The following is a 144,179-nucleotide window of genomic DNA, read 5'->3' as shown; positions in this document are numbered from 1 at the left end:
CAGACCAAGCACTGAATGGGATGCGGGACCTACTGGAAGAGCCCAGTAGTGAGCCCAAGGACCTAAAACCACTTATGAACTGTATGAAAACATTCCCTGTCGGTACAGCAGAGTGTGAGAGGAATTTTAGCCTTATGAACAATATAAGCTCAGACAAGAGGGCTGTCCTTCTGATCTCAAACATATCAAACTTGATGATGATTAATATCAACGGCCCACCAACTTCCAAGTTTGATCCTAGAAAATATACAAGGACCTGGTTGAAGAGCCATCGTGCTGCCTCTTCGGTGCGTTCTAGACAGTGCAGTGTGAAAGCTCCTGCAGAAAGCAAATTTGTCTGGAATATACTGTAGTATGAGCAAAGGTCAGAAACCCAGTGCTGGGTTGAGAGAGTATATCACTGTTGATGTGTTGTTAATGCATATATTTTTGTTAATTGTTAACTAAATATTGTTGTAACATATTTTGTTGAATGATTTACCGGTAAATGAACATGTTCAAAACAAAGCATATAGCAATATGAACAAGGATGCATTGTCACCTTCAGATTTGAAGTATTTTATTTAAATAAATGTGCAAAAAATAATCGAAACACCATTTCCTGTTTGCCTCATGATAAATACATTTTACATTCATCCAGGCTGCTCTTGTGACCAGTAGTAACTACAAACTGCTCCTAATCAAGTCATGATCATTTTATAATAGTGTGCAAGTAGAAATTACATATTTTTGGGTAAACTAAATCATAGTCTTACATGTCACTGTTTCTAAAACAGGGCTTTTTTCTGGACTACTTAAAAAAAAAAAAGGTGAATACTGAGAGTATACCCACTTCTCCAGGGACCACTACACCACTGCACGTGAGCCATTACCTGCTACGGTGCATTTCCATTGAACTGACTTGTGAAGTCATTGATTGAATTGGACTTTCAGTTTACTTCCTGAATTGGACCCAATCAATCAATCAACCATTCCAGCAACCAACCAACCAGTCAGTCATCTGAGTTTATCATTATTTTTCTAATATATACTGTATGTCTAATTATTAATAAGATTAGGCATATTAAAAAATCTACATTTCAGTAACTTCTGTCACATCCAGCTGGTTGTATGGAGACCTACAATTAAGACAGTCAATTATAGCTAAAAGCAAAATAATGTAGGAATAATGTCAACAAACCAAACAGTGTACTGCACAATAGGAGATAAACTACCCTACTAAACTACCCTTCCATCCCTGTCAGAGACCTCCTACTAAACTACCCCTCCATCCCTCTCAGAGACCCCCTACTAAACTACCCTCCATCCCTCTCAGAGACCTCCTACTAAACTACCCCTCCATCCCTCTCAGAGACCCCTACTAAACTACCCTCCATCCCTCTCAGAGACCCCCCTACTAAACTACCCTCCATCCCTCTCAGAGACCCCCCTACTAAACTACCCTCCATCCCTCTCAGAGACCCCCTACTAAACTACCCTCCATCCCTCTCAGAGACCTCCTACTAAACTACCCTCCATCCCTCTCAGAGACCTCCTACTAAACTACCCTCCATCCCTCTCAGAGACCCCCTACTAAACTACCCTCCATCCCTCTCAGAGACCCCCTACTAAACTACCCTCCATCCCTCTCAGAGACCCCCTACTAAACTACCCTCCATCCCTCTCAGAGACCCCCTACTAAACTACCCTCCATCCCTCTCAGAGACCCCCCTACTAAACTACCCTCCATCCCTCTCAGAGACACCCTACTAAACTACCCTCCATCCCTCTCAGAGACCCCCTACTAAACTACCCTCCATCCCTCTCAGAGACCCCCTACTAAACTACCCTCCATCCCTCTCAGAGACACCCTACTAAACTACCCTCCATCCCTCTCAGAGACCCCTACTAAACTACCCTCCATCCCTCTCAGAGACCCACTACTAAACTACCCTCCATCCCTCTCAGAGACCCCCTACTAAACTACCCTCCATCCTGTAGTGTCGAGATAACGATGCTGAGATGCTGTGATGACAAGAAATCCGCTGACTATAATAGTTTATTACATCAAAGATTTCAGCGTCAATTTACAGACTCCTGCAGACATCTGGAGAACAACTGATCCAATCTCTAATATGTTGTTCCTCCCCATCCTTTGTTTCAACCATGGTATTTATAATCTGTAACCTGATATGGGTGGTTTTCCCTACTGGCCAATCCCTGGTCTCCACATAACAGACTTCCTCTAACACACCATTTGGAAACGTCAGCAAAGTCATAAACTGTTTAGACACTACAATCCCTCTCAGAGACCTCCTACTAAACTACCCTCCAGCCCTCTCAGAGACCACCTACTAAACTACCCTCCATCCCTCTCAGAGACCTCCTACTAAACTACCCTCCATCCCTCTCAGAGACCTCCTACTAAACTACCCTCCATCCCTCTCAGAGACCTCCTACTAAACTACCCTCCATCCCTATCAGAGACCCCGTTGTTACAAGACTTGACATAGACTCAGATACCGAACCGCAAATACGGAAAATTGTGAACATGAAACATTTACAGTGGGGGAAAAAAGTATTTAGTCAGCCACCAATTGTGCAAGTTCTCCCACTTAAAAAGATGAGAGAGGCCTGTAATTTTCATCATAGGTACACGTCAACAATGACAGACAAATTGAGATTTTTTTTTTCAGAAAATTACATTGTAGGATTTTTAATGAATTTATTTGCAAATGATGGTGGAAAATAAGTATTTGGTCACCTACAAACAAGCAAGATTTCTGGCTCTCACAAGCAGCTTGGTTTGAAGAAATGAACTGTGGGAGCAATTATTAGGAAATGGAAGACATACAAGACCACTGATAATCTCCCTCGATCTGGGGCTCCATGCAAGATCTCACCCCGTGGGGTCAAAATGATCACAAGAACGGTGAGCAAAAATCCCAGAACCACACGGGGGGACCTAGTGAATGACCTGCAGAGAGCTGGGACCAAAGTAACAAAGCCTACCATCAGTAACACACTACGCCGCCAGGGACTTAAATCCTGCAGTGCCAGACGTGTCCCCCTGCTTAAGCCAGTACATGTCCGGCCCGTCTGAAGTTTGCTAGAGTGCATTTGGATGATCCAGAAGAGGATTGGGAGAATGTCATATGGTCAGATGAAACCAAAATATAACTTTTTGGTAAAAACTCAACTCGTCGTGTTTGGAGGACAAAGAATGCTGAGTTGCATCCAAAGAACACCATACCTACTGTGAAGCATGGGGGGTGGAAACATCATGCTTTGGGGCTGTTTTTCTGCAAAGGGACCAGGACGACTGATCCGTGTAAAGGAAAGAATGAATGGGGCAATGTATCGTGAGATTTTGAGTGAAAACCTCCTTCCATCAGCAAGGGCATTGAAGATGAAACGTGGCTGGGTCTTTCAGCATGACAATGATCCCAAACACACCGCCCGGGCAACGAAGGAGTGGCTTCGTAAGAAGCATTTCAAGGTCCTGGAGTGGCCTAGCCAGTCTCCAGATCTCAACCCCATAGAAAATCTTTGGAGGGAGTTGAAAGTCTGTGTTGCCCAGCGACAGCCCCAAAACATCACTGCTCTCGAAGAGATCTGCATGGAGGAATGGGCCAAAATACCAGCAACAGTGTGTGAAAACCTTGTGAAGACTTACAGAAAACATTTGACCTGTGTCATTGCCAACAAAGGGTATATAACAAAGTATTGAGAAACTTTTGTTATTGACCAAATACTTATTTTCCACCATAATTTGCAAATAAATTCATTAAAAATCCTACAATGTGATTTTCTGGATTTTCTTTTCTCATTTTGTCTGTCATAGTTGATGTGTACCTATGATGAAAATTACAGGCCTCTCTCATCTTTTTAAGTAGGAGAACTTGCACAATTGGTGGCTGACTAAATACTTTTTTTCCCCACTGTAGATCATGAAATGTTTATTTATTGATTAATTCATGTCTAATTCCATCTATTAGACCTGCACATACAAATCTATAAAAACAGCTGACTCAATGAATCCTATTTTTACAATAAATCCATAAAAACTGCTGAATTAATGAATCCCATTGTTAGAACCCATCTCCAACAAACGAGTTACATTTTCCTGGAAAGAAGGTTGAGATAACAGGCTAAACCATACAGGCTAAACCATACAGGCTAAACCATGCAGGCTAAACCGTGCAGGCTAAACCGTGCATCCTAAACCGTGCATCCTAAACCATACATCCTAAACCAGTATATAACATCTTTACAATAATAATTTCTCTAATACTACTGTATATCTAATTATTTACTAAAATGCACTAACTGTAAGTCACTCTGGATAAGAGCGTCTGTTAAATGACTAAAATGTCAAATTTAAAATGTTACATGAGAAAGCATATTTACAAATATGAATAGAAAAGTTCAATTAAATTTAGTAGGATCTGTCACATCCAGCTGGCTATGTGGAGGAAGTAATCAAAAGGTAACAATGGTGCTCTCCCAGAAGCTTGGCTGGTGTGTAAAACCCACAAATTCAGACAAACAAAAAGCTCTGAAGCTAGTACTCTGCATTAACCCAAATGATACATTATGGGTCGGTTTCCTGGACCCAGATTAAACCTAGTCCTGGACTAAAAACACTAAATGGGGAATCTCCATTGAATATGCTTCATAGTCCAGGACTAGGTTTAATCTGTGTCTAGGCAACTGGTCCTATATACTACCCAACAATGAGGTGCCTTGTGCTGGTTACTCATTCAATACACTACATCTAGCAATAATATGGAGAGGCTGCCTGACTTTCACAGACTGAACGACTCTCACAGATTCTCTTAGATGGTTCGGCACATGGAAAGTCAAACCAACAATTGTTATCTCTGTGACAGTGTTGACCAATTCGGACACAGTTTTCTATTTCACCTTTAGGCCCACCATTATTTGGTTCGCTGGAGTCCCAGTACCTAGAAAAGTGAGAAGGGAAACCATTACTCCATACAGTATGTCGCAGCAGAAGGAAAAAATACATATTTAGAAAATAAAGACAAAATGGCATGGACAAAATGATTAGCACCCTGGAGCTGGTACTTGGTTGCAGACCTTTTGGCCAAGATAACTCCCGACAAATGCTTCCTGTAGCCCTCAATGAACTTTCTGAACCTTTCTACTGGCAATTTGGCCCAATTCTCAGCAGCAAACTGCTCTAATTCTTCAATGTTTGAGGGGTGCCTTCCACCAACTGCTGTTTTCAGCTCTCGCCATAGATTATGGATGTGATTCAGATCTAGACTCTTCACTGGCCACAAACAAACAAAACAATATTTGATCTCTTTGGAAATACAGATCAGCACTGCGTTGACCGATGACCAAATGAAGCATTCAATTAAAAGAACACCATCCCTACAATCAAACATGGGGAGGTTTGATAATGCTGTGGGGTTGCTTTGCTGCCTCTAGTACTGGGGGTCTTGAACGTGCGCAAGACATCATGAAATCAGCAGATTGGAGTCCAGTGTTAAACCCAGTGTCCAAAAACTGTGTCTCCATTGAGGTTGTGGGTCCTCCAGCAGGACAACAAACCCAAACACACTTTTATTTTATTTTACCTTTATTTAACGAGGTAAGTCAGTTGAGAACAAGTTCTTACAACTGCGACCTGGCCAAGATAAAGCAAAGCAGTGCAATAAAAACAACAGAGTTACATATGGGGTAAAAGAAAACACAAAGTCAAAAATACAACAGAAAATACATATATACAGTGTGTGCAAATGTATCAAGTTATGGAGGTAAGGCAATAAATAGGCCATAGTGCAAAATAATTACAATTAGTATTAACACTGGAATGATAGATGTGCAAGAGATGATGTGCAAATAGAGATACTGGGGTGCAAATTAGCAAAATAAATAATATGGGGATGAGGTAGTTGGGTGGGCTAATTTCAGATGGGCTGTGTACAGGTGCAGTGATCGGTAAGGTGCTCTGACAACTGATGCTTAAAGTTAGTGAGGGACATAAGAGTCTCCAGCTTCAGAGATTTTTGCAATTCGTTCCAGTCATTGGCAGCAGAGAACTGGAAGGAATGGCGGCCAAAGGAGGTGTTGGCTTTGGGGATGACCAGTGAGATATACCTGCTGGAGCGCAGACTATGGACGGGTGTTGCTATGGTGACCAATGAGCTAAGATAAGGCGGGGATTTGCCTAGCAGTGATTTATAGATGGCCTGGAGCCAGTGGGTTTGGCGACGAATATGTAGTGAGGACCAGCCAACAAGAGCGTACAGGTCACAGTGGTGGGTAGTATATGGGGCTTTGGTGACAAAACGGATGGCACTGTGATAGACTACATCCAATTTGCTGACATCGCCGAAGTCAAGGATCGGTAGGATAGTCAGTTTTACAAGGGCATGTTTGGCAGCATGAGTGAAGGAGGCTTTGTTGCGAAATAAGAAGCCGATTCTAGATTTAACTTTGGATTGGAGATGCTTAATGTGATTCGGGAAGGAGAGTTTACAGTCTAACCAGACACCTAGGTATTTGTAGTGGTCCACATACTCTAGGTCAGACCCGTCGAGAGTAGTGATTCTAGTCGGATGGGCGGGTGCCAGCAGTGTTCGATTGAAGAGCATGCATTTAGTTTTACTAGTGTTTAAGAGCAGTTGGAGGCTACGGACGGAGTGTTGTATGGCATTGAAGCTCGTTTGGAGGTTTGTTAACACAGTGTCCAATGAAGGGCCAGATGTATACAAAATGGTGTCGTCTGCGTAGAGGTGGATCTGAGAGTCACCAGCAGCAAGAGCGACATCATTGATATACAAGGAGAAAAGAGTCGGCCCAAGAATTGAACCCTGTGGTACCCTCATAGAGACTGCCATAGGTCCAGACAACAGGCCCTCCGATTTGACACATTGAACTCTGAGAAGTAGTTGGTGAACCAGGCGAGGCAGTCATTTGAGAAACCAAGTCTATTTAGTCTGCCAATAAGAATGCGGTGGTTGACAGAGTCAAAAGCCTTGGCCAGGTCGATGAAGACGGCTGCACAGTGCGGTCTATTATTGATTGCGGTTATAATATCGTTTAGGACCTTGAGCGTGGCTGCGGTGCACCCATGACCAGCTCGGAAACCGGATTGCATAGCGGAGAAGGTACGTTGGGATTCGAAATGGTCGGTGATCTGTTTGTTAACTTGGCTTTCAAACATTTTCAAAAGGCAGGGCAGGATGGATATAGGTCTGTAACAGTTTGGATCTAGAGTGTCACCCCCTTTGAATTGGGGGATGACTGCGGCAGTTTTCCAATCTCTGGGGATCTCAGACGTTATGAAAGAGAGGTTGAACAGGCTAGTAATAGAGGTTGCAACAATTTCGGCGGCTAATTTTAGAAAGAAAGGGTCCAGATTGTCTAGCCCAGATGAGTTGTAGGGGTCCAGATTTTGCAGCTCTTTCAGAACATCAGCTGTCTGAATTTGTGTGAAGGAGAAGCGGGGGGAGCATGGGCAAGTTGCAGCGCAGGGTGCAGAGCTGGTGGCCGGGGTAGTGGTAGCCAGGTGGAAAGCATGGCCAGCCGTAGCAAAATGCTTGTTGAAATTCTCGATTATTGTCCATTTATCGGTGGTGATAGTGTTTCCTAGCCTCAGTGCAGTGGGCAGCTGGGAGGAGGTGCTCTTACTCTCCATGGACTTTACAGTGTCCCAAAACTTTTTGGAGTTAGTGCTACAGGATGCTAATTTCTGTTTGAAAAAGCTAGCCTTCGCTTTCCTAACTGCTTGTGTATATTGGTTACTAACTTCCCTGAAAAGTTGCATATCGCGGGGGCTATTCGATGCTAATGCAGTACGCCACAGGATGTTTTTGTGCTGGTCAAGGGCAGTCAAGTCTGAGGAGAACTAGGGGCTATATCTGTTCTTAGTTCTGTATTTTTTGAATGGGGCATGTTTATTTAAGATTGAGAGGAAATTACTTTTAAAGAACAACCAGGCATCCTCTACTGACGGCATGAGATCGATATCCATCCAGGATACCTGGGCCAGGTCAATTAGGAAGGCCTGCTCGCTAAAGTGTTTTAGGGAGCGTTTGACAGTGATGAGGGGTGGTCGTTTGACCGTGGACCCGTTACGGACGCAGGCAATGAGGCAGTGATCGCTGAGATCCTGGTTGAAGACAGCGGAGGTGTATTTAGAGGGTAAATTAGTCAGGATGATATCTATGAGGGTGCCCATGTTTACGGATTTAGGGTTGTACCTGGTAGGTTTGTTGATAATTTGTGTGAGATTGAGGGCATCTAGTTTGGATTATAGGATGGCCTGGGTGTTAAGCATATCCCAGTTTAGGTCACCAAGCAGTACAAACTCTGAGGATAAATGGGGGGCAATCAATTCACATATGGTGTCCAGGGCACAGCTGGGGGCTGAGGGGGGTCTGTAGCAAGCGGCAACAGTGAGAGACTTATTTCTGGAAAGGTGGATTTTTAGAAGTAGAAGCTGAAACTGTTTGGGAACAGACCTGGATAGTATGATAGAGCTCTGCAGGCTGTCTCTACATTAGATTGCAACTCCACCCCCTTTGGCAGTTCTATCTAGACAGAAAATGTTGTAGTTGGGGATGGACATTTCAGAACTTTTGGTGGCCTTCCTAAGCAAGGATTCAGACACTGCTAGAACATCGGGGTTGGCGGAGTGTGCTAACGCAGTGAATAACTCAAACTTAGGAAGGAGGCTTCTGATATTAACGTGCAGAAAACCAAGGCTTTTACGGTTACAGAAGTCAACAAATGATAGCTCCTGGGGAGTAGGAGTGATACTGGGGGCTGCAGGGCCTGGGTTAGCCTCTACATCACCAGAGGAACAGAGGAGGACTAGAATAAGGATACGGCTAAAGGCTTTAAGAACTTGTCTTCTAGTGCGTTGGGTACAGAGAAAAAAGGGGGCAGATTTCCGGGCGTTGTAGAATAGATTCAGGCCATTATGTACAGACAATGATATGGAAGGATATGAGTACAGTGGAGGTAAACCTAAGCGTTGGGTAACAATGAAAGAGATAGCATCACTGGAGGCACCGATTGAGCCGGTCTCGGCGTGTATGGGGGGTGGAACAAAGGAACTATTTGAGGCAGTTTGAGAGGGACTTGGGGTTCTACAGTGAAATTGTATAATAAGAAATAACTGGAACAGAAATAGGCAAGGCATATTGACATGGGAGAGAGGCATAAAGCAATCACAGGTGTTATTAGAGAGAGCTAAGACAACAACTGGTAATGGCGATAAAATTTGGGCCGAGGCTAAACAGATAAACAGGACAGGGTACCATGTAAAGGAACAGTCCAGCAGGCATCAGCTGTGCAGCTGAGTGATCATAAGGTCCAGTGAACAGCAATATGTGAGTCCGAGAGCAGTTCGAATTTGTGCCAGAGCACAGGCAAGCAGGAAGCAGAAGGCTGTTTGCATGTGCTAGCGGCCGGGGCTAGCAGATGGATCTTTGTGGTCGTCGCAACGGGAAGCCTGTTGAAACCACAGACGATTACGTCGGCAGACCAGTCGTGATGGATCGGCGGGGCTTCGTGTCGACTCTAGGAGGTCCCGTCCGGTTGACAGAAAGGTAGATAGCCGGAAGATGTGCCTAACTCAAGGCTAGCTCAAGGCTGATTAGCCAACAGCAACATTCATTTGGTTGCAGCTAGCTAGTTGCGATTGTCCAGTGATTCAGTGATTCCGGCAGAAAATCCGATATTCTGGGTGAAAACCGCTAACCGTCGATAATGTGCTGTGCAGACAGTGAAGACTGGCCGATAATAGTCCAGGCTAGAGCTGGCTGGTAGGTAGTTCAGTCCACGGACAATGATGAAAAAAACAAACAGCTAACGGTGGCTAATAGCAAGTAGCTAGTTAGCTGGTTAGCTGGCTACTCCCGTTCGGTAGACAGAGAGGTAGATAGCCGGGATATGGGCCTGCTCGAGGCTAACTGGTGCGTGCTTCTGGGGAAGTGGTTATTAGACTACAGCAACATCCATTTGACTTCCATTCGTTTGCGGCTAGCTGGTTGCGACCCGGTGTTAAGGTCCAGTGATTCAGTTATTCCGGCAGAAAATCCGATGTTCTGGGTGAAAACCGCTAACCGCTAATAGCAAGTAGCTAGTTAGCTGGCTAGCTAGTTTCAACTGGGGATTCTAGATAAAGGTGAGTAAATAATAGAATCCGTTCCACATTGAGTGAGGCGGGTTGCAGGAAAGTATATTTAGTAGAAGGACGAAAAGTGTGATAGGGAAATATATACGTAAAATACAAAAAAATAGGCTATTTACAAGGACACACAAGAGAACACGACTGCATTGCTACGCCATCTTGGAATTTTTACACATCAGAAAGCACCCAGGAGCGGTTCAAGAAGAAACACTGGACTGTTCTGGAGTGGGCAGTGATGAGTCCAGATCTGAATCACAGCCCAAATCAATGGTGAGATCTGAAAACAGCAGTTGGTGGAGGGCACCCCTCTAACATTGAAGAATTAGAGCAGATTGCTGCTAAAGACTGGACCAAATTTACAGTAAAAAGTTGCTTAAGTTTACAAAAATGTAATTGGTTCTGCAATGTTGAAAAGCCAATAGAAATGTGTGGATATCAAACGTTTTTTCTATTTCAGCTTATTTGAGAAGAAATAGGGAATTATTTAATAATAGTGCAAGAGTGCCCATATATATTTGGCCACAACAGAACTATGTATACAATGTTTTGCTTTTGAGTGTACAGCTGAGTTGTCTTTGTGTGTGTGTGTGTTTGTGTGAGCATGCGTGCTTACAGTGGGGAAAACAAGTATTTAGTCAGCCACCAATTGTGCGAGTTCTCCCACTTAAAAAGATGAGAGAGGCCTGTAATTTTAATCATAGGTACACGTCAACGATGACAGACAAAATGAGAAAAAAAATCCAGAAAATCAAATTGTAGGATTTTTAATGAATTTATTTGCAAATTATGGTGGAAAATAAGTATTTGGTCACCTACAAACAAGCAAGATTTCTGGCTCTCACAGACCTGTAACTTCTTCTTTAAGAGGCTCCTCTGTCCTCCACTCGTTACCTGTATTAATGGCACCTGTTTGAACTTGTTATCAGTATAAAAGACACCTGTCCACAACCTCAAACAGTCACACTCCAAACTCCACTATGGCCAAGACCAAAGAGCTGTCAAAGGACACCAGAAACAAAATTGTAGACCTGCACCAGGCTGGGAAGACTGAATCTGCAATAGGTAAGCAGCTTGGTTTGAAGAAATCAACTGTGGGAGCAATTATTAGGAAATGGAAGACATACAAGACCACTGATAATCTCCCTCGATCTGAGGCTCCACGCAAGATCTCACCCCGTGGGGTCAAAATGATCACAAGAACGGTGAGCAAAAATCCCAGAACCAAAGGGGGGGACCTAGTGAATGACCTGCAGAGAGCTGGGACCAAAGTAACAAAGCCTACCATCAGTAACACACTACGCCGCCAGTGACTCAAATCCTGCAGTGCCAGACGTGTCCCCCTGCTTAAGCCAGTACATGTCCAGGCCCGTCTGAAGTTTGCTAGAGTGCATTTGGATGATCCAGAAGAGGATTGGGAGAATGTCATATGGTCAGATGAAACCAAAATAGAACTTTTTGGTAAAAACTCAACTCGTCGTGTTTGGAGGACAAAGAATGCTGAGTTGCATCCAAAGAACACCATACCTACTGTGAAGCATGGGGGTGGAAACATCATGCTTTGGGGCTGTTTTTTCTGCAAAGGGACCAGGACGACTGATCCGTGTAAAGGAAAGAATGAATGGGGCCATGTATCGTGAGATTTTGAGTGAAAACCTCCTTCCATCAGCAAGGGCATTGAAGATGAAACATGGCTGGGTCTTTCAGCATGACAATGATCCCAAACACACCGCCCGGGCAACGAAGGAGTGGCTTCGTAAGAAGCATTTCAAGGTCCTGGAGTGGCCTAGCCAGTCTCCAGATCTCAACCCCCATAGAAAATCTTTGGAGGGAGTTGAAAGTCTGTGTTGCCCAGCGACAGCCCCAAAACATCACTGCTCTAGAGGAGATCTGCATGGAGGAATGGGCCAAAATACCAGCAACAGTGTGTGAAAACCTTGTGAAGACTTACAGAAAACGTTTGACCTGTGTCATTGCCAACAAAGGGTATATAACAAAGTATTGAGAAACTTTTGTTATTGACCAAATACTTATTTTCCACCATAATTTGCAAATAAATTCATTAAAAATCCTACAACGTGATTTTCTGGAATTTTTTTCCTCATTTTGTCTGTCATAGTTGACGTGTACCTATGATGAAAATTACAGGCCTCTCTCATCTTTTTAAGTGGGAGAAATTGCACAATTGGTGGCTGACTAAATACTTTTTTTCCCCACTGTACCTGTGTGTGTAGATGTGTGCAAATACACATCTCCTATGGTCAAAAGTTGAGAATTACACAAATATAAATGTTCACAAAGTCTGCTAACTCAGTTTTTATGATGGCAATTTGCATATACTCCAGAATGTTATGAAGAGTGATCAGATGAATTTCAATTAATTGCAAAGTCCCTCTTTGCCATGAAAATGAACTTAATCCCCCAAAAACATTTCCACTGCATATCAGCCCTGCCACAAAAGGACCAGCTGACATCATGTCAGTGATTCTCTCGTTAACACATGTGAGAGTGTTGACAAGGACAAGGCTGGAGATCACTCTGTCATGCTGATTGAGTTAGAATAACAGACTGGAAGCTTTAAAAGGAGGGTGGTGCTTGAAATCATTCTTCTTCCTCTGTTAACCATGGTTACCTGCAAGGAAACACGTGCCGTCATCATTGCTTTGCACAAAAAGGGCTTCACAGGCAAGGATATTGCTGCTAGTAAGATTGCACCTAAATCAACCATTTATCAGATCATCAAGAACTTCAAGGAGAGAGGTTCAATTGTTGTGAAGAAGGCTTCAGGGCGCCCAAGAAAGTCCAGCAAGCGCCAGGACCGTCTCCTAAAGTTGATTCAGCTGCAGGATCGGGGCACCACCAGTGCAGAGCTTTCTCAGGAATGGCAGAAGGCAGGTGTGAGTGCATCTGCATGCACAGTGAGGCGAAGACTTTTGGAGGATGGCCTGGTGTCAAGAAGGGCAGCGAGGAAGACACTTCTCTCCAGGAATAACATCAGGGACAGACTGATATTCTGCAAAGGTACAGGGATTGGACTGCTGAGGACTGGGGTAAAGTCATTTTCTCTGATGAATCCCCTTTCCGATTGTTTGGGGCACCCGGAAAAAAGCTTGTCCGGAGAAGACAAGGTGAGCGCTACCATCAGTCCTGTGTCAGGACAACAGTAAAGCATCCTGAGACCATTCATGTGTGGAGTTGCTTCTCAGCCAAGGGAGTGGGCTCACTCACAATTTTTCCTAAGAACACAGCCATGAATAAAGAATGGTACCAACACATCCTCCGAGATTAACTTCTCCCAACCATCCAAGAACAGTTTGGTGACAAACAATGCCTTTTCCAGCATGATGGAGCACCTTGCCATAAGGCAAAAGTGATAACTAAGTGGCTAGGGGAACAAAACATCGGAATTTTGGGTCCATGGCCAGGAAACTCCCCAGACCTTAATCCCATTGAGAACTTGTGGTCAATCCTCAAGAGGCGGGTGGACAAACAAAAACCCACAAATTCTGACAAACTCCAAGCATTGATTATGCAAGAATAGGCTAGAATATGCAAGAATCAGTCAGGATGTGGCCCAGAAGTTAATTGACAGCATGCCAGGGCGGATTGCAGAGGTCTTGAAAAAGAAGGGTCAACACTGCAAATATTGACTTTGAATAAAATTAATGTAATTGTCAATAAAAGCCTTTGACACTTATGGAATGCTTGTAATTAAACTTCATTATACCATAGTAACATCTGACAAAAATATCTAAAAACACTGAAGCAGAAAACTTTGTGAAGACCAATACTTGTGTCATTCTCAAAACTTTTGACCACGACTGTATGCCTTAAAAACATCCTTACTTGATGTTCTCATTAAGAGTTGTATTGTCCATCAAGACCCACACTTTCTCTTGCTTCTCATCTGTCAGTCCTATCAAGAGGCTGTGTTCATAAGGATCAACTCCCAGTGTCACCACTCTCTGTTTTATAAACTCCTATGGAGGAAACCACACGTTAATCAACCAATGGAACAATGGTTCTCTTCCTGATGAAAGCCTTGATGGCTGAACGTTTATTTTTTTATACTATTCTAAATAAAGTATATTTTTAACTTGAAGAGCGAGAGCCCCATCTGCTTTCCACTAAAGTCAACCAATGGAGACAGACATGCAAAGCACAGAGAGACACTAAAAGAAGGCTGTACCTAACTTGAAGTCTGACCTTTATGTGAGAGTCATTAGCAATTAATTACTGCACCTCCAGCTCCTGACTACTCTCTATGATGACCAGGTGTCCTCCATCGCGGATGCAGGCGTACTGACTCTGTTCCCAGGTCAGTTTGTCTTTAGAGAAGTAGTAACATGATCCATTGTAGAACTCCCAGCCAGGAGAACATGGCTTCCTATCAGCATTATATTCCTTCTGATTCCCTAGAAGAGAGAAGAGATAACATCATTGAAATTTGATGACATTCAGTTCTATATCCTGTGATGTTTTTGTTAAATGTGTGTGTCCCTTTAAGAGAGCACAAGAGCTGTGGGCTAAGGTAGAGATAACCTGAAAGAGAAAGGACATAACTGGAATGAGAAACAATGACATACCGCGTTTACACAGTCAGTCCAATTATGATATTTTGCCCAATTATTGGTCTTTTGAGCTTTCAGATCTTTTGACAATAATTGGGCAAATGATCAGCAAAAGAGCTGATCTGATTGGTCAAAAGCTGTGGAGGCTGCTGAGGGAAGGACGGCTCATAATAATGGCTGGAAGGGAGTATTTGGAATGGGATCATGCACATGGAAACCATGTGTTTGATGTATTTGGTACCATTCCACCAATTCCGGAGCCCGTCCTCCCCAATTATGGTGCCACCAACCTCCTATGGTCAAAATACCAATTAGTGGGAAAGAAGATCAGAATTGGGCTGAATGGGTAACAAGCTGAGGAACAGCTCCACCATATATCCTATCATTGAACTACTGGACATAGGACATCAACACTCATTCTGTCATAGCTTAGAGTATATGGTTGTGACTCGATGGAGTACAGCTACGGACGAGATTTACCATTGAACACTGCGAGAGTTTGGACTTGCGTTTTGAAGCCAGATGAGGAGTCGGAGTCAGATATCACTTAGATTTTGAAATGAATAGTTTCACTGGCGATTGTTTATTTTTGATGAAATATCAATGAACTGTTGCTTGTATGCATAGACACTGCTTCACCATACTAGCTAAATCAATATTGATGTAAACAGTAGTGTATAATGCATTTAATAATATACATCCTATCATTCCGGTGGAGTTGGGAAATATACTATAACGTTTCAAATAAATTGCCAGTGCACAGATACAATATAACCAAGCCAATTTGTCCTGCTAAATGCCAATGCCTCCTAAATGTGGTCTTTTCAAATTGAAACTCTGTACATATTGACCACCAGCTATCTGCACATTGCTGCCCTACCTCTAGCTAGCCTCTAGCTAGCTATCACCATAGCAACAAAAAGTTATATCCGACTCGTTATTTGGCTTCAAAACTTAAGTCCAAACTCTCGCAGTAGTTCAATGGTAAATCCATAGAAATAAGAATGATTATATTCCATGAATCCATGATTCCATTCTTATTTGTATGGTAATCTCATTTGTAGCTGTAATCCATCTAGTCACAACCACAGTACATAGGGAGGATTGAACTGACCTTGGATGGTTGGCAGGAGATCTTTGACCCTAGTCAGGTTGGCCTCACATTCTCGAAGACCTGAGGATAACAACTCTTTCTGGACTAAGAACAGAAGAGATTTACAACAAATTAGAAGACAGTGTACTTCTGTTGAATTAAGGCCATAATACAAAAGGTATGTAGTTGGCAAACAAAACATTTGAAGTATAAAATGACTTTCCAATGCACTTCACCACACTCATATGACTACATTTCCATTAGGGCCAGGACTTTTTCCTGGTCAAGAACAACCCATGTCCTTCCTCATATACAGTGCAATGATAGCATATACAATATTCAAACATGTTTTGGGGAAGCAATACTACTGCAGTGTAAATGTAATCCTAATTTTGATAACATGGAACTTTGTTTAGAAATTAGAAGTTTTAGTTAAATTGGGTTCAACTTCCCCTTTACATTAGTATGTCAAATCAAATCAAGTGTTATTTGTCACATGTGCCGAATACAACTGGTGTAGACTTTACCGTGAAATGCTTGTTTATGAGCCCTTCCCTAAAATGCAGAGTTTAAAATAAAAACAAAATAGTAACACGAGGAATAAAATAAAATACAAAAGAATGGAGCTACAGTGGGGAAAAAAAGTATTTAGTCAGCCACCAATTGTGCAAGTTCTCCCACTTAAAAAGATGAGAGAGGCCTGTAATTTTCATCATAGGTACACGTCAACTATGACAGACAAATTAAGAAAAAAAAATCCTGAAAATCACACTGTAGGATTTTTTATGAATTTATTTGCAGATTATGGTGGAAAATAAGTATTTGGTCACCTACAAACAAGCAAGATTTCTGGCTCTCACAGACCTGTAACTTCTTCTTTAAGAGGCTCCTCTGTCCTCCACTCGTTACCTGTATTAATAGCACCTGTTTGAACTTGTTATCAGTATAAAAGACACCTGTCCACAACCTCAAACAGTCACACTCCAAACTCCACTATGGCCAAGACCAAAGAGCTGTCAAAGGACACCAGAAACAAAATTGTAGACCTGCACCAGGCTGGGAAGACTGAATCTGCAATAGGTGAGCAGCTTGGTTTGAAGAAATCAACTGTGGGAGCAATTATTAGGAAATGGAAGACATACAAGTCCACTGATAATCTCCCTTGATCTGGGGCTCCACGCAAGATCTCACCCCCGTGGGGGTCAAAATGATCACAAGAACGGTGAGCAAAAATCCCAGAAACACACAGGGGGACCTAGTGAATGACCTGCAGAGAGCTGGGACCAAAGTAACAAAGCCTACCATCAGTAACACACTACGCCGCCAGGGACTCAAATCCTGCAGTTCCAGACGTGTCCCCCTGCTTAAGCCAGTACATGTCCAGGCCCGTCTGAAGTTTGCTAGAGTGCATTTGGATGATCCAGAAGAGGATTGGGAGAATGTCATATGGTCAGATGAAACCAAAATAGAACTTTTTGGTAAAAACTCAACTCGTCGTGTTTGGAGGACAAAGAATGCTGAGTTGCATCCAAAGAACACCATACCTACTGTGAAGCATGGGGGTGTAAACATCATGCTTTGGGGCTGTTTTTCTGCAAAGGGACCAGGACGACTGATCCGTGTAAAGGAAAGAATGAATGGGGCCATGTATCGTGAGATTTTGAGTGAAAACCTCCTTCCATCAGCAAGGGCATTGAAGATGAAACGTGGCTGGGTCTTTCAGCATGACAATGATCCCAAACACACTGCCCGGGCAACGAAGGAGTGGCTTCGTAAGAAGCATTTCAAGGTCCTGGAGTGGCCTAGCCAGTCTCCAGATCTCAACCCCATAGAAAATCTTTGAGGGAGTTGAAAGTCCGTGTTGCCCAGCGACAGCCCCAAAACATCACTGCTCTAGAGGAGATCTGCATGGAGGAATGGGCCAAAATAGTGTGTGAAAACCTTGTGAAGACTTACAGAAAACGTTTGACCTGTGTCATTGCCAACAAAGGGTATATAACAAAGTATTGAGAAACTTTTGTTATTGACCAAATACTTATTTTCCACCATAATTTGCAAATAAAATCATAAAAAATCCTACAATGTGATTTTCTGGATTTTTTTTTCTCATTTTGTCTGTCATAGTTGACGTGTACCTATGATGAAAATTAAAGGCCTCTCTCACCTTTTTAAGTGGGAGAACTTGCACAATTGGTGGCTGACTAAATACTTTTTTCCCCCACTGTATATACAGGGAGTACCAGTATCAGATCAATATGCTGAGGTATTTGAGGTAGATATGTACATGAAGGTAGGGTAAAGTGACTAGGCATCAGGATAGATCATAAGATTAAAATAAAGAACAGAGTAGCAGCAGCAGCAAATTATGAGTATAAAAGTGTGTAATGTGTATGTACATGTGTTTGTGTTGTGTCGGTCTGCGTGTGTGTGTTATGTGTGTGTGTGTGTGTATGTGGGTCAGTCGTGGGTGAACAGGGAGTACAGGAGGGGACTAAGCACACACCCCTGAGGGGCCCCTGTGTTGAGGGACAGCGTGGCAAAGGTGTTGTTGCCTACCCTCACCACCTGGGGCCGGCCTGTCAGGATGTCCAGGATCCAGTTGCAGAGGGAGGTGTTCAGTCCCAGGGTCCTTAGCTTGGTAAGGATATTGGAGGGGACTATGGTGTTGAAGGCTGAGCTGTAGTCTATGTAAAGCATTCTCACAGTTATTTCACCTCTTGTCCAGGCGGGAGAGGGCAGTGTGATGTGCAATTGAGATTGCGTCATCTGTGGATCTGTAGTGTATGTTAATTGGTGTGGGTCTAGGCTTTCTGGGATGATGGTGTTGATGTGTGTCATGACCAGCCTTTAAAAGCACTTCAATAATTACAGATATGTTATGACAATATTGTGATATGAATAGGAGAACAGCAGCTAGTCAGTCCCATGTCAGTAGAGTCCTGCTCTAGACTACCTACCTGTTATGTTGTGGCTCTCATTCTGCAGTCTCTTATAGTTGTCTTGCAGTTCATGTAGTTTCCCTGTTATGAAAGAGCAAATGATATGGATGAATAACATTCATTTATTTACATATCTAACAATAAAGTAAGAAAGTAAACCTTGTCCAAGCTAGAATGACCTATTATCTAACCATAGTCATATTAAAATTAAATCATATTTTATTTATCTATTACAGTGAAACAGCAGTATTTTAATCTTAGCCAGTCCCCCATTGACAAATTCATCTTAATTTGTATTCATTTGTATTTGTTTTCTCCCCAATTTCGTCATATCCAATTGGTAGTTACAGTTTTGTCCCATCGCTGCAACTCCCGTACGGACTTGGGAGAGGCGAAGGTCGAGAGCCGTGCTTCCTCCGAAACATAACCCCGCCAAGCCGCACTGCTTCTTGACACAATGCATGCTTAACCCGGAAGCCAGCCACACCAATGTGTCGGAGGAAACACCGTACACCTGGCGACTGTGTCAGCGTGCATGCGCCGGGCCCGCCACAGGAGTCGCTGGAGCGCGATGGGACAAGGACGATCCGGCCGGTCAAACCCTCCCCTAACCCGGACGAAGCTGGGCCAATTGTACGTCGCCTCATGGGGCTCCCGGTTGCGGCCAGCTGAGACCCAGCCCGTTATCGAACCAGGATCTTAATGATTTATATGAAGGATTCTCTCCAAATGTATATAAGAAGTTTATAATGGTAAAGAGCTCTTGATCATTGATATTCTCACCTGTTAGATTCTCTTTCATCTGGTTAAAGCGAGCTTCCTCAGCATGAAGACTAGTCATGTTGGAAGCATCTGGAACAGAGACAAGGAGACAAGATGGAGGGTAGTTGTTTTTCTCTTCTGTTTCAGACTATCGTACCAACCGGAAATGTACTGGTCTGGGCTGGCTTGGATATTTTCTCTGCACATTGTCCTTTCCAGCAGAGTTCCAGGCCAGCAGCTATGGTGGATACGTAGTGTAAAAGGTTTCAGTAGTGTAAGAGGGTTCAGTAGTGTAAAAGGGTTCAGTAGTGTAAAAGGGTTCAGTAGTGTAAAAGGGTTCAGTAGTGTAAAAGGGTTCAGTAGTGTAAAAGGGTTCAGTATTGTAAAAGGGTCAGGGTTCAGTAAAATGGTTCTATACTCACAGAGGACTCCCAGAGTGATAGCCAGGCCCAGCAGTAGAACACAGAGACACACTAGGGTCATCACGGGAACACTCCTAGACCCTCCCTCAGGGATTGCAGCCTTTGACCCCACTGAGGGAGAGGGGTCACTAGTGCCAGGTTCACTTCCTGGAAAAGGAGTGGGGGTCAGAGGTTATAAGGTCATAAGGTTAAATAAGGGGTACTTAATGTAACCCTTAGCTAACTGTAACACACACACACACCTCACCTTTCCCAGGATCCTCCTGCTCTCTAGCTCTACCTCCTGGTCTTCTGACCTCAGAGTATGTGACATCTTCATCACCTTCCACTGTTCCTATGGTTACAGTAAGATGAAGTAAAAGATGGAGTTCCTTCTTTTGTCTCTATTGCGTGATTACATTATTTCACTAAAACCAACATGGTGATTACCACCTATTAGAAATGTCCCATTCTAGTTCCTCTCTCTCACGATCCACTATCTCAACATTCTATAAGAAATGTACTATTCTATTTTCTCTCTGATGATCCACTATCTCAACATTCTATTAGAAATGTCCCATTCTAGTTCCTCTCTCTCACGATCCACTATCTCAACAGTCTATAAGAAATGTCCAATTCTAGTTCCTCTCTTACAATCCACTATCCAAACATTATTTCCTTTGAGCTGTACTAGGTCAGAGTCCCTTGACTGGAAGGTCCAACCTGCAAACCATTTCATTAACTGTTAGGGTAACTAACCAATCTAATATTCTAATTCAGCATATCTGAAGAAAAGCTAACTTATTGTCAAGAGAAATGAGGAAACCCTTTTGGCCATGAACCAAATGTTACAGGTTGATGCTGTCTTTCTGTGTGTATGTCTGTCTGGAAGTTGGTTCACAGTATGAAATCCAACAGACATGTCCAGAGTGTGACGAATAACAACTACTTTACATGGAACTGTCATCTTCTCATGCCCTTTACATTGCACTAATACTGTACATATCCTTCAAAACAGGATTCTATATGGAGAACCATTGTTGAGGCCCTATGGAAAATATTCAAAAGGAAATGGACATGTCTGAAAGTAATTAATCATCACTACTCTGTCCTCTCTCAGAGTGGAGACCAGAAGAGGAAGAACTCCCTTAACATCACACATGCTCACTCATTAAAATCCCATAAACACTCACACACTCAACCACACACACACACGTAGTACACAAACACAACTGTTACGGAATACACAGGATGTTATGCAAACAACATGCACACACACACACACGTCCCAGGAGAATGCTGAGTAAGGGGTGTTGAGGTGCAGTAAAAAATGAATATTCAGTTCCTATTTACCTCTGGGCTCCATTTGAATATGTGGTAAAGTAGAACTTCATTTGAATATGTTGTAAACTTCATTTGAATATGTTGTAAACTAGAACTTCATTTGAATATGTTGTAAACTATCAACCCTGTCATTGAACTTTATTACTGATGCCATCTCTAAAGGCATAGCCAAGACAGTTGACTTGTCATGCTCATTCAAACATGGCCTGTAGAATTTACAGTAGGTAGGATTCTAGCTAGCTGTATGTCACGCCCTGACTCTGAGGACTCTCATTTGTTGAGTCAGGGTGTGTATTTTCTGTGTCGTGTTGAGTGTCTATGTTGAGATCTAGAATGTGTAGATCTATGTTGGCCGGTGTGGTTCCCAATCAGAGGCAGCTGTAGCTCGTTGTCTCTGATTGGGGACCATACTTAGGCAGCCTTTTGACACCTGTTAGTTGTGGGATCTTGTTCCGTGTAAGGTATGTTGTTTAATGCTACCTTGGACTCGTTTGTTGTTTTGTCGTGTGTTTAGCCGTAAATAAATATGAATGCATATCACGCTGCACATTGGTCCTTCTCGTTCGTAAACGATCGTGACAGAAGATCCCACCAATCCTGGATCAAGCAGCGTGACGAGGAGAGAGGATGGACTTGGGAGGAGATGAGCGAGAGTCTGGCAAGAGGGATGGAGGCCATGATCACGGGGGAGAGACAATCCCAAAACATTTTTAGGGGGGGGCTCACGCCGTGGACGACGAGGCAGCGGGAGGCCGCGATAGAGCGGTTCCGCTGTTTAGCAGAGGAGGCCACCAGATTAGGGGGGCCATTGGTTCAGAGGGAGCAGAAGGAAAGTGTAGAGGCACGGCGAGACGAGCTGGTTAGGCAGCAGAAGGAGCGGGGGTTAATGAAGGAACCCAGTCCCGCTCCTCGCACCAATCAAGTGGTGCGTGTCGCCAGCCTGGTCCAGCCTGTTCCTGTCCCTCGCACCAAGCCAGTAGTGCGCGTCGCCAGCCCGGTACGGCCTGTTACTGTCCCTCGCACCAAGCCAGTGGTGCGCGTCGCTAGCCCGGTCCGGCCTGTTCCTGTTCCTCGCATCAAGCCTGTGGTGCGCGTCGCCAGCCCGGTCCAGCCTGTTCCTGTCCCTCGCACCAAGCCAATGGTGCGCGTCGCCAGCCCGGTCCGACCTGTTCCTGTCCCTCGCACCAAGCCAATGGTGCGCGTCGCCAGCCCGGCCCGGCCTGTTCCTGCTTCCCGCACCAGGCCAGTGGTGCGCGTCGCCAGCCCGGTACGGCCCGTGCCTGCTCCCCGCACCAAACCAGTGGTGCGCGTTGTCAGCCCAGTCCGGCCCGTTCCTGCTCCCCGCACCAAGCCAGTGGTGCGCGTCGTCAGCCCAGTCCGGCCCGTTCCTGCTCCCCGCACCAAGGCAGTGGTGCGCGTCGTCAGCCCAGTCCGGCCCGTTCCTGCTCCCCGCACCAAGCCAGTGGTGCGCGTCGTCAGCCAGGTCCGGCCCGTTCCTGCTCCCCGCACCAAGCCAGTGGTGCGTGTGTCCAGTCCGGCACGGCCCGTGCCTGTTCCACCGGTGCCTGGTCCGGCACCGGTCAGCTGCTCCACTCCGGAGCCAGAGTAATCCGCTCATCCGGGGTCCAGTCCAGCTCCGGTCAGCGGCTCCACTCTGGAGCCAGAGCAGTCCGCTCCACCGGTGCCTGATCCAGCTTCGGTCAGCGGCTCCACTCCGGAGCCAGAGCAGTGCGATCCACCGTCGTCGGGTCCAGCTCCAGTCAGCGGTTCCAGTCCAGACCCAGACGTCAGCCCCTCTCCAGGTTCGGGATCTCCCACACCAGGGTCCAGACAGGGCTTGGTACGTCGTGGGAGGAAGGAGAGGGGAAGCAGCGCGCCGAGGTCCAGACCAGACCAGGGGCGCAACAGGGAGGTGGAGAGTAAGTGGTGGTCACACCCGGAGCCGGATCCGCCTCCGAGGCGGAATGCCCACCCGGCCCCTACCCTGTTATGTTTAGGTGGCGCGGTCGGAGTCCGCACCTTTGGGGGGTACTGTCACGCCCTGACTCTGAGGACTCTCATTTGTTGAGTCAGGGTGTGTATTTTCTGTGTCGTGTTGAGTGTCTATGTTGAGATCTAGAATGTGTATATCTAGGTTGGCCAGTGTGGTTCCCAATCAGAGGCAGCTGTAGCTCGTTGTCTCTGATTGGGGACCATACTTAGGCAGCCTTTTGACACCTGTTAGTTGTGGGATCTTGTTCCGTGTAAGGTATGTTGTTTGTATGCTACCTTGGACTCATTTGTTGTTTTGTCGTGTGTTTAGCCGTAAATAAATATGAATGCATATCACGCTGCACATTGGTCCTTCTCGTTCGTAAACGATCGTGACACTGTAATTATATAGACATATAACATTATCTGTCAGTTAAGTATCATTCATGATAGATGGTTAAAGAGAGACAGCAGATAATACATTATTTCTATATTCCTAATATATAACATCATATATCATCAAATAATGTTTTATAATAATCATTTCATAATTTGACTCTTTTTGTGGGCTCTCTTGGAGGTCGATACTGACAGCTGAGGAAGAAACTGTTGTTTTCTGTGAATCTATTTGAATAACCGGTGACAGTTACACTATTCTCATATCTACATACTGTCTATGGAGCCTGTTGTCCAAGGCAGGTAAATGATGTGGTGAGGTGTGTTCAGATTAGGTATTCATCGTTTGATCCTTTTTCATAGTTTTTAAAATGACCAAATATGAACCAATGTGTCTGAAACTCAATTACTACCACTACTACTACTACTACTACTACTACATTTACATTTTAGTCATTTAGCAGATGCTCTTATCCAGAGCTACTACTACCACTACTACTTTTATTATTACTACTGCTACTACCACTACTAATGCTACTACATTTACATTACATTTACTACTGTTAATATACTACTACCACCACCACTACTACAATTTGTGTATTATTACTACTACTACTACTAATGCTACTACTGTTAATATAATACTACCACCACCACCACCACCACTACTACTACTACTACCGCTTATAATAATACTACTACAACTACCACTACTACCACCACCACCACTACTTTTATTATTACTACTGCTACTACCACTACTAATGCTACTACTGTTAATATACTACTACCACCACCACCACCACTACTAATTGTATTATTATTATTACTACTACTACTACTACTACTACTACTACTACTACTGCTACTACTACCACCACCACTAATGCTACTACTGTTAATATAATACTACCACCACCACCACCACTACTACTACTACTCCTGTTAATATACTACTACTACCACCACTGCTACTACTTTTATTATTACTACTACTACCGCTACTACTACTGCCACTACTAATGCTACTACTGTTAATATACCACTACCACTACTACTTTTATTATTACTACTACTACTACTACTACTACTACCACTACTAATGCTACTACTGTTAATATAATACTACCACCACCACTAATGCTACTACTGTTAATATAATACTACCACCACCACCACCACTACTACTACTACTCCTGTTAATATACTACTACTACCACCACTGCTACTACTTTTATTATTACTACTACTACCGCTATTACTACTACCACTACTAATGCTACTACTGTTAATATACCACTACCACTACTACTTTTATTATTACTACTACTGCTACTACTGTTAATATACTACTACCACCACCACTACTTCTACGATTATTATTACTACTGCTACTACTACCACTGCTAATGCTACTACTTTTAATATACTACTACTACCACCACTGCTACTACTGTATCACCATGTCCTACAATACATTTTACAAATAGCACAATAGCCCACTGTGTTATTCTAGCATGACTTGTACATATTGTGAATAATGGAACTGCTGAGACACCTAGAGGAATGTATTGGATGTACACTACAATATGCACAGACAGTGTCATATGAATGTTATGTGGACAACTGAGAATGTTATCCATTCAGTAAGATGGTTCTGGATCTCAACATGTCTTCTCCATGCAACACATTAGAGTTTTTTGACAACAGTATCATGACATTGGTGCACTGACTCACATCTCTTTTTGTTGTCATCAACAGTGGTAGTAACAGAGATGGAAGATGAATCGAGACATCTGACTGCTCCTTTTTTGTGGTTCTTATACAGTCAGTCAATGAATTAAGCAGACCAGACCCAGCTGCTATCGCATTGGTGTCTATGGGAGAGTCACTCCATAATGCTGCAATATGTAACTTTTTGGGCGACCCGACCACATTCACATAGAAATTTGAGTTATAGATATGTCATTGTAAATAAGATTGTGTTCTTAACTGACCTGCCTAGTTTAATAAAGGTTAAATAAACAAACAAAAACAAATTCTAATTGAAAGCATGTCTAAGAAGCAGTAGATCTGTTCTATTGGACGGTCTTTCTATCCTTCCCATTCTTAAGTTTCTTTTTTACGTCTTTTACTTTCAGTTTCGTACACCAGCTTCAAACAGCTGAAAATACAATATTTCTGGTTATTGAAAATAGATTTCACAGCGGTTTAGATGGTACAATGATTTTTTACACTTGCTTGTTTTGTCACATAAACTGAAATTAGGCGAACTTTTAGAATTTTAGCAACCAGAAAATGGCTGAGCAATTTCTGCACCTTTAAGGGTTAAGCAGACCGGAAATGTGACAAATTTTTTTCAATGGTAAAAGGCCTGAGTAAGACATAATTTATCCACCATCTGTGGTAGTAGTTTGAAGTGTGGCAATTCCACTCACAGGTTTGCTTAATTAAAGTACATCATGGGTCAGCAAAAGCTTCTGCAACATTATACATGATGTGGTTGAGAATGTGTTTCAGTTAAAAGAAGACACAGGTCTACACCAATTTCCCAAGAAGATTGTGTAGTGACCCTGGACAGCAAATAGCCTATGTTGGGACGAAGTGGACTCTCAGCTGCTCTCGTAATGAATGCACATATTTAATACCCCTTATAAATAGTTTGGCACATTCATGTTTTCAACATGTATGTATGAATTAATTTCTCCACATATATATTGTTGTGGTTTTCCAGTTTAATTTGAGTATTTACTGTGCGAGGAAATGTTTGGTAAAGTTATTGGCGCATTTCATTTTCATATTTAAATGCAGTAATTTACCTGCTTGCAATCCTCCTGTGATGAGGTGACGAACACCGAAGCCTGACTGTCACTCTCAGATGTGACGTACAGGGGCAAGGAGTCACTGACTGGAAATACACAATGCACAAGAATGGTAATTCTGACTCCGCCAGTAAGAAGAATGAACATGAGATCAGTGCTGCTAAGATTTCCGACAGTGGTGACAACCTATGTCTGGGTACACATATTGAGGAGCAGCGATATTCTGGGTGGAGTGATGTAGTCACACTGACAGTGACAGGTCATCTTATCTCTCATTCACATCAGTGCCTCCATACTTATAACCACTTAATTGGGCCCCAATTTAAGAATGATGTTTAGTTGTTTTAAAATTGTATGTTGTGTGTTTCTGCAGCTCTGCCCAAAGCTACACTGACAGCAGAGCCAAACCCTGTGTTCCCTGGAGAGACAGTTACTCTGACGTGTTCAGTAGGGTCTGACAGCAGCTGGAGCTATCAGTGGTACAAAGACAGGAATGATAATGTAGTATCCCAGTCTGTCAGACACACTATAACAGGAGACACCCTCACCATCAGTAGGGTTGCTGAGTCTGACCAGGGTCTCTACTGGTGTCAGGGAGAGATGCAGTCCAGATCCATAAAATCAACCATCGGTTATCCTGTCTGAGTCACCCTGAATGGTAAGTTACTTTGTTGTAATACAAATGGACACTATTTATATTGAGTCAGTCATGTAGACATGCTCTGTGTGTATGTACACTCCATCACCAAATGTATTTGGACACGTTGAACATCTCATTCCAAAATCATGGGCATTATTCTGTAGTCGGTACTCGCTTTGTGCATGGGGACATTGTCATGCTGAAACAGGAAAGGGCCTTCCCCAAACTGTAGCCACAAAGTTGGAAGCACAGAATTGTCTAGAATGTCATTGTATGCTGTAGATTTAAGATTTCCCTTCACTGGAACTGAGGGGCCTAGCCCGAACCATGAAAAACAGCCCCAGAACATTATTCCTCCTCCACCAAACTTTACAGTTGGTATTCAGGAAGGTAGCTTCTCCTGGCATCCGGCAAACCCAGATTTGTCCATTGGACCCCCAGATGGTGAAGCGTGATTCATCACTCCAGAGAAAGCATTTCCACTGTTCCAGAGTCCAATGGCGGCAAGCTTTACACCACTCCAGCCGACGCTTGGCAATGTGCATTGTGATCTTAGGCTTGTGTGCGGCTGCTCGGCCATGGAAACCCATTTCATGAAGCTCCCGACGAACAGTTCTTGTGCCAACATTGCTTCTGGCGGAGGTTTGGAACTGGGTGGTGAGTGTTGCAACCGAGGATAGATTATTTTTAAGCGCTACGCGCATCAGCACTCGCCGGTCCCATTCTCTGAGCTTGAGTGGCCTACCACTTTGCGGCTGAGCAATTGTTGCTCCTAGACATTTCCACTTCAAAATAACAGCACTTACGGTTTACCGGGGCAGCTCTATCAAATTTGACAAACTGACTTGTTAGAAAGGTGGCATCCTACAACGGTGCCTTGTCGAAAGTCAATGAGCTCTTCAAATCAAATCAAATTTTATTTGCCACATGCGCCGAATACAACAGGTGTAGACCTTACAGTGAAATGCTTACTTACAAGCCCTTAACCAACAATACATTTTTAAGAAAAAAAAAGTGTTAAGTACAAAATAGATAAGTAAAAAATAAAAATAAGAAATAATTAAAGAGCAGCAGTTGTGGTGTGAGTCTGGATCAGGAGAGTACAGTAATGCTGTCAACATCACAGTAAATGGTACATCTATTGTACAACCCTCACTAACATTTCTACATATATATGATAGGATGTTCAAATCTGGAACTGAATGATTGCATCTCATAAATACAAGCTCATAAGACGTTGATGTATTGTGAGGGATGACTCCAGATTTACAGTATTATTTCTATATTATGTTACACAGCTGGTGATGTGATCCTGGAGAGCCCTGTCCATCCCGTGACTGAAGGAGACTCTCTGACTCTGAACTGTACATTTAGATATCAAGAAACAAATCCTAACCCCAAGGCTGATTTCTATAAAGATGGAGTACTCATCAAGAATGAGACCAGAGGAGAATTTACCATCCTCACAGTATCCATGTCAGATGAAGGATTCTATAAGTGTAAATTTGATGAAGAAGAATCACCAGAGCTGGGTGACAGTGAGAGGTCAGAAGAGCAGTGTCTGGGTTCAAGTGTCTTGATGGTAAAACATGTGTTTTGCTAGTCCCTCCAGGTTCCGTTGTCTCCATCTCTCTGCCCAGGCTGCTGTGTGGTCTACTGGTGGTGTCTCCCTTTCTACATGTGTCCATCATGATGACGGTGAAATGCTGCAGGGCTCGAGGTGAGAACTTTCTTTCAGTGTATTTACAATCAGTTTATCCAGCTTGATAATCTCCTTCTTTATGTCATGCTCTCTGATGGAGTACATGTTATAGCTGTGTACAGTTGAAAGAGCAGTTGGATCAGTTTAACTCTAATGCTACTTTCCATCCGTTATATTCCTGTAGGTTTGTGTTCAACAGTCAAATCTCCTCAAGACCAGATACGATGTGATGATGTCATCGAACAGAACGAATCATCAGTGTGAACATTACAGTATGAACTGTAAGCTGAATAACCATTTTTATGATGATTGTAAAGTTTTTACCATTTATATATGAAAGTGTTTACTCAGTTTAATATCACTGAATATAATTTTACAAATGATTTTGTAAGTTGACGTTTTCATCTTTTGCTGGCTTGTATGCTTTCCTTTGTAATTGTTGACTGATGTTGATTTTCATGAAATATTACACTTACCTGTCTTTATTTCAGATTGTTAATTAAACAAGAGTGTAGTGCCTGTTTTTTTTATACAACTGGAATTTGTTGCATTTTTAGAATGTTGTATTTTACATAATGTCATGCTTTTTACATGTAGGTAGATATACAGTACGTGAATCTTTTCTGTTTTTAATTCAAATTTAAAATACTTAAGATGTGTTAATACTTGGTTGGTCGACCTACTATAACAGTTAAGATGGAACATGTAGCTATAATTTGTTATTAAAAATGTATATTTACATAATGCAGCTTTAATGCTTATTTTTATATTAAAGGTAAACTCAGCGAAATGACGTTGCCACGAGTAGCACCACAAATATTGAGATGAGTGAGATGCAAGACTTTACTCTCACTCAATCACACAAAGTATCTGCACATATGCACAGGTTCACTTCACGCTGTTCACAGCGTGGTAGCCATGAGACCAAAACCGCGGAGAAGTTGAGCCTCATGCTTCAACGCTCTTAGTTGTTGCGGAAATTGAACCAATGTGCTGTTTACTTTCTGCATATACTTCATATCGCTGAGTGTACCTTTAAACTTCACTTACTTTTGACTTGAAATATTGTCTACTGTCTAAGTATTTTGCCAAAATATTTTTTACAGTAGATATTCATTTTCAACATGTAAGTCTTTTGTAAAATGGTTTCAGTAGTAGTTATAGGAGCCAGATGAGTGTTCCACTATGGAACTTAAAATGGAGAAGGTGTGTTGTATTTTGTATTAATTCTCATATCAAATAAAAAGTGTTGATTCCCCACATAATTGTATTGCTTTGAAATATAACTTGATTTAAGGACATATTGTCACGATCGTTGACTGAAGACACGGACCAAGGCGCAGCGTGATAAGCGTACATAGATTTATTTAACGTACTTAACGACAAAAACAACAAACAAACGATACGTGAAGTCCTGAGGTTATAACACAACAAACCTTTACGGATCAAGATCCCACAAAGACTAGTGCAAAACAGGCTGCCTAAGTATTGTCCCCAAACAGAGACAACGAGCTACAGCTGCCTCTGATTGGGAACCACCCTGGCCAACATAGATAAAACGATCTAGAACAAAAACATACAAAAACTAAACATAGCAAATCCACACCCTGGCTCAACATTTAAGAGTCCCCAGAGCCAGGGCGTGACACATATTCATTTTACTCTCTGTATTTCTGATTGAAACAATGCATTTACATCTTGAACGTTTCTATACATTTCTATACACTAAGCTACCTGGGCGGCAGGTAGCTTAGTGGTTAAGAGCGTTGTGCCAGTAATCGAAAGGTCGCTGGTTCTAATCCCCGAGCCCACTAGGTGAAAAATCTGTCGATATGCCCTTGAGCAAGGCACTTAACCCTAATTGCTCCTGTAAGTCGCTCTGGATAAGAGCGTCTGCTAAATGACCAATTATTTATTATTATTATTATTATATAGTAAAGTAACACTTTCTAACAAAATCTCTATGCACCATAGTGCTGTCAGTCTTCTGTAAATCACATTCAGACTTGACTTCTACTGATATGAACCCATACAGAAGTGTTCCATGTCTGTACTATTATATGATGAGATAGAGAGAGGAAGGAATAAGAGGGCAGACCCAGTAGACTGAGGGCTTATGCTGTTGCTATGTGACCAATGACCATATTAGTTGGGCCATACTTGTGAACATTAGAAAAAGTTTTAGTTTTAGTTCAAGTTTAAGCCTCAGCCAATTCAAATCGTTGACGTAGTTGGACATGATCAAAAGCTATATGTTAGCTGTTCCCATTACATAACCTGGCACATTCAGCCCTATGCTAACCTGACCAGGGGCCAGTGTTCATTTCCAGTAATAAGTTCTGCATCAGCCTATCAAAGATCGAATACTTTTTATCCACAAATCAATGGTATTTATTAAAATAGGTGAACTCGGCCACCAGAGGGATATATTTAAACCTCCAAATTCAAAGTTTACTTTTGTTCCCTTCCACTAGGTCTGTCTCAAGTGTAGAGTGCCAATATTGCATGATCATTGCATCTACTTACTCATTTTACGTTTTTTTTCGCATATATGACAAATCCCACATTTCACATGCATCCATGTGCTTTTACAGATAAAAGATAAATGTTGTATAGACCTCTTTTATCAGCCTATAGCCTACAGTGAATCATTTTGACATGTACATTTGCTATGTGAATTTCTTACATTGAATTCATGGATTTCACTGCCTGCCTGCCTGCCTGCCTGCCTGCCTGCCTGCCTGCCTGCCTGCCTGCCTGCCTGCCTGCCTGCCTGCCTGCCTGCCTGTCTGTCTGTCTGTCTGTCTGTCTGTCTGTCTGTCTGTCTGTCTGTCTGTCTGTCTGTCTGTCTGTCTCCAATAAAGAGGAAGGAACCAGCGTGGGGCCATGTAGCTAATAAAGCCAACCATATGGACCAGATGGGATGGCGTATCGCTGCAGAATGCTGTGGTAGCCATGCTGGTTAAGTGTGCCTTGAATTCTAAATAACTCTCCGACAGTGTCACCAGCAAAGCACCCCCACTCCATCACACCTACTCCTCCATGCTTCACGGTGGGAACCACACATACGGAGATCATCCGTTTACCTACTCTGCGTCTCACAAAGATACATCGTTGGAACCCAAAATCTCAAATTGGGTATCATCAGACCAAAGTACAGATTTCCACCGGTCTAATGTCCATTGCTCCTGTCTCTTGGCCCAAGCAAGTCTCTTCTTATTAATGGTGTCCTTTAGTAGTGGCTTCTTTGCAGCAATTCAACCATGAAGGCCTAATTCACGCAGTCTCCTCTGAACAGTTGATGTTGAGATGTGTCTGTTACTTGAACTCTGAAGCATTTATTTGGGCTGCAATCTGAGGCTGGTATCTCTAGTGAATTTATCCTCTGCAGCAGAGGTAACTCTGGGTCTTCCTTTCCTGTGGCGGTCCTCATGAGAGCCAGATTGATGGGTTTCGCGACTTCAAAAACGTTCAAAGTTCTTGAAATTTTCCGGATTGACTGACCTTCATGTCTTAAAGTAATGATGGACTGTCGTTTCTCTTTGCTTATTTGAGCTGTTCTTGCCATAATATGGTATTTTACCAAATAGGGCTATCTTCTGTATACCACCCCTACCTTGTCACAACACAACTGATTGGCTCAAACGCATTAAGAAGGAAAGACATTCCACAAATTACCTTTTAACAAGGCACACCTGTTAATTTAAATGCATTCCAGGTGACTACCTCATGAAGCTGGTTGACAGAATGCCAAGAGTGTGCAAAGCTGTCATCAAGGCAAAGTGTTGCTACTTTGAAGAATCAAATATAAAATAGATTTATATTTTCTAAACACTTTTTTGGTTACTACATGATTCCATATGTGTAATTTCATAGTTTTAATATTTCACTATTATTCTACAATGTAGAAAATAGTAAAAATAAAGAAAAACCCTTGAATGAGTAGGTGTGTCCAAACTTTTGACTGGTACTGTCTGTATGTGATGTAAGAGTGAATGACCACCTTCCATTGAATATGCATCTCAATGAGAACCTGAGTTTATATAGCAGATGCCATGCAGACCTGTGTAGTGTGGTGGTGTGGTGTGCATTTAACCGGGTCACCACTCAGGAACTAAAGAGTAGCGCTAACTCAGTGGTTGCAAAATGTGCTGTCAATGACAATGAATGCAAAATGCTATATTTGTTGCTTGTGTTCTAGTATCAGCATGTGATTATTGTAAATGGTTGAGAGTTCCTTCGCTACAGTTATAGTAAACTGTGCTAAGAGATTAATGAGTGGTGTTTTGGTGTTTGGTCCATTTAAAGCTGCAGTTCGTAATTCAAACAACCACAAAACGACCACCCTGACACTTGTTTTGGTATATAGCTGAGGGATGGGGCTAGGACAATTATTAATCTAGATTGTTTGTTTAAAATGTCGTTATTTTCAAACCACCGCTCCCATTTTATGTCAGCCGGATCCTACCTTGCCGTTTATCGTGGAGGTGGACGCCTCGGAGGTTGGAGTTGGAGCCGTGCTATCCCAGCGCCAAGGTGAGCCGCCTAAATCATGACCCTGTGCCTTTTTTTCTAAGAAACTGAATTCGGCCGAGCAGAACTACGACGTGGGAAATCGTGAATTACTGGCGGTGAAGTTAGCACTGGAGGAGTGGAGACATTGGCTGGAGGGAGCAGATCATCCGTTCCAAGTGCTCACGGACCACCGCAACCTGGAGTATCTTCACAGTGCTAAACGACTGAACTACCGACAGGCAAGGTGGTCTCTATTCTTCAACCGTTTCCGATTCACGGTCTCTTATATCCCCGGGTCCAAGAATGGCAAGGCGGACGCGCTTTCCCGACGGTTCGAGCGCGCGGAAAGACCCGTGGAACCAGAACCTATCCTCCCCATGAGTTGTCGTGCTGGTCCTGTGAGGTGGGCTATCGATGACACTATTCAGGAGAGCCTACAAGCGGAACCAGCCCCTCCAGAAACACCGGTGTCAAAGGTGTTTGTACCAGCTCCGCTTCGACCTCAACTGTTGGAATGGTGTCACACGTCGCTGGGATCTGGTCATCCCGGAATCACTCGAACTACACGACTCATCAGCCGAAAATACTGGTGGGATTCCCTAACAGATGATGTCAGAGACTATGTCTTATCCTGCCCAGTATGTGCTCAATCCAAGGCGCCTCGTGCACTACCGGAGGGTAAGCTGATGCCATTGCCAACTCCTCAACGACCCTGGTCGCACATTGCTATGGACTTTGTTACAGATCTACCAGTATCAGACTGTAATTCACGTGGTCATCGATCGATTCTCCAAGATGTGCCGGTTAGTACCCATGACCCGTTTGCCTAACGCCACTCAGATGGCTGAGACTATGTTTAACCAGGTGTTCCGGCAGTTTGGTGTTCCGGAGGATATTGTGTCCGACCGAGGACCCCAGTTTGTATCCCGGGTATGGAAAGCCTTCTGTGAACGCTTGGGGATCTCGGTGAGCCTAACCTCCGGATATCATCCCCAGGCCAATGGGCAGACAGAACGGCTCAACCAAGAAATTGGTAAATATCTACGGCAACAATGTTCGCGGCAGCCGCAAGAGTGGAGCCGATTCCTTCCTTGGGTAGAGTATGCTCAGAACTCCCTCATTCACACCTCCCTACGTCTAACGCCCTTCCAGTGTGTTCTAGGGTATCAACCACCCCTGTTCCCGTGGGATACCGCACCAGGGATGGTACCGGCTGTGGACGAGTGGTTCCGTCGGAGTGCGCAGGTCTGGGAGACGGCCCATCAACATCTCAGTCAGGCCTCACAACAGCAAAAGACCTACGCCGACCGACGCCGGAGACCTACTCCCACTTATCAACCCGGGCAACGAGTGTGGCTGTCTACCTGGGACCTGCGGTTCCGACGGAGCTGCAAGAAGCTCCAACCCAGGTACATCGGGACTTTCAAGGTACTGAGACGTATTAACCCTGTCACCTACCGTCTGTTACTCCCTCGACACTACAGGATAACCCCTACGTTCCACGTCTCTCTGTTGAAGCCTGTCCACTATAGCCCGATTTACCCCCCAATCGCTCAACAACCTACTACACCACCTTTGGAGGATGAACAGGACACCACCTATACAGTCCACGAGATACTGGATTCAAGACGGAGACGAGGGGGCATCGAATATCTCGTGGACTGGGAGGGATATGGACCTGAGGAACGGTCCTGGATCCCTGCTAAGGACATACTGGATCCCGCTCTCAAGGCCACTTTCCACGCTGAACACCCAGATCATCCAGGACCCCGACCCAGAGGAAGACCACCCGGTAGAGGTAGAAGGCCGTCAGGAGCCGGCCCTGGGGAGGGGGATACTATAAGGGATCGGGGTTTGGCTGGGTCTAGACAGAGTCTGACAATCCCCTGATCTACAGAGAGGGGGAGTCATCAGACTCGATCTGTTTCACCTGAGTTCTGAGCACACCTGTCAGTAATTAGAGTAGGATATATGGTGTGCTCAGAAGTTCAGTTGGTGCGAGGTATTGTTCCTTTGTGACTTGCTAAGCGTTTTGTTCAGAGAGAGAGAGAGAGAGTTTGTTTTTGATTACCAGTGTATCAGACCTGTGCTTCGTTTTTTGACTCCCCGAATTGCTTAATCCTCTGCTTGTCTATCCCAGTGATTACCGTACTCTGATCCTGTGCCCGTGCCCTCGACTACGACTACGCCCGCTCCCTTGGTACCTTTGCCTGTCTCTGCCTTGCCCGGTTTTGACCACAGCTCGCCCGACCACGATTAAGCAATTCCCTTGTCTGTACTTTAATAAAACATCGCAATTCTGCGATTGGATCTTACCACTCTGTCCGAGTATTCATTACAGCTCCCAGATATTCAGTGGAGAGTCTGTCACTCTCAGATGTGACGTACAGGGGGGAGGAGTCACTGGCTGGGAGTACACATGGAGTATACCCAGTCCAGATCAATGCCCACACAAAGAACATTAATGTATAATCAGTGCAGCTGAGTTTTCATACAGTTGTCTGTGTTCACATCAGCAGCAGGATTCTAAATGGAGTGATGCAGTCAAACTGTCAGTGACAGGTAAGTCATCTTATCTCTCATTCACATCAGTGCCTCCATACTTATAACCACTTCATTGGGCACAATTTTAAGGATGCTATTCAGTTGTTTTAAAAACGTCTGTTGTGTGTTTCTGAAGCTCTGCCCAAAGCTACCCTGGAGAGACAGTTACTCTGACGTGTTCAGTAGGGTCTGACAGTAGCTGGAGCTATCAGTGGTACAAAGACAGGAATGATAATGTAGTATCCCAGTCTGGTTACAGTAACATTGGAGTCTCTCACACCATCAGTAGAGCTGGTGTGTCTGACCAGGGTCAGTACTGGTGTGAAGGGAACACAGTGTCTAGACCCACATCTTCACTACCAAGTGATCCTGTCACTCTCACTGTTAAAGGTACATTACTTTGTTCTGTTCTCTCTCTTGTCATACAGATAGATAGACACTGTTGTTGTTGAGACAATCATTTAGACATTTTCTGTGTGTCTGTAGACTATTCTGCCTCACTGCATTTTGATCAGTTTCCCATCAAGAGGACATATCATGCAGCAGATCAGATCCATGTTTTCCAAATGCATCACACACTTTTCTTGATTCTAACAGACAGTCGTCCGACGGCTACACTGAGTTCTGACCAAGCGAACATATTCACAGGAGACAGTGTGACACTGAGATGTACTGTAGAGTCTTCTGGATGGAAGTTTTACTGGTACAGACATAGACCAGACTCTACACCAGTAACCACAACCTCTGGATACTCCTATACACTCAGCAGGGTCAGTGTCTCTGATGGAGGACAGTACTTGTGCAGAGCTGGGAGAGGAGACCCAGTCTACTATACCCTGTACAGTGACCCAGTCCAGATACATGTTACTGGTGAGTTAATACTTTTTATTATTGATCAGCCTTTTAATTTTGCCCTGTGGAATGTTGTCCCACTCCACTTTAATGGTTGTGCGAAGTTGCTGGATATTGGCGGGAACTGGAACACGCTGTCGTACACGTCGATCCAGAGCATCACAAACATGCTCAAAGGCTGACATGTCTGGTGAGTATGCAGGCCATGGAAGAACAGGGACATTTCCTGGAGAGCCCTGCCCATCCCGTGACTGAAGGGGACTCTGTGACTCTGAGCTGCATATTTAGATATCAGAAAACAAACCCTAACCCAAAAGGCTGATTTCTACAAAGATGGAGTACTCATCAAGAATGAGACCACAGGAGAGATGACCATCGCTACAGTATCCAAGTCAGATGAAGGATTCTATAAGTGTAAATCTGGTCAAGGGGAGTCACCAGAGAGCCCGGTGACAGTGAGAGGTCAGAAGAGCATTGTGGGTGCATGTGAGAAGAGTAATGTGTGTTCAAGTGTCTTGATGGTAAAACATGTGTTTTGCTAGTCCCTCCAGGTTCCATTGTCTCCATCTCTCTGCCCAGGCCGCTGTGTGGTCTACTGGTGATGTCTCCCTTTCTACTGGTGTCCATCGTGCTGACGGTGAAATGCTGCAGGGCTCGAGGTGAGAACTTTTATTCAGTGTATCTACAATCAGTTTATCCAGCTTGATAATCACCTTCTTTATGTCATGCTCTCTGATGGGTTACATGTTATAGCTGTGTACAGTTGAAAGAGCAGTTGGATCAGTTTAACTCTAATGCTACTTTCCATCCGTTATATTCCTGTAGGTTTGTGTTCAATAGTCAAATCTACTCAAGACCAGATACGATGTGATGATGTCATCGAACAGAACGAATCATCAGTGTGAACATTACAGTATGAACTGTAAGCTGAACAACCATTTTTATGATTGTAAAGTTTTTACGGTTGATATATGATAGTATTTACTGAGTTTAATATTACTGAATAGAATCTCACAAATGCTGAATGTTATGATTTTGTATGTTGACGTTTTCATCTTTTGGTGGCTTGTATGCTTTCCTTTGTAATTATTGATTGATGTTTATTTTTCTTGAAATATTACACTTACCTGTCTTTATTTCAGTTTGTTAATTAAACACGAGTGTGGTGCCTGTTTTTGTTTAAAAGTATAATTTGCTGCATTCTTTGAATATTTTGTATTTTAGATAATGTCATGCTTTTTACATGCAAGTGGATATATACAGTCTGTGAAACTTTTCAGTTTTTAATTCGAATTTAAAATATTAAAGATGTGTTTATACTTGGTTGGTTGACCTACTATAACAGTTAAGATGGAACATGTAGATATAGTTTGTTATTAAAAATGTATATTTACATAATGCAGCTTTAATGCTTATTTTTATATTAAAGGTAGACTCAGCGAAACGACGTTGCCACGAGTGGCACAGCAGATATTGGGAAGAGTGAGATGCAATACTTTACTCTCACACAATCACACACAGTATCTGTGCATATGTACGGGTTCGCTTCACGCTGTTCAATTTGACAGCAGATATACATTTTCAACATGTAAGTATTTTGTCAAATGGTTTCAGTTGTTGTTAAAGGAGCCAGATGAGTGTTCCACTATGAAACCTAAAATGGAAAAGGTGTGTTGTATTTTGTATTAATTCTCATGTGTCAAATAAAAAGTGCTGATTCCCCACATAATTGTATATCTTTGAAATATAACTTGATTTAAGGATGTATTCATTTTACTCTCTGTATTTCTGAGTTGAAACAATGCATTTACCTCTTGAACTTTTTTCTATACATTTCTTATTTTGTAAAGTAACACTTTCTAACAAAATCTCTATGCACCATAGTGCTGTCAGTCTTCTGTAAACCACATTCAGATATGACTTCTACTGATATGAACCCATACAGAAGTGTTCCATGTCTGTATTATTATGATGAGATATAGAGAGGAAGGAATAAGAGGGCAGACCCACTAGACTGAGGGCTTATGCTGTTGCTATGTGACCAATGACCATATTAGTTTCTATATTGTGATCCACTAGAATGTGTAGTTACAGGCCTGTCCCTGAAGGGGGCGATAAGAAACCCCAGATGTTTACCTGGCAATAACCACCAAAGGTGAAGTCTGACTGCTTTTCCCCTCTAAACTTTCTCTCTCTATTTATGTTTGCTCCTTCACATGTTGCATGTGTGTCACACACTCTACACTCTAAAAGAAAAACAATTTTATGTATTTAGAGGTAAATTGTTGGAAAAAATTGGAAAATGCTCAAACGAAACGATTCATGTACCCAGTTACCCATTTACAACTTCGAAACTCCTCCCATCTCTGGTCTGTGGTAATGCATGTGTATACATCTGACGTACACACACACACAATCACACACACACACACACACACACACAACACACACACACATGCAAAATACATGAACAATTGCCCTGATACACATCACATAAACAACCCAAAAACAACTAAATATCTATGTAGACAGTATCTAACTAAACGTATCCCTCAGAACAAAACTATCTGACTAATGAACAAGTCAACCACCAAACCCCTGAGAAGAGTCAGCTAGCTGACTGTGGTTTTGACACATGCTACTACTACGCAGTAGTGTGTGTGAAGAGAAGGTGTGAGGAGGGGGAAGGAGGTGGGGGTGAATATGTCTATTTGTGGGCAGTGGAACAACTGAGGTTAGCACCCTAGGCTTGCAGGGAGGCCTACACTCAGTAAGGGATATCTATCTATCTATCTATCTATCTATCTATCTATCTATCTATCTATCTATCTATCTATCTATCTATCTATCTGTCTGTCTGTCTGTCTGTCTGTCTGTCTGTCTGTCTGTCTGTCTGTCTGTCTGTCTGTCTGTCTGTCTGTCTGTCTGTCTGTCTGTCTGTCTGTCTGTCTGTCTGTCTGTCTGTCTGTCTGTCTGTCTGTCTGTCTGTGCATTGTGGGTGCAAAAATTAAACAACCATCTGCACATTCTGATATCTAACTACAAGCTCTGATCTCATCTCAGATCTCTATTCTTATTTCATCCTCCTTTTATCCAATAAAGAGGAAGGAACCAGTGTGAGGCCATGTAGCTAATCATAAGAGGTTGATCAGAAAATAAACAAGCAAGCAACTGTTACTCTTTTTTTCTCACAGTCTTTGTACATGTCTGTAGAATATTTCTCTCTCTATTTCTCTGTGTGACAGTAAAGAGGCGTGAACTAATCGGTCTGTCATCTTATAGGAAGTAGAGGGGTTTGTCAGAAGAACTGTAGTTCAGAGATCGTTGGCAGGACAGAATGGAACACACCTTGCTCTGTGTGCTACTCTGTAAGTACTGAGTCAGTGTGTTTGTGTATCAACACTAATTACCTGATTTACTAAGGCTTTGATGCAACAAAGGAATTAGACAATCATGTAAATGAAGACAGTTTCAATGCTTTAGCTTGTTTGTGTCTTTCATCCCTAATTGATAAAACAGGGCACATGCTTATTAGTAAATGGCACTAAAGTGGGATTGCAGGACATGGTACGTCAGTGGCCATTTAAAGCTGCAGTCCGTAATTGAAACTACCACAAAATGGCCACCCTGCCACGTTGTGGTATACGGCTGAGGAACGGGTCTAGGGGAATTCATTCATGTATATTGTTTGTTTATACTGACATTTTAAACAAGCATTGTCATAAAATAACAGTAGATTTTGTGTTATGATGGGATATGACAGTTGTACTACCCTTAAGGAAAAACGACATGAAATTCACATGATCACGTGTTACACAGCTAAAAGTTAAACTGTTCAAGAAGTAATGGCTATTATTCATTTAAAAGCGCAAAAATCTATAAATCACAAATGCAATATTTTTTGGATGTGTCGTAGCATAAATTTGTTATTATGGTAAATGGCTGAGAGTTCCTTCGTTACAGTTAAAGTAAACTGTGCTAAGAGATTGAGTGTTGTTTTGATGTTTTTGGTCTCTGTACTCTCTCTCGATTGATTCACCGGTGTGTCAATCTAAGTTACATAACAAAAAAATCCCCATCAAAATCTGTTAATTTAAGCTAGAGATATCTGTGTCATACTTCCGTATCTGCGGTGAAAGGTGGCAGAGCTAGATCGGTGTTTGTCAGACCATGAGACATCCCAAAAATTGGTCTTCTAACATAAACATCTGTAGCGTATGACCACTATGGAAAGGGGAGACTCTCATGAACATGATGATGTTCTCAGTTTTGGTCGTCGACCCCCACAAGTGCCTTGAGACTCGTTTAAAGTCGGTACCGTCGATGTGCCAACTTCTGTTTGGTAGCGTACGAACCGTTTGTGCTAAAAACTAATGGGATCCCACTGTGATAAGGGGAGATTCTCACGAACATGGTGGTGTTCTCTGTTTTGCTCTACGACCTTAACAATTGTCACGGGACTCGTCACTGGGCTTTAGTAGTAAAGGCCAAAATCAATATTTTTAGGATGTGTCGTAGTATAAAGTTGTGATTATTGTAAATGGCTGAGAGTTCCTTCGCTACAGTTATAGTAAACTGTGCCAAGAGATTAATGAGTGGTGTTTTGGTGTTTTTGGTCTCTGTACTCTCTCTGTGTGCAGAACATGGGAAGTCAGTGGACATTTACTAAAGCTTCAGTCCGTAATTCAAACTATCACAAAACGGTCACCCTGCCACTTGTTGTGGTATAATGCTGAGGCATGGTGCAAGGGAAATTCATTCATCTACGATGTTTATAATAATTGTAATAAAATAGCCTTATATTTTGGGTTCTCTTTCAATTATTTATTTCGGTATCTCTAAATGGGAATTGATAGGAACACCTACTCTCAGAAAAACCTCAAGGGTCTGTTGGAGACAGACAGGTGGAGTGGCGAGTGAGGTGAGTCACTCAACTCCATAAAAGGAGCCAATCTCCCTCCCTCTGAGTGTTCTCACTTTTCCTCACGAAGAGTATTACTCTCAAGCTCTTCTCAGTTCGACTGGATCCCTGTTTCCTGCAACCCCCTAGAGTCGATTGACTCACCGGTGTGTCAATCTAAGTTACATAACAAAAATATCCTGATCAAAATCTGTCAATTTAAGCTAGACATATCCGTTTTTTTTACATTGGATGCGTCTCAGTCCATTGCATCCGCCAGTGTCACACTTCCGCATCTACCGTGAAAGGTGGCAGAGCTAGAGCGGTGTTTGTCAGACCATGAGACATCCTGAAAATTGGTCTTCTAACATAAACATCCGTAGCGTATGACCACTATGGAAAGGGGAGATTCTCACGAACATGATGGTGTTCTCCATTTTGCTCTTCGACCCCCACAAGTGCCTTGAGACTCGTCTGAAGTCGGTACCGTCAATGTGCCAACTTCTGTGTGGTAGCGTACGAACCGTTTGGGCTAAAAACGTATGGGACCCCACTGTGGAAAGGGGAGATTCTCACAAACATGGTGGTGTTCTCCGTTTTGCTCTACGACCTCAACAATTGTCACGGAACTGGGCACTGGGCTTTAGTAGTAAAGGCCTAAATCTATATTTAATCCCAAAAAAAGTTGACATTTAATTTAAAAATCAAATCGCTAAATGATAAGTGGTATGAGCATCTTAAAACTATTCCATATGTAATTTTAGCACTTAATCCTAATTGCTCTTGTAAGTTGCTCTGGATAAGAGTGTCTGCTAAATGACTAAAATGTTCATGTGTTAATGATATAGAAGCGTGCGTCAATCAACTCTTAAGAATTGACTAGACCGACCATCTCAGCCTCACAGCTCTTTCTTTCACGTGGAGCACACTATCTGAAGGCTAATTCTGCCCCCACACGGTTTCCTTCAGCCAGCACTGAGCTAGCCGAGCAAGCTACCACCTTCACCACGAGGTAGCTGCTAGCTCGCTAGCTAACGCCCCAGACAAGCTAACCACACCAGCATTACTACCTGCAAGACAGTAATATTGTTAGCTTCCTTCTCTCGTCTAGTTTAACCTACGCTTATGTGTGTGTATTTCTATATTGACTGGCTACCCTCACGGCTCTGCGGTTGTGGGAGAATACCTACCGGAAATCGAACTGCCCCTATGCGGTTCCCTTCAGCTAGCACTATGCCAGCTACAGCCACCGAATGTTGGTGGCACCTTAATTGGGGGAGAATGGGCTCGTGGTAATGACTTGACCTGAATCAGTGGAATGGTATCAAATACATCAAACACATGGTTTCCAGGTGTTTCATTCCATTCCATTTATTATGAGCTGTCCTCCTCTCAGCAGCTTCCACTGGCTACAGTAATACCTAAGCTGCTTACGAGCTTACACGTTACTATGCTCACTAGCTAGCTTATGGTGGAAATCAAGCTAACCACACTAGCATTCCTACCTGCACATACAGTTGCATTAGCATGGCTAGATAAATCGGAAACGAGTTCCCTACCTGCCCAGACGGTATTATTGCTAGCTCCCTTCTCTCGTTTAGTACAACTTACATTCACTTGTTTGTGATGACTAGGCTGACCGGTTTAGCCTCACGCATTACGGTCGTATGAGATTTTGAGTCTGAATTTGAACACTGCACCCACGCTTTTCCCTTCAGTTAACACTGTGCTAGCCATAGCTTATCCTTACTCTCACGAGGTGGCTGATAGCTAGCTAATGCTTACACTAGCCTCCCGGCTATAGCGTTCATAAACACTGCTTACTTCAGCTAGCCATAAGCCACAAGGCATCTAATGAGCTAGCTCATGCCTGTCAAGGATAATTCACAACAATGCTGAAAAGCTAGTACTACTGGCCATCTTGCTCCTCTCATTTAGTACACCTAATGTTTACTCGTTTTCATTGGCTAAACTGACCAGATACACCTAATAGTGCTATGGACAAAAGAGACTCTCAAGACTGGAGAAAACAATGCTATTCATATGGTTGTCTTTGGCTAACGTGGTACTATCTAGCTAGGCTATTAGCCAACTAGGTGAACACTAGCAAGCTAACAACAAAAGCTCACGGCTAAGCGTCGACTTGCACACGCAAAACCAGTCAAAGCAATGCGTTTCCTCCAGAGTTATTATTGGCCACTGTATGGTTTTGCAAGGTTTTACTGATTACCGGCCTTTACTGAGATTAAGCCAGGTTTTACTGATTACCGGCCTGTGCTGAGATTCAGCCACACTCCAAGTCCTCACGACTAATGCCAGATAGCTAACCACCGTCTGGGTATAACTATCTTAGCTCTTGTATTTAGTTCACCTTTCATTGAGTTGCTTTGTGCCTACTAACTGAACCAGCCCCACTTTGTGGTGATTCGGTCCATGTCAGTTATATAGCTAAAAGTGTCTCTGTTTGATGGCACCTCTTTGACGCCAATACCTCTAGTGAGCACGAGTCACCAGACTTGTGGACAGCACTAACTCACAGCGGAGAATAGATGTGCGTGCGCATTTGCTCACTAAATGCCGTCCACTATTATGAGGGCATACAAGCTTCAGTTCGATATGAAATACATTTTCTACTGGATTCTATTTTCAATAGCCAATGTCAACAACCAAAGTCTTGGCAATGCAGAACGAAGGTGAAGCCTTCAACTGCTGCCTGCCCCACAGACCTGGGCCCCATGGCAGCCTTTTTGTTCTTTGTTCCTACATCTCGCCCCAGCCTCACAGCTCGGAGGTAGCAAGAAGCTGGCCTTGGGGACTGAGGTCCCGGCGATGCAGAGGTCTGCTAATACTCAGGCTGAACCAGGCCAAACCTGTAGGGAAGCAGTCCTACGCTGCAGCCGCATCAAGGACCAGCCCCTCTAACTCTCCTAAGGGCGGTAAGAAGGGTCGGCCAACCTAGGGCCCAGTCCTGGCAGCTGAGTAGGATAGAGTGCAGAGCCTTTGCCAGTCCTTCCCCTCTCTGAGTTTCACAGCAGTGGGATGGCAGGGCTGCGTTAAGACAAAACCCTATTCTCTGTGCAGCAGCTGACTTTAGTGGCTGTGCTGTGCTCACATCAGAAAATGGAGGACATACACCTTTTGTTCCCCCGAGTGTCCCCCTCCCTCAGGCTTTCCCCCTGGAACTTTCTCATGTTTTCAGCCAGGGGTGGAAGTCAGCATGTCAGCCCTCCCTCCAGTGTCACGACACAAGGAACAGGACGGCAATATGTCTATCGCCATCCACAGTGGCTCTTTTTGCCTCTAACTGTTGGCACAAGCAATCACAATCAATGGGCTGCCTAGTCAGTTGCAGAACTGATTGCATTAAACTGAAATGTGGCTTCCGCATTTAACCCAAATCCTCTGAATCAGAGCAGTGCGGAGGGCTGCGTTAATTGACATCCATGTCATCGGTGCCCGGGGAGCAGTTGTTTTGGGGGTTATCTGCCTTGCTCAAGGGTGGAACGGCATATTTTTCCACCTTGCCGGCACAGGGATTCAAACAACCAACCTTTCAGTTACTGTCACAACGCTCTAACCGCTAGGCTACCTGCCGCCCCTCATTTTTCTCATCAGAGGACGCTGCTACTCTATACAACAAGGCAGGGGAAATCTAACCATATTGGCTTCCTTGTTCTACAGTTTAACAGGTTTCCAGCGATCACTGTGAAAACCCCTCAGCCCTTTTAAGGATTCTGGGAGATTTTTTTGGCAAAGGCGACTTGACTCTGTTACGGATAAAACTCTCCAGATAGAGATCAGTCAGTATAGTAATTCCTTACTTTACTTTCTGGGTCTTAGGGAAGAAGTGTGGTGGGGGTTTGCTTCGCCCTCACCAGGCATCAGAGCCCCATACAGCTATCTGTTACTCCCAAGTCCACAAAGCTTCAGCTTTTCCTAGTCCATTTTTTACTGTGATTGGTTCACCCAGCCGGGCCACTGCCTGCTTTGCTTCCCCATCCTACAGGAGCGAGCGGCTGAGGAGATCTCTCTGCACTTGACTACCCTCCTCCATGGAGCAGGGCCAAGACCAGTTATGTAGCTGTCCTACTGCAATTGTTTCCTTCTTCCTCCGGCTATGTTTCCTGATGTCTTAAGTCATGGTACTGGCTGCTCTGTCCCCATAGAGGCCGCTTCCCGCATCTATCCAGACTGACTTGCTGCAACCTGGTAGAAGTGACAACCCCATGTGGGTCCTGGGAGACCCCATCCCGAATGCGACAAAATATTTTGCTGTGCGACAAGGAGATTTATTTTGGAAGCACTGTGTGACTAGGAAAACATCTCCCAGATAATAACTTTTGTAATGATAAGGCTTCCCTAGGGTGCGCTAGAGAAAAAAGCGAGTGCAGATTTGTCAGCATCATGGTTGCACCATTACTGCAATGAAAACTGCTAGCTTCTTGCCCAACCAGGTCAAAAGATCTGACCCATATTACAGGCCCGACATTTTTATCTTCCAATAGCGGATCACCGGAACCATATTCTATACTCATATATCATGGCATGAGCCGTTCTAAAACTACTCTCCCGTCATTAACCATTTGTTTACACTTTGTTCAGTCACCTGACGTTTTAAAGAGACAGTGTACAATTTTTAATGCAATGCATCTCAATAGAAAAATAGTGACTTTGTAGAAACCTAATATTCCACAAATTACTGTAATTTCAATGACAGGTATTCGTATACACATTTTAGCTTTTATAATAAACTAATGTCTTTACAGTGTTACATATTAGTTTCTAGGGCACAACATATGCTTCAAAAGTAGCTAGAATTCATGTAGGCCCAACATACGCTGTATCTCAATCAACATAACAAATATTATTTTCTGGTGCTCCTAAATTTAATGTGGTGCTCCTAACATTACATTTTGGAGCACCAGTGTTACCAATGACAAATGTTATTTTAGAGCCCTGCGATAGGTCCTGGCCGCTATCGTCATGCAGGGTTTATATCCTAGCGAGAAAGCAATTGTCTATCCTCACCCGGATACTTTAGCCCTCGGGGCATAGCCAGGGAGAGAGGGAACAGAAAAGAGAACAGAAAGAAGGGAAAGAGACAGGCCCTTGGATGGAGAGAAATTACACAGTTGTTAAGGTCCTTTAGTGAAAGACAATGCAACAGTTTATTCTTAACTGTTGTGTTGTCTCTGAGGGGGGCACGTTGCTTACACACAGTCTTTAAGCCTTTACGTACACACACACACACACACAGACACACGCGTGCAAGCATATGTGTGTGTATGTGCGGGAGCGTGCATGTGTGTGTGTTTGTTAAGTGAGGGGGTGGCTGAAGTTGTTATATGTCCATTGTGGGCAGTGGAACAACTGAGGATAGCTGGCTAGGCTTGTTACCTGACAACTTAGCAAAGGGCCTACAAGCATCTATTCTATTCTCATTCCATCCTCCTTTCCTCCAATAAAGAGGAAGGAACCAGTGTGAGATCATGCAGTGTGGGGCCATACAGAGAAGTTGGTCAGAAAATAAACACGCCTCTAACCGCTACTATTTTTTCTCACAGTCTTTGTACATGTCTGTAGAATGCTTCTCTCTCTATTTCTCTGTGTGACGGTAAAGAGGCATGAACTAATCGGTCTGTCATCTTATAGGAAGTAGAGGGGTTTGTCAGAAGAACTGTAGTTCAGAGATCGTTGGCAGGACAGAATGGAACACACCTTGCTCTGTGTGCTACTCTGTAAGTACTGAGTTAGTGTGTTTGTGTATCAACACTAATTACCTGATGTACTAAGCCTTTGATTGAACAAAGGTATAAGACAATCATGTAAATGAGGACAGTTTCAATACTTTAGCTTGATTGTGTCTTTCATCCCTAATTGATAAAACAGCGCAAATGCTTATTAGTAAATGGCACTAAAGTGGGATTGCAGGACATGGTACGTCAGTGGCCATTTAAAGCTGCAGTCCGTAATTGAAACTACCACAAAATGGTCACCCTGCCACTTGTTGTGGTACACGGCTGAGGAATGGGGCTAGGGGAATTCATTCATGTACATTGTTTGTTTACACTGACATTGTTAACAAACATTGTCATAAAATAACAGTAGATTTTGTGTTATGATGAGATATGACAGTTGTACTACCCTTAAGGAAAAGCGACTTGAATTTCACATGATAACGTGTTTCACAGCTAAAAGTTAAACTGTTCAAGAATGAATGGCTATTATTCAGTAACATGTATATGGCATGTTGTTATTAATTTTAAGCTAATATTGGTGCAATGTGACTTTCTTTGTTGTAGTGCTGAGTACACTCATCAACTCTGGACACTCTGAAGATGATGATGGTAGATATTTGTTCACTTCATCAAGCCTCCATCTCTTAATGCTTCATTCTATTTCTTTATTTGTGATTTTTAAAGCTGCTTTCGGCTGGACATATTTTGTGGTTTTAATGTCTCAAAATAACATGTGTAAGGCAACTGTTTCATGTTGGTTTGATTTAACATGTGTAAGGCAATTGTATCATGCTGGTTTGATTTAACATGTGTAAGGCAATTGTTTCATGCTGGTTTTATTTGGTCAGAAAAGCACAAAGGCTGTTCTGACCATACACCCCAACAGCTCCCAGATACAGTAGCTACTCATGTATCCAGTTTAGGTCATATGTCTAATCTGTGATATGTTTCCACAGCTCTGCCCAAAGCTACACTGACTGTAAAGCCAAACCCTGTGTTCCCTGGAGAGACAGTTACTCTGACGTGTTCAGTAGGGTCTGACAGTATCTGGAGCTATCAGTGGTACAAAGACAGGAATGATAATGTAGTATCCCAGTCTGTCAGACACACTATAACAGGAGACACCCTCACCATCAGTAGTGTTGCTGAGTCTGACCAGGGTCAGTACTGGTGTCAAGGAGAGATCCAGTCCAGATCCATACCATCAATCATCAGTGATCCTGTCAGAGTCACCCTGAATGGTAAAAAAAAAAAAGAAGAACAGTAGGGAGGCTATATACAGGGGGTACCGGTACAGAGTCAATGTGCAGGGGCACAGTTATATGTAACTGTTTGGCCATTCAACTGCCAATATTTGTCTATGGAGATTCTATTGCTGTGTGCTCGATTTTACACACCTGTCAGCAACGGGTTTGGCTGAAATAGCCAAATCTACTCATTTGAAGGGGTGTCCACATACTTTTGTATATATTGTGTATATGTCTAAAATAATAGTTACCGTACTACTTACTGAAGTCAGATCATACTTTGGAAAGATTGGTGCTCTGACTGCATTTGTCTTCATATAACTGTTTCCACAGCTCTGCCCACGGCTTCAGTGAAGATAGTCACTCCACAGGGTCTCCTCTACCCTGGAGATACAGTCACTCTGCAGTGTGACATATCAGACTACACAGACTGGACATACAGCTGGTTCCGAGACAACCAAGAGCTTCCCCTTCAGAACAGAAACACCATCACCTTCTCACTCCCTCACCAGGCTGGTCAGTACAACTGTGTTGGGAGGAGGAGCGGTCGGCCTCAGAATTCATATGGCAGCTCAGCTCTCCCGATCATCATCACTGGTGAGCTCACTGTTTGTCTTCAATCTAGACTTTCTAAATTCAGAGCCACTGAGGGTTAATATAAATGTATACACCGTAGACACACTTAATATAAATATACTGTATACACTGTAAATTCTAACTGAATGGAGTCAACATACCATATGTAAAATAGATTTGAATCACAATATTACTGAAACAGCTGAATTACCAGGCATGTATTAAGATGTTTTGTGCTCTGTTTCCTCAGCGCTGCCCAAAGCTACACTGACTGTGAAGCCAAACCCTGTGTTCCCTGGAGAGACAGTTACTCTGACGTGTTCAGTAGGGTCTGACAGTAGCTGGAGCTATCAGTGGTACAAAGACAGGAATGATAATGTAGTATCCCAGTCTGTCAGACACACTATAACAGGAGACACCCTCAAAATCAGTAGAGCAGGTGTGTCTGACCAGGGTCAGTACTGGTGTCAGGGAGAGATCCAGTCCAGATCCATATCATCAATCATCAGTGATCCTGTCACCATCACCATGAATGGTAAAAAAAATAAAAAAAATAATAACAGTAGGGAGGCTTTATACAGGGGGTACCGGTACGGAGTCAATGTGCAGGGGCACAGTTATATGTAACTGTTCGGCCATTCAACTGCCAATATTTGTCTATGGAGATTATATTGCTGTGTGCTCGATTTTACACACCTGTCAGCAACGGGTTTGGCTGAAATAGCCAAATCTACTCATTTGAAGGGGTGTCCACATACTTTTGTATATATTGTGTAATGTCTAAAATAATAGTTACCGTACTACTTACTGAAGTCAGATCATACTTTGAAAAGATTGGTGCTCTGACTGCATTTGTCTTCATATAACTGTTTCCACAGCTCTGCCCACGGCCTCAGTGAAGATAGTCACTCCTCAGGGTCTCCTCTACCCTGGAGATACAGTCACTCTGCAGTGTGACATATCAGACTACACAGACTGGACGTACCGCTGGTTCAGAGACAACCAAGAACTTCCCATTCAGACCAGAAAAAACACCATCTCTCTCCGTGACCAGGCTGGTCAGTACAAGTGTGTTGGGACAAGGAGAGGTCGGCCCCAGAAGTCACATCTCAGCTCAGCTCTCCCCATCATCATCACTGGTGAGCTCACTGTTGGTCTTCAATCTAGACTGTCTAAATTCAGAGCCACTGAGGGTTAACATAAATGTATACACCGTAGACACACTTAATATAAATATACTGTATACACTGTAAATTCTAACTGAATGGAGTCAACATACCATATGTAAAATAGACTTGAATCACAACGTTACAGAAACAGCTGAATTACCAGGCATGTATTAAGATGTTTTGTGCTCTGTTTCCTCAGCTCTTCCCAAAGCTACACTGACTGTAAAACCCAACCCTGTGTACCCTGGAGAGACAGTTACTCTGACGTGTTCAGTAGGGTCTGACAGTAGCTGGAGCTATCAGTGGTACAAAGACAGGAATTATAATGTAGTATCCCAGTCTGTCAGACACACTGTAACAGGAGACACCCTCACCATCAGTAGAGTTGCTGAGTCTGACCAGGGTCTCTACTGGTGTGAAGGGAACAGAGTGTCTAGACCCACATCTTCACTACCAAGTGATCCTGTCACTCTCACTGTTAAAGGTACATTACTTTGTTATGTTCTCTTTCTTGTCATACAGATAGATAGACACTGTTGTTGTTGAGTCAATCATGTAGACATTTTCTGTGTGTCTGTAGACTATTCTGCCTCACTGAATGTTTAACCTTTACCCATCAAGAGGACATATCATGCAGCAGATCAGATCCATGTTTTCCAGATGCATCACACACATTTCTTGATTCCAACAGATAGTCGTCCGACGGCTACACTGAGTTTAGACCAAGCGAACGTATTCACAGGAGACAGAGTGACACTGACCTGTACAGTAGAGTCTTATGGATGGGAGTTTTACTGGTACAGACACAGACCAGACTCTACACCAGTAACCTCAACCTCTGGATACTCCTACACACTCAGCAGGGTCAGTGTCTCTGATGGAGGACAGTACTGGTGCAGAGCTGGGAGAGGAGACCCAGTCTACTATACCCTGTACAGTGACCCAGTCCAGATAAATATTACTGGTGAGTCTAAAACAGTTTTATGATAAACGGCTGCTATTGTATATGGATATAAAGTAATCTAAGGTGTAATATTTGGTCTGCTCATTGTAACAATTATAGCTAACATGAGTAGACCTTTTGATAAATAAAGACATTTACAATTGTGCAACTGTTTATTCAGTTAGTTGTCTGTGTTGTGTCTGTGCAGAGAGACCTGTAGCTGTTCTGACCCTCCAACCCAACTGGACCCAGATATTTAGAGGAGAGACTGTCACTATGAGATGTGACATACTGGGAGGAGACACTGAATGGCAGTATGAGTGGTATAAGAATGGTTATTCAGTCTACCGGTACTCTAATACAAAGTCTGAGTACAGAATCAGTACTGTCTACATGTCTAGCAGTGGTTCATATACCTGTAAGGGTGTAAAGGGAAGGACGTTCTCCAAGACCAGTGATGCTGTACAACTGACTGTGTCTGGTGAGTCTAAACACTTTACATCAAAGTCTCTCTCACTGAGCTGTGAGGAGAAGGGGAACTCTACTGGATGGAGACTGATGAGCTACAGAGAGAGAGGAGTGAAGTCAGGGTGTGTCTCTAACTGGGGATCAATAACAGGGTCCACATGTACCATCAGCTACACATACACATTGTCCAGTGGAGTGTTCTGGTGTGAGTCTGGATCAGGAGAGTACAGTAATGCTGTCAACATCACAGTTAATAGTACGTCTATTGTACAACACTCACTAACATTTTTACATATATATGATAGGATGTTCAATTCTGTATCTGAATGATTGCATCTCATAAATACAAGCTCATAAGACGTTGCTGTATTGTGAGTGATGACTCCAGATTTACAGTATTATTTCTATATTATGTTACACAGCTGGTGATGTGATCCTGGAGAGCCCTGTCCATCCCGTGACTGAAGGAGACTCTGTGACTCTGAGCTGTAAAAACCGGACAATCAGCTCAAACTTCAAAGGTGATTTCTACAAAAATGGAGTACTCATCAAGAATGAGACCACAGGAGAGATGACTATCCCTACAGTATCCAAGTCAGATGAAGGATTCTATAAGTGTAAATCTGGTCAAGGAGAATCACCAGAGAGCTGGGTGACAGTGAGAGGTCAGAAGAGCATTTTGTGTGTACATGTGAGAAGAGCAGTGTATGTTCAAGTGTCTTGATGGTAAAACACGTGTTTTGCTAGTCCCTCCAGGTTCCATTGTCTCCATCTCTCTGCCCAGGCTGCTGTGTGGTCTACTGGTGATGTCTCCCTTTCTACTGGTGTCCATCGTGCTGACGGTGAAATGCTGCAGGGCTCGAGGTGAGAACTTTCTTTCAGTGTATTGACAATCAGCTCATCCAGCTTGATAATCACCTTCTTTATGTCATGCTCTCTGATGGGTTACATTTTATATTAGTGTAGAGTTGAAAGAGCAGTTGGATCAGTTTAACTCTAATGCTACTTTCCATCCGTTATATTCCTGTAGGTTTGTGTTCAACAGTCAAATCTCCTCAAGACCAGATACGATGTGATGATGTCGTCGAACAGAATGAATCATCCGTGTGAACATTACAGTATGAACTGTTAACTGAACCATTTTTATGATTGAACAAGTTTATACCATTGATATGATCGTATTTACTACGTTTTATATCAGTTAATAGAATTTCACAAATGCTGAATGTAAGTTGACGTTTTCATCTTTTGGTGGCTTGATGTTTTCCTTTGTTATTGTTGATGTAGATTTTTCTTTACATATTACATTACCTGTCTTTATTTCAGTTTGTTAAGTAAACAATAGTGTAGTGCCTGTTTTAGTGGATATTACATTTACATTTTAGTCATTTAGCAGACGCTCTTATCCAGAGCGACTTACAGGAGCAATTAGGGTTAAGTGCCTTGCTCAAGGGCACATTTACGTCATTTAGCAGACGCTCTAGTCCAGAGCGACTCACAAATTGATGCATTCACCCTATAGCCAGTGGGATAACCACTTTACAAAAGGATTACTTTATCCTATCCCAGGTATTCCTTAAAGAGGTGGGGTTTCAAATGTCTCCGGAAGGTGGTGAGTGACTCCGCTGTCCTGGCGTCGTGAGGGAGCTTGTTCCACCATTGGGGTGCCAGAGCAGCGAACAGTTTTGACTGGGCTGAGCGGGAACTATGCTTCCGCAGAGGAAGGGGAGCCAGCAGGCCAGAGGTGGATGAACGCAATGCCCTCGTTTGGGTGTAGGGACTGATCAGAGCCCGAAGGTACAGAGGTGCCGTTCCCCTCGCTGCTCCAAAGGCAAGCACCATGGTCTTGTAACGGATGCGAGCTTCAACTGGAAGCCAGTGGAGTGTGCGGAGGAGGGGGTGACGTGAGAGAACTTGGGAAGGTTGAACACCAGACGGGCTGCGGCATTCTGGATGAGTTGTAGGGGTTTAATGGCACATGCAGGGAGGCCAGCCAACAGCGAGTTGCAGTAATCCAGACGGGAGATGACAAGTGCCTGGATTAGGACCTGTGCCGCTTCCTGTGTAAGGCAGGGTCGTACTCTCCGAATGTTGTAGAGCATGAACCTGCAGGAGCGGGTCACCGCCTTGATGTTAGCGGAGAACGACAGGGTGTTGTCCAGGGTCACGCCAAGGCTCTTCGCACTCTGGGAGGAGGACACAACGGAGTTGTCAACCGTGATGGCGAGATCATGGAACGGGCAGTCCTTCCCCGGGAGGAAGAGCAGCTCCGTCTTGCCAGGGTTCAGCTTGAGGTGGTGATCCGTCATCCATACTGATATGTCTGCCAGACATGCAGAGATGCGATTCGCCACCTGGTTATCAGAAGGGGGAAAGGAGAAGATTAGTTGTGTATCGTCAGCGTAGCAATGATAGGAGAGGCCGTGTGAGGATATGACAGAGCCAAGTGACTTGGTGTATAGGGAGAAAAGGAGAGGGCCTAGAACTGAGCCCTGGGGACACCAGTGGTGAGAGCACGTGGTGCGGAGACAGCTTCTCGCCACGCCACTTGGTAGGAGCGACCGGTCAGGTAGGACGCAATCCAGGAGTGAGCCGCGCCGGAGATGCCCAGCTCGGAGAGGGTGGAGAGGAGGATCTGATGGTTCACAGTATCAAAGGCAGCAGACAGGTCTAGAAGGACAAGAGCAGAGGAGAGAGAGTTAGCTTTAGCAGTGCGGAGAGCCTCCGTGACACAGAGAAGAGCAGTCTCAGTTGAATGACCAGTCCTGAAACCTGATTGGTTTGGATCAAGAAGGTCATTCTGAGAGAGATAGAAATAGAGTTGGCTAAAGACGGCACGCTCAATAGTTTTGGAAAGAAAAGAAAGAAGGGATACTGGTCTGTAGTTGTTGACATCAGTGGGGTCGAGTGTTGGTTTTTTGAGAAGGGGAGCAACTCTCGCTCTCTTGAAGACGGAAGGGACATGGCCAGCGGTCAAGGATGAGTTGATCAGCGAGGTGAGGTAGGGGAGAAGGTCACCGGAGATGGTCTGGAGAAGAGAGGAGGGGATGGGGTCAAGCGGGCAGGTTGTTGGGCGGCCTGCAGTCACAAGTCGCAGGATTTTATCTGGAGAGAGAGGGGAGAAAGAAGTCAAAGCATAGGGTAGGGCAGTGTGAGCAGGACCAGCAGTGTCATTAGACTTAACAAACGAGGATCGGATGTCGTCAACCTTCTTTTCAAAGTGGTTGACGAAGTCATCCACAGAGAGAGAGGAGGGGGGATTCAGGAGGGAGGAAAATGTGGCAAAGAGCTTCCTAGGGTTAGAGGCAGATGCTTGGAATTTAGAGTGGTAGAAGGTGGCCTTAGCAGCAGAAACAGATGAAGAAAATGTAGAGAGGAGGGAGTGAAAAGATGCCAGGTCGGCAGGGAGTTTAGTTTTCTTCCATTTCCGCTCCGCTGCCCGGAGCTCTGTTCTGTGAGCTCGCAATGAGTCATCAAGCCACGGAGCTGGAGGGGAGGACCGAGCCGGCCGGGAGGATAGGTGACACAGAGAGTCAAAGGATGCAGAAAGGGAGGAGAGGAGGGTTGAGGAGGCAGAATCAGGAGATTGGAGGGAGAAGGATTGAGCAGAGGGAAGAGATGATAGGATGGAAGAGGAGAGAGTAGTGGGAGAGAGAGAGCGAAGGTTGCGGCGGCGCATTACCATCTGTGTAGGGGCAGAGTGAGTAGTGTGGGAGGAGAGCGAGAGAGAAAAGGAAACAAAGTAGTGGTCGGAGACATGGACGGGAGTTGCAGTGAGATTAGTAGAGGAGCAGCATCTAGTGAAGATGAGGTCAAGCGTATTGCCTGCCTTGTGAGTAGGGGGACGGTGAGAGGGTGAGGTCAAAAGAGGAGAGGAGTGGAAAGAAGGAGGCAGAGAGAAATGAGTCAAATGTGGACATAGGGAGGTTGAAATCCCCCAAAACTGTGAGGGGTGAGCCATCCTCAGGAAAGGAACTTATCAAGGCGTCAAGCTCATTGATGAACTCTCCAAGGGAACCTGGAGGGCGATAGATGACAAGGATATTAAGCTTAAATGGGCTAGTGACTGTGACAGCATGGAATTCAAATGAGGAGATAGACAGATGGGTTAGGGGAAAAATTGAGAATGTCCACTTGGGAGAGATGAGGATTCCTGTACCACCACCCCCTCTGACCAGATGCTCTCGGGGTATGCGAGAACACATGGTCAGACGAGGAGAGAGCAGTAGGAGTAGCAGTGTTTTCAGTGGTAATCCATGTTTCCGTCAGCGCCAGGAAGTCGAGGGACTGGAGGTGGGCATAGGCTGGGATGAAGTCAGCTTTGTTGGCAGCAGAACGGCAGTTCCAGAGGCTGCCTGAGACCTGGAACTCCAGGTGTGGGGTGCGTGCAGGGACCACCAGGTTAGAGAGGCAGCAGCCACGCGGTGTGGTGCGTTTGTGTAGCCTGTGCAGAGAGGAGAGAACAGGGATAGGCAGAGGCATAGTTGACAGGCTGTAGCAAATGGCTACAAAAATGCAGAGGAGATCGGAATGAAATGAGCTAAGCATCTGGGAGAGGAGAGAGCAGGGCCTCCCTCACCAAAAACTTCTACCTCAGAAACTAAAATTGTTTCACTGAACCACCCGAACAAAAACTCTCCCAACTTCCACCTTTAGAAATCAGAATTGTTGTGAACCACAGCGGTTCAATGTTTAAAGGAATAGACTCAACCCACTTTATTCAGCTAGCTAACTATGACACCATAGCTAACTAGCATGCTAGCATCCAATAACAATAACACACAGTTTAGCACCAACACTTGGTCACAACAAACCACCAATAGTGTGTTAACTAGCTAACTAGCATGCTAGCATCCAGTAACACACAGTTTAGCACCAACACTTGGTCACAACAAACCACTAATAGTGTGTTAACACACTAAACAGATCATTCGTGTCTGTGTCAAGTTCCTTTCATGACGCAGCAATGATTAAACGTTGGCTAGCTAGGACAAGTATATTGTATTTAGCTACTACAGTACAGTTAGCTGGTCGTGTTGGGTAGCTAGCAATGGCCACTGTGTTGACTTTGTTTGAAGAACGGCTAGCTAGCTATAGAGTATGTGAATCTTTTGTGTTTATACTTGGTTGGTCGGCCTACTATAACAGTTAAGATGGAACACGTAGCTATAGTTTGTTATTAAAAATGTATATTTACATAATGCAGCTTTAATGCTTATTTTTATATTAAAGGTAGACTCAGAAAAATGACGTTGCCACGAGTAGCACCGCAGATATTGAGATGAGTGAGATGCAATACTTCACTCTCACACAGTCACACACAGTATCTGTGCATATGTACGGGTTCACTTCACTCTGTTCACAGTGTGGTAGCCACAAGACCAAAACAGCGGAGAAGTTGAGCCTCATGCTTCAACACTCTTAGATGTTGTGGAAATTGAACCACTGTGCAGTTTACTTTCTACATCTACGTCATATAGCTGAGTCTACGTTTAAACTCCTTACTTTTTACTTATATAAATTTTTTCTATACTGTTTAGATTTGAAAGCATATATACATTTTCAACATGTAAGTCTTTTGAAAAATTATTTCAATAGTTGTTATAGGAGCCAGATGAGTGTTCCACTATGAAACTTAAAATGGAGAAGGTGGGTTGTATTTTGTACTAGTTCTCATATATCAAATAAAAAGTGATTATTCACCACATAATTTTATTGCTTCGAAATATAACTTGATTTAAGGACATATTCATTTTACTCTCTGTATTTCTGAGTTGAAACAATGCACATCTTGAACGTTTCTATACATTTCTTATTATGTAAAGCAACACTTTCTAACAAAATCTCTATGCACCATAGTGCTGTCAGTCTATTGTAAATCACATTCAGATTAGACTTCTACTGATATGAACCCATACAGGAGTGTTCCATGTCTGTACTATTATGATGAGATAGAGAGAGGAAGGAATAAGAGGGCAGACCCAGTAGACTGAGGGCTTATGCTGTTGCTATGTGACCAATGACCATATTAGTTTCTATATTGTGATCCACTAGAATGTGGAGTAGTTACAGGCCTGTCCCTGAAGGGGGCGAAAAGAAACCCCAGATGTTTACCAGACTATACCCACAAAAGGTAAAGTCTGACTGCTTTTCCCCTCTAACCTTTCTCTCTCTATTTATGTTTGATCCCTCACATGTTACACGTGTGTCACAAACTCTACCATGTACAAAAATACACTTTCATATATTTAGAGGTAAATTGTTGAAAGAAATGGAAAAATTCTTAAATGTTCATTCACCCAGTTACAGCTTTGAATCTCCTCCCATCTCTGGTCTGTGGTAATGCATGTGAATGCCTCTGACGTACACACACACACACACACACACACGCTCACGCACACACGCAAAATACATGACCAATTACCCTGCCACATCACATGAACAACACAATAACAAAGATATCTATGTAGACAGTATCTAACTAAACGTATCCCTCAGAACCATCTGATTAATGAACAAGTCAACCACCAAACCCTGAGAAGAGTCAGCTAGCTGACTGTGGTTTTGACACATGCTACTACTAAGCAGTAGTGTGTGTGAAGAGAAGGGGTGAGGAGGGGGAAGGAGATGGGGGTGAAGATCTATCTATCTATCTATCTATCTATCTATCTATCTATCTATCTATCTATCTATCTATCTATCTATCTATATATCTATCTATCTATCTATCTATCTATCTATCTATCTATCTATCTATCTATCTATCTATCTATCTATCTATCTATCTATCTATCTATCTATCTATCTATCTATCTATCTATCTATCTATCTATCTATCTATCTATCTATCTATCTATCTATCTATCTATATGTGCATTTTAATTGCAAAAATGAAACAACCATCTGCACATTCTGATATCTAACTACAAGCTCTGATCTCATCTCAGATCTCTATTCTTATTTCATCCTCCTTTTATCCAATAAAGAGGAAGGAACCAGTGTGAGGCCATGTAGCTAATCATAAGAGGTTGGTCAGAAAATAAACACGCCAGCAACGGTTACTCTCACAGTCTTTGTACATTTCTGTAGAATGTTTCTCTCTCTATTTCTCTGTGAGACGGTAAAGAGGCGTGAACTAATCGGTCTGTCATCTTATAGGAAGTAGAGGGATTTGTCAGAAGAACTGTAGTTCAGAGATCGTTGGCAGGACAGAATGGAACACACCTTGCTCTGTGTGCTACTCTGAGTCAGTGTGTTTGTGTATCAACACTAATTACCTGATTTACTAAGGCTTTGATGGAAAAAAGGAATTAGACAATCATGTAAATTAAGACAGTTTCATGTTTTCGCATTATTTTGTGATTTATACCTTATTGATTAAAAAGTGTAAATGCTTAGTAAATGGCACCAGATGTAGGATCTTAATATGATCACTATTTTGTTGCTGACAATATTCCAGCCCTGCAGGAAATGCAGATGACCTACATTTGAAGTCGGAAGTTTACATTACATCATTTAGCAGACGCTCTTATCCAGAGCGACTTACATTATTTATTTTTTCATAGCCCCTGTAGGAATCAAACCCACAACCCTGGCGTTGCAAACACCATGCTCTCTATCAACTGAGCTACATCCCTGCTGGCCATTCCCTCCCCTACCCTGGACGACGCTGGGCCAATTGCGCGCCGCCCCATGGGTCTCCCGGTCACGGCCGGCTACAACAGAGCCTGGATTCGAACCAGGATCTCTAGTGGCACAGCCTGCACTGCCTTAGACCACTGCGACTTAGACCACTGCGCCACTCGGGAGACCCTATCTATACACTTTGGTTGGAGTCATTAAAACTTGTTTTTCAACCAATCCACACATTTCTTGTTAACAAACTATAGTTTTGGCAAGTCGGTTAGGACATCTACTTTGTGCATGACACAAGTAATTTTTCCAACAATTGTTTACAGACAGATTATTTCACTTATAATTCACTGTATCACAATTCCAGTTGGTCAGAAGTTTACATACACAAAGTTGACTGTGCCTTTAAACAGCTTGGAAAATTCCAGAAAATGATGTCATGGCTTTAGAAGCTTCTGATAGGCTAATTGACATAATTTGAGTCAATTGGAGGTGTACCTGTGGATGTATTTCAAGGCCTACCTTCAAACTCAGTGCCTCTTTGCTTGACATTAAAATAAATCAGCCAAGAGCTCAGAAAAAAATGTCTAGACCTCCACAAGTCTGGTTCATACTTGGGAGCAATTTCCAAATGCCTGAAGGTACCACGTTCATCTGTACAAACAATAGTACGCAAGTATAAACAACATGGGACCACGCAGCCGTCATACCGCTTAGGAAGGAGACGTGTTCTGTCTCCTAGAGATGAACGTACTTTGGTGCGAAATGTGCAAATCAATCCCAGAACAACAGCAAAGGACCTTGTGAAGATGCTGGAGGAAACCGGTACAAAAGTATCTATATCCACAATAAAACGTGTCCTATATCGACATAACCTGAAAGGCCGCTGTAGTATCTGAAAGTCTATGATTTTGCTGACGTTTGCAAATGGTGTGATAGATGAACTTTACTCTGCTTTGCTGAAACATCTGGAAAGCATTACTACATAGGCTTCTTGGAATAGAGGACATTTGGAGATATGTGGAGGCCAGGGATTGGTCTATCAAAAACCATCCATCTTATGTTACATAGGATATAAATACCATGTTTTGAACAAAGTACGGAAGGACAACATATTAGAGATTGGGTCAGTTGTTCTCCGGACTTCTGCAGGAGTCTGTAAATTGATACTGTAATCTTTGATGTAATAAACCATTATAATCAAGGACAGTGTCAGCGGAATTCTTGTCGTCACAGCATGATCAGCATCGTTGTCTCGACACTACAGAATGGCGACGAGGATTTGGGACGTGTTGCGTCTTTTCTCAGCGTTCCATTCATGGGCTACGAAGTGACTCCCGCTCAAGAGGCATGCAGATACGGTGAGCTTTCTCACAACTTTGGGCGCTGGTCGGTTCGTGTGCTGTGTGTGTGCGTTGAGGAGATGTACCGTCAAAGGACACTTTGCTCTTATTTGCTGTGTGATGAGAATCCGTTCTAAATTTCTAAATTTGTTTGCGTTGGGAACAACGCAAACAGGGGGGAGTGTCCATAGGAATTGTTAACACTGGGCACACGGATATTTGGCTTGAATAAAATTAAAAGGAGTGTCCAGGAATAGCATGAAGGAATAAGGCCAGGAAATAAGGAAAAAGTATACATTTAGGACGTCGCTGATTTAAGGAAGCCCTCAAACGAGGCGATCATTAAGATCGGCCATAAATCCTAGGAGAGTCACTAGGTTGACTTTCGGGTCAGTTCTGGGAACTGTGAGTTTGTGGAAGATACATTCAATTGCACGTTACCTCTCGACATATAGTTGACGAGGTATATGTTCGAAGTAACCTCTCATTGAATATCTGCAACTCGAGGTAGCAGAAATGTAGGAAGGAACAATGAGAAAGAAGGAGCGACGGTAGCATGCTTAGTGTATTGTATGAACGGATGCATTCCTCTTGAATTGTGTGTGTGTGAGAGGAAGACAGCCTATGCGTGTGTGTGTGTAAAAGGGGAGGTCTCTGCTGTGTGTCGACTAAAGCTATGACAACAGGGATTTTAGTTTTTTTTGTAAGGAAATATGTTAGTTAAGGTTGAAACCTTATGAGTCTCCATTAGAGAGAACGTTAATACTTGTTAACTATATATGAGCCACCGGGAGGACCTTTGATTCTATAGAAGAGAACGTTTAATAATTGTTAACTATATATGAACCACCGGGAGGACCTTTGATTCTATAGAAGAGAACGTTTAATAATTGTTAAAAAACTATGAGCCCCTGGGAGGACAATTAGTTGTAATGGATAAGAAAATAACTATAAATCTGCAGATTAGAATAAGTGAAGATAAGAAACTTCGAAGTAGGATTTGTGTTCTATGTTCTGTGTTGGTTTGTGAGTTTTGTTAAATGTTACTGTTTGTCTGTGTTGGAAATAACGGAGGGACAGCTGGTCTGTCTGCTTTCTGTTGTTTAGCTTGGAGAGAGCTGCTTGGGAGAGCTCCTTTCACTCTGAAATCGCATTGGTGAATGAGCTGCGCATGCGTGGGATTTTATGAGTTTAGAGTTACGTAGAGCAAATATGCCATTCCCCTGCCTATACTGAGCTGCTGTGACATGCAGACAGAGAAGAAAGGGGGAGACTTACACACAAATAAAGTATTCTGTTTGTTAAATTGGCTGTTGCTTAACTATGAAACTATTTGATTGAGATCTATTGAATTTATAAATGAGAGATATGTTGAGGGATTAATTTTTATTTTATTTTTATTAAAAAAAATAATAATAATGTTATGGCACTATTTATAATATTCCTGAGTTAAGCTGTTTGCTTATTTCTTAGCGCGAATGTGAACATAGGTATGCATAAAATACTAAATTGTTGTCTGTTTCCTTTGTTCTTCTGTCATGTGAGAGACGAGAAGGAGGAGATAGAGAGAGAGAGAGAGGAGGTGCTGACCAGTGTGTCACGCGACAGTGTGTGCTGCCCCGGATCCAGTTCAATCAAGGCCAGAACTGCTCTGTTCACAAAACTTACTTTCCCATACAGGATATTGTGTGTGCCTAGCATATTTCATGCTGTGACAATTTAACAGGGACTTGGCAACAGACTGATCAATTGATGTAATTAAGAATTGCACATTGGAGTTTTTTGTGCATGGGTTGGTTTGATTAGAGTTGTGTTGGAAATCCAGCACTGATATTATTCTGTAAAATTAATTAAATAAAAAGTAATTAATTAATTTAAAAAATAAATTTAAAAAAAGGAGGGAAACATAAGCTACATAGTCTAAAGAATTTTTTGGTTTACGAATTAATTGGTTTATAATAATAATAATAATAAAATAATTCACAATAAAGGAATATAAAAGAGTTGTTACAATGGGAAAAAGGACAAGCAGAACAACAAAAAGTCCCCCACCTTACGAGGAAGAAGTAGGGTTTGGGGACGTCTGTCCTCAGCTTCCAGTGATCATTCAGGAGGGTGATTATTGCATCGGAGATGAAGATGAACGAATGGTGGAGAGAGGACGGGCAGAAACGACCATAGAGATGAATCCAAACTCCAAGAGTAAGAAGAAAATGAGATGTCTGGAAACTAAGGGTGGAGTGAGGTTCAGGAGGATGGAACTTGAAGATGATGATGATGATGATGATCAGAGTGATTCAGAAGAGATCATGGGTGGATATGACCCTGTGATCAGACAGAGGTTGGCCAGAGCGGAAAGAAGGGGTGATGGAAGTTGGAAGAAGAAGAATACAAGAGTACAAGAATACAAGAGATTCGATCTCTGATGAAAGTGAAGACAACAAGAAAATCAGAGAGCCTATGTGTCAAGAGTTCATTGTCACGGTTTCGGCCGAGGCGGCCCCTCCTCCTTGTTCGGGCAGGTTTCGGCGGTCGTCGTCTCCGGAGTACTAGCTGCCACCGCTCTATGTTTCTTGTTTGATTTGTTTTGTCTGTTTGTCACACCTGTTTTGTGTTATGTCTTAATTAGCACCCTATTTAGTTTCCTTGTTGTTAGTTAGGTGTTGTGTGTAATTGTTCCATGTCGTGTTGCTGCGCTACTTGTATTTTGGTGCGCTATTGTTGTGCTTTCCTCCTTGTTTGTTGTTTAGGAGTAGATTACGCACTTAATTACTGCGCCCGTTTGTATACGCCTGTGCGCGCTTTTCTCGCCTCCGGGCTGGTTGTGGATATTCATTGTTGAATTCTACTATAGCATTTTTGTTGGACTTTACTTCTGCCTCCTGCGCCTGATTCCACACCACACCTACCATAGCAACCCTTGACAGAATTACACACCTTTATGGAATCAGCAGGAGCACCCACCGACATCATGGAGGAGCGTCTTCGCGGTCAAGAGGATCGTATCAACCAGATCGGACACGCCTTGGACCGCGTAATGAACACCTTCCATCGATGGGAAACCAGCGGGGTACCCACACCCCCACCTATCGCACCATCACCATCGGACAGCCCGCCCGTCCAACTACCGGAACCCAGTGGGATTCGGCTCGCCTCCCGAGGGCGTACGACGGCACCGCTGCCGGGTGTCAGGGGTTCCTATTACAAGTGGAACTCTACCTTGCCACCATACACCCGGCGCCCTCGGGATACGAGAGCGTTTCCGCCCTCATCTCCTGTCTCACCGGCAAGGCGTTGGAGTGGGCCAACGCCGAATGGAGGGGAATAGACGCCGCCACAGTCACCTATGCGGAGTTCTCCCGCCGCTTCCGTGCTGTCTTTGACCATCCACCAGAGGGGAAGGCGGCGGGGGAGCGTCTATTCCACCTCCGACAGGGGATGAGGAGCGCTCAAGAGTCTGCGCTGGAGTTCCGGACTCTAGCGGCCGATGCAGGGTGGAATGAGAGGGCCCTCATAGACCACTTTAGATGTAGCCTTCGGGAGGACGTCCGCAGAGAGTTAGCGTGCAGGGATACTACACTAACATTTGACCAGCTGGTGGACATGGTCATTCGGCTGGACACCCTGCTCGCGACCCACGGACGTCCCAGGTGGGGGCATCCCATTCCACCCTCCAGCGCCTCCGAGCAGAGCCCGATGGAGCTTGGAGGTGCTGGCGCTAGAGGGAGGAGAGGAAGGAACCCGAGGGGGGCAGTCTCCTGCACCAACTGTGGCCGCGGAGGGCACACCGCGGCTAGGTGCTGGGGAGGGTTCCCTGGTGAGGGAGATGGCAGGTCACACATTGGGGAGTCCTCCCAGGTGAGTAGGCGCCCTACTTACCCAGAGCTTTCTGTCGTACACATTACATTACCTGTTTGTTTCCCACAGGTTGCACCTCGTTCCCAGCATATGGCGCTAGTCGATTCAGGCGCAGCTGGGAATTTTGTAGATCGTAATTTCTGTGTTAAGTTAGGGATTCCCCTTCTTTCAGTCGATAAACCCTTCCCTGTACATGCCTTAGATAGTCGTCCGTTAGGATCTGGGTTAATTAGGGAAGTCACGGCGCCACTTAGGATGATGACGCAGGGGGGTCATGAGGAGACGATTCAACTCTATCTGATCGACTCTCCTGCGTATCCGGTGGTACTGGGGCTTCCCTGGTTGATTACCCATGATCCTACGATTTCGTGGCGAGAGAGGGCTCTTAAAGGGTGGTCTGCTCAGTGTGAGGGGCTATGTCTGGGTGTTTCCGTAGGGGCGACCTCGGTGGAGAGCCCGAACCAGATGCCAGCACTACACATTCCGCCTGAGTATGAGGATTTGGCACTCGTGTTTAGTAAGACCAGAGCGGCAAGGTTGCCACCTCATAGACAGGGGGATTGTGCGATAGACCTCCAGACAGGAGCTGCGCTCCCGCGGAGCCATGTGTATCCTTTGTCACAGGAGGAGAAAAGGGCAATGGACACTTACATTGCCGAGTCTCTGAGACAGGGATACATACGGCCCTCCACTTCTCCCGCGTCCTCGAGCTTCTTTTTTGTGAAGAAAAAGGATGGAGGTTGCGTCCGTGTATTGATTACCGCGGTCTCAATCAGGTGACTGTGAAATATAGTTATCCACTCCCGCTGATTGCGACCATGACGGAGTCATTACACGGGGCACGGTTTTTCACAAAATTGGACCTCAGGAGCGCATATAACTTGGTGCGCATTAGGGAGGGCGATGAGTGGAAGACAGCATTTAGTACTACCTCCGGCCATTACGAGTATCTCGTCATGCCATATGGGTTAATGAATGCTCCATCAGTCTTCCAATCGTTTGTAGATGAGATTTTCCGGGACATGCAGGCGCAGGGAGTAGTGGTGTACATAGATGATATTCTTGTGTACAGTTCTACTCAGGCCGAGCATGTAGCCCTGGTGCGCAGGGTATTGAGGAGACTGTTGGAGCATGACCTGTATGTCAAAGCCGAGAAATGTCTGTTCTTTCAGGAGTCAGTCTCTTTTTTGGGTTACCAGTTGTCTGCGTCAGGGGTGAGAATGGAGGTGGACCGAGTGTCCGCCGTGCGTAATTGGCAAACCCCAACTACGGTTAAAGAGGTGCAGCGGTTCTTGGGTTTTGCGAATTACTACCGAAGGTTTATCCGGGGTTTTGGACAGGTGGCAGCTCCCATAACGTCTCTTCTTAAGGGGGGTCCGGTGCGCTTGCAGTGGTCGGCTGAGGCGGACAGGGCCTTTGGGAGACTGAAGGACCTGTTTACCTCGGCTCCGGTGCTGGCGCACCCGGATCCCACTTTACCCTTCCAAGTAGAGGTGGACGCGTCTGAGGCCGGTATCGGGGCAGTTCTTTCTCAACGGTCCGGCACACCACCTAAGCTCCGCCCCTGTGCTTTTTATTCTAAAAAGCTCAGTCCGGCGGAGCGGAACTATGACGTAGGGGACAGGGAGCTGTTAGCCGTAGTACAGGCCCTAAAGGTGTGGAGGCATTGGCTTGAGGGGGCTCAGCACCCTTTTCTCATTCTGACCGACCATCGTAACCTGGAATACATTCGGGCAGCTAGGAGACTGAATCCTCGCCAGGCTCGATGGACTATATTTCTCGCCCGGTTTGTGTTCAAGATCACTTACATCCCTGGGTCCCAGAACGGGAAGGCAGATGCCCTGTCCCGGCGGTATGACGCGGAGGAGAGGTGCGTGGAGCCCATTCCCATACTACCGGAGTCTTGTCTGGTGGCACTGGTGGTGTGGGAGGTCGATGCGGAGATCGAGCGGGCATTACGCACCGACCCTAGCCCTCCACAGTGTCCGGTGGGTCGGACGTACGTCCCGCTCGAGGTCCGGGATCGGCTGATTTATTGGGCTCACACGTCCCCCTCCTCTGGACATCCAGGTATTGGCCGGACAGTGCACTGCCTTAGTACGAAGTACTGGTGGCCAACGTTAGCCAGGGATGTGAGGGTTTATGTCTCCTCCTGCTCAGTGTGTGCCCAGTGTAAGGCGCCCAGACATTTGCCCAGGGGTAAATTACAACCCCTGCCCGTTCCACAACGACCCTGGTCTCACCTCTCGGTGGATTTTGTTACCGACCTTCCCTCCTCACAAGGGAATACCACCATCCTGGTCGTTGTGGATCGGTTCTCGAAGGCCTGTCGTCTCCTTCCCATGCCGGGTCTTCCTACTGCCCTACAGACCGCTGAGGCTCTATTTACTCACGTCTTCCGGCATTACGGGTACCCGAGGATATAGTGTCCGATCGAGGCCCCCAGTTTACCTCCAGGGTCTGGAGAGCCTTTATGGAACGGTTGGGGGTCTCGGTGAGCCTTACCTCGGGTTACCACCCGGAGAGTAATGGGCAGGTCGAACGAGTCAACCAGGATGTGGGTAGGTTTCTGAGGTCATATTGTCAGGGCCGGCCGGAGGAGTGGGCGAGATATGTGCCCTGGGCCGAGATGGCACAGAACTCTCTCCGCCACTCCTCCACGAGACTAACCCCTTTCCAGTGTGTGTTAGGGTACCAGCCGGTTCTGGCACCTTGGCATGAGAGCCAGATCGAGGCCCCTGCTGTGGATGAGTGGGTGCGGCGCTCCGTGGAGACGTGGAACGCTGCACACGTCCATCTGCAGCGAGCCATCCGTCGACAGAAGACGAGCGCCGACCTACACCGCAGTGAGGGGCCAGTGTACGCACCTGGAGATCGAGTCTGGCTCTCAACCAGAAACCTGCCCCTTCGCCTGCCCTGCCGGAAGCTGGGTCGGCGGTTTGTGGGGCCTTTTAAAGTCCTGAGGAGATTGAACAAGGTGTGTTACAGGTTACAACTGCCCATTGATTACAAGAATATTAACCCCTCGTTCCATGTGTCTCTCCTCAGGCCGGTGGTAGCTGGTCCACTCCAGGACTTTGAGATTGAGGAGACTCCTCCGCTCCCGTTGGACATCGAGGGGGCTCCGGCGTACACTGTTCGGACCATCCTGGATTCGAGACGCCGGATGGGGGGTCTCCAATATCTCGTGGAGTGGGAGGGGTACGGTCCGGAGGAGCGGTGCTGGGTGCCGAGGAGGGACATTCTGGATCCGTCCCTGCTGACCGAATTCCATCGTGGTCATCCTGCGCGCCCTGCGCCGCGTCCTCCGGGTCGTCCCCGAGGCCGGGGGCGGCGCACGGCTGGAGCCGCGCGTCAAGGGGGGGGTACTGTCACGGTTTCGGCCGAGGCGGCCCCTCCTCCTTGTTCGGGCAGGTTTCGGCGGTCGTCGTCTCCGGAGTACTAGCTGCCACCGCTCTATGTTTCTTGTTTGATTGGTTTTGTCTGTTTGTCACACCTGTTTTTTGTTATGTCTTAATTAGCACGCTATTTAGTTTCCTTGTTGTTAGTTAGGTGTTGTGTGTAATTGTTCCATGTCGTGTTGCTGCGCTACTTGTATTTTGGTGCGCTATTGTTGTGCTTTCCTCCTTGTTTGTTGTTTAGGAGTAGATTACGCACTTAATTACTGCGCCCGTTTGTATACGCCTGTGCGCGCTTTTCTCGCCTCCGGGCTGGTTGTGGATATTCATTGTTGAATTCTACTATAGCATTTTTGTTGGACTTTACTTCTGCCTCCTGCGCCTGATTCCACACCACACCTACCATAGCAACCCTTGACATTCATCAATTGTGGAGAAATATTACCGAAAATGATCCAGATGTGAGTCAAATAGAGCAGTCAATTTTGAGAGCTAATCTGCAGATGGGACTGCCCTCACCAGTAAGGAGCAAACTGGCAGAGGTGGTTGGACTTGGAAGCATGACAAAAGGTGTCTGTACAGATCATATAGCCCATCAAGTGGATCTGTACTGGAAAAAGGAACACAACCAGAAAGAACAGGACCAAAAAACTCTCAGAAAACTCAATCAAATACAACTGGAGAATAAGAAGGAGAAGAAACAAGCTTTGGTTATGCAGAATCAGTGTGCACCAAATCAACAATCACTGCCACAGCTTCAACCGAACCAGTTCCAACCGCAATTGTACCAGCCACCAATAGCGGTACCAGTTGTTTCATATCCACAGCCAGTTTCTGGACAGACACAGAATTGGAGAGGAAGAGGACGAGAAGGCTTTGGAAGAGGAAGAGGAGGAAGATTTAAGCCATACTTCCAGCAATCTTCAGAAGTGTGTTATAATTATGGACAGGTTGGTCACTTTGCCCGTGAGTGTAATGGGCCAGGAGGAAACACCAGAGGGAATTTCAGAGGAAGATACAGGGGCCAGTCAAGATCATCTGGAGGAACGGTGAACCCTTATAGGGGCCCGGAGCAAGGATTCTAGAGGTGCCCAGAAGATCCGAAACGGGGGTGTCAGCTGGTAGCATCAGGACCGGAAAAAGATCCAACAATTGAGGTGAAAGTAAACAAACGACCATTGGAAGTGATGGCGGATAGCGGAGCTGCTTTTACCTGTGTTCGGCCTGAAGATGATACACATCTCCCTATGTCCAATCAACTAATTAGGACAATCAGATTTGAGGGAGTGAAACAGCTGATTCCTCTTACGGAACCAATTGAGCTCTGCTATGAAAATCAGAAAATTTCAATACCCATACTGGTATCGGAACATACACCTATCGCATTGTTGGGAAGAGATGCATTGTGTAAATTGAACTGTACAATAAAATGTACACCAGACGGCTGTCTGGTAGAAGTGCCAAAGGAAAAGGTTTACCAATTGTCGATGACGACAGAGATGGATTCTTCTTCAGTATTCTGGATTGGAAATCTCAGTGAAGATTTTTTGAAGCAGGCTAAGATATGGGAGAAATTCATTGTGGCAAATATGCCAGATGCGAGGCTTCCGGAATATCAATTTCATTGTACGCTCAAGTATTTCATGAATGCTGCCCAATCGAACTCAGAGGAATGGTTGAGTCATCAACCAAAGAAAGTTCAACTCTGCTCATGTTGCATAATTTTAGGACCACAAGGAGCAGCTATGAAGATAAACACAGACGATTATCTGGATAAAGAATTTGAGATTGAGAAGATTGACTTTGTTGGTTTCTGAAGGCTATGAGCAGAAGCATATAGGAGAAATGATGACAGAAGCAGAGAAAGCTGTTTTCGTACCGATGAAAGAGAATTTGGCGATTTGGAGGAGTGAAGATCAGCGATTTCTCAAAATCATGATTTCGGCTCAAGGACAAGGAGAGCCACAAACTGTACGGATGACACATTAATCTATTTGCAGTGCGAAGATGGATTCAGACCCTATGAAAGAGGAGATGTTGCAACAAGTTCCAGAATGTTTGTGGTCTCAACACAGTACTGATATTGGACTTGTGAAATCAGCCCAATTGAGGTGAAAGTTGAACTTCGACCAGGAGCCAGACCTCCTTGGAAGAATCAGTATCCATTGAAAGATGAAGCAATCCAAGGGATTGAACCACAAATTGAAGGACTTTCGAAAGCAGGTGTTTTAAGGACAATAAAAAATCCTCAGAGTAATATGCCTTTGTTGTCTTTGGAGAAACCATCAGGGGTTGATAGTAGCGCCTCTAGACCTATTAGGTCTGATGATTCAGGAAGCACATGGGTTAGCTCATGTTGCAAGGGGGGAGGTTAGGAGAAAGATCACAAAGGAGTATGATTTTTGGGCACCATATTTGCTTTAACAGGTTGACTATGTCATAGGCAGGTGCACAATCTGTCTGAAAAATAATGTTTGCAGGGGTGTGACTGTTATTCCTGGTTACATTCCTACACCAAGAGGTGCATAAGATGTCCAACTAAGCTAAAAGATGCTCAGTCGGTTGGTAAGTTTTTGTGTAAAGAAGTCATAAGCAGGTGGGGATTTCCCGATTTAATATCCTCAGAAAATGGGAAAGAGTTTTGTGGATAAATCAGTTAAATGTTTTTTGAAAAAATTGGGGAAAAAATCTGATTGTGTGATAATTTTCGCATGTCTTTACATATTATTGTGATATTTAGTATTTTCTTATGAATCAAAGGGGGAAATGGAATGTGATTCATCTTATATATCATTTTATATATCATTTTTATATTATTGTTGATATTGATGTTTTAATTTGCTTGTGTTGTTTTGCAAAAGATACTGGTTGGTGTTTTCTTTTCTTCCAGAAGTATATGGGGATGTGTAGAGTGGGATTCAAATACTCAAACATGGACAATATGAATGGACTGGAGGAAGTGGAACAAGGAAGGTGTTGAAAGTCGACACTGTGGAGGAGCTGCAGTGTAGTGGACTACATTCCAGTGTTATATTCTTTCTGTATACATTTTTGAAGAATGATGTTTTCTGTTGTTGGATGCATGTGGGGACCTCAGATGTTTTTGTTTATTTCGTTGAAGCTTAGGGATATTGGGTCTAGGCAGGGACAGAGAGAATCCACAGGAGGATCCGATGGGTCAACCAGCCTGAATGTGGACATTCTTGATTGTATTTTGTTTTCTGAGGTTTTCATGTGTATTCAATTGCATCATAGCTTAAAATGCATTGATAAAGATTTATAAATTGATCTGGAGTACTTAGGTGGTCGCCTGGGGCAGAGGGGCCGTGAGAGAATTTTCCTGTCTTGATTGATTGATGGATATTTGGAATGAAAGCTGCCAGGCAGGTTTTTCACTCTTACACTCCATAACAATTTATTTACACTCCATAACAATTTATTTACACTCCATAACAATTTATTTACACTCCATACAAAAATGTGTCTATATAAAAATGTGTTTACTCTCCATACATTTTGGTTTATTGCTAAAGTTACTCAAGAACAAAAATTGTTATTTGTCATAATCCTATTATTTTTGTTTTCGAGACTTAATTAGTCTCGAAGGGGGGAAATATGTAGTATCTGAAAGTCTATGATTTTGCTGACGTTTGCAAATGGTGTAATAGATGAACTTTACTCTGCTTTGCTGAAACATCTGGAAAGCATTACTACATAGGCTTCTTGGAATAGAGGACATTTGGAGATATGAGGAGGCCAGGGATTGGTCTATAAAAAAACACCCATCTTATGTTACATAGGATATAAATACCATGTTTTGAACAAAGGACGAAAGAACAACATATTAGAGATTGGGTCAGTTGTTCTCCGGACTTCTGCAGGAGTCTGTAAATTGATACTGTAATCTTTGATGTAATAAACCATTATAATCAAGGACAGTGTCAGCGGATTTCTTGTCATCACAGCATGATCAGCATCGTTGTCTCGACACTACACCGCTCAGCAAGGAAGAAGCCACTGCTTCAAAACCGCCATAAAAAAGCCAGACTACAGTTTGCAACTGCACATGGGGACAAAGATCGTACTTTTTGGAGAAATGTCCTCTGGTCTGAAACAAAAATAGAACTTTGGCCATAATGACCATCGTTATGTTTGGAGGAAAAGGGGGTCCTTGAAAGCCGAAGAACACCATCCCAAACGTGAAGCACAGGGGGGCAGCATCATGCTGTGGGGGTGCTTTGCTGCAGGAGAGACTTGTGCACTTCACAAAATAGATGGCATCATGAGGAAGGAAAATTATGTGGATATATTGAAGCAACATCTCAAGACATCAGTCAGGAAGTTAAAGCTTGGTCGCAAATGGGTCTTCCAAATGGACAATGAGCCCAAGCATACTTCCAAAGTTGTGGCAAAATGGCTTAAGGACAACAAAGTCAAGGTATTGGAGTGGCCATCACAAAGACCTAACCTCAATCATATAGAAAATGTGTGGGCAAAACTGAAAAAGCATGTGCGAGCAAGGAGGCCTACAAACCTGACTCAGTTACACCAGCTCTGTCAGGAGGTATGGGCCAAAATTCACCCAAACTTATTGTGGAAAGCATGTGGAATGCTACCCGAAACGTTTGACCCAAGTTAAACAATTTAAAGGCAATGCTACCAAATACTAATTGAGTGTATGTAAACTTCTGACCCACTGAGAATGTGATGAAAGAAATAAAAGCTAAAATAAATAATTCTCTCTACTATTATTCTGACATTTCACATTCTTAAAATAAAGTGGTGATCCCAACTAATTGGTCTGCCATTTTATAGGAAGTAGAGGGGTTGGTCAGAAGAACTGTAGTTCAGAGATCGATGGCAGGACAGAATGGAACACAGTATGCAGAAATCGCTCTGCCATTTTCTGGTTGCTAAAATTCTTATAGTTCACCTAATTTCAGTTTATGTGACAAAACAAGCAGGTGTAGTGTAGAGAATCATTGTACCATCTAAACCGCTGTGAAAATATATTTTCCATAAGGAACAATTTAGTGTTTTCAGCTGTTTGAAGCTGGTGTTTAAAACCAAAAGTAAAATATTTTTTTTTTTAAACTTAAAAACGGAAACCATAGAAAAAGTGAACATAGAACTGATCTACCGCTTCTTATATTTGCTTTCAATGAGAATGACAGATCTATAACTCACATTTCTATGTTAATTTTGTCAGGTCTCTCAAAAAGTTACATATTGCAGCAATAACAGTATTGCACTTTTCATGTAGCCTACTTTTGGCCAACTAATAGCCTAACCACCAATCAAGCAACATTATTGACTAGTTTTTCAAATCCTGTTGCTTCAGGATTATTTTGCTGTGACATCTAGTTTAAATTAAGATCATATATCTGTATATGAGGTGGGGTTGAATGACCCCCTTACATTAAAGTTGCATCTCTGTGAGAACCTGAGTTTATATAGCAGATGCCATGCAGACCTGTGTAGTGTGGTGGTGTGGTGTACATTTAACCAGGTCACCACTCAGGAACTAAAGAGTAGCGCTAACTCAGTGGTTGCAAAATGTGCTGTCAATGACAATGAATGCAAAATGCTATATTTGTTGCTTGTGTTCTAGTATCAGCATGTGATTATTGTAAATGGTTGAGAGTTCCTTCGCTACAGTTATAGTTAACTGTACTAAGAGATTGTGTGGTTTTTGGTCTCTGTACTTTCTCTATGTCCAGAACAGCAGGTTTACTTTTATTGGGATGAATATTTTGATGGAGGCAGAGCTGAGCTATATTCACTAGATGGGCCAGCTGCAGTCTAACTTGTCTACATATCGAGGATAAAATAAATAAATAATAATACGCTTTTTGGTCCGAATTTAGGGTTAGGCATGAGGTTAGAAGTGTGGTAAAAGTTAGGGTTAAGGTTAGGGTTAGGTTTCAAATCCGATTTGATGACTTTGTGGCTGTGCCAGCTTGTGACTACCCTGCAGAGCTGCCTCCAGTACATGAGTCATCCTAATAAATGCAAACCTGCTGCAGAACATGTCAATGGCCATTTAAAGCTGCAGTCCGTAATTCACCCTGCCGCTTGTTGTGGTATACGGCTGAAGAATGGGGCTATACTAATTAATTCATGTACATTGTTTGTTTACACGGACATTGTTAACAAACATTGTCATAAAATAACAGTATATTTTGTGTTATGATGACATATTTACATTTACATTTTAGTCATTTAGCAGACGCTCTTATCCAGAGCGACTTGAGATATGACAGTTGTACTACCCTTACGGAAAAAACACATGAATTTCACGTGATCGCATGTGATCATGTGATCTTGTGAGAAGTTACTGTGATTAATAATGATTGGATTTATATAGTGCTTTTCTACCAACTGAGTTACTCAAAGCGCTTTACATAGTAGCGGGAAACTCACCTCATCCACCAGCAACGCGTTGCACCCACCTGGGTGATGCACAGTGACCATTTTTGTGTCAGAACGCTCACCACACATCAGCTATTAGGTGGAGAGGTGAGGAGTGATACAGTGCCTTCAGAAAGTATCCATACCGCTTGACTAATTCCACATTTTGTTGTGTTACAGCCTGAATTAAAAATTGATTAAATTATGTATTTTTCTCAAACATCTACACACAATACACTTAATGACAAAGTGAAAACATGTTTTTAGAAATGTTTGCAAATGTATTGAAAATGAAATACCAAAAAATCTAATTTACATAAGTATTCACACCCCTGAGTCATTACTTTATAGAATCACCTTTGTTAGCGATTACAGCTGTGAGTCTTTCTGGGTAAGTCTCTAAGAGTTGTCCACACCTGGTCTGTGCAACATTTGCCCATTATTCTTAAAACAATTATTCAAGCTCTGTCAAATTGTTTGTTGATCATGGCTAGACAACCATTTTCAGGTCTTGCCATAGATTTTCAAGTAGATTTAAGTCAAAACTGTATCTCAGCCACTCAGGAACATTCACTGTCTTCTTGGTAAGCAACTCCAATGTAGATTTGGCCTTGTGTTTTAGGTTATTGGCCTGCTGAAAGGTGAATTCATCTCCCAGTGTCTGATGGCAAGCAGGCAACCAGATTTTCCTCTAGGATTTTGCCTGTGCTTAACTTAGTTTCTTTTTTTATCCTGAAAAACTCCCCAGTCCTTAACGATTACAAGCATACCCATAAACTGATGCAGTCACCACTTGAAAATATGAAGAGTGGTACTCATTATTAATGTGTTGTATTGGATTTGCTCCAACCATAACACTTTGTATTCAGGACAATAATAGTATTGCTTTGCCACATGTTTTGCAGTATTGCTTTAGTGCCTTGTTGCAAACAGGATGCATGTTTTGGAATATCTGTATTCTGTACAGGCTTCCTTCTTTTCACTCTGTCAATTAGGTTAGTATTGTGGAGTAACCACAATGTTGTTGATCGATCCTCAGTTTTCTCCTATCATAGCTATTCAACTCTGTAATTGTTTTGAAGTCACCATTGGCCTCATGGTGAAATCCCTGAGTGGTTTCCTCTCCAGCGACTTAGTGAGGAAGGACACCTGTATCTTTGTAGTGACTGGGTGTATTGATACACCATCCAAAATGTAATGAATATCTTCATGATGCTCAAAGGGATATTCAATGTATGCTCTTTTTATTTTTACCCATCTACCAATAGGTGCCCTTCTTTGAGAGGCATTGGAAAACCTCCCTGGTCTTTGTGGTTGAATCTGTGTTTGAAATTCACTTCTCGACTTAGGGACCTTACAGATACAGTTGAAGTCGGAAGTTTACATACACCTTAACCAAATACATTTAAACTCAGTTTTTCATAATTCTTGACATTTAATCCTAGTCAAACTTCCCTGTCTTAGGTCAGTTAGGATCACCACTTTATTTTAAGAATGTGAAATGTCAGAATAATAGTAGAGAGAATGATTTATTTAAGCTTTTATTTCTTTCATCACATTCCCAGTGGGTCAGAAGTCTACATACACTCAATTAGTATTTGGTAGCATTGCCTTTAAATTGTTTAACTTGGGTCAAACGTTTCGGGTAGCCTTCCACATGCTTCCCACAATAAGTTTGGGTGAATTTGGCCCATACCTCCTGACAGAGCTGGTGTAACTGAGTCAGGTTTGTAGGCCTCCTTGCTCGCACATGCTTTTTCAGTTTTGCCCACATATTTTCTATAGGATTGAGGTCAGGGCTTTGTGATGGCCACTCCAATACCTTGACTTTGTTGTCCTTAAGCCATTTTGCCACAACTTTGGAAGTATGCTTGAGGTCATTGTCCATTTGGAAGACCCATTTGCGACCAAGCTTTAACTTCCTGACTGTTGTCTTGAGATGTTGCTTCAATATATCCACATAATTTTCCTTCCTCATGATGCCATCTATTTTGTGAAGTGCACCAGTCCCTCCTGCAGCAAAGCACCCCCACAGCATGATGCTGCCACCCCTGTGCTTCACGGTTGGGATGGTGTTCTTCGGCTTGCAAGCCTGCCCCTTTTTCCTCCAAACATAACAATGGTCATTATGGCCAAACAGTTCTATTTTTGTTTCATCAGACCAGAGGACATTTCTCCAAAAGTACGATCTTTGTCCCCATGTGCAGTTGCAAACTGTAGTCTGGATTTTTTATGGCGGATTTGGAGCAGTGGCTTCTTCCTTGCTGAGCGGCCTTTCAGGTTATGTCGATATAGGACTTGTTTTACTGTGGATATAGATACTTTTGTACCTGTTTCGTCCAGCATCTTCACAAGGTCCTTTGCTGTTGTTCTGAGATTGATTTGCACTTTTCGCACCAAAGTACATTCATCTCTTGGAGACAGAACGCGTCTCCTTCCTTCCTAAGCGGTATGACGGCTGCGTGGTCCCATGGTGTTTATACTTGCGTACTATTGCTTGTACAAATGAACGTGGAACCTTCAGGCATTTGGAAATTGCTCCCAAGGATGAACCAGGTATACGGGGAGTACAGGAGGGGACTCAGGAAGCACCGTGGTGGGGCCCCAATGTTGAGAATCCGTGTTGAGGAGATAATGTTGCCTACCTTCACCACCTGGGGGCTGCCTGTCAGGAAGTCCAGGACCCAGTTGCATTGGGAGGAGTTCAGTCCCAGTGCTGTGAGATTGCTGGTAAATTTAGAGGGCACTTTGGTATTGACGGCCGAGCTGTAGTCGATGAACAGCATCCTCACATATGCATTCCTCTTGTCCAGGTTGGAGAGGGCAGCATGCAGTTCAATAGCCATTGTGTCGTCCGTGGATCTGTTGGGGCGGTAGGGGAATTGGAGAGGGTCGAGTGTGTCGGGGAGGGAGGAGGTGATGTAGTCTTTGACAAGTTTCTCGAAGCACTTCATAATGACTGAAGTTAGTGCTACGGGTCGGTAGTCATTCAGTTCAGTTACTTTCCCTTTCTTGGTCAAGGGGATGATAATGGACATCTTGAATAATAATTTCCGTATAAATAAACAAACACAATGTAATAATTTATGTCAAAGTGTTCCAAATATGAAAGTTGAAAACATTGAGACTGCGTGACATTCCGGGGATATCCTAACAACAAATTTTTGTCTGCAGTGCATCACCTGTGAAATGTAATCTGAAATACCATCACATATGAAGTGTTCCAAAACCACATGGTTTTACATTATTTCACATGTGAAATGTTATGTGATCACATGTGAAGATCCATATGTGAAACTTCATGTGAAATATCATCACGTTAAGTGTTCCAAAACGTGATTTCCTACATGTGGAATCATGTGTTTTTTCCATAATGTTAAGCTAATGAGGTTATTAAAAGTTATACTATTTTAGAATTAATGGCTATTATTCATTTAAAAGTGCAAAATCAATGTAGAAATCACAGATTGCTCCTTTTAAATATAGGTCAGGAACTATTTGGTAATCAGTAAAATGAATATGGCATGTTGTTATTTATTGCAAGCTAATATTGGTGCAATGTGACTTTCTTTGTTGTAGTGCTGAGTACACTCATCAACTCTGGACACTCTGAAGATGATGATGGTAGATATTTGTTCACTTCATCAAGCCTCCATCTCTTAATGCTTCATTCTATTTCTTTATTTGTGATTTTTAAAGCTGCTTTTGGCTGCATATATTTTGTGTTTTTAGTGTCACAAATAACATGTGTAAGGCAGTTGTTTCATGCTGGTTTGATTTAACATGTGTAAGGCAGTTGTTTCATGCTGGTTTGATTTAACATGTGTAAGGCAATTGTTTCATGCTGGTTTTATTTGGTCAGAAAAGCACAAAGGCTGTTCTGACCATACACCCCAACAGCTCCCAGATACAGTAGCTACTCATGTATCCAGTTTAGGTCATATGTCTAATCTGTGATATGTTTTCACAGCTCTGCCCAAAGCTACACTGACTGTGAAGCCAAACCCTGCATACACTGGAGAGACAGTTACTCTGACGTGTTCAGTAGGGTCTGACAGTAGCTGGAGCTATCAGTGGTACAAAGACAGGAATGATAATGTAGTATCCCAGTCTGTCAGACACACTATAACAGGAGACACCCTCACCATCAGTAGAGTTGTTGAGTCTGACCAGGGTCTCTACTGGTGTCAGGGAGAGAACGGGTCCAAATCCATATCATCAATCATCAGTGATCCTTTCACCATCACTGTGAATGGTGAGTTACTTTGTAGTCTGTTTTGTTGTCATAGAGATGGACACTATTTATATCATATTATATAGACACAGTGTACAAAACATTAGGAACACCTTCCTAATATTGAGTTGCACCCCCTTTTGCCCTCAGAACAGCCTCAATTCATCGGGGCATTGACTACAAGGTTTTGAAAGCGTTCCACAGGGATGCTGGCCCATATTGACTCCAATGCGTCCCACAGTTGTGTCAAGTTGGCTGGATGTCCTTTGGGTGGTGCACCATTGTTGTTGCACACAGGAAATTGTTGAGTGTGAAAAACCCAGCAGTGTTGCAGTTCTTGATACACTCAAACTGGTGCACCTGGAACCTACTACCATACCCTGTTGAAATGCACTTAAATCTTGTCTTGCCCATTCACCCTCTGAATGGCAAACATACACAATCCATGTCTCACACTGATGAAGTGGATTTAACAAGTGACATAAATAAGGGATAATAGCATTCACCTGGTCAGTCTAATCCTGGAAAGAGCAGGTGTTCCTAATGTTTTGTACACTCAGTGTATGTAGACATGGTCTGTGTGCAATGTTCCTTCAATTTCTTTCAGCACTGAGCCAATTTCAAGTCTGCTGAGCGCAAACTTGAACATTGTGAAAATTCTGTGCAACTTCCGGAGCGCGTTTACTGTGAACACTGAGACTGTACCCACTTTAAGTTACAGTATTAACAGTGGCCACATAGACTACTGTGGGTATTTGATCATAATGTAGGCCTACCAGAGTGGCCTACCATCAAAAATAATGGAGAAAAATACATCCCATAACATTTTACCATGGAAATAACTGTTCTATTTTTCAGCCTACAGTAGCAGCCAATGTGTGGGGTTCAATGTAGACCTACATTCCATTAAACTTTGAGAACAAAAAAACATACAGGGCTTGACATTAACCTGTTTATCCACTTGTCCTTCAGACCAGGAGGTGACTGAAAATGTCAAGAAAGCACTTTACAAAGTAAAATGCATCATTATTCCCATGCCATTATTAGCAAATCAAACAAATTATGCTATGCTCTGCCAATTGGCAAGTTAGCTTATTCAGACCGTCTCAAAACACAACACTGCCCCATTAAGGCATAACAAAGGCTCTTTACCTGACTCCCTTTTCAAAGATGGCTAAAAATGCACACATTTTGTGCTCTTGTAGGAAGCAACCACTCCCCCATTGTTGACTAGAAATTAGCTATAACAGGGCTAATCACTCACTAACTAGCAAATAATATGAACAAATGTGCAGACTTTGCTACATGCAGCTCTCACTTTGAGCTCAAATCAAGCTCATCTACTTGCGACTGCTCATACAGTCCAGTTCAAAGTGAATGGCACAGATCCATATATGGCAATGGATATTTGCATAATAGGCCTACTACAGCTCTGATTGGTTATGGCGCACCGGTCTGTGTAGAGGGCCTGAGTCGGGAAGTCAGTGTAATGGAATCCTACGCCAGTGCGCTCTGTTTACAGGAAAATATATTAAACAGTTAGTTTTGCATACTAAGTCTTGCATAGTTTGTTTTGTTTCGGTATGTTACATTGAAAGTGGCTAATATTGCGTTGATTTGATCACAATCCACACAGTAGAGTGCAACGTTGATCGTGTTAACTAAATGGGAAAATCAATCTCGTTCTTCTCTGCTCGCGTTTGTATTTTTTGTGCCCACGGAAGTTCCCCGGTCCCGCGTACGCGCAGTTTAGAGGGGACATTGCCGGTGTGTATGTAAATCCAAAATAAAAGTTACCATATTACCTACTAAAGTAAGGTAATATTGGTATTCAACGTTGCGCTCTACTGTGTGGATTGTGATCAAATCAACGCAATATTAGCCACTCTGCATTTATCTTCATATAACTGTTTCCACAGCTCTGCCCACGGCCTCAGTGAAGATAGTCACTCCACAGGGTCTCCTCTACCCTGGAGATACAGTCACTCTGCAGTGTGACATATCAGACTACACAGACTGGACATACCGCTGGTTCAGAGACAACCAAGAGCTTCTCATTCAGAACAGAAACACCATCACCATCTCACTCCCTCACCAGGCTGGTCAGTACAACTGTGTTGGGAGGAGGAGTGGTCGGCCCCAGAATTCATATGGCAGCTCAGCTCTCCCCATCATCATCACTGGTGAGTTCACTGTTTGTCTTCAATCTAGACTTTCTAAATTCAGAGCCACTGAGGGTTAATATAAATGTATACACGGTAGACACACTTAATATAAATATTCTGTATACACTGTAAATTCTAACTGAATGGAGTAAACCTACCGTATGTAAAATATACTTTTATAACAACATTACAGCAACATCTGAATTACCAGGCATGTATCCAGATGTTTTCTGCTTTATTTTCACAGCTCTGCCCAAAGCTACACTGACCGTGAAGCCAAACCCTGTGTTCCCTGGAGAGACAGTTACTCTGACGTGTTCAGTAGGGTCTGACAGTAGCTGGAGCTATCAGTGGTACAAAGACAGGAATGATAATGTAGTATCCCAGTCTGGTTACAGTAACATTGGAGTCTCTCACACCATCAGTAGAGCTGGTGTGTCTGACCAGGGTCAGTACTGGTGTGAAGGGAACAGAGTGTCTAGACCCACATCTTCACTAACAAGTGATCCTGTCACTCTCACTGTTAAAGGTACATTACTTTGTTCTGTTCTGTCTCTTGTCATACAGATAGATAGACACTGTTGTTGTTGAGACAATCATTTAGACATTTTCTGTGTGCCTGTAGACTATTCTGCCTCACTGCATTTTGATATGTTTCCCATCAAGAGGACATATCATGCAGCAGATCAGATCCATGTTTTCCAGATGCATCACACACATTCCTTGATTCCAACAGATAGTCGTCCGACGGCTACACTGAGTTTAGACCAAGCGAACGTATTCACAGGAGACAGTGTGACACTGACCTGTACAGTAGAGTCTTCTGGATGGGAGTTTTACTGGTACAGACACAGACCAGACTCTACACCAGTAACCTCAACCTCTGGATACTCCTACACACTCAGCAGGGTCAGTGTCTCTGATGGAGGACAGTACTGGTGCAGAGCTGGGAGAGGAGACCCAGTCTACTACACCCTGTACAGTGACCCAGTCCAGATACATGTTACTGGTGAGTTAATACTTTTTATTATTGATCAGCCTTTTAATTTTGGCCTGTGGAATGTTGTCCCACTCCTCTTTAATGGTTGTGCGAAGTTGCTGGATATTGGCGGGAACTGGAACACGCTGTCGTACACGTCGATCCAGAGCATCCCAAAAATGCTCAAAGGCTGACATGTCTGGTGAGTATGCAGGCCATGGAAGAACTGGGACATTTCCTGGAGAGCCCTGCCCATCCCGTGACTGAAGGAGACTCTGTGACTCTGGGCTGCATATTTAGATATCAGAAAACAAACCCTAACCCCAAGGCTGATTTCTATAAAGATGAAGTACTCATCAAGAATGAGACCACAGGAGAGATGACCATCACTACAGTATCCAAGTCAGATGAAGGATTCTATTAGTGTAAATCTGGTCAAGGGCAGTCACCAGAGAGCCCGGTGACAGTGAGAGGTCAGAAGAGCATTGTGGGTGCATGTGAGAAGAGTGTGTGTTCAAGTGTCTTGATGGTAAAACATGTGTTTTGCTAGTCCCTCCAGGTTCCATTGTCTCCATCTCTCTGCCCAGGCCGCTGTGTGGTCTCCTGGTGATGTCTCCCTTTCTACTGGTGTCCATCGTGCTGACGGTGAAATGCTGCAGGGCTCGAGGTGAGAACTTTCTTTCAGTGTATCTACAATCAGTATATCCAGCTTGATAATCACCTTCTTTGTGTCATGCTCTCTGATGGAGTACATGTTATAGCTGTGTACAGTTGAAAGAGCAGTTGGATCAGTTTAACTCTAATGCTACTTTCCATCCGTTATATTCCTGTAGGTTTGTGTTCAACAGTCAAATCTCCTCAAGACCAGATACGATGTGATGATGTCATCGAACAGAACGAATCATCAGTGTGAACATTACAGTATGAACTGTAAGCTGAACAACCATTTTTATGATTGTAAAGTTTTTACGGTTGATATATGATAGTGTTTACTGAGTTGAATATTACTGAATAGAATCTCACAAATGCTGAATGTTATGATTTTGTAAGTTGACATTTTCATCTTTTGGTGGCTTGTATGCTTTCCTTTGTAATTATTGATTGATGTTTATTTTTCTTGAAATATTACACTTACCTGTCTTTATTTCAGTTTGTTAATTAAACACGAGTGTGGTGCCTGTTTTTGTTTAAAAGTATAATTTGCTGCATTCTTTGAATATTTTGTATTTTAGATAATGTCATGCTTTTTACATGCAAGTGGATATATACAGTCTGTGAAACTTTTCAGTTTTTAATTCGAATTTAAAATATTAAAGATGTGTTTATACTTGGTTGGTTGACCTACTATAACAGTTAAGATGGAACATGTAGATATAGTTTGTTATTAAAAATGTATATTTACATAATGCAGCTTTTATGCTTATTTTTATATTAAAGGTAGACTCAGCGAAACGACGTTGCCACGAGTGGCACTGCAGATATTGAGAAGAGTGAGATGCAATACTTCACTCTCACACAATCACACACAGTATCTGCGCATATGTACGGTTTCGCTTCACGCTGTTCAATTTGACAGCAGATATACATTTTCAACATGTAAGTATTTTGTCAAATGGTTTCAGTTGTTGTTAAAGGAGACAGATGAGTATTCCACTATGAAACCTAAAATGGAAAAGGTGTGTTGTATTTTGTATTAATTCTCATGTGTCAAATAAAAAGTGCTGATTCCCCACATAATTGTATATCTTTGAAATATAACTTGATTTAAGGATGTATTCATTTTACTCTCTGTATTTCTGAGTTGAAACAATGCATTTACGTCTTGAACTTTTTTCTATACATTTCTTATTATGTAAAGCAACACTTTCTAACAAAATCTCTATGCACCATAGTGCTGTCAGTCTTCTGTAAACCACATTCACACTTGACTTCTACTGATATGAACCCATACAGAAGTGTTCCATGTCTGTACTATTATGATGAGATAGAGAGAGGAAGGAATAAGAGGGCAGACCCAGTAGACTGAGGGTTTATGCTGTTGCTATGTGATCAATGACCATATTAGTTTCTATATTGTGATTCACTAGAATGTGGAGTAGTTACAGGCCTGTCCCTGAAGGGGGCGATAAGAAACCCCAGATGTTTACCTGGCTATACCCACTAAAGGTGAAGTCTGACTGCTTTTCCCCTGTAACCTTTCTCTCTCTATTTATGTTTGCTCCTTCACATGTTGCATGTGTGTCACACACTCTACACTCTACAAGAAAAACAATTTTATATATTTAGAGGTAAATTGTTTGAAAAAATTGGAAAATGCTCAAATGATAGGATTCATGTACCCAGTTTCATTTACAACTTTGAAACTCCTCCCATCTCTGGTCTGTGGTAATGCATGTGTATACATCTGACGTACACACACACACAATCACACACACACACACACACACACACACACACACACACACACACACACACACACACACACACACAACACACACACACACACACATGCAAAATACATGAACAATTGCCCTGATACAAATCACATAAACAACCCAATAACAACTAAATATCTATGTAGACAGTATCTAACTAAACGTATCCCTCAGAACAAAACTATCTGACTAATGAACAAGTCAACCACCAAACCCCAGAGAAGAGTCAGCTAGCTTACTGTGGTTTTGACACATGCTACTACTAAGCAGTAGTGTGTGTGAAGAGAAGGGGTGAGGAGGGGGAAGGAGGTGGGGGTGAAGATGTCTATTTGTGGGCAGTGGAACAACTGAGGTTAGCATCCTAGGCTTGCAGGGAGGCCTACACTCAGTAAGGGATATCTATCTATCTATCTATCTATCTATCTATCTATCTATCTATCTATCTATCTATCTATCTATCTATCTATCTATCTATCTATCTATCTATCTATCTATCTATCTATCTATCTATCTATCTATCTATCTATCTATCTATCTATCTATCTATCTATTTATCTATCTATCTATCTATCTGTGCATTGTGGGTGCAACAATGAAACAACCATCTGCACATTCTGATATCTAACTACAAGCTCTGATCTCATCTCAGATCTCTATTCTTATTTCATCCTCCTTTTATCCAATAAAGAGGAAGGAACCAGTGTGAGGCCATGTAGCTAATTATAAGAGGTTGATCAGAAATTAAACACGCAAGCAACTGTTACTCTTTTTTTCTCACAGTCTTTGTACATGTCTGTAGAATGCTTCTCTCTCTATTTCTCTGTGTGACGGTAAAGAGGCGTGAACTAATCGGTCTGTCATCTTATAGGAAGTAGAGGGGTTTGTCAGAAGAACTGTAGTTCAGAGATCGTTGGCAGGACAGAATGGAACACATCTTGCTCTGTGTGCTACTCTGTAAGTACTGAGTTAGTGTGTTTGTGTATCAACACTAATTACCTGATTTACTAAGGCTTTGATGGAACAAAGGAATAAGACAATCATGTAAATGAAGACAGTTTCAATGCTTTAGATTTTTTGTGTGTTTTATTCCTAATTGATAAAACAGGGCACATGCTTATTAGTAAATGGCACTAAAGTGGGATTGCAGGACATGGTACGTCAGTGGCCATTTAATGCTGCAGTCCGTAATTGAAACTACCACAAAATGGTCACCCTGCCACGTTGTGGTATACGGCTGAGGAACGGGTCTAGGGGAATTCATTCATGTATATTGTTTGTTTATACTGACATTTTAAACAAGCATTGTCATAAAATAACAGTAGATTTTGTGTTATGATGGGATATGACAGTTGTACTACCCTTAAGGAAAAATGACATGAAATTCACATGATCACGTGTTTCACAGCTAAAAGTTAAACTGTTCAAGAAGTAATGGCTATTATTCATTTAAAAGCGCAAAAATCTATAAATCACAAATGCAATATTTTTGGATGTGTCGTAGCATAAATGTGTTATTATGGTAAATGGCTGAGAGTTCCTTCGTTACAGTTATAGTAAACTGTGCTAAGAAATTGAGTGTTGTTTTGATGTTTTTGGTCTCTGTACTCTCTCTCGATTGATTCACCGGTGTGTCAATCTAAGTTACATAACAAAAAAATCCCCATCAAAATCTGTCAATTTAAGCTAGAGATATCTGTGTCATACTTCCGTATCTGCGGTGAAAGGTGGCAGAGCTAGAGCGGTGTTTGTCAGACCATGAGACATCCTGAAAATTGGTCTTCTCACATAAACATCTATAGTGTATGACCACTATGGAAAGGGGAGACTCTCACGAACATGATGGTGTTCTCCATTTTGCTCTTCGACCCCCACAAGTGCCTTGAGACTCGTCTGAAGTCGGTACCGTCAATGTGCCAACTTCTGTGTGGTAGCATACGAACCGTTTGGGCTAAAAACGTATGGGACCCCACTGTGGAAAGGGGAGATTCTCACAAACACGGTGGTGTTCTCCGTTTTTCTCTATGACCTCAACAATTGTCACGGAACTGGGCACTGGGCTTTAGTAGTAAAGTCCAAAATCAATATTTCATCCCAAAAAAATGTGTTGACATTTAAATAAAAAATCTAATCGCTAAATGATAAGTGGTATGAGCATCTTAAAACTATTCCATATGTAATTTTAGCACTTAATCCTAATTGCTCTTGTAAGTTGCTCTGGATAAGAGTGTCTGCTAAATGACTAAAATGTTCATGTGTTAATGATATAGAAGCGTGCGTCAATCAACTCTTAAGAATTGACTAGACCGACCATCTCAGCCTCACAGCTCTTTCTGTCGCGTGGAGCACACTATCTGAAGGCTAATTCTGCCCCCACACGGTTTCCTTCAGCCAGCACTGAGCTAGCTGAGCAAGCTACCACCTTCACCACGAGGTAGCTGCTAGCTAGCTAGCTAACGCCCAAGACAAGCTAACAACACCAGCATTACTACCTGCAAGACAGTAATATTGTTAGCTTCCCTCTCTCGTCTAGTTTAACCTACGCTTATTTTTGTGTATTTCTATATTGACTGGCTAGCCTTACGGCTCTGCGGTTGTGGGAGAATACCTACTGGAAATCGAACTGCCCCCATGCGGTTCCCTTCAGCTAGCACTATGCCAGCTACAGCCACTGGAGGTTGGAGGCACCTTAATTGGGGGAGAATGGGCTAGTGGTAATGACTGGAGCGGAATCAGTGGAATGGTATCAAATACATCAAACACATGGTTTCCAGGTGTTTCATTCCATTCCATTTATTATGAGCTGTCCTCCTCTCAGCAGCTTCCACTGGCTACAGTAATACCTAAGCTGCTTACGAGCGTACACGTTACTATGCTCACTAGCTAGCTTATGGTGGAAATCAAGCTAACCACACTAGCATTCCTACCTGCACATACAGTTGCATTAGCATGGCTAGATAAATCGGAAACGAGTTCCCTACCTGCCCAGACGGTATTATTGCTAGCTCCCTTCTCTCGTTTAGTACAACTTACATTCACTTGTTTGTGATGACTAGGCTGACTGGTTTTTTTGAGTCCGAATTTGAACACTGCACCCACGCTGTTCCCTTCAACTAGCACTGTTCTAGCTATAGCTTATCCTTACTCTCACGAGGTGGCTGACAGCTAGCTAACGCTTACACTAGCCTCCCGGCTATAGCGATCATAAACACTGCTTACTTCAGCTAACCATTAGCCACAAGGCATCTAATGAGCTAGCTCATGCCTGTCAAGGATAATTCACAGCAATGCTGAAAAGCTAGCTACTACTGGCCATCTTGCTCCTCTCATTTAGTACACCTAATGTTTACTCGTTTTCGTTGGCTAAACTGACCAGATACACCTAATAGTGCTATGGACAAAAGAGATTCTCAAGACTGAAGAAAACAATGCTATTCATATGGTTGTCTTCGGCTAACGTGGTACTATCTAGCTAGGCTATTAGCCAACTAGGTGAACACTAGCAAGCTAACAACAAAAGCTCACAGCTAAGCATCGACTTGCACACGCAAAACCTGGCAAAGCAATGCGTTTCTCCCAGAGTTATTATTGGCACAGACCTGGGCCCCATGGCAGCCTTTTTGTTCTTTGTTCCTACATCTCGCCCCAGCCTCACAGCTCGGATGTAGCAAGAAGCTGGCCTTGGGGACTGAGGTCCATGCGATGCAGAGGTCTGCTAATACTCAGGCTGAACCAGGCCAAACCTGTAGGGAAGCAGTCCTACGCTGCAGCCGCATCAAGGACCAGCCCCTCTAACTCTCCTAAGGGCGGTAAGAAGGGTCGGCCAACCTAGGGCCCAGTCCTGGCAGATGAGTAGGATAGAGTGCAGAGCCTACGGCTCCCTGCTCTACACTTCCTGTTCGGGTTTAATATTTGCCAGTCCTTCCCCTCTCTGAGTTTCGTACAGTGAGGGAAAAAAGTATTTGAACCCCTGCTGATGTTGTACGTTTGCCCACTGACAAAGACATGATCAGTCTATAATTTTAATGGTAGGTTTATTTGAACAGTGAGAGACAGAATAACAATATAAAAATCCAGAAAAACGCATGTCAAAAATGTTATAAATTGATTTGCATTTTAATGAGGGAAATAAGTATTTGACCCCTCTGCAAAACATGACTTAGTACTTGGTGGCAAAACCCTTGTTGGCAATCACAGTGGTCAGACGTTTCTTGTAGTTAGCCACCAGGTTTGCACACATCTCAGGAGGGATTTTGTCCCACTCCTCTTTACAGATCTTCTCCAAGTCATTAAGGTTTCGAGCCTGACGTTTGGCAACTCGAACCTTCAGCTCCCTCCACAGATTTTCCATGGGATTAAGGTCTGGAGACTTGCTAGGCCACTCCAGGACCTTAATGTGCTTCTTCTTGAGCCACTCCTTTGTTGCCTTGGCCGTGTGTTTTGGGTCATTGTCATGCTGGAATACCCATCCACAACCCATTTTCTATGCCCTGGCTGAGGGAAGGAGGTTCTCACCCAAGATTTGACAGTGCATGGCCCCGTCCATCGTCCCTTTAATGCGGTGAAGTTGTCCTGTCCCCTTAACAGAAAAACACCCCCAAAGCATAATGTTTCCACCTCCATGTTTGACGGTGGGGATGGTGTTCTTGGGGTCATAGGCAGCATTCCTCCTCCTCCAAACACGGCGAGTTGAGTTGATGCCAAAGAGCTCAATTTTGGTCTCACACTTTCACCCAGTTCTCCTCTGAATCATTCAGATGTTCATTGTCAAACTTAAGACGGCCCTGTATATGTGCTTTCTTGAGCAGGGGGACCTTGCGGGCGCTGCAGGATTTCAGTCCTTCACGGCGTAGTGTGTTACCAATTGTTTTCTTGGTGACGATGGCCCCAGCTGCCTTGAGATCATTGACAAGATCCTCCCGTGTAGTTCTGGGCTGATTCCTCACCGTTCTCATGATCACTGCAACTCCACGAGGTGAGATCTTGCATGGAGCCCCAGGCCGATGGAGATTGACAGTCTTTTGTGTTTCTTCCATTTGCGAATAATCGCACCAACTGTTGTCACCTTCTCACCAAGCTGCTTGGCGATGGTCTTGTAGCCCATTCCAGCCTTGTGTAGGTCTACAATCTTGTCCCTGACATCCTTGGAGAGCTCTTTGGTCTTGGCCATGGTGGAGAGTTTGGAATCTGATTGATTGATTGCTTCTGTGGACAGGTGTCTTTTATACAGGAAACAAGCTGAGATTAGGAGCACTCCCTTTAAGAGTGTGCTCCTAATCTCAGCCCGTTACCTGTATAAAAGACACCTGGGAGCCAGAAATCTTTCTGATTGAGAGGGGTTCAAATACTTATTTCCCTCATTAAAATGCAAATAAATTTGTAACATTTTTTATATGCGTTTTTCTGGATTTTGTTGTTGTTATTCTGTCTCTCACTGTTCAAATAAACCTACCAATGAAATTATAGACTGATCATTTCTTTGTCAGTGGGCAAACGTACAAAATCAGCAGGGGATCAAATACTTTTTTCCCTCACTGTAACAGTGGGAAAGCAGGGCTGTGTTAAGACAAAACCCTATTCTCTGTGCAGCAGCTGACTTTAGTGGCTGTGCTGTGCTCACATCAGAAAATGGAGGACATACACCTTTTGTTCCCCCGAGTGTCCCCCTCCCTCAGGCTTTCCCCCTGGAACTTTCTCATGTTTTCAGCCAGGGGTGGAAGTCAGCATGTCAGCCCTCCCTCTAGTGTCACGACACAAGGAACAGGACGGCAATATGTCTATCGCCATCCACAGTGGCTCTTTTTGCCTCTAACTGTTGGCACAAGCAATCACAATCAATGGGCTGCCTAGTCAGTTGCAGAACTGATTGCATTAAACTGAAATGTGGCTTCCGCATTTAACCCAAATCCTCTGAATCAGAGCAGTGCGGAGGGCTGCGTTAATCGACATCCATGTCATCGGTGCCCGGGGAGCAGTTGTTTTGGGGGTTAACTGCCTTGCTCAAGGGTGGAACGGCAGATTTTTCCACCTTGCCGGCACAGGGATTCAAACAACCAACCTTTCAGTTACTGTCACAACGCTCTAACCGCTAGGCTACCTGCCGCCCCTCATTTTTCTCATCAGAGGACGCTGCTACTCTATACAACAAGACAGGGGAAACCTAACCATATTGGCTTCCCTGTTCTACAGTTTAACAGGTTTCCAGCGATCACTGTGAAAACCCCTCAGCCCTTTTAAGGATTCTGGGAGATTTTTTTGGCAAAGGCGATTTGACTCTGTTATGGATAACACTCTCCAGCTAGAGATCAGTCAGTATAGTAATTCCTTACTTTACTTTCTGGGTCTTAGGGAAGAAGTGGGGTGGGGGTTTACTTCGCCCTCACCAGGCATCAGAGCCCCACACAGCTATCTGTTACTCCCAAGTCCACAAAGCTTCAGCTTTTCCTAGTCCATTTTTTACTGTGATTGGTTCACCCAGCCGGGCCTCTGCCTGCTTTGCTTCCCCATCCTACAGGAGCGAGCGGCTGAGGAGATCTCTCTGCACTTGACTACCCTCCTCCATGGAGCAGGGCCAAGACCAGTTATGTAGCTGTCCTACTGCAATTGTTTCCTTCTTCCTCCGGCTATGTTTCCTGACGTCTTAAGTCATGGTACTGGCTGCTCTGTCCCCATAGAGGCCGCTTCACGCATCTATCCAGACTGACTTGCTGCAACCTGGTAGAAGTGACAACCCCATGTGGGTTCTGGGAGACCCCATCCCGAATGCGACAAAATATTTTGCTGTGTGAAAATTAGTTGTATATTGGAAGCACTGTGCGACTAGGATAAAAATCTCCCAGATAATAACTTTTGTAATGATAAGGCTTCCCTAGAGTGCGTTAGAGAAACAAGCGAGTGCAGATTTGTCAGCATCATGGTTGCACCATTACTGCAATGAAAACGGCTAGCTTCTTGCCCAACCAGGTCAAAAGATCTGACCCATATTACCGGCCCAACATTTTTATCTTCCAATAGCGGATCGCCGGAACCACATTTTATACTCATATATCATGTCATGAGCCGTTCTAAAACTACTCTCCCGTCATTAACCATTTGTTTACACTTTGTTCAGTCAACCGACGTTTTAAAGAGACAGTGTACAATTTTCAATGTAATGCATCTCAATAGGAATATAGTGCCTTTACACAATGTAGAAACCTAATATTCCACCAATTACTGTAATTCCAATTACAGGTATTCATATACACATTTTAGCTTTTATTATAAACTAATGTCTTTACAGTGTTACATATTAGTTTCTAGGGCACAACATATGCTTCAAAAGTAGCTAGAATTCATGTAGGCCCAACATACGCTGTATCTCAATCATTATAACAAATATTATTTTCTGGTGTTCCTAAATTTCATGTGGTGCTCCTAACTTTAAATTTGGGAGCACCAGTGTTACCAATGATACATGTTATTTTAGAGCCCTGCGATAGGTCCTGGCTGCTATCGTCATGCAGTGTTTATATCCTAGCGAACAAAGCAATTGTCTATCCTCACCCGGATGCTTTAGCCCTCGGGGCATAGCCAGGGAGAGAGGGAACAGAAAAGAGAACAGAAAGAAGGGAAAGAGACAGGCCCTTGGAAAAGAGTGCCAGGCTCTTCTGCACGCTCTCTGTTTTACAGTTGTTGACTTTCTCTTGGAGAAGTGGTATGACTAAACAGCTTGTTCCTTCCTACGCTCTGTTTTCCATGGTCCTATGCTCCTTGCAGGATCTTTTGGATGGAGAGAAAGTTCACCGTTGTTAAGGTCCTTTAGTGAAAGACAAGTGCTAAGGGGGGCACGTTGCTTACACCCAGTCTTTAAGCCTTTACGTACGCTTGCAAGCATGTGTGTGTGTATGTGCGGGTGCATGCATGTGTGTGTGTGTTTGTTAAGTGAGGGGGTGGCTGAAGTTGTTATATGTCCTTTGTGGGCAGTGGAACAACTGAGGTTAGCTGGCTAGGCTTGCTACCTGACAATTTAGCAAAGGGCCTTCAAGCATCTATTCTAATCTCATTCCATCCTCCTTTCCTCCAATAAAGAGGAAGGAACCAGTGTGAGATTTTGCAGTATGGGGCCATACAGAGAAGTTGGTCAGAAAATAAACACGCCTTTAACTGCTACTATTTTTTCTCACAGTCTTTGTACATGTCTGTAGAATGCTTCTCTCTCGTTTTCTCTGTGTGACGGTAAAGAGGCATGAACTAATCGGTCTGTCATCTTATAGGAAGTAGAGGGGTTTGTCAGAAGAACTGTAGTTCAGAGATCGTTGGCAGGACAGAATGGAACTCACCTTGCTCTGTATGCTACTCTGTAAGTACTGAGTTAGTGTGTTTGTGTATCAACACTAATTACCTGATGTACTAAGGCTTTGATTGAACAAAGGTATAAGACAATCATGTAAATGAAGACAGTTTCAATGCTTTAGCTTGTTTGTGTCTTTTATCCCTAATTGATAAAACAGTGCAAATGCTTATTAGTAATTGGAACTAAAGTGGGATTGCAGGACATGGTACATCAGTGGCCATTTAAAGCTGCAGTCCATAATTGAAACTACCACAAAAAGGCCACCCTGCCACTTGTTGTGGTATACGGCTGAGGAATGGGGCTAGGGGAATTCATTCATGTACATTGTTTGTTTACACTGACATTGTTAACAAACATTGTCATAAAATAACAGTAGATTTTGAGTTATGATGAGATATGACAGTTGTACTACCCTTACGGAAAAACGACTTGAATTTCACATGATAACGTGTTTCACAGCTAAAAGTTAAACTGTTCAAGAATGAATGGCTATTATTCAGTAACATGTATATGGCATGTTGTTATTAATTTTAAGCTAATATTGGTGCAATGTGACTTTCTTTGTTGTAGTGCTGAGTACACTCATCAACTCTGGACACTCTGAAGATGATGATGGTAGATATTTGTTCACTTCATCAAGCCTCCATCTCTTAATGCTTCATTCTATTTCTTTATTTGTGATTTTTAAAGCTGCTTTCGGCTGGACATATTTTGTGGTTTTAATGTCTCAAAATAACATGTGTAAGGCAACTGTTTCATGCTGGTTTGATTTAACATGTGTAAGGCAATTGTATCATGATGGTTTGATTTAACATGTGTAAGGCAATTGTTTCATGCTGGTTTTATTTGGTCAGAAAAGCACAAAGGCTGTTCTGACCATACACCCCAACAGCTCCCAGATACAGTAGCTACTCATGTATCCAGTTTAGGTCATATGTCTAATCTGTGATATGTTTTCACAGCTCTGCCCAAAGCTACACTGACTGTAAAGCCAAACCCTGCATACCCTGGAGAGACAGTTACTCTGACGTGTTCAGTAGGGTCTGACAGTATCTGGAGCTATCAGTGGTACAAAGACAGGAATGATAATGTAGTATCCCAGTCTGGTTACAGTAACATTGGAGTCTCTCACACCATCAGTAGAGCTGGTGTGTCTGACCAGGGTCAGTACTGGTGTGAAGGGAACACAGTGTCTAGACCCACATCTTCACTACCAAGTGATCTTGTCACTCTCACTGTAAAATGTGAATTACTTTGTTGTGCTTTTTTGTCATAAAGATGGACACTATTGATATTGAATCAATCATGGGCTGTGTGTCAGTATTCATAGTTATAACAGCAAAAATACAGGGAACTTCCAAAATAAAGAAAGAACCAACATAAATTGTTTTTATAGGGCCTCTAGCCAGAACAGCTTCAATGGCATAGATTCTAAGTGTCTGTGGTGTTTTGTTGATGGTGGTGGAAAACACTGTCTCAGGCAACACTCCACAATCTAACATAAGTGGTCAATTGGGTTGAGATCTGGAGACTGAGACGGCCATGGAATATGATTTACATCGTTGTCATGCTCATCAAACCATTCAGGGACCACTCATGCCCTGTGGATGGGGGCATTGTCATCCTATGGGGGCATAGCCATGGTAGCCAAAATAATGGGCAACTGTGCCTGCCCAGTATTTTCATACATGACACTAAGCATGATGGGATGTTCATTGCTTGGGAATTGCTCAGGAACCACACCTGCGGGAAGCACCTCCTTACAATATACTTTGCATCCCTCATTTACTCAAGTGTTTCCTTTATTTTGCCAGTTACCTGTAAATTCCCCCCCAAAACAATCTAATTTCATATAATAATTTAATAAATATGGTGATCAAACTTTGGAAAGATTGGTGCACTAAATGCATTTAATCATGATAGAGCATATTCTATGTATGACTCAACTAACTGCATGTGTCTTTCCACAGCTCTGCCCATAGCCTCCGTGAGTGTCTCTCCTCATGGTCTCCTCTACTCTGGAGAGACAGTCACTCTGCAGTGTGTCATACCAGGCTACACAGACTGGACGTACTACTGGTACAAAAACAACCAAAGCCTTCCTGATGAGACCAGTAAAGTAATTGATATCACCATCCCCATCACTCAGACTGATCTGGTTGGTCAGTACAGATGTGAGGGGACGAGGACAGATCGGCCCCAGTGGTCACAACCCAGTGGTGACATCACTATCAGTGTCACTGGTGAGTTCACTTGTGATGCTCCATAACTAACTGGACGTCCCTAATTATGAGTAAAACTCTTCTTTGCCATTTGAAAATAAATTTGAAATAGCTACTAATGTATCCACTTTAGGTAATATGTCTAATCTGTGATATGTTTTCACAGCTCTGCCCAAAGCTACACTGACTGTAAAGCCAAACCCTGCATACACTGGAGAGACAGTTACTCTGACGTGTTCAGTATGGTCTGACAGTAGCTGGAGCTATCAGTGGTACAAAGACAGGAATGATAATGTAGTATCCCAGTCTGGTTACAGTAACATTGGAGTCTCTCACACCATCAGTAGAGCTGGTGTGTCTGACCAGGGTCAGTACTGGTGTGAAGGGAACACAGTGTCTAGACCCACATCTTCACTACCAAGTGATCCTGTCACTCTCACTGTAAAAGGTACATTACTTTGTTGTGCTTTTTTGTCATAAAGATGGACACTATTGATATTGAATCAATCATGGGCTGTGTGTCAGTATTCTTAGTTATAACAGCAAAAATACAGGGAACTTCCAAAATAAAGAAAGAACCAACATAAATTGTTTTTATAGGGCCTCTAGCCAGAACAGCTTCAATGGCATAGATTCTAAGTGTCTGTGGTGTTTTGTTGATGGTGGTGGAAAACACTGTCTCAGGCAACACTCCACAATCTAACATAAGTGGTCAATTGGGTTGAGATCTGGAGACTGAGACGGCCATGGAATATGATTTACATCGTTGTCATGCTCATCAAACCATTCAGGGACCACTCATGCCCTGTGGATGGGGGCATTGTCATCCTATGGGGGCATAGCCATGGTAGCCAAAATAATGGGCAACTGTGCCTGCCCAGTATTTTCATACATGACACTAAGCATGATGGGATGTTCATTGCTTGGGAATTGCTCAGGAACCACACCTGTGGGAAGCACCTCCTTACAATATACTTTGCATCCCTCATTTACTCAAGTGTTTCCTTTATTTTGCCAGTTACCTGTAAATTCCCCTCCCAAAAAATCTAATTTCATATAACGATTTAATAAATATGGTGATCAAACTTTGGAAAGATTGGTGCACTAAATGCATTTAATCATGATAGAGCATATTTTATGTATGACTCAACTAACTGCATGTGTATTTCCACAGCTCTGCCTGTGGCCTCAGTGAGTGTCTCTCCTCAGGGTCTCCTCTACTCTGGAGAGACAGTCACTCTGCAGTGTGTCATACAAGGCTACACAGACTGGACGTACTACTGGTACAAAAACAACCAACACCTTCCTGATGAGACCAGTAAAGTCATCGATATCACCATCCCCATCACTCAGACTGGTCTGGTTGGTCAGTACATATGTCAGGGGACGAGGACAGATTGGCCCCAGTGGTCACAACCCAGTGGTGACATCACTATCAGTGTCACTGGTGAGTTCACTTGTGATGCTCCATAACTAACTGGACGTCCCTAATTATGAGTAAAACTCTTCTTTGCCATTTGAAAATAAATTTGAAATAGCTACTAATGTATCCACTTTAGGTAATATGTCTAATCTGTGATATGTTTTCACAGCTCTGCCCAAAGCTACACTGACTGTGAAGCCAAACCCTGCAGACACTGGAGAGACAGTTACTCTGACGTGTTCAGTAGGGTCTGACAGTATCTGGAGCTATCAGTGGTTCAAAGACAGGAATGATAATGTAGTATCCCAGTCTGTCAGACACACTGTAACAGGAGACACCCTCATCATCAGTAGAGCTGGTGTGTCTGACCAGGGTCAGTACTGGTGTGAAGGGAACAGAGTGTCTAGACCCACATCTTCACTACCAAGTGATCCTGTCACTCTCACTGTTAAAGGTACATTACTTTGTTCTGTTCTGTCTCTGGTCATACAGATAGATAGACACTGTTGTTGTTGAGACAATCATGGTCTGTGTGTCAGTATTCTTAGTTATAACAGCAAAAGTACAGGGAACTGACAAAATAAAGAAAGCACCAACATAAAGTGTTTTAATAGGGCGTTGGACCTCTAGCCAGAACAGCTTCAATGGCATAGATTCTAAGTGTCTGTGGTGTTTTGTTGATGGTGGTGGAAAACACTGTCTCAGGCAACACTCCAGAATTTCCCATAAGTAGTCAATTGGGTTGAGATCTGGAGACTGAGACGGCCATGGAATATGATTTACATCGTTGTCATGCTCATCAAACCATTCAGGGACCACTCGTGCCCTGTGGATGGGGGCATTGTCATCCTATGGGGGCATAGCCATGGTAGCCAAAACAATGGGCAACTGCGCCTGCCCAGTATTTTCATACATGACCCTAAGCATGATGGGATGTTCATTGCTTGGGAATTGCTCAGGAACCACACCTGTGATGAAGCACCTGCTTACAATATACGTTGTATCCCTCATTTACTCAAGAGGTTCCTTTATTTTGCCAGTTACCTGTAAATTCCCCTCCCCCCCCAAAAAATAATCTAATTTCATACAATAATTAAATAAATATGGTGATCAAACTTTGAAAAGATTGGTGCACTAAATGCATTTAATCATGATAGAGCATATTCTATGTATGAATCAACTAACTTCATGTGTCTTTCCACAGCTCTGCCTGTGGCCTCAGTGAGTGTCTCTCCTCAGGGTCTCCTCTACTCTGGAGAGACAGTTTCTCTGACGTGTTCAGTAGGGTCTGACAGTAGCTGGAGCTATCAGTGGTACAAAGACAGGAATTATAATGTATTATCCCAGTCTGTCAGACACACTATAACAGGAGACACCCTCACCATCAGTAGAGCTGGTGTGTCTGACCAGGGTCTCTACTGGTGTCAGGGAGAGAACCGGTCCAGATCCATATCATCAATCATCAGTGATCCTGTCAGAGTCACCCTGAATGGTAAAACATTTTTTTTAAATAATAATAACAGTAGGGAGGCTATATACTGGGGGTACCGGTACGGAGTCAATGTGCAGGGGCACAGTTATATGTAACTGTTTGGCCATTCAACTGCCAATATTTGTCTATGGAGATTCTATTGCTGTGTGCTCGATTTTACACACCTGTCAGCAACGGGTTTGGCTGAAATAGCCAAATCTACTCATTTGAAGGGGTGTCCACATACTTTTGTATATATTGTGTAATGTCTAAAATAATAGTTACCGTACTACTTACTGAAGTCAGATCATACTTTGAAAAGATTGGTGCTCTGACTGCATTTGTCTTCATATAACTGTTTCCACAGCTCTGCCCACGGCCTCAGTGAAGATAGTCACTCCTCAGGGTCTCCTCTACCCTGGAGATACAGTCACTCTGCAGTGTGACATATCAGACTACACAGACTGGACGTACCGCTGGTTCAGAGACAACCAAGAACTTCCCATTCAGACCAGAAAAAACACCATCTCTCTCCGTGACCAGGCTGGTCAGTACAAGTGTGTTGGGACAAGGAGAGGTCGGCCCCAGAAGTCACATCTCAGCTCAGCTCTCCCCATCATCATCACTGGTGAGCTCACTGTTGGTCTTCAATCTAGACTGTCTAAATTCAGAGCCACTGAGGGTTAACATAAATGTATACACCGTAGACCCACTTAATATAAATATACTGTATACACTGTAAATTCTAACTGAATGGAGTCAACATACCATATGTAAAATAGACTTGAATCACAACGTTACAGAAACAGCTGAATTACCAGCCATGTATTAAGATGTTTTGTGCTCTGTTTCCTCAGCTCTTCCCAAAGCTACACTGACTGTAAAACCCAACCCTGTGTTCCCTGGAGAGACAGTTACTCTGACGTGTTCAGTAGGGTCTGACAGTATCTGGAGCTATCAGTGGTACAAAGACAGGAATTATAATGTAGTATCCCAGTCTGTCAGACACACTGTAACAGGAGACACCCTCACCATCAGTAGAGTTGCTGAGTCTGACCAGGGTCTCTACTGGTGTGAAGGGAACAGAGTGTCTAGACCCACATCTTCACTACCAAGTGATCCTGTCACTCTCACTGTTAAAGGTACATTACTTTGTTATGTTCTCTTTCTTGTCATACAGATAGATAGACACTGTTGTTGTTGAGTCAATCATGTAGACATTTTCTGTGTGTCTGTAGACTATTCTGCCTCACTGAATGTTTAACCTTTACCCATCAAGAGGACATATCATGCAGCAGATCAGATCCATGTTTTCCAGATGCATCACACACATTTCTTGATTCCAACAGATAGTCGTCCGACGGCTACACTGAGTTTAGACCAAGCGAACGTATTCACAGGAGACAGAGTGACACTGACCTGTACAGTAGAGTCTTATGGATGGGAGTTTTACTGGTACAGACACAGACCAGACTCTACACCAGTAACCTCAACCTCTGGATACTCCTACCCACTCAGCAGGGTCAGTGTCTCTGATGGAGGACAGTACTGGTGCAGAGCTGGGAGAGGAGACCCAGTCTACTACACCCTGTACAGTGACCCAGTCCAGATAAATATTACTGGTGAGTCTAAAACAGTTTTATGATAAACGGCTGCTATTGTATATGGATATAAAGTAATCTAAGGTGTAATATTTTGTTTGCTCATTGTAACAATTATAGCTAACATGAGTAGACCTTTTGATAAATAAAGAAATGTACAATTGTGCAACTGTTTATTCAGTTAGTTGTCTGTGTTGTGTCTGTGCAGAGAGACCTGTAGCTGTTCTGACCCTCCAACCCAACTGGACCCAGATATTCATTAGAGAGACTGTCATTATGAGATGTGACATACAGGGAGGAGGAGACACTGACTGGCGGTATGAGTGGTATAAGAATGGTTATTCAGTCTACTCTAATACAAAGTCTGAGTACAGAATCAGTCCTGTCTACATGTCTATCAGTGGTTCATATACCTGTGAGGGTGTAAAGGGAAACAAGTTCTCCAAGACCAGTGATGCTGTACAACTGACTGTGTCTGGTGAGTCTATCTAATCATGTAAACATCTCCATGGATAACAAGAATCATTGCTAAGACTGAAAGTTAGAAAACTCAAACATGTCCTCTGTCTGATCACAGATCAACCCAAGGCTGTTCTGAGTATCTTTCCTCAGTGGCTGAACCCTGGAGACTCAGTGTCTCTGAGCTGTGAAGTTGACAAGACGTCTACAGGCTGGAGGTTCTCCTGGTACAGGACGGTTCCCACTTTAACAGAGCAGTCCTACTCTTTTCAGCGTCTACCAGAAGCAGGCAATGGGGCTACTGAAGACTCCTACACTCAGATCCCTGCTGGTCCTACTCCCACAGGAGGATATGTGTGTAGAGCTGGGAGAGGAGACCCAGTCTATGACACACTCTACAGTGAACCTCAGTTTCTCTGGTCAGGAGGTAACTAACTGCATTGAAACTGTATTGAATCATATTTAAGTTACCCTCATGTGTGTATATAACTATAGGTTTGACTCTGTCTCTCTGTTTCAGATCTGCAGCCTTCAGTGTCTCTCAGAATAAGTCCCAACACAACACAACACTTTACATCAAAGTCTCTCTCACTGAGCTGTGAGGAGAAGGGGAACTCTACTGGATGGAGACTGATGAGCTACAGAGAGAGAGGAGTGAAGTCAGGGTGTGTCTCTAACTGGGGATCAATAACAGGGTCCACATGTACCATCAACTACACATACACATGGTCCAGTGGAGTGTTCTGGTGTGAGTCTGGATCAGGAGAGTACAGTAATGCTGTCAACATCACAGTAAATGGTACATCTATTGTACAACACTCACTAACATTTCTACATATATATGATAGGATGTTCAATTCTGTATCTGAATGATTGCATCTCATAAATACAAGCTCATAAGATGTTGATGTATTGTGAGGGATGACTCCAGATTTACAGTATTATTTCTATATTATGTTACACAGATGGTGATGTGATCCTGGAGAGCCCTGTCCATCCCGTGACTGAAGGAGACTCTTTGACTCTGAGCTGTAAATACCGGAAAGTCAGCTCAAACTTCAAATCTGATTTCTACAAAGATGGAGTACTCATCAAGAATGAGACCACAGGAGAGATGACCATCCCTACAGTATCCAAGTCAGATGAAGGATTCTATAAGTGTAAATCTGGTCAAGGAGAATCACCAGAGAGCTGGGTGACAGTGAGAGGTGAGAAAACATTTATGATCACAAGTTAGTTACCTTTTTATTATCTGTGTAAAAAACATGTGATTTAAGTGTTGATGTTAATATAGTTTTAGATTTGCACTCCCCTAGAAAATATGATCTCTCAATTAAATTGTCAAAAGATGGGCCATCCTACTTTCTTTTCATGCTCTATACTCTAAACCTATATAACCTCTATCAGAGTCTGTGCTGTTCTCTCTCCAGTCTCTCCAGTCGTAGCTCCTGGATCCTCTACATCAGTCCTAGTAGGAGTGGTTGTGGGTCTGGTTGTTGCTGGTGTTCTACTGGTCATTCTCCTGGTCCTGCTGTGGAGAAATCAAAACAACAAAGGTGATACTTTGGCTGTTTCTCATTTAATACAAAACATTCTATTACATGTTTAGGAGAGACATTTCTAAATATACGTTTTTGAAGAAAGTTCAGTACATAACACAATGCGTTTGTCATTACAGGTTCCTGTTTCATCAGAATATTCTGGTGAGTACACCTGTCTCTCAACTATATTGATATGTACAGTATAACATCTTCTCTGTGCTTCCTATGCTGAGTATCTCTCTCCCTGTAGGCCCCCTCAGCCCCAGAGCACCAACCAGGACCCCCAACAGGACCAAGGATCTACCCAGGGCCGGGCTCCTGATACTGGGTATACACATCTGCAGCATGGTCAGTCTCTCAGCCCAGACCTCTACCACTCTCCTCTCTCTGTAACCTCATACACTGACTCATCAACATCCACTTTGTTTACAACATGTTACCGTACTCTATGTTCATAGGCAAGCTGAGGAATAACCAAATTAACTAAGATTTCTCTTTTTCGACCAACAGGTGATGCTAACATCTACGATACGATCAATCCCTCAGACAACAATGATAATGGTAGTGTAATGTAATGTTTTCAGTATGAATGTGTAGTAGCCTGCTTCTCTTCATTTAATATGACATGTAGAGTTTGACTAAGTGGAGGTGTTTGTGTATTATGTCTCAGATGCTGCTGGTGCTTCTGCTGCTGGACCAAGTCATGTGACTTATGCCCAGATTCAACTGAACAAGTTGGACAAGAAAAAGAAAGGTGACTCTCAACTGTGACATATATTGAGAAGAAAATTGTAGCAGTGTATCTAAGATGAGTTACAATGTGTACATATATATACACACACACTACCGTTCAAAAGTTTGGGGTCACTTAGAAATGTCCTTGTTTTCGAAAGAAAAGCAAATTATTTGTCCATTAAAATAACATCAAATTGATCATAAATACAGTGTAGACATTGTTAAGGTTGTAAATGGCTATTGTAGTTGAAAACGGCTGATTTTTTATGAAATATCTACATAGGCGTACAGAGGCCCATCATCAGCAACCATCAGTCCTGTGATCCAATGGCACATTGTGTTTGCTAATCCAAGTTTATCATTTTAAAAGGCTAATTGATCATTAGAAAACCATTTTGCAATTATGTTAGCACAGCTGAAAACTGTTGTGCTGAATAAAGAAGCAATAAAACTGGCCTTCTTGAGACTAGTTGAGTATCTGGAGCATCAGCAATTGTGGGTTTGATTACAGGCTCAAAATGGCCAGAAACAAATAACTTTCTTCTGAAACTCGTCAGTCTATTCTTGTTCTGAGAAATGAAGGCTATTCCATGCGAGAAATTGCCAAGAAACTGAAGATCTCGTACAACGTTGTGTACTACTCCCTTCACAGAACAGCGCAAACTGTCTCTAACCAGAATAGAAAGAGGAGTGGGAGGCCCCGGTGCACAACTGAGCAAGAGAACAAATACATTAGAGTGTCTAGTTTGAGAAACAGACGCCTCACAGGTCCTCAACTGGCAGCTTCATTAAATAGTACCCGCAAAACACCAGTCTCAACGTCAACAGTGAAGAGGCCATTCCGGGATGCTGACCTTCTAGGCAGAGTTGCAAAGAAAAAGCCATATCTCAGACTGGCCAATAAAAATAAAAGATTAAGATGGGCAAAAGAACACAGACACTGGACAGAGGAATCGAAGTTTGAGGTGTTCGGATCACAAAGAAGAACATTTGTGAGACGCAGACCAAATGAAAAGATGCTGGAGGAGTGCTTGATGCCATCTGTGGTCCTCTGTAGCTCAATTGGTAGAGCATGGCGCTTGTAACGCCAGGGTAGTGGGTTCGATTCCCGGGACCACCCATACGTAAAAATGTATGCACACATGACTGTAAGTTGCTTTGGATAAAAGCGTCTGCTAAATGGCATATTATATTATATTATATTATATTATTATCTGTCAAGCATGGTGGAGGCAATGTGATGGTCTGGGGGTGCTTTGGTGGTGTTAAAGTGGGAGATTTGTACAGGGTAAAAGGGATATTGAAGAAGGAAGACTATCACTCCATTTTGCAACGCCATGCCATACCCTGTGGATGGCGCTTGATTGGAGCAAATTTCCTCCTACAACAGAGAATAACCCAAAGCACAGCTCCAAACTATATAAAAACTATTAAGCAGTCAGCTGATATTCTGTATATAATGGAGTGGCCAGCACAGTCACAGGATCTCAACCCTTTTGAGCTGTTGTGGGAGCAGCTTGACCGTATGGTACGTAAGAAGTGGTGATCAAGCCAATCCAACTTGTGGGAGGTGCTTCAGGAAGCATGGGGTGAAATCTCTTCAGATTACCTCAACAAAATGACAACTAGAATGCCAAAGGTCTGCAAGGCTGTTATTGCTGCAAATTGAGGATTATTTGACGAAAGCAAAGTTTGAAGGACACAATTATTATTTATATAAAAAATCATTATTTCTAACCTTGTCAATGACTACATTTCCTATGCATTTTGCTATATTTCCTATTCAAACTCATTTCATGAATGTTTTCATGGAAAACAAGGACATTTCTAACTGACCCCAAACCTTTGAACAGTAGTGTATATATATATACTTTATATATGACACACACACACGTATAATAATATATATAAATATATTTACAAGTTATCTGTACTTCTTCCTCCTCAGTAAAGAGAGATTATCCAAAAGAAAATCCTGTCTACTCTGAGGTGAAGACAGGGAAAGCCACTGGTAAGAACCATTATACAGGTTGGCAGTCATTAAAACCTTAATTCGTAATTTCTGAGTTTGTGATGAAGAGGTCGAATATGCAATAAGCTAATTCCTTCATTTTTTGACTGGAAATGTCCATTGTCAGCAGCAGCTGGACCTGTTGATGTGACCTATGCTGAGGTTGACCTCCAAAAGAAGGTCAAAGCCAAGAAGAAGAGAGGTAAGACTAGACATCCCTCCCTCCATATTCCCCCTATCAGAACCTCACTCCTCTTTGACCCATATTAAAAGCTGTATTCTCTATGTAACGGATCATCATGACCTCATACCTTTAACTGTGTATTGTATAACTGTATATTATTCTGTATAACTGTAACATTATGCTGATGTTTTATCCTCACCCCCTATAGAAACAGCAACCCCACCTGAGGCAGAACCTGTCTATTCTCTAGTGAAGCCATACACAGCCCCCGGTAAGACTTAATCAACAATCTATTGAAAGGGTATGAAACTATATCTAAGTATGTCCTAAGAAACTGGTGAGAAATCATTTCTGATCACATTACCTTTTTATCATTGTCACGTACGTTAAGGAACGGGACGGACCAAGGTGCAGCGTGAACGGCGAACATGTTTATTAACTAATAAACACACAAAACAGTAACCAAAACAACACACTTAACCGTGACGGTCCAAAGGCTAACACACAAGCCTAAACATGAACCTAACAAAATCCCACAACACAGGCAGGAAAACTGGCTGCCAAAGTATGATCTCCAATCAGAGACAACGAGCGACAGCTGTCTCTGATTGGGAACCACACCCGGCCAAACATAGAAATACAAAACCTAGAATATATTCACACTCTGACCAAACTAGCTAGAGTTCTATAGGCCAGGGAGTGACAATCATCAGTGTGATGAACTATGGATTATAGTGTTGATGTTAACATACATTTGGATTTGCACTCCCATAGCAAATTATCTCCTAAATATTGTCAAAACATTCAGGCCGGCCTATTGGAATCTCTACATTTCACTATTGTATTTGTATTCTCTCTACTCCAGAGGTGGACAAACGTTTTATTTTATTTTCTCAAACATAATTTGCCCACCCCTTCTCTACACCTATATTACCTCTCTCTGAGCCTGATTATGTTTTTCTGTTTCGAATGAAGAGGCAGAATATACATTAAGCTAATTTCTGCATTTGTTGACTGCAAATGTCCATTGTCAGCAGCAGCTGGACCTGTTGATGTGACCTATGCTGAGGTTGACCTCCAAAAGAAGGTCAAAGCCAAGAAGAAGAGAGGTAAGACTAGACATCCCTCCCTCCATATTCCCCCTATCAGAACCTCACTCCTCTTTGACCCCATATTGAATAAATGTTTATTATTCTGTACATTATTCTGGATATTATTCTGGATATTATTCTGGATATTATTATTGATATTATTCTGGATATAACTATTATATTATGCTGATGTTTATCCTCCTACATAAACAGCAACCCCACCAGTAGCAGATTCAGTCTATTCTCAAGTGAAGCCACACAAAGCCACAGGTAAGACTAATAGCCATATGCCATTGACACTAATACAGGTGTAGGATCTTAATTTGACCAGTTTCTCACAGAATGAAAATACTCCTGCAGCAAAAGGATATGTGAATTATTGTGTGTATTAGAATGCATGGACATTTTTGTAGGGCTTGATACATCTGTATTTAGGGGAAAATCAAGTCTGAAATTCTGAAGTGGAAATACAAAACTTTAGAAGCCTCTTTTAAACCTTGAATACACTACAAGTTTGTATTTCATACTGTGCAGGAAATGTCCTGCAACAACAGGATGATCATATTAAGATGCTACACCTGTATTATACTTATTGAGCTAATGCTTTGATATCAAAGTATACTGCATCTATTTAAAGTATACCTCTAAAAAAACATTGTGTGGTGATATGTTACAGGTCCTTGAAGGAAATGGAGGGATAAATAACTTTGTGTGGTGATATGTTACAGGTCCTTGAGGGAGGTGGAGGGATATATCACTTTGTGTGGTGATATGTTACATGTCCTTGAAGGAAATGGAGGGATAAATCACTTTGTGTGGTGATATGTTACAGGTCCTTGAGGGAGATGGAGGGACAAATACCTTTGTGTAGTGATATGTTACAGGTCCTTGAGGGAGCTGGAGGGATACATCACTTTGTGTGGTGATATGTTACAGGTCCTTGAAGGAAATGGAGGGATAAATCACTTTGTGTTGTGATCTGTTACAGGTCCTTGAGGGAGCTGGAGGGATAAATCACTTTGTGTGGTGATCTGTTACAGGTCCTTGAGGGAGCTGGAGGGACACACCATCAGAGGAGGAGCAGGAGAAACCTGGGAACATGGATTATGCACACAAACACACACAAACACACACACAATAACACATTGTAAACTCAGCAAAAAAAGAAACGTCATCTCACTGTCAACTGTGTTTATTTTCACCAAACTTAACATGTGTAAATATTTGTATGAACATAACAAGATTCAACAACTGAGACATAAACAGAAATTGAATAATGTGTCCCTGAACAAAAGGGGGGTCAAATTCAAAAGTAACAGTCAGTATCTGGTGTGGCCACCAGCTGCAGTAAGCACTGCAGTGCATCTCCTCCTCATGGACTGCACCAGATTTGACAGTTCTTGCTGTGAGACGTTATCCCACTCTTCCACCAAGGCACCTGCAAGTTCCCGGACATTTCTGGGGGGAATTGCCCTAGCCCTCACCCTCCGATCCAACAGGTCCCAGACGTGCTCAATAGGATTGAGATCCGGGCTCTTCGCTGGCCATGGCAGATCACTGACATTCCTGTCTTGCAGGAAATCACGCACAGAACGAGCAGTATGGCTGGTGGCATTGTCATGCTGGAGGGTCATGTCAGGATGAGCCTGCAGGAAGTGTACCATTTGATTTGATTTGATTTGATAAGGAAGGAGGATGACTTCCCTGTAACGCACAGCGTTGATATTGACACATATATGACACACCGCCCCAGACAATGACTCTCCACCTCCAAATCGATCCCTCTCCAGAGTACAGGCCTCAGTGTAACACTCATTCCTTCGACGATAAACGCGAATCCGACCATCAACCCTGATGAGACAAAAACGCGACTCGTCAGTGAAGAGCACTTTTTGCCAGTCCTGTCTGGTCGAGCGACGGTGGGTTTGTGCCCATAGGCGACGTTGTTGCCGGTGATGTCTGGTGAGGACCTGCCTTACAATAGGCCTACAAGCCCTCAGAACAGCCTCTCTCAGCCTATTGTGGACAGTCTGAGCACTGATGGAGGGATTGTGCGTTCCTGGTGTAACTCGGGCAGTTGTTGTTGCCATCCTGTACCTGTCCCGCAGGTGTGATGTTCGGATGTACCGATCCTGTGCAGGTGTTGTTACACGTGTCTCCCTGTAGTGCTGTCTTAGGCGTCTCACAGTCGGACATTGCAATTTAGTGCCCTGGCCACATCTGCAGTCCTCATGCCTCCTTGCAGCATGCCTAGGGCCCCTGGGCATCTTTCTTTTGGTGTTTTTCAGAGTCAATAGAAAGGCCTCTTTAGTGTCCTAAGTTTTCATAACTGTGACCTTAATTGCCTACCGTCTGTAAGCTGTTAGTGTCTTAACGACCGTGGTGCATGTTCATTAATTGTTTATGGTTCATTGAACAAGCATGTGTTTAAACCCTTTACAATGAAGATCTGTGAAGTTATTTGGATTTTTACGAATTATCTTTGAAAGACACTGTCCTCAAAAAGGGACGTTTCTTTTTTTTTTTAGTTTACATGAAGGATTTTTCCCTTAGTCTTCCGGGTATTCGAACCAGCAACCTTTTGCTTGCTCCTAACCACTAGGCTACCTGTTGCCCTAGTTCAGTAGATTTATGTTGCATAAATGGCAGTTAAAAGCTGAGTTGCTTATAGAAGAACAAACAAAAAACATAAACAAATGTATAAATTGTGAGATTAATGGAACTGGACAAGATGACGGATGATCAGGGAAGCAGATCTGATGGCATTAAAAACTGAGGAAGCATTGATGGTCTGATGATCCTATGAGTGGAGGAGGGAGCCGGTCAGAGTAGAGAGACAGTCAGCAGCTGCCCCCCCATGTCCTCCGTGCTCTGGGTTGGTGATAGTTAGCTTAGCTGGCTAGCCACTCCTCTCCACTAACTCCATGTAGCACCCACTTGGGTGATGCTATTATGCTGCCTCAAAGGCACTAGAAGCATAACATTATCAGTCAGAGTATCTTATCCACTAGTCCCAGCCATCTCCTCATGCAGTCCTCTCACTTCTTCTGCTTCTCTCCAAGCCGGTGTTGTGGCATTCTAACCCATTCACATCCAAACAGTCTCCAAGCTAGCTTGGTAGGTAGCAAGTGAGCCAAACTGGCAAATTCAAACTTAAAACTCATTCAGGATGACCAATTAATTACGGATTCTGAATTACCAATCAAAAAACAAAAAGCTGATAGAAAAATGGCAAAAGAAAACGACTTAAAGTCCCAGCGCTGTCAAAAACGTGATTTTCCTGTGTTTTATATACACTGAGTATACCAAACTTTAGGAACACCTACCTAATATTCAGTTTTCCCCTTTCCACTAAGACCACGCCCAGACATTCCTAGCTAAATTCTTGATTGTCAAATTGCGCTTTGCTTAGAAACATATTTTTTTTTTGATCATTTTAATTGAAAACAATCACATGAAGATACTTAATTGTTACCCAGAAATGATTTGATATTGAGATAAAAATGTCTGCATTGGACCATTAAAAACAACTAAGGATTAAATGTACAAAAAAATGTATGGGATCGATGATCCATGGCTTCCATAGCGGCACCATCATGGCAATTTTGTATTTATTGTTTATGTTATCAATGTCTGAAATGTATTATCTTTGATTCATTATTTCTGTCATTCGATGATAGATTAACATATTTCTTTATTAATTTTACAGAATATTATCAGTATTATACATGTTTTTTTTTTCAATTCAACTGTACTTTTTGAATATCTATGCATTGTGCTTTTTAATAAACTTTAGTTTTTCATCCAAGAGATGACATTAATGCTTTCTTACAGTAAATGGATGTTGTCATCATTGTCAACTCTTTCATACAACCTGTTTTGGCCAGCCCTCCTTCAGCCTAATAAAGTTATTGGGCTTGTCAATGTATGAGTTAAATCTGTGATCGGTACATACATTTTGGGACTTTTAAATTAAAGACATACTCCGGAACTGTGGAAACTACAAAGTACACTACATGACCAAAAGTATGTGGAAACCTGCTAGTTGAACATCTAATTCCAAAATCATGGGCATTAATATGGAGTTGGTCCCCCCTTTGCTGCTATAACAGCCTCCACTCTTCTGGCAAGGCTTTCCACTAGATGTTGGAGCATTGATGCAGAGACTTGTTTCCATTTAGCCACAAGAGCATTAGTGAGGTCAGACACTGATGTTTGTCGATTAGGTCTGACTCACAGTCGGCGTTCCAATTCATCCCAAAGGTGTTCAATGGGGTTGAGGTCAGGGCTCTGTGCAGGCCAGCGGCGCAGCGGTCTGAGGCACTGCATCTCAGTGTTAGAGGCGTCACTACAGACCCTGGTTCAATTCCAGGCTGTATCACAATCCAGCCGTGATTGGGAGTCCCATAGGGCGGCGCACATTTGGCTCAGTGTTGGCCGGGTAGGCTGTCATTGTAAATACGAATTTGTTCTTATCTGACTTGCCTGGTTAAATATCTATTTTTATGTTCTTCCACACCAATTTCGACAAACCATTTCTGTATGGACCTCGCTTTGTGCCATAGGGCATTGTCATGCTGAAACGGGAAAGGGCATTCTGGCTGTGCGCTCAATTTTATACACCTGTCAGCAACGGGTGTGGCTGAAATAGCCGAATCCACTAATTTGAAGGGGTGTCCACATACTTTTGTGTATATGTACAGTAGTGTATTGTGTAGTATGAGCAGAATTACTGTCTTACCTTAATTACCCAGGAAGTCCCTAGTTTGACAGCGACTGTTTTTCTGGAAGCTGTGTTGCGCCATTTTCCCTACATTTCCCCCAAGTGGGCCAGCCCCCTAGCAATTTGAGTTCAACCAATGAGCTTCAGCCCCTCGCCATGTGAGTGACAGCTAGCAAGAGGCACATCATGCACCCACAGCAGAGTGAGAGAGAGAGCAATCTGCACATATGTGATGTAGTATGCAATTTTCAAGTACCACTTTTGGCTTGTGAGCGATTCTTTCACAACTACTGGCTTAAAAGTGTACAAAAGTACCGGTTCATCTCTTTAATGATATATACCCATTGAATCTTGAAGAATATAACTTATAAATGCCTCATGAGCTTAGTTAAACTGCTGTATCCCATCAGCTTAAGACCCATTGAGATTTTCATAATGACTTTTTAGGGAAGGGTGTGCCTGAAAAGGACCGCTTTCTAATGTCATATCCTCTCTGCAGCAGTTCTGAGGAGCTGGTCAGTACTGGTACTGTGTATCACTTCCTCTTTAACAAACCAGGAAAAGTGCTGGGGTGGCAACATTTCAGAGTTTCAACATCTTTACTGATAACAAAACTCTATAATTGAATGTCTGGCATTTGATTGGAAAACCCCTGGTAATAAAACAGAATAGAATAATATAGACTATTATAGAATAGAATAGAATAGAATATAATAGAAGAGAAGAGAAGAGAAGAGAAGAGAAGAGAAGAGAAGAGAAGAGAAGAGAAGAGAAGAGAAGAGAAGAGAAGAGAAGAGAAGAGAAGAGAAATGTCAAAAGAGAACTCTCCAAAGTAGTACTTTAGGTTGATCAGTTATGGTTTAGTTGCAACATCAGGAAATACTAACAGAAATACATATCAAGAACTTGAGACACGTGACGTCCTTTCTCTGATAAAAATAGTGATGTGCAACATTTTATAACCGCCCCCTCATCTAAGAAAGCAAGGACCTCTCACTATACTTTAACATTAACCTACTGTAGTTCTACATCCAACACACACAAATGTATTGTGTGTTTTTAAAACTGAAATGTGATTGGAAATTGGAAAGAGGTCGTTCAAGTAAGCGTAGATTTCCATACTTTTTCATAATGGTCCCCCGAGGGAATTGAATCGACAACTCTATTCCATTACTGTGCTACATTCCACGTGTAAACTTCCTGACCAGGTCTTGCTCATATTCTCACCATCCTATAGACAAGGTCACAGTGAATAATGACATCACTGTTCCAGTTAGGGGGTTTCTGTGTCTGTGTTAATATCTATGTGGACAGACAGACAGACAGACAGACAGACAGACAGACAGACAGACAGACAGACAGACTGACAGACTGACTGACTGACTGACTGACTGACTGACTGACTGACTGACTGACTGTGTCTGTGTCACGGAGACCACCAGACAGGAAGTGACACATTATGTTACATGAAACGTAGAAGGGGGCCTTTGTCAGTAAGCTGGGACCCACTTCCTCACAAAAAACACACTGAACAATGAGCATGCAGGATAACTCATGCAAACCCTTCTGCAGGCATACGATGCCTACATGAAAATACACACACACACCGTTCTGATACCATCAGCCTGATCACCGCAGTAACAGACCCCAAACACGCACTCCTCATGGTCCAACTCTCAAGCTGAGTGAAGGTGTATTTTTAGAGATCGACTATAAAGTGTGACTTCCTTTTCAACTAACATACAGGCAGTATTTTTTAGAACAGCAGCCCTCATCAAAATAAGTCTCTACTCTCTCTTCTCTACTCTCTCTCTCTTCTCACACAGTGCATTCTGGGTGATTCTGGGAAAAAGCGCGCTCTCCTCCAAGGAGTGAATGTCCCGAGACAGAAGAGTCATTTTCCTGTGCGTTTTTGCTGCCAACTTTACTTTATTTTTCTTTTTTCCATCGCAACTTTTTTCCCTCATTCAACTTTTTCACTCCGGACGCTTTATCTGGACATGGTTCGTCAACATCTTCAACAGCCGAAGCTAAGTAGTAACATTAACATGATGTCTTCTAATTGCAGTCGCTGTACTCATAATATACAGGAGAACGATCGCCTTACGGCGAGAATAGCTGTGCTACAAGCCCAGCTTCAGACGCAATCGTTAGGCAAGGGTAATTTCAGTGTAGGAAAGGAAGAAACAGCGTCTGTGCCACCAGTAAGTACAGATAGTAACGTTAGTATAAATCCCCCCGCACAGTCCCCGCAGCCGGACAACTTTCTCATGGCTTCTGGAGGGAAATACTGTCGGAATGCTCAACCGGTGTCGCTCATTCAGCCGACAGAAACTTTCAACCGGTTTTCCCCATTATGTAGCGAGTCGGAGTCTGAGTCTGAGTCTTCTCTTGTCTCTACTCCTCCCGTTACGGGGTCTGAGACGCCGAAGGCTCCCACCATTAGCTCGGACAAATTGAAAACCCTAGTCATTGGCGACTCCATTACCCGCAGTATTAGACTTAAAACGAATCACCCAGCGATCATACACTGTTTACCAGGGGGCAGGGCTACCGACGTTAAGGCTAATCTAAAGATGGTGCTGGCTAAAGCTAAAACTGGCGAGTGTAGAGAGTATAGAGATATTGTTATCCACGTCGGCACCAACGATGTTAGGATGAAACAGTCAGAGGTCACCAAGTGCAACATAGCTTCAGCGTGTAAATCAGCTAGAAAGATGTGTCGGCATCGAGTAATTGTCTCTGGCCCCCTCCCAGTTAGGGGGAGTGACGAGCTCTACAGCAGAGTCTCAGCACTCAATCGCTGGTTGAAAACTGTTTTCTGCCCCTCCCAAAAGATAGAATTTGTAGATAATTGGCCCTCTTTCTGGGACTCACCCACAAACAGGACCAAGCCTGACCTGCTGAGGAGTGACGGACTCATCCTAGCTGGAGGGGTGCTCTCATCTTATCTACCAACATAGATAGGGCTCTAACTCCTCTAGCCCCACAGTGAAATAGGGTGCAGGCCAGGCAGCAGGCTGTTAGCCAACCTGCCAGCTTAGTGGAGTCTGCCAATAGCATAGTCAGTGTAGTCAGCTCAGCCATACCCATTGAGACTGTGTCTGTGCCTCGACCTAGGTTGGGCAAAACTAAACATGGCGGTGTTCGCCTTAGCAATCTTATTAGGATAAAGACCTCCTCCATTCCTGCCATTATTGAAAGAGATCGTGATACCTCACATCTCAAAATAGGGTTACTTAATGTTAGATCCCTCACTTCAAAGGCAGTCATAGTCAATGAACTAATCACTGATCATAATCTTGATGTGATTGGCCTGACTGAAACATGGCTTAAGCCTGATGAATTTGCTGTGTTAAATGAGGCCTCACCTCCTGGTTACACTAGTGACCATATTCCCCGTGCATCCCGCAAAGGCGGAGGTGTTGCTAACATTTACGATAGCAAATTTCAATTTACAAAAAAAAAAATGGCGTTTTCGTCTTTTGAGCTTCTAGTCATGAAATCTATGCAGCCTACTCAATCACTTTTTATAGCTACTGTTTACAGGCCTCCTGGGCCATATACAGCGTTCCTCTCTGAGTTTCCTGAATTCCTATCAGACCTTGTAGTCATAGCAGATCATATTCTAATTTTTGGTGATTTTAATATTCACATGGAGAAGTCCACAGACCCACTCCAAAAGTCTTTCGGAGCCATCATCGACTCAGTGGGTTTTGTCCAACATGTCTCTGGACCTACTCACTGCCACAGTCATACTCTGGACCTAGTTTTGTCCCATGGAATAAATGTTGTAGATCTTAATGTTTTTCCACAAAATCCTGGACTATCGGACCACCATTTTATTACGTTTGCAATCGCAACAAATAATCTGCTCAGACCCCAACCAAGGAGCATCAAAAGTCGTGCTATAAATTCTCAGACAACACAAAAATTCCTTGATGCCCTTCCAGACTCCTTCTGCCTACCCAAGGACGTCAGAGGACAAAAATCAGTTAACCACTTAACTGAGGAACTCAATTTAACCTTGCGCAATACCCTAGATGCAGTTGCACCCCTAAAAACTAAAAACATTTGTCATAAGAAACTAGCTCCCTGGTATACAGAAAATACCCGAGCTTTGAAGCAAGCTTCCAGGAAATTGGAACGGAAATGGCGCCACACCAAACTGGAAGTCTTCCGACTAGCTTGGAAAGACAGTACCGTGCAGTACCGAAGAGCCCTCACTGCTGCTCGATCATCCTACTTTTCCAACTTAATCGAGGAAAATAAGAACAATCCAAAATTTCTTTTTGATACTGTTGCAAAGCTAACTAAAAAGCAGCATTCCCCAAGAGAGGATGGCTTTCACTTCAGCAGTAATAAATTCATGAACTTCTTTGAGGAAAAGATCATGACCATTAGAAAGCAAATTACGGACTCCTCTTTGAATCTGCGTATTCCTCCAGGGCTTAGCTGTCCTGGATCTGCACAGCTCTGCGAGGGCCTGGGATCGGGAGAGACACTTAAGTGTTTTAGTACTATATCTCTTGACACAATGATGAAAATAATCATGGCCTCTAAACCTTCAAGCTGCATACTGGATCCTATTCCTACTAAACTGCTGAAGGAGCTGCTTCCTGTGCTTGGCCCTCCTATGTTGAACATAATAAACAGCTCTCTATCCACCGGATGTGTACCAAACTCACTAAAAGTGGCAGTGATAAAGCCTCTCTTGAAAAAGCCAAACCTTGACCCGGAAAATATAAAAAACTATCGGCCTATATCGAATCTTCCATTCCTCTCAAAAATTTTAGAAAAAGCTGTTGCGCAGCAACTCACTGCCTTTCTGAAGACAAACAATGTATACGAAATGCTTCAGTCTGGTTTTAGACCCCATCATAGCACTGAGACTGCACTTGTGAAGGTGGTAAATGACCTTTTAATGGCGTCAGACCGAGGCTCTGCATCTGTCCTCGTGCTACTAGACCTTAGTGCTGCCTTTGACACCATCGATCACCACATTCTTTTGGAGAGACTGGAAACCCAAATTGGTCTACACGGACAAGTTCTGGCCTGGTTTAGATCTTACCTGTCGGAAAGATATCAGTTTGTCTCTGTGAATGGTCTGTCCTCCGACAAATCAACTGTACATTTCGGTGTTCCTCAAGGTTCCGTTTTAGGACCACTATTGTTTTCACTATATATTTTACCTCTTGGGGATGTTATTCGAAAACATAATGTTAACTTTCACTGCTATGCGGATGACACACAGCTGTACATTTCAATGAAACATGGTGAAGCCCCAAAATTGCCCTCGCTAGAAGCCTGTGTTTCAGACATAAGGAAGTGGATGGCTGAAAACTTTCTACTTTTAAACTCGGACAAAACAGAGATGCTTGTTCTAGGTCCCAAGAAACAAAGAGATCTTCTGTTAAATCTGACAATTCATCTTGATGGTTGTAAAGTCGTCTCAAATAAAACTGTGAAGGACCTCGGCGTTACTCTTGACCCTGATCTCTCTTTTGACGAACATATCAAGACTGTTTCAAGGACAGCTTTTTTCCATCTACGTAACATTGCAAAAATCAGAAATTTTCTGTCCAAAAATGATGCAGAAAAATTAATCCATGCATTTGTTACTTCTAGGTTAGACTACTGCAATGCTCTACTTTCCGGCTACCCGGATAAAGCACTAAATAAACTTCAGTTAGTGCTAAATACGGCTGCTAGAATCCTGACTAGAACCAAGAAATTTGATCATATTACTCCAGTGCTAGCTTCCCTACACTGGCTTCCTGTTAAGGCAAGGGCTGATTTCAAGGTTTTACTGTTAACCTATAAAGCGTTACATGGGCTTGCTCCTACCTATCTTTCCGAGTTGGTCCTGCCGTACATACCAATACGTACGCTACGGTCACAAGACGCAGGCCTCCTAATTGTCCCTAGAATTTCTAAGCAAACAGCGGGAGGCAGGGCTTTCTCCTATAGATCTCCATTTTTATGGAACAGTCTGCCTACCCATGTGAGAGACGCAGACTCGGTCTCAACCTTTAAGTCTTTACTGAAGACTTATCTCTTCAGTAGGTCATATGATTGAGTGTAGTCTGGCCCAGGAGTGTGAAGGTGAACGGAAAGGCTCTGGAGCAACGAACAGCCCTTGCTGTCTCTGCCAGGCCGGTTCCCCTCTCTCCACTGGGGTTCTCTGCCTCTAACCAATCAATTTTATTTTATATATAGCCCTTCTTACATCAGCTAATATCTCGAAGTGCTGTACAGAAACCCAGCCTAAAACCGCAAACAGCTAGTAATGCAGGTGTAGAAGCACGGTGGCTAGGAAAAACTCCCTAGAAAGGCCAAAACCTAGGAAGAAACCTAGAGAGGAACCAGGCTATGAGGGGTGGCCAGTCCTCTTCTGGCTGTGCCGGGTGGAGATTATAACAGAACCATGCCAAGATGTTCAAAAATGTTCATAAGTGACAAGCATGGTCAAATAATAATCAGGAATAAATCTCAGTTGGCTTTTCATAGCCGATCATTAAGAGTTGAAAACAGCAGGTCTGGGACAGGTAGGGGTTCCATAACCGCAGGCAGAACAGTTGAAACTGGAATAGCAGCAAGGCCAGGCGGACTGGGGACAGCAAGGAGTCACCACGGCCGGTAGTCCCGACGTATGGTCCTAGGGCTCAGGTCTCTCAGTTGGCTTTTCATAGCCGATCATTAAGAGTTGAAAACAGCAGTAACCCTGTTACAGGGGCTGAGTCACTGGCTTGCTGGTGCTCTTTCATGCCGTCCCTAGGAGGGGTGCGTCACTTGAGTGGGTTGAGTTACTGACGTGATCTTCCTGTCTGGGTTGGCGCCCCCCCTTGGTTTGTGGTGGAGACCTCTGTGGGCTATACTCGGCCTTGTCTCAGGATTGTAAGTTGGTGGTTGAGGATATCCCTCTAGTGGTGCGGGGGCTGTGCTTTGGCAGAGTGGGTGGGGTTATATCCTTCCTGTTTGGCCCTGTCCGGGGGTTTCTTCGGATGGGGCCACAGTGTCTCCGGACCGCTCCTGTCTCAGCCTCCAGTATTTATGCTGCAGTAGTTTATGTGTCGGGGGGCTGGGGTTAGTTGGTTATACCTGGAGTACTTCTCCTGTCTTATCCCGTGTCCTGTGTGAATTTAAGTATGCTCTCTCTAATTCTCTCGTTCTCTCTTTCTCTCTGAGAACCTGAGCCCTAGGACCATACGTCAGGACTACCGGGCATGCTGACACCTTGCTGTCCCCAGTCCGCCTGGCCTTGCTGCTATTCCAGTTTCAACTGTTCTGCCTGCGGTTACGAAACCCCTACCTGTCCCAGACCTGCTGTTTTCAACTCTTAATGATCGGCTATGAAAAGCCAACTGAGAGACCTGAGCCCTAGGACCATACGTCGGGACTACCGGCCATGGTGACTCCTTGCTGTCCCCAGTCCGCCTGGCCTTGCTGCTATTCCAGTTTCAACTGTTCTGCCTGCGGTTATGGAACCCCTACCTGTCCCAGACCTGCTGTTTTCAACTCTTAATGATCGGCTATGAAAAGCCAACTGAGATTTATTCCTGATTATTATTTGACCATGCTTGTCACTTATGAACATTTTTGAACATCTTGGCATTTTTCTGTTATAACCTCCACCCGGCACAGCCAGAAGAGGACTGGCCACCCCTCATAGCCTGGTTCCTCTCTAGGTTTCTTCCTAGGTTTTGGCCTTTCTAGGGAGTTTTTCCTAGCCACCGTGCTTCTACACCTGCATTACTAGCTGTTTGGGGTTTTAGGCTGGGTTTCTGTACAGCACTTCGAGATATTAGCTGATGTACGAAGGGCTATATAAAATAAAATTGATTGATTGATTGATCTTCTCTGTGTGTTTTGGTGAGTCTAGCTAGCTACCAGTCAGTCACAGAGAGATAGGGAGGACGTACAGCCAGAGGAAACAGACACACAGCACCTAACAGAGATGTCTGGTGGTCCCCTCTCCTGCTTCTCCAAACAGGGAATACTCCTACTCTCTATCCTCCACTATGGTTAGTATTGTATGGATTCTTCACTTTCTCCTGTTCATGTTTTGTATCTATTACATGTACTTGCTTGCATAATAAAGGTAGGAAAACTGTTCAACGGTTAACTTCCTTGTTGGTTTGTACATGGTGTGTGTTGATTGGGAAGTGCCTTGTCAGTGATTGGTTGGATATCTCAAAACATTTACTTTGTTACTGTGTGATAACACCTCTGCCTATATTCAGACAAACATGTATGGTGTTTTGATAATGCATTATTTTATGAAACACATTCCGTCTGTGATGGTGTGGTTGGATCAATAGCTTTTGCAGTGCCTCTGGAAAGCAGGAGATCTTACGATCATGTTCTAGATGCATGTCATTCATTATATTTAAGGTGATACTGGATTGTATCCAATGTTTTTAAGGCGTCCCTTGCAAAAATAACTCGCTATCACTTTATTTGGATAGTCCCATGTAGGTAGTTTGTAGATGATTTGTAGATGTTCAATAACTGTCAACAACATTTCCACTAACTATCTACTAACCCTAACCCTAGCCCTAACTCTAACTTTAACTCTCATCCTAACCTTAACCTTTACCCTAACCATTATTCTAAACCTAACCTTTACTTAAACTTAGCAAGCAGTTGCTTTTCAACAGATAGTTTGTTGATAGTATGAGTGCATTCGGAAAGTATTCAGATCACCTCCATTTTTCCACATTTTCTTACGTTACACCCCTATTCTAAAATGGAATAAATCAATACAAATGTTCATCAATCTACACACAATACCCCATTTTAACAATGCAAAAACAGGTTTTTAGAAATTTTTGCAAATATATTAAAAATGAAAAAACAGATACCTTACTTACATAAGTATGCTATGAGAATCGAAATTAAGCTCAGGTGCATCCTGTTTCCATTGATAATCCTTGAAATGTGTTTACAACTTGATTGGAGTCCACCTGCGGTAAATTCAATTGATTTGTCATGATTTGGAAAGGCACACACCTGTCTCTATATAAGATCCCACAGTTGACAGTGCATGTCAGAGCAAAAAACAAGCCATGAGGTCGAAGGAATTGTCCGTAGAGCTCCGAGACAGGATTGTGTTGAGGCACAGATCTGTGGAATGTTACCATAAAATGTCTGCAGCAATGAAGGTCCCCAAGAACACAGCGGCCTCGATCATTCTTAAATGGAAGAAGTTTGGAACCACCAAGACTCTTCCTAGAGCTGGCCGCCCGGCCAAACTGAGCAATCAGGGGAGAAGGGCCTTGGTCAGTGAGGTGACTGAGAACCCGATGGTCACTCTGACAGAGCTCCAGAGTTCCTTTGTGGAGATGGGAGAACCTTCCAGAAGTACAACCATCTCTGCAGCACTCCACCAATCAGGCCTTTATGGTAGAGTGGCCAGATGGAAGCCACTCCTCAGTAAAAGGCACAAGACAGCCCGCTTGGAGTTTGCCAAAAGGAACCTAAAGGACACTCAGACCATGAGAAACAAGATTCTCTGGTCTGATGAAATCAAGATTGAACGTTTTGGCCTGAATGCCAAGCGTCACATCTAGAAGAAACCTGGCACCATCCCTATAGTGAAGCATGGTGGTGTCAGCATCATGCTATGTTGTTTTTTTTCAGCGGCAAGGACTGGGAGATTAGTCAGGATCGAAGGAAAGATGAACGCCGCAAAGTACAAAGAGGTCATTGATGAAAACCTGCTCTAGAGCGCTCAGGACCTCAGACTGGGGCGACGGTTCACCTTCCAACAGGACAACAACCCTAAGCACACAGCCAAGACAATGCAGGAGTGGCTTTGGGACAAGTCTCTGAATGTCCTTGAGTGGCCCAGCCAGAGCCCAGACTTGAACCCGATCTAACATCTCTGGAGAGACCTGAATATAGCTGTGCAGCGACGCTCTCCATCCAACCTGAGGATCTGCAGAGAAGAATGGAGAAACTCCCCAAATACAGGTGTGCCAAGCTTGTAGCATCATACCTAAGAATATTTTAGGCTGTAATCGCTGCCAAAGGTGCTTCAACAAAGTACTGAATATTTCAGTATTTAAATTGTAATTAATTTGTACACATTTCTAAAAACCTGTTTTTGCTTTGTCATTATGGGGTATTGTGTGTAGATTGATGAGGGAAAAATAACAATTGAACCAATTTTAGAATAAGGCTGTAACGTAACAAAATGTGAAAAAAGTCATGCGGTCTGAATACATTCCGAATGCACTATATATGGTACTATCCAAATAAAGTGTGACCAAATAACTTGTCTGCAGGACAAGAACAACTGCTGTTATGTCCTACATATTAAAGTTTGCGTCATTGTAACTGCATTCTTTTTTTCATAATTAATGAAATAAGACATTTTTTTAAGCTTAATAATACATAATTGATTGTTGCCCATGGAGTGTATGATGCATTTCTGGTGCATAATTACACAGTAAAAACATTATGTAATAATATTAATAATAATAGTCATTATAGTAAAATTAGTAATAATAAAAATAATAGTAACAATAAAAATAATAGTAATAATAGTATAAAAATATATATATTTAATTGTAATAATAATAACAATGATAATAACAATAATAATAATACAAATAACAATAATAATAATAATAATAATAATAATAATAATAATAATAATAATAACAATAATGATAATAATGATACTAGTAATAGTAGTAATAATAGTAATAATAATAATAATACATGGTTTTTATATAGAGCTTTTCATGGATCCAAAATGTTTGCATTTCCACATAGTCGATTTGTACTTAGACGTGAGCCAAGGAGCATTTATTGATAAAGATCCACCCCATACTTCTCTTGTCCTGTAATCTCATCCTGTTCTGCTGAATGTGGGGGAGGAGTGGACTTTAATAAACTAAAGTATAGGACCCACACACTCAAATATGTAAAGATATGTTAAATGTGGATATTTTAAATGTCATACAGTATAAATGAAACCTGGAAAAGTGCTGTTTAAATTAAATCCATTATTATCTATTCATTGATGGGTAACACTTTACATTGCAGTATATTATTGTGTAATTATTTGTGTAGGCACACGGTAGGTACACTGTGTACAGTGTAACAATGAGTAACTACAATACTTTCTACACTGTACTTACATGAATAATAAATACACAGTAATAACAGCCCTGTAGTGTAAGTGTAACCATTGATTGATGTCAGAATGTCATGTTGTGTATTTGTGTGTTTCAGGTGTGGGTATTTCTATGTTGTTCAACAATGGAGTGGGGGACTCAGTGGAGCTACCCTCAGGCTTAGAAAGGAAAGATTTAAAGTCAATGGAGTGGAAGTATAACAAAATGGTCATTGCAGAATTTGAAGATAACTTTACCTTACCAAGATCACAGTTTGAGGGGAGACTAGAGATGAACGACAATAACTTCAGTTTAACAATCAGAGAACTGACACTGCAAGACTCAGGGGAATTTCTAGTTTCTGCCGCATCAAACGAAGGACTACACACATTAACGATCACAGGAAAGTACGTTTTCAACGATTCTTCGTCAAATTAGTGAACAATTTGAACATTTTCACAACTTCTAAAAGTTGCTGCGACTCTACTGGTGAAGCAGTCACGTAATCAAATCAAATGTTACCGAATACAACAGGTGTAAACTTTTCTGTGAAATGCTTACTTACAAGCCCTTAACCAACATTGCAGTTTTAAGAAAATAGAGTTAAGAAAATATTTAGTAAATAAACAATAATGGGGCTACATACAGGGGGTACTGGTACCGAGTCAATGTGCAGGGGTACAGGTTAGTCAAGGTAATTTGTACATGAAGGTAGGGGTAAAGTGAATATATGCATAGATAATAAACAGCGGGGGGCGGTCATTACAAATAGTTCAGGTGGCCATTTTATTAATTTTGCAGCAGTCTTACGGCTTGGGGGTATAAGCTGTTGAGAAGCCTTTTGGACCTAGATTTGGCGCTCCGGCACCGCTTGCCGTGCGGTAGCAGAGAGAACAGTCTATGACTTGGGGGACTGGAGTCTTTGACAATTTTGAGGGCCTTCCTCTGACACCGCCTGGTATAGAGGTCCTCGATGGCAGGAAGCTTGGCCCCAGTAATGTACTGGGCCGTACGCACTACCCGCTGTAGCGCCTTACGGTCGGATGCCGAGCACTTGCCATACCAGGCGGTGATGGAACCGGTCAGGATGCTCTCGATGGTGCAGCTGTAGAACTTTATGAGGATCTGGGGACCCATGCCAAATCTTTTCAGTCTCCTGAGGGGGAAAAGGCGTTGTCATGCCCTCTTCACAACTTTCTTGGTATGTTTGGACCATAATAGTTTGTTGGTGATATGGACACCAAGAAACTTGAAACTCTTGACCCGCTTCACTACTGCCCTGTCGATTTGAATGGGAGCATGTTCGACCCTCCTTTTCCTGTAGTCCACGATCATCTCCTTTGTCTTGCTCAAGTTGAGGGAGAGGTTGCTGTCCTGGCACCACACTGCCAGGTCTCTGACCTCCTCCTCATCATTGTCGGTGATCAGGCCTACCACCATTATGTCGTCAGCAAACTTAATGATGGTGTTGGAGTTGTGCTTGGCCACGCAGTCGTGGGTGAACATGGAGAACAGGAGAGGACTAAGCACACACCCCTGAGGGGCCCCCGTGTTGAGGATCAGCGTGGCAGATGTGTTGTTGCCTACCCTTACCAGATTCCAACCATGACCATCCATCTTCAGATCCATGGTAGGCTGCTTTGTGTTATTCCAAAGTTTTATCCTGTATTGTCTATCTCCTGAAGGTATGGTCCATTTAGAATGATTCTCTCTCTCTCTCTCTCTCTCTCTCTCTCTCTCTCTCTCTCTCTCTCTCTCTCTCTCTCTCTCTCTCTCTCTCTCTCTCTTGCCTCTCTCTTTCTCTCTCTCTCTCTCTCTGTTTCTCTCTCTCTCTCTGTCTCCCCCCCTCTCTCTCTCTATCTCTGTGTTTCTCTCTCCGTTTCTCTCTCTCTCTCTCTCTCTCTCTCTCTCTCTCTCTCTCTCTCTCTCTCTCTCTCTCTCTCTCTCTCTCTCTCTCTCTCTCTCTCTCTCTCTCTCTCTCTCTCTCTCTCTCTCTCTCTCTCTCTCTCTCTCTGTTTCTCTCTCTCTCTTGCTCTCTCTCTCTCTCTGTTTCTCTCTCTCTCTCTATCTCTGTGTTTGTCTGTCTGTTTCTCTCTCTGTCTCTCTCTCTCTCTTGCTCTCGCTCTCTCTCTCTCTCAGAGCCGATATCCAAGGTGGCGATCCAGAAGAAGATGTAGCTATTGGCCAACCAGTCCTGTTCAGTGTGGCTGCTGTGCAACGTGTCAGTCTGCTCCAACCTCTCCTACACCTGGGAGAGAGGGAATGAGACGTACAGGGACGACCAGCAGATACACTTCTCTCTGTCACCAGCAGACGGAGACATCAGTGTAACCTGCAACGCCTCCGACTCAGTCAGTTGGAAATCTGCATCTACAACAGTAAAGTGTAGTAATGACACAACAACCCCAGGTAACCAAATATCATAATAATCCACTCCATACACTTTTCATACAGTGTGCTTCTGTGCTTATGTTGTCAAATATAATATACAGTATTATGTAATACATGTGATTACATTGGGGAGATATAATATAGAACTCTGTAGGCTTTAGCATATTGCAGAGTCTAATCCAGTGGTTCCCAGCTCCAGTCCTCCAGTACCCCCAACAGTACACATTTTTATTGTAGCCCGGGACAAGCACACATGATTCTACTTGTCATTAATCATCAGGCCCTCATTGAGTTAATTCCGAGTTTTTTTGGTCTGGGACTACAACATAAAATGTGTGCTGTTGGGGGTACTAGAGGACTGGAGTTGGGAACCACTGGTCTAATCCAGTGTTTCTTAGTCCTGGTCCTGGGGACAATTTAGTTGTTGCCCTAACACTACACGCTTGATTCCACTAAGGTATGATGATGAGTTGATTAGTGGAATCAGGTGTGTTAGTGCTAGGGCAAAAAAGAAAACGTGGACCCCTTTGGGTCTCCATGACCAGGTTTAAGAAACACCAGTCTAATCACATCTGTGTTATAGAGTATGATACATGGCTGGCCCGGTATTGGATCTACATCGGGGTACCAGTAGGTGGCGCTGTGGTGCTGATCCTCACTGTAGCTGTGGCAGTGTATTGCTGCAGGGGCCGCTGTAACACGGGTTTGTACAGCATAGGGGCCTCATCTATACTTAAAGGGACATTTTAGGCTTTGGATGTATTCTTAGGATGTTTCTGATGTGGCATAAGCATAATTAGATATTTTGTTCAAAATGTTGGGCTTAGGGATATTATGGAAATCGGAAAGCGAGTGTGAAACTTCAGAAGTGTGTAATGTATTAATTATTGGGTATGTTTGTGGATATCCTGTTTAGTATCTATCTTATTGGTTGATATTTTGTTCTTGTCATAAACAGCAGATCTAACTGACAACACAAGAATGAAAGATGTAAGTATGGAGTAAACTACCAGAATTTTGGTAACTTTCAAGAATTGTATGTAATTTATCACTAGACAACTAGAGCCCCTTTTGGTATTTCAGATGATCACAGGTGTCTGTAATTATCTCTGGCCCTTTGTGTGGCCTTATCACGTAAAATATATGAAATAACTAAATAAGATGATTTAAAATAATTAAATTGAATCACAAAGCTGTGAAAAAAAATCAAAACAATGTTTTATATGAGGGTTTTAGCATAAATATCCTTTATATTTGTTAAAAAAAAAAATGTGGGGTCAAACTGGTGGCACTTGTGAAAAAAGTTAATAGCTGGAAGAGTTACAGAGTTAATTGAAAATATGGCCATTGTTGATTAGATGCTTTTTAAAATTAATTAGGCTAGTTTATCTTGAACCATATGGTCTATCCACTAGAAACTCACAGACAATATGGACACAGCAGAGGTGTAAAGTACTTAAGTAAAAATATTTTAAAGTACTACTTAAGTAGTCATTTTGGGTATCTGTACTTTACTTTACTATTTATATTTATGACAACTTTTACTTTTACTCCGCTACATTCCTAAAGAAAATAATGTACTTTTTACTCCATACACATCCCTGACACCCAAAAGTATTCATTACATTTTGAATGCTTAGCAGGACAGGAAAGTGGTCCAATTCACACACTTATCAACAGAACATCCCTGGTCATCCCTACTGCCTCTGATCGAAAATCCGATTTATTCAATTCTCCACATGGTCTAAAGGGCAGATCATGTAATATAACAGGCTTTCAAAATTAAAATGTACAATTTATACATAAAATATCAAAGGGATGTTCCTCTGGATTATATGTATAAAGTGGTTACTATGGAGACTGGGATGTCCAAGCACTGTTTTCATGGAACAACCATGTATGTGTACTGTATTCCACTATACTGTGTATTGTAATTGCTGATAGGCAGTGTTTTTGTGCAATGTTCATCCATTTTGTTTAGAGGTTTAAGTACCTTTTTCTGTATATATTCCAGACAAGATCAAACAGTCAGGCAATGTCCATCTATGAGACAGTAGGTGATCTGGCTGTCCCAAAACTGAACACGGTGAGAGCGAGACATGAATGGTCATACCTGATATCTTTGAACATAAATAAAATAAAACAGTCTCTGCGTGAATAGGAGACTATGTAGTCTACTTGGAAATTGTCTACATTTCATAATGCTGAAACAGTTTCTTCTTGGTTGCCTGTCACATTTAGCCGCAGACTCTGTATGACAAGATCACATTTGGACGCCAGCCAGAAGCCCCTTCTTCTTCCAACCAGGAAGTACTGTGAGCTGAACAGGATGTGGTCATAATCTGGGCATCTATAGATATAGAACCCTCTGCATCCTCAGCATCCTTCATGTTTACCTTCTGTACATAGATGTTACTGTTTCATTTCATCACGACCTGCACATTTCTGTTTTGTTTTGCTTACTTGTTCAGAACTAGAATCTTCGTCTGTTCATGATCATTATGTGGTACAACTTGTTATTTTCCAGATATTCAGAGTTACATAACTATTTCCTAGGTTCTATTGCATTCTATTGTTGCATTAACTGTTTATATTTGCGTAATAACAACTAATAGCAATACAAAAATATATTCTTAAAGATTACCAGTGATTCTGTGGGACTCTACAAGCGTTGAAAACAATTGATTTGTTTGTATTGTAGTTTAGATGTGTATTGTACAGTAAAAAGTTTTACATTCCACAGACATGCTTTGTAGAAATCACATAGGCCACATTCCCATCAATTCAAAATATGCTCAAACTATATTTTGTTATTGTGTGAAATCAGACAATGAATAGACCTTAAAACAATAATACTGTCTTTACATATTGAGAAAAAGGAGAGAACATCCTAATAAATATAATGATTTGTAGAAATCATAACGCAGAAATCATATAATGATTCACAGTCACAAAAGTGCAGTATTTGAGAAAGGCTACCTTTAAGTGATAGAAAAACATGAATTACAACATAAATTACATTTTTGTATTTCAGGTGTATTATCCTCTTCTATACATAACAATAATAATAATATATGTATTTTATAAAGCGCTTTCATTTAAGAACTTTAAAAAAAACTATCACAAAAACAAAAGGATCTGGCAGATTCTTGGGCGATTGGATTCAACAGCTTCAGATGATAAGGCATTGAGGCAGTATGTATAGGCAGTACCTTGAGTGGGGGAGCCAGGGAGACATTTCAGTCAGGGCAGGTGCTCTTCTTCAGGCACTTTGTCGACTACGATGTTCAGCTCCTTTCTATCGGTAGGCTGGAGTTTTTTTTATCCCGAAAGTGTAGTACCGACCTTGTTGATGCTTCGACGCCTGTAAAAACACCAAAAAATACCAACAAACCTTGGTATAGACATTTGATGTACATACCCACTGGTCAAACAGTCAAACACTGGTTGAATCAACATTGTTTCCACGTCATTTCAACCAAAACAATCTATGTGAGGAGATTGAAGCAACGTGGAAAAGTGATTGGATTTGAAAAAAATCTGTAATGTAAAGGCTTTTCATATTTTTTTCACCAACCTTAGACATGAATCCAATGACATATAGATTTTTGGGGGTTGATTTCACATTGAATTCACATTAGTTGACAACTCAACCAAACGTAAATCACAACTAGACGTTGAGCTGTTTGATGTCCGTGCACAGGAGGAAGTTGTTTCTAAAGTAAAGCTGCTTACTTGTTGAACCTGATTGATAACCAGGTGGCGAATCGCATCTCTGCATGTCTGGCAGACATATCAGTGTGGATGACGGATCACCACCTCAAGCTGAACCTCGGCAAGACGGAGCTGCTCTTCCTCCCGGGGAAGGACTGCCCGCTCCATGATCTCGCCATCACGGTTGACAACTCCGTTGTGTCCTCCTCCCAGAGTGCAAAGAACCTTGGCGTGACCCCCAGTCAAAACTGTTTGCTGCTCTGGCACCCCAATGGTGGAACAAGCTCCCTCACGACGCCAGGACAGCGGAGTCACTCACCACCTTCCGGAGACACTTGAAACCCCACCTCTTTAAGGAATACCTGGGATAGGATAAAAGTAATCCTTCTACCCTCCCCCTACCCCACCCCCCAAAAAAAGTGATATATTTTAAAGTGGTTGTCCCACTGGCTATCATAAGGTGAATGCACCAATTTGTAAGTCGCTCTGGATAAGAGCGTCTGCTAAATGACAAAAATGTAAATGTAAATGCATGTGAAGGACTCTATGACAAACATAAAACAAGGCAGTCAGTGATATCTTCTATTTTGCACCTAGCAAACAAAATATAGGTTGTAACACGTCTTCATTTCAGCTAGAACTTAAATTAAGGGAGCGTTTATTGATACACAAGACACTGTGAAATTTGATAAAAATGAAAATTTGTTGTAATTTTTAACTCCCACTCACCTCTGAAAATATATGTTAAAAGACATCCAAACAGAAATCCTAAGAGCAACATTACGATCCCAGGGATGCGGGTCTCCCCCTCCACCACCACGTCAGGCTTGGGCTGTTCATCTGAGGACATAGGAGAGAACAAAAGAGTGTGATAACAAGGTAAGAACACAAATAATGCCTCACTTTGTTCACAAATTCAACCGCAAGCTTCACCAGCATCTACAATAATTCCTCCCTGTCTTACTGCATAGCTGGCTGGCCTAAGAATTCCCTGCCCAAAGGTTCATGAATACACCAGTTTTTCCTGGTCAGGTCATGTGTTACATAAATAAATCCTGACCCTAGAAATGACTGTACCTTGGCATGTCTCCCTCACAACCCTAGAGGCGTTAGTGAGCCCGTTGCTGGCAATACAGATGAAGGTGACATTTCTGTTGGGGCTGTAAGACGACCAGACAACAGATATGTTGGCGTTGGGACTCCCCCTCCAGAAGGAGCCGTCAAACAAAGCCTCTGGCTCCCAAGAAAAGCTGGTGTCCTTCACTGTAGAGGAGCACTGAAGAGCCATCACACAGTGGCCATCCTTCAAAACGCTGAAGACCTTACAAACACTAGGCTCAACGAGACGCTCTGGACATTTGAACAGAAACAAAGGAAGGTCTTGTGAATAGATACCACATTTTACAAAAACAAAACGTGCAATGAAATTTGAATAATGTAGAGATAAAAATTAGCAACATTTTGAAATGATTAGAAAGAACAGTTTTGCCTATAATAAATAGGCTATCAAACTAGTGACATGTACAAAATGTGAAATTCCTAAACTTTTACTTCTGGGTGTGGAGGGTCACTTATGTCCAATGATTGCATTTTGTCTCACTTGCGCCCCTAGAGGCAAATCTAGCATAAATCCTACAGAGTGCACATTTAAAACAGGGCACGGTTGTGATTGAGACCCTTACCTGTCACAGTGAGCCGTACCTTACTGCTGCTTATCAGCTGCTCTCCCTGACCGTGTGTGAGGAGAACAGAGTAAAACATTTCATCCCTCTCTTATCATCTCTGATCTCCAAGTCATCAGACTCAGATACATACAGGAATTAAACTACTTTATTTCTTTTCTGCCTCAGAGTCTGATGGTGTTGTGCTGTTCTCTCTCCAGTCTCTCCAGTCGTAGCTCCTGGATCCTCTACATCAGTCCTAGTAGGAGTGGTTGTGGGTCTGGTTGTTGCTGGTGTTCTACTGGTCATTCTCCTGGTCCTGCTGTGGAGATATCAAAACAGCAAAAGGTGAGACATTTACAATTTCTCATTTAATTCAAAACATTCAGTTACATGTTTAGGAGAGAAATGTCTAAATATAATATAAATATTTGAAGAAAGTTCAGTACATAACACAATGTTTCTAGTTCAACAGAATATTCTGGTGACGACACCTTTCTCTCAACTATATTGATACGTACAGTATAACATCTTCTCTGTGCTTCCTATGCTGAGTATCTCTCTCCCTGTAGGCCCCCTCAGCCCCAGAGCACCAACCAGGACCCCCAACAGGACCAAGGATCTACCCAGGGCCAGGCTCCTGATACTGGGTATACACATCAGCAGCATGGTCAGTCTCTCAGCCCAGACCTCTACCACTCTCCTCTCTCTGTAACCTCATACACTGGCTCATCAACATCCACTTTGTATACAACATCTTATCATACTATATGTTCATAGGCAAGCTGAGGAATAACCAAACTAAGATTTCTCTCTTTTTCGATCTACGATACGATCAATCCCTCAGACAACAATGATAATGGTAGTGTAATGTAATGTTTTCCGTATGAATGTGTAGTAGCCTGCTTCTCTTCATTTAATATGACATGTAGAGTTTGACTAAGTGGAGGTGTTTGTGTATTATGTCTCAGATGCTGCTGGTGCTTCTGCTGCTGGACCAAGTCATGTGACTTACGTCCAGATTCAACTGAACAAGTTGGACAAGAAAAAGAAAGGTGACTCTCAACTGTGACATATATTGAGAAAGAAATGTAGCAGTGGATCTAAGATGAGTTACAATGTGTACATATATATAAATATATTTACAAGTTCTCTGCTCCTCTTCCTCCTCCTCAGTAAAGAGAGATTATCCAAAATAAAATCCTGTCTACTCTGAGGTGAAGACAGGGGAAACCACAGGTAAGACCCATTCTACAGGTTGGCAGTCATTAAAACCTTAATTCGTAATTTCTGATTTTGTGATGAAGAGGTAGAATATGTATTAAGCTAATTCCTTCATTTGTTGACTGGAAATGTCCATTGTCAGCAGCAGCTGGACCTGTTGATGTGACCTATGCTGAGGGTGACCTCCAAAAGAAGGTCAAAGCCAATAAGAAGAGAGGTAAGACTAGACATCCCTCCCTCCATATTCCCCCTATCAGAACCTCACTCCTCTTTGACCCCATATTGAATAGCTGTATATTATTCTGGATATTATTCTGGATATTATTCTGTATATAAGTATCGTATTATGCTGATGTTCGTCCTCCTACAGAAAAAGCAACCCCACCAGCGGCAGATTGTATTTTCTTAAGTGAAGCCACACACAGCCCCAGGTAAGACTAATAGCCATATGCTATTGACACTAATACAGGTGACGGATCTTAATTTCACCAGTTTCTCAAAGAAAGAAAATAATCCTGCAGCAAAAGGAAATTCGAAGTATTGTATGTATTATAATTAATGGACATTTTTGTAGGGCTTGATACATTTGTAGTTAGGGAAAATCAAGTCTTAAATTCTAGTGGAAATTACAAACTTTAGAAGCCTTTTTTAGATCTTGAATACACTACGAGTTTGCATTTCCTGCTGTGCAGGACATTTCCTGCAACAGCAGAGTGATCAAATTAAGATGCTGCACCTGTATTATACTTATGAAAATATTGCTCTGATATTTATTTTTCCTTTATTTAACTAGGCAAGTCAGTTAAGAACAAATTCTTATTTACAATGACGGCCTACACCGGTCAAACCCGGATGACGCTGGGCCAATTGTGCGCCGCCCTATGGGACTCCCAATCACAGCCGGTTGTGATACAGCCTGGAATCGAACCAGGGGGTCTGTAGTGACGCCTCAAGCACTGAGATGCAGTGCCTTAGACCGCTGCGCCACTCGGGAGCCCAAAGTATATCAAAGTATACTCTACCTGTTTAAATTATACCAATAAAAAACGTTGTGTGTTGATAAGTTACAGGTCCTTGAGGGAGATGGAGGGATAAATAACTTTGTGTGGTGATAACTTACAGGTCATTGAGGGAGATGGACGGATAAATAACTTTGTGTGGTGATATGTTACAGGTCCTTGAGGGAGATGGGAGGATAAATAACTTTGTGTGGTGATATGTTACAGGTCCTTGAGGGAGATGGAGGGATAAATAACTTTGTGTGGTGATATGTTGCAGGTTCTTGAGGGAGATGGGAGGATAAATAACTTTGTGTGGTGATATGTTACAGGTCCTTGAGGGAGATGGAGGGATAAATAACTTTGTGTGGTGATATGTTACAGGTCCTTGAGGGAGATGGAGTGATAAATAACTTTGTGTGGTGATATGTTACAGGTCCTTGAGGGAGATGGAGGGATAAATAACTTTGTGTGGTGATATGTTACAGGTCCTTGAGGGAGATGGAGGGATAAATAACTTTGTGTGGTGATATGTTACAGGTCCTTGAGGAGGAGCAGGAGAAACCTGTGGACATGGATTATGCACACACACACACACACAGAGCCATGCACAAACATACACGCACACACATACATGCAAACAAAAACACACACACACACACACACACACATGCATGCACTTACAAACACACACAAAAACACACAAGCACACACACAATAACACATTGTACATGAAGGATTTTTCTCTTGTTTTTTTACTAAAACAAATATATTTTATTGAATCATAGTTTAATTGTGTATTATTGTAACAGCTTTTTAAACAATGATATGGTGTAATGATGATGGATCTTATCTGCAGCTACAGCAATTGTATTGCGTATTGATTTGTATTGTATTGTTTGTTGGTTAGTTATTTTGTTCTTACATTTTAGTGGGTGGATTATAACCCAGTGAACTACTCTCTCTCTACACAAAGGCTGTGTTTAGACAGACAGACCAATTTTGATATTTTTTCCACTAATTGGTCTTTTGACCAATCACAAGAAGCGAAGAGAAGGATGGGCAAACTGCAGCATCACCAGTTGGAACCATTGTGGGCAGTGTTATTGGGGTGTTCTTCGTTGGTGTGTTAGTTGTTGTAGGATGGATCATATCTGGCAAAACACCTCCATCCACTAAAGAAGAACAGCTACTGCAGATATCCTCTCTTTCAATTATTTATCTATGTTTTCACAGGATAAAACAAGTGATAATTTACATTGTGATTTCTCATCTCCTAACAGGTTGTTGTTCTAGAAGCTGACAGCCTAGTGAATGTTCCAGCAGGTGAGAGGCCAGAACCACAGCCCTCTTCCATCTCTGAAGGTGACATCAATCCACGACACTGCAGGGAGACCAGGAGCAGCAGTACCAGCAGTAGCAGGAGGAGAAGAAGTCCATCCAGGAGACAAAGAGTACACTTCACCAGAAGAGAGGATAGAACCACAGAGCCCTTCTGAGGCAGAGCCTACATCAGTCTTCTATAGTCTTCTACAGCACCGTATAGAAACCAGCTGCAGCACATCGCCATCGAGTGGACAAAGACTGGAATAACTTCAACAAACCAGACAGTGTACTGGACAAAAGGAGATACATTACCCCTCCATCCCTCTCCATAGCTAGGTTTCCATTAATTTGTCCAGTGATCTTTTGTTAACATTTAGCAAGTTTGCATAGAAAATAGATGTGACAATAGAGGAGGTCCATAAAGATGGCGGCCTCCATGCACTTACCACACATTCTTTGTTTGGCTAAGTTCAGCGTATTTTGCATTGCTCTCCATTAATATTTCTTTGTGAGTTCATTAGCACAATATACATAATATAAATGTTAGCTTCAAGACGCCAGAAATTTCAAAAAGTAGATTGTGCTTCATTGAACCATGTCGTGCGCCGTAATTAAAAAATTCAGTGGATAATGCTAAAATAATGATGTCATATCTGAATTCTGCCATATTTATGCATGTGTGCCATTATCAGCTATAGTGCATTTCCATTGAACTGACTTGAGAAGTCATTGATTGAATTGGACTTTTAGTTTACTTCCTGAATTGGACCCAATTAATCAATCAATCAACTATTCCATCAACCAACCAACCAGTCAGTCATCTGGGTATATCATTATTTTTCTAATATATACTGTATGTCTAATTATTAATAAGATGAGGCATATTAAACAATCTCAATTTCAGTAACTTCTGTCACATCCAGCTGGTTGTATGGAGATCTACAGAAGTAAGACAGTCAATTATAGCTATACATTTTTCAGCTATAAAAAAATATATTTTGGGAATAATGTCAACAAACCAGACACAGTGTACTGCACAATAGGATATGAACTACTCTACTAAACTACCCTCCATCCCTCTCAGAGACCTCCTACTAAACTACCCTCCATCCCTCTCAGAGACCATCTACTAAACTACCCTCCATCCGTCTCAGAGACCCCCTACTAAACTACCCTCCATCCCTCTCAGAGACCCCCTACTAAACTACCCTCCATCCCTCTCAGATACCCCTACTAAACTACCCTCAATCCCTCTCAGAGACCCCCTACTAAACTACCCTCCATCCCTCTCAGAGACCCCTACTAAACTACCCGCCATCCCCCTCAGAGACCCCCTACTAAACTACCCTCCATCCCTCTCAGAGACCTCCTACTAAACTACCCTCCATCCCTCTCAGAGACCCCTACTAAACTACCCTCCATCCCTCTCAGAGACCCCCTACTAAACTACCCTCCATCCCTCTCAGAGACCCCCTACTAAACTACCCTCCATCCCTCTCAGAGACCTCCTACTAAACTACCCTCCATCCCTCTCAGAGACCCCCTACTAAACTACCCTCCATCCCTCTCAGAGACCCCTACTAAACTACCCTCAATCCCTCTCAGAGACCCCCTACTAAACTACCCTCCATCCCTATCAGAGACCCCTACTAAACTACCCTCCATCCCTCTCAGAGACCCCCTACTAAACTATCCTCCATCCCTCTCAGAGACCCCCTACTAAACTACCCTCCATTCCTCTTTTATAGACCCCTACTATACAACCCTCCATCCCCCTCAGAGACCCCCTACTAAACTACCCTCCATCCCTCTCAGAGACCCCCTACTAAACTACCCAAAATCCCTCTCAGAGACCCCCTACTAAACTACCCTCCATCCCTCTCAGAGACCCCTACTAAACTACCCTCCATCCCTCTCAGAGACCTCCTACTAAACTACCCTCCATCCCTCTCAGAGACCCCTACAAAACTACCCTCCATCCCTCTCAGAGACCCCCTACAAAACTACCCTCCATCCCTCTCAGAGACCCCCTACTAAACTACCCTCCATCCCTCTCAGAGACCTCTACTAAACTACCGGTCCATCCCTCTCAGAGACCCCTACTAAACTACCCTCCATCCCTCTCAGAGACCCCCTACTAAACTACCCTCCATCCCTCTCAGAGACCCCCTACTAAACTACCCTCAATCCCTCTCAGAGACCCCCTACTAAACTACCCTCCATCCCTCTCAGAGACCCCTACTAAACTACCCTCCATCCCTCTCAGAGACCCCTACTAAACTACCCTCCATCCCTCTCAGAGACTCCCTACTAAACTACCTTCCATCTCTCTCAGAGACCCCCTACTAAACTACCCCCCATCCCTCTCAGAGACCCCCTACTAAACTACCCTCCATCCCTCTCAGAGACCCCCTACTAAACTACCCTCCATCCCTCTCAGAGACCTCCTACTAAACTACCCTCCATCCCTCTCAGAGACCCCTACTAAACTACCCTCCATCCCTCTCAGAGACCCCCTACTAAACTACCCTCCATCCCTCTCAGAGACCCCCTACTAAACTACCCTCCATCCCTCTCAGAGACCTCCTACTAAACTACCCTCCATCCCTCTCAAAGACCCCCTACTAAACTACCCTCCATCCCTCTCAGAGACCCCTACTAAACTACCCTCAATCCCTCTAAGAGAACCCCTACTAAACTACCCTCCATCCCTCTCAGAGACCCCTACTAAACTACCCTCCATCCCTCTCAGAGACCTCCTACTAAACTACCCACCATCCCTCTCAGAGACCCCTACTAAACTACCCTCCATCCCTCTCAAAACTCCCTACTAAACTACCCTCCATCCCTCTCAGAGACCCCCTACTAAACTACCCTCCATCCCTCTCAGAGACCCCTACTAAACTACCCTCCATCCCTCTCAGAGACCCCTACTAAACTACCCTCCATCCCTCTCAGAGACCCCCTACTAAACTACCCTCCATCCTTCTCAGAGACCCCCTACTAAACTACCCTCCATCCCTCTCAGAGACCCCCTACTAAACTACCCTCCATCCCTCTCAGAGACCCCTACTAAACTACCCTCCATCCCTCTCAGAGACCCCTACTAAACTACCCTCCATCTCTCTCAGAGACCCCCTACTAAACTACCCTCCATCCCTATCAGAGACCCCCTACTAAACTACCCTCAATCCCTCTCAGAGACCCCCTACTAAACTACCCTCCATCCCTCTCAGAGACCCCTACTAAACTACCCTCCATCCCTCTCAGAGACCTCCTACTAAACTACCCTCCATCCCTCTCAGAGACACCTACTAAACTACCCTCCATCCCTCTCAGAGACCCCCTACTAAACTACCCTCCATCCCTAAACTACCCTCAATCCCTCTCAGAGACCCCCTACTAAACTACCCTCCATCCCTCTCAGAGACCTACTAAACTACCCTCCATCCCTATCAGAGACCCCTACTAAACTACCCTCCATCCCTCTCAGAGACCCCTACTAAACTACCCTCCATCCCTCTCAGAGACCCCCTACTAAACTACCCTCCATCCCTCTCAGAGACCCCTACTATACTACCCTCCATCCCTCTCAGAGACCCCTACTAAACTACCCTCCATCCCTCTCAGAGACCCCCTACTAAACTACCCTCCATCCCTCTCAAAGACCCCCTACTAAACTACCCTCCATCCCTCTCAGAGACCCCTACTAAACTACCCTCAATCCCTCTCAGAGACCCCCTACTAAACTACCCTCCATCCCTCTCAGAGACCCCCTACTAAACTACCCTCCATCCCTCTCAGAGACCTACTAAACTACCCTCCATCCTTATCAGAGACCCCTACTAAACTACCCTCCATCCCTCTCAGAGACCCCCTACTAAACTACCCTCCATCCCTCTCAGAGACCCCCTACTAAACTACCCTCCATCCCTCTCAGAGACCCCTACTAAACTACCCTCCATCCCTCTCAGAGACCTCCTACTAAACTACCCTCCATCCCTCTCAGAGACCCCTACAAAACTACCCTCCATCCCTCTCAGAGACCCCCTACAAAACTACCCTCCATCCCTCTCAGAGACCCCCTACTAAACTACCCTCCATCCCTCTCAGAGACCTCTACTAAACTACCGTCCATCCCTCTCAGAGACCCCTACTAAACTACCCTCCATCCCTCTCAGAGACCCCCTACTAAACTACCCTCCATCCCTCTCAGAGACCCCCTACTAAACTACCCTCAATCCCTCTCAGAGACCCCCCTACTAAACTACCCTCCATCCCTCTCAGAGACCCCTACTAAACTACCCTCCATCCCTCTCAGAGACCCCTACTAAACTACCCTCCATCCCTCTCAGAGACTCCCTACTAAACTACCTTCCATCTCTCTCAGAGACCCCCTACTAAACTACCCCCATCCCTCTCAGAGACCCCCTACTAAACTACCCTCCATCCCTCTCAGAGACCCCCTACTAAACTACCCTCCATCCCTCTCAGAGACCTCCTACTAAACTACCCTCCATCCCTCTCAGAGACCCCTACTAAACTACCCTCCATCCCTCTCAGAGACCCCCTACTAAACTACCCTCCATCCCTCTCAGAGACCCCCTACTAAACTACCCTCCATCCCTCTCAGAGACCTCCTACTAAACTACCCTCCATCCCTCTCAAAGACCCCCTACTAAACTACCCTCCATCCCTCTCAGAGACCCCTACTAAACTACCCTCAATCCCTCTAAGAGAACCCCTACTAAACTACCCTCCATCCCTCTCAGAGACCCCTACTAAACTACCCTCCATCCCTCTCAGAGACCTCCTACTAAACTACCCACCATCCCTCTCAGAGACCCCTACTAAACTACCCTCCATCCCTCTCAAAAACTCCCTACTAAACTACCCTCCATCCCTCTCAGAGACCCCCTACTAAACTACCCTCCATCCCTCTCAGAGACCCCTACTAAACTACCCTCCATCCCTCTCAGAGACCCCTACTAAACTACCCTCCATCCCTCTCAGAGACCCCCTACTAAACTACCCTCCATCCTTCTCAGAGACCCCCTACTAAACTACCCTCCATCCCTCTCAGAGACCCCCTACTAAACTACCCTCCATCCCTCTCAGAGACCCCTACTAAACTACCCTCCATCCCTCTCAGAGACCCCTACTAAACTACCCTCCATCTCTCTCAGAGACCCCCTACTAAACTACCCTCCATCCCTATCAGAGACCCCCCTACTAAACTACCCTCAATCCCTCTCAGAGACCCCCTACTAAACTACCCTCCATCCCTCTCAGAGACCCCTACTAAACTACCCTCCATCCCTCTCAGAGACCTCCTACTAAACTACCCTCCATCCCTCTCAGAGACACCTACTAAACTACCCTCCATCCCTCTCAGAGACCCCCTACTAAACTACCCTCCATCCCTAAACTACCCTCAATCCCTCTCAGAGACCCCCTACTAAACTACCCTCCATCCCTCTCAGAGACCTACTAAACTACCCTCCATCCCTATCAGAGACCCCTACTAAACTACCCTCCATCCCTCTCAGAGACCCCTACTAAACTACCCTCCATCCCTCTCAGAGACCCCCTACTAAACTACCCTCCATCCCTCTCAGAGACCCCCTACTATACTACCCTCCATCCCTCTCAGAGACCCCTACTAAACTACCCTCCATCCCTCTCAGAGACCCCCCTACTAAACTACCCTCCATCCCTCTCAAAGACCCCCTACTAAACTACCCTCCATCCCTCTCAGAGACCCCTACTAAACTACCCTCAATCCCTCTCAGAGACCCCCCTACTAAACTACCCTCCATCCCTCTCAGAGACCCCCTACTAAACTACCCTCCATCCCTCTCAGAGACCTACTAAACTACCCTCCATCCTTATCAGAGACCCCTACTAAACTACCCTCCATCCCTCTCAGAGACCCCTACTAAACTACCCTCCATCCCTCTCAGAGACCCCCTACTAAACTACCCTCCATCCCTCTCAGAGACCCCTACTATACTATCCTCCATCCCTCTCAGAGACCCCTACTAAACTACCCTCCATCCCTCTCAGAGACCCCCTACTAAACTACCCTCAATCCATCTCAGAGACCCCCTACTAAACTACCCTCCATCCCTCTCAGAGACCCCTACTAAACTACCCTCCATCCCTCTCAGAGACCTCCTACTAAACTACCCTCCATCCCTCTCAGAGACCCCCTACTAAACTACCCTCCATCCCTCTCAGAGACCCCCTACTAAACTACCCTCCATCCCTCTCAGAGACCCCTACTAAACTACCCTCCATCCCTCTCAGAGACCCCTACTAAACTCCCCTCCATCCCTCTCAGAGACCCCCTACTAAACTACCCTCCATCCCTCTCAGAGACCCCCTACTAAACTACCCTCCATCCCTCTCAGAGACCCCCTACTAAACTACCCTCCATCCCTCTCAGAGACCCCTACTAAACTACCCTCCATCCCTCTCAGAGACCCCCTACTAAACTACCCTCCATCCCTCTCAAAGACCCCTACTAAACTACCCTCCATCCCTCTCAGAGACCCCTACTAAACTACCCTCCATCCCTCTCAGAGACCCCCTACTAAACTACCCTCCATCCCTCTCAGAGACCCCCTACTAAACTACCCTCCATCCCTCTCAGAGACCCCCTACTAAACTACCCTCCATCCCTCTCAGAGACCCCTACTAAACTACCCTCCATCCCTCTCAGAGACCCCCTACTAAACTACCCTCCATCCCTCTCAGAGACCCCCTACTAAACTACCCTCCATCCCTCTCAGAGACCCCTACTAAACTACCCTCCATCCCTCTCAGAGACCCCCTACTAAACTACCCTCCATCCCTCTCAGAGACTCCCTACTAAACTACCTTCCATCTCTCTCAGAGACCTCCTACTAAACTACCCCCCATCCCTCTCAGAGACCCCCTACTAAACTACCCTCCATCCCTCTCAGAGACCCCCTACTAAACTACCCTCCATCCCTCTCAGAGACCTCCTACTAAACTACCCTCCATCCCTCTCAGAGACCCCTACTAAACTACCCTCCATCTTCTCAGAGACCCCCTACTAAACTACCCTCCATCCCTCTCAGAGACCCCCTACTAAACTACCCTCCATCCCTCTCAGAGACCTCCTACTAAACTACCCTCCATCCCTCTCAAAGACCCCCTACTAAACTACCCTCCATCCCTCTCAGAGACCCCCTACTAAACTACCCTAAATCCCTCTAAGAGACCCCCTACTAAACTACCCTCCATCCCTCTCTGAGACCCCCTACTAAACTACCCTCCATCCCTCTCAGAGACCTACTAAACTACCCTCCATCCCTCTCAGAGACCCCTACTAAACTACCCTCCATCCCTCTCAGAGACCCCCTACTAAACTACCCTCCATCCCTCTCAGAGACCCCCTACTAAACTACCCTCCATCCCTCTCAGAGACCTACTAAACTACCCTCCATCCCTCTCAGAGACCCCTACTAAACTACCCTCCATCCCTCTCAGAGACCCCCTAATAAACTACCCTCCATCCCTCTCAAAGACCCCCTACTAAACTACCCTCCATCCCTCTCAGAGACCCCTACTAAACTACCCTCAATCCCTCTCAGAGACCCCTACTAAACTACCCTCCATCCCTCTCAGAGACCCCCTACTAAACTACCCTCCATCCCTCTCAGAGACCCCCTACTAAACTACCCTCCATCCCTATCAGAGACCCCTACTAAACTACCCTCCATCCCTCTCAGAGACCCCCTACTAAACTACCCTCCATCCCTCTCAGAGACCCCCTACTAAACTACCCTCCATCCCTCTCAGAGACCCTTACTATACTACCCTCCATCCCTCTCAGAGAACCCTACTAAACTAACCTCCATCCCTCTCAGAGACCCCCTACTAAACTACCCTCAATCCCTCTCAGAGACCCCCTACTAAACTACCCTCCATCCCTCTCAGAGACCCCTACTAAACTACCCTCCATCCCTCTCAGAGACCTCCTACTAAACTACCCACCATCCCTCTCAGAGACCCCTACTAAACTACCCTCCATCCCTCTCAGAGACCCCCTACTAAACTACCCTCCATCCCTCTCAGAGACCCCCTACTAAACTACCCTCCATCCCTCTCAGAGACCCCCTACTAAACTACCCTCCATCCCTCTCAGAGACCCCTACTAAACTACCCTCCATCCCTCTCAGAGACCCCTACTAAACTACCGTCCATCCCTCTCAGAGACCCCTACTAAACTACCCTCCATCCCTCTCAGAGACCCCCTACTAAACTACCCTCCATCCCTCTCAGAGACCCCTACTAAACTACCCTCCATCCCTCTCAGAGACCCCTACTAAACTACCCTCCATCCCTCTCAGAGACCCCCTACTAAACTACCGTCCATCCCTCTCAGAGACCCCCTACTAAACTACCGTCCATCCCTCTCAGAGACCCCCTACTAAACTACCCTCCATCCCTCTCAGAGACCCCTACTAAACTACCCTCAATCCCTCTAAGAGAACCCCTACTAAACTACCCTCCATCCCTCTCAGAGACCCCCTACTAAACTACCCTCCATCCCTCTCAGAGACCTCCCTACTAAACTACCCACCATCCCTCTCAGAGACCCCTACTAAACTACCCTCCATCCCTCTCAAAACTCCCTACTAAACTACCCTCCATCCCTCTCAGAGACCCCCTACTAAACTACCCTCCATCCCTCTCAGAGACCCCTACTAAACTACCCTCCATCCCTCTCAGAGACCCCCTACTAAACTACCCTCCATCCCTCTCAGAGACCCCCTACTAAACTACCCTCCATCCTTCTCAGAGACCCCCCTACTAAACTACCCTCCATCCCTCTCAGAGACCCCCTACTAAACTACCCTCCATCCCTCTCAGAGACCCCTACTAAACTACCCTCCATCCCTCTCAGAGACCCCTACTAAACTACCCTCCATCTCTCTCAGAGACCCCCTACTAAACTACCCTCCATCCCTATCAGAGACCCCCTACTAAACTACCCTCAATCCCTCTCAGAGACCCCCTACTAAACTACCCTCCATCCCTCTCAGAGACCCCTACTAAACTACCCTCCATCCCTCTCAGAGACCTCCTACTAAACTACCCTCCATCCCTCTCAGAGACACCTACTAAACTACCCTCCATCCCTCTCAGAGACCCCCTACTAAACTACCCTCCATCCCTAAACTACCCTCAATCCCTCTCAGAGACCCCCTACTAAACTACCCTCCATCCCTATCAGAGACCCCTACTAAACTACCCTCCATCCCTCTCAGAGACCCCTACTAAACTACCCTCCATCCCTCTCAGAGACCCCCTACTAAACTACCCTCCATCCCTCTCAGAGACCCCTACTATACTACCCTCCATCCCTCTCAGAGACCCCTACTAAACTACCCTCCATCCCTCTCAGAGACCCCCTACTAAACTACCCTCCATCCCTCTCAAAGACCCCCTACTAAACTACCCTCCATCCCTCTCAGAGACCCCTACTAAACTACCCTCCATCCCTCTCAGAGACCCCCTACTAAACTACCCTCCATCCCTCTCAGAGACCCCCTACTAAACTACCCTCCATCCCTCTCAGAGACCTACTAAACTACCCTCCATCCTTATCAGAGACCCCTACTAAACTACCCTCCATCCCTCTCAGAGACCCCTACTAAACTACCCTCCATCCCTCTCAGAGACCCCCTACTAAACTACCCCTCCATCCCTCTCAGAGACCCCTACTATACTATCCTCCATCCCTCTCAGAGACCCCTACTAAATTACCCTCAATCCCTCTCAGAGACCCCCTACTAAACTACCCTCCATCCCTCTCAGAGACCCCTACTATACTATCCTCCATCCCTCTCAGAGACCCCCTACTAAACTACCCTCAATCCCTCTCAGAGACCCCCTACTAAACTACCCTCCATCCCTCTCAGAGACCCCTACTAAACTACCCTCCATCCCTCTCAGAGACCTCCTACTAAACTACCCTCCATCCCTCTCAGAGACCCCCTACTAAACTACCCTCCATCCCTCTCAGAGACCCCCTACTAAACTACCCTCCATCCCTCTCAGAGACCCCTACTAAACTACCCTCCATCCCTCTCAGAGACCCCTACTAAACTACCCTCCATCCCTCTCAGAGACCCCCTACTAAACTACCCTCCATCCCTCTCAGAGACCCCCTACTAAACTACCCTCCATCCCTCTCAGAGACCCCCTACTAAACTACCCTCCATCCCTCTCAGAGACCCCTACTAAACTACCCTCCATCCCTCTCAGAGACCCCCTACTAAACTACCCTCCATCCCTCTCAGAGACCCCTACTAAACTACCCTCCATCCCTCTCAGAGACCCCTACTAAACTACCCTCCATCCCTCTCAGAGACCCCCTACTAAACTACCCTCCATCCCTCTCAGAGACCCCCTACTAAACTACCCTCCATCCCTCTCAGAGACCCCCTACTAAACTACCCTCCATCCCTCTCAGAGACCCCCTACTAAACTACCCTCCATCCCTCTCAGAGACCCCTACTAAACTACCCTCCATCCCTCTCAGAGACCCCTACTAAACTACCCTCCATCCCTCTCAGAGACCCCTACTAAACTACCCTCCATCCCTCTCAGAGACCCCCTACTAAACTACCCTCCATCCCTCTCAGAGACTCCCTACTAAACTACCTTCCATCTCTCTCAGAGACCCCCCTACTAAACTACCCCCATCCCTCTCAGAGACCCCCTACTAAACTACCCTCCATCCCTCTCAGAGACCCCCTACTAAACTACCCTCCATCCCTCTCAGAGACCTCCTACTAAACTACCCTCCATCCCTCTCAGAGACCCCTACTAAACTACCCTCCATCTCTCTCAGAGACCCCCTACTAAACTACCCTCCATCCCTCTGAGAGACCCCCTACTAAACTACCCTCCATCCCTCTCAGAGACCTCCTACTAAACTACCCTCCATCCCTCTCAAAGACCCCCTACTAAACTACCCTCCATCCCTCTCAGAGACCCCCTACTAAACTACCCTCAATCCCTCTAAGAGACCCCTACTAAACTACCCTCCATCCCTCTCTGAGACCCCCTACTAAACTACCCTCCATCCCTCTCAGAGACCTACTAAACTACCCTCCATCCCTCTCAGAGACCCCTACTAAACTACCCTCCATCCCTCTCAGAGACCCCCTACTAAACTACCCTCCATCCCTCTCAGAGACCCCCTACTAAACTACCCCTCCATCCCTCTCAGAGACCTACTAAACTACCCTCCATCCCTCTCAGAGACCCCTACTAAACTACCCTTCATCCCTCTCAGAGACCCCCTAATAAACTACCCTCCATCCCTCTCAAAGACCCCCTACTAAACTACCCTCCATCCCTCTCAGAGACCCCTACTAAACTACCCTCAATCCCTCTCAGAGACCCCTACTAAACTACCCTCCATCCCTCTCAGAGACCCCCTACTAAACTACCCTCCATCCCTCTCAGAGACCCCCTACTAAACTACCCTCCATCCCTATCAGAGACCCCTACTAAACTACCCTCCATCCCTCTCAGAGACCCCTACTAAACTACCCTCCATCCCTCTCAGAGACCCCCTACTAAACTACCCTCCATCCCTCTCAGAGACCCTTACTATACTACCCTCCATCCCTCTCAGAGAACCCTACTAAACTACCCTCCTTCCCTCTCAGAGACCCCCTACTAAACTATCCCTCA

At 43.6% G+C, this 144,179-nt stretch overlaps 1 protein-coding gene, 3 long non-coding RNA genes and 1 pseudogene across 6 annotated transcripts in view; all 5 read left to right on the top strand.

Moving 5' to 3' along the window:
- Positions 1–592, top strand: part of LOC121548703 — a 3,643-nt gene extending 3,051 nt beyond the window's left edge. For both annotated transcript variants that reach the window (XR_006658094.1, XR_006658095.1), the window contains exon 3: positions 1–592. This exon is cut by the window's left edge and continues 1,547 nt beyond it. This is a non-coding gene — a long non-coding RNA (uncharacterized LOC121548703).
- Positions 593–36,013: 35,421 nt separating this feature from the next.
- Positions 36,014–48,484, top strand: LOC123483152. The gene is made up of 3 exons (XR_006658100.1): positions 36,014–36,108; positions 41,609–41,612; positions 48,451–48,484. It is a non-coding gene; the product is annotated as an uncharacterized LOC123483152 (long non-coding RNA).
- A 2,145-nt stretch (positions 48,485–50,629) lies between these two features.
- LOC123483162 (basement membrane-specific heparan sulfate proteoglycan core protein-like) lies at positions 50,630–106,255 on the top strand (the record flags this gene model as incomplete). The annotated part of the gene is made up of 29 exons (XM_045212679.1): positions 50,630–50,822; positions 51,030–51,302; positions 51,490–52,005; positions 52,172–52,414; positions 52,497–52,613; positions 52,780–52,853; positions 58,939–58,993; positions 77,971–78,015; positions 78,362–78,646; positions 80,545–80,808; positions 94,925–95,206; positions 95,933–96,205; positions 96,351–96,635; positions 99,002–99,274; positions 99,462–99,731; positions 99,831–100,139; positions 100,233–100,511; positions 100,678–100,920; positions 101,143–101,268; positions 101,391–101,415; positions 101,504–101,601; positions 101,764–101,814; positions 101,924–102,007; positions 103,937–103,999; positions 104,127–104,201; positions 104,392–104,454; positions 105,221–105,292; positions 105,488–105,544; positions 106,159–106,255. Coding segments are annotated over 29 exons (5,001 nt in total), but the record flags the coding sequence as incomplete, so codon positions are not given.
- Positions 106,256–117,866: 11,611 nt separating this feature from the next.
- Positions 117,867–126,032, top strand: LOC123483149 (annotated as a pseudogene).
- Positions 126,033–129,091: 3,059 nt separating this feature from the next.
- LOC123483150 lies at positions 129,092–132,938 on the top strand. Of its 2 annotated transcripts, none has more exons than XR_006658096.1 (6): positions 129,092–129,237; positions 129,462–129,559; positions 129,861–129,944; positions 130,066–130,330; positions 130,484–130,544; positions 132,395–132,938. It is a non-coding gene; the product is annotated as an uncharacterized LOC123483150 (long non-coding RNA). The 2 variants fall into 2 exon arrangements; XR_006658097.1 differs by lacking the exon at positions 129,092–129,237 and adding an exon at positions 129,358–129,373.
- Positions 132,939–144,179: the final 11,241 nt, after the last annotated feature.

The sequence above is a fragment of the Coregonus clupeaformis genome, unplaced genomic scaffold, assembly GCF_020615455.1.
Source record: "Coregonus clupeaformis isolate EN_2021a unplaced genomic scaffold, ASM2061545v1 scaf0039, whole genome shotgun sequence".
Taxonomy (NCBI): Eukaryota; Metazoa; Chordata; class Actinopteri; order Salmoniformes; family Salmonidae; genus Coregonus; species Coregonus clupeaformis.
Note: the sequence above shows the minus strand (reverse complement) of the source record. Positions and strands in the feature narration are given on the sequence as shown.